Source organism: Taudactylus pleione, unplaced genomic scaffold, assembly GCF_031769625.1.
Source record: "Taudactylus pleione unplaced genomic scaffold, aTauple2 ptg000513l, whole genome shotgun sequence".
NCBI classification, from domain to species: domain Eukaryota; kingdom Metazoa; phylum Chordata; class Amphibia; order Anura; family Myobatrachidae; genus Taudactylus; species Taudactylus pleione.
Window position 1 is genome coordinate 56,227 of NW_028284915.1, and position 144,179 is coordinate 200,405.

Below are 144,179 nucleotides of genomic sequence, written 5' to 3' on the forward strand. Positions count from 1 at the left end.
ATTCGCCATCTGACAGGCAGCCAGTGAAGGGAGTAGAGAGTGGGTGTTATGTGGCTGGAACGGGGCTGGTTGGCTAATAGCCTGGCGGCTGCGTTTTGCATCATCTGCAAGCGGTGCAATTCTTTTGCTGGGAGTCCTAGGTAGAGGGCGTTGCAGTAGTTTAGGCGTGATGATATAAATGCATGTATGACTTTAGGCAGAACTTCTGAGGGAATTAAGTGCTTGATTCTGGCAATGTTCCTCAGATGAAAGAATGAGGATTTGACTTGTGGCTGATACCTGATGTTTAAGTGTCAAGCCACTATCCAGGACAACATTCTGCACATGTTCAGTGTTTTGGAATTCTGATCCCCCAAGACTAAGTCCTGTTGGTTGGCTATGCTGTAGCCCTGATTTGTGACCTATCATAAGGATCAGGGTTCAGTCGCAGCCAACTGGCACTCATCCACTCCTAAAGCTCAGGCAGTCATTTAGGGTTGTTATGGGGTCCTTTGTACCTGGAGCAAAGGACAGATATAGTTGTGTATCATCTGCATAGCAGTGGTACACCAGGCCATGACGTCTGATTATTACACCCAATGGTAGCATGTATACAGCAAAAAGCATGGGAGATACTATATAGAACCCTGTGGGACACCGCATGGAAGTGGCACTGGTGATGTAGAGTTTACTCCAGAATAAACTCTGTGACCTGCCGGTCAGAAATGATTTGAACCAGCGAAGGACTGTGCCATCCAGTCCACAGCAATTTTTCAGGCGCTCAATTACAATCCCGTGGTCCACAGTATCAAATGCTGCTGAAAGATCCAGAAGGATTAAGATTGAACAATCACCTCTGTCTCTTGCCATCAGAAGATCATTAAGCACACATACCAGAGCTGTTTCAGTGCTATGTCTTCTCCTGAATCCTAACTGGAATGGATCATAAATATCACGGGTAGACAGCCGGTTTTCCAGTTGCATTGCCACTACTTTCTCAATGACTTTTCCTAGAAAAGGAAGGTTTGATACTGGTCTATAGTTGGTCATGCAGTCGGGGTCTAAATTAGGTTTTTTAAGAAGTGGTCTAACAATTGCTTCCTTTAGTGGTTCTGGAAAAATGCCTGTTTGCAAAGAGCATTGAACTATTTTTGCAATTACAGGGCCAGTCATGTCCATACACCCTAAGAGAAAGTTAGTTGAAGCAGGGTCCAGATCACAGGTGGTGGGTCGCAACATTCTGATAATTTTGGCAATTATGTCAAAACTGTTCCAGGGAGACAGGTGGCTTACCTTTTGCAGGCTTGGTAGTTTTGCAATCCTTTGATGACACTGTGGGGATTCCAGCCCGGATGGAAGATACTTTATCTGCAAAGAATTTTGCAAAGTCATTGCATCTGGACTTTCTGTTTGGTTTCATCAAGCTGCAGGTATGCTGGTTTGCAAAAGCATCTCCACTGTACGGAAAAGCTGAGCTGGCCTATTGTTTGCTGCCTTGATCTCATATGAAAGGAACTCTGTTTTCTTACGGGTTATTGTTGATTCATATTCTCTATTATGTTTGATTAGTGTTAACTTATCCTTTACCAGGTTAGTCTTCCTCCATTGTCTTTCAAGTCTACGCCCCCCTTTTCTTGAGTTCACTAACACTATTGTCAAACCAAGGGGTTGATGGTGTGGTATGCGGGGTCGTATACGCACAGGGGCGATCATATCCATTGCAGTTGTCACATCTCTGTTATAGTAGTGGACTAGAGAACAAGGATCTTCACAGGCCCCCATTACCGCAAAGATCCAGGTTTGCTGCAAAAGCCTGGGGGATCATGCCCCTCCTTGGACGATACCTTGTCAACTCCATGTGTAAAGTTCTATATTGAGGGGTTGCAACTGAGAAGCGAATTGAGTGGTGGTCTGACCACATGACTGGGTTTATATTTAGGTCAGAGACTTCTAATCCAATCTGGAAGACAAGATCAAGAGTATGACCACTTATATGAGTAGCTGAAGGAATGAATTGTGTGAGGCCCAGAGCATTCATTGTGCACAGGAGATCTTGGCCAAGGTGAGAGAGCTCATCATCAACCCATGTATTGAAATCCCCAAGGATCAGCCATCTTTGATGCTCCAGAACTAGTCCAGCAACAATATCTACAAATTCTTGTAGAAATATCTTTCCATCTCCAGGGGGGCAGTAAATGTACTCTGAATCCTAAGTCTGTAGAACTCCGAGCAGCAATGCACTCAAATGAGTGAGTAATTTCCATTGGTTGGACCCTAAGTTTAAGTTCTTTTTTAAAGCAGATTGCCACTCCCCTTCCCCTGCGGTTAAGTCTTGGGTTGTGAATGACATAGTAATTGGTTGGAACTGCAGCTTCCAAAATAGGAGCTGCATTTTCGTCTAGCCAAGTCTCTGTAATAAAGGCAAGATCTGAAGATTCAATAAGGTCAGCAATTGTAGCAGATCGGGCATTACAAAGGACGGACCTGATTGGGCATACCAGAGTGCCTGTAGTTTTCTTTATATTTAGTGTTGGGGCTCTGGGGATGTCAGTCACAGAGCGAGAGTTTACAAGTCTGTTCTTCCAAGCACAGGGCCGTTTGATAGGTACCACTTCTATTGGTCTCCTATATGAAACTGGCGAGCCTGAAGGCAAGGAACTTACGTGGTTAGAGCTGATAAGAGACTTTTGTCCTCGCTTCCCACGACTGCCCCGTTGAGTTTTTTGAAAATGTCAAGGGATTTAAGAATGGAAGCCTGTGCTGGATCAATAGGAACTGCTGCTCGTGGTGGGCGGAGTGAAAGCATAAAGCTGGAAGTGTAAAAATACATTGATGATATGAGAAGATCAAGCATTATATTTTTATAATATTATTTTTCTGTTGTCTCAACTCTGTGTGATCCAGAAGTTATAATGGGATTCATGAGCAGTCTAATTTAATTTGGCTATTTTCTATGTCCAGTTGCTTCTTTCTTGTACAAAAGGTATTTAGTCACACTTCAAAATTAATCCAGGGCAAAGCAGGCTTGTGGAAAGTTGTTAGAAGCCATTCCTATTGTAAAGGTGTGAAAATCCCAGTGTGAGACTCCTTTTGAAGTGGATATTCTGTGTAAGGGTAAAGATAACATGTCTGCAGGGAAAAAAAAAATGGGATCCTGTGTTTTAAAATGACCAGACCTCCGGATTTCAGAGACTGGGGATACTGTATTTTAGATTATTAATGCAAGAAATCAGTTATTTGCTGAGAAGAGAACAGAGGTGAATGATGTCATAGGGGGGAGCTGGAGCCAAAGATAATTTGAATTCCACAGTGCCTTGCTCTGGGGTGTCCACGGCAGAGGTAATGCCAGTCTCAGTTCTAGTGGAGAAGGTAGACGTTTCAATCCAATTCTATGTGAATCTCAGTGCAGGAATGCAATCCGTTGATTTTGGAGAGATGTTCGTGTAGTGCAGTACAAGTTAAAGGTAAGTCCTTGGATATTTCTTGTGCTTCTGATGTCACTTTTGTAGAATTTTAAGCTGTTTTATGGAGATGTTCAGGAGCATGTAAAAGGTGAGGCAGCCATCTTGGGCACCTGGAAGATATGGCCAAGGCTCCGTCGCCGGAAAAATTTCTTCAGGCTGTTTATTCCACTTACCACCTTTGGTTGCAACACTGTTGGATTATCAACTTTCTGTTTGGTTCTTTCTCAATGCCTCCAGTTTCTAGGGATGATTTTGGACACCACGGTACAGAAGGGGTTTCTGCCAGAAGAAAGATCCTAGGCAATACAAGCATTAGTATGATTTGTCCTCCAACCTCAGTGGTTGTCTGTGCATCTTTGCATCCGTCTGCTAGGAAAGATGGTAGTGGCTTTCGAAGCCTTAGGATGGGTACACACGTAAAGATTTTCTGTCCAACCATCCAACTTGTTGATTGGTTGGAATGAAAATATGGTAAGGTATGAAAGCAAATGACAATCAGCAATTTGCTCCCAAACACCGGAAAATGGACAAAAATTGTTGTTTGAACAAATTGTTTAGATCAAACAATTAACAAATTTGTCTGACGACAATTTTAATCTGTTTTCTGGTATTTAGGAGCAAATTGCTGATCATCATTTACTCCCATACGTTACCAGATTTTCATTCCAACCAATCAACTAGTTGGATGGTTGGACAGAAAATCTTTACGTGTGTACCCAGCCTTAGAGTTTGGTTGTTTTCACTCTCTGACCTTTCAACTGGATCTCCTGTGTCAGTCATCAGGATCTCACCTTCACATGCATAGCTTAGTTTGTCTGCCTCCCAAGACGCACCTTTCCCTCCTATGGTGGCTACAGTCCAGCCATCTCTTGGCGGGTCTGCATTTTGGAATTGGGGACTGGGTCCTTCTAATGACATATGCCAGTCTTCGGGACTGGGGGGCGGTGGTTTTGGATCAGCACTACCAGGGCTATTGGTCACAGCAGGAGGCTCTTCCTATAAATATTCTGGAACTCGGGGCTGTTGACAACACCATGTGTGACATATTTTAAAATCCACAGGTGGGGCAAATTATTTTACTTGCGATTCTGTGAGTAGACCTGGAAAACACGCACTGTTTGGGGTCCTGGGGACCAAGTTTGAGAACCTGTGGTGTAGACAATTACCACATAAGTAGTATTTAAACTAGAAATGAACGGTTCGGTTTTACTCTGATTTACTCGGATAGGTTGAGATTTTAAAAACTGCATCATATTGGCTATCTGGCTCTCACGTGTTTTGGATATCCAATACGATAAATTCGAAATAATCTGAACTTGCGCTAATTTGGCAATAAGAACCGAATAAAACCAAACCCGCGCATCTCTTAAAAGCTATATAGCTATATACAGGTATAATATAAAAGTCATACCAGGTGGGGTTCTAACTGGAAATATATAGAAACCAGCGCTAATTTATGTAATTAATATAAATAATAGAAACTGAGAAACGGATGTATCATTCTATAAAATTTCACATTTATTGCATAAAAAATTAATATAAAAAAGGAGCTATTGTATGGACATATATATTATCACATAAAATGGTTTCTGACCTTTTGTTTAACAGTTGTAATAATAAGGACTTGCTCTCAAATGATTTAGATCATGTGCAGCAAATAATTACCAAGTGGCTTTTTGCAGGAACAATACACAGTCCTCCTAGTGTAGATCCGCATGCAATGGAGCTGTATTCGAGATCCATTTGAAGCTGTATCACAAAATCCGTGCGAGGCAATAAAGTCCGGAAACAATGTGTAAGTCCACACATCCAAGGGTCATATCCGAAATCCGTTTAGGTTTGTTTAAATGTCCAATCGCTTAACCCGTTTCACTGAGGCTCCTTATATACCCCTCCAATTAGGGAAATCTTAAACACCTGTGTAAAGTTAATAAGATGATCATCCGTTTCTCATATAAGCTAATAAAATCTCTTATCGGTATCTGCGCATGGGCAGGGCCCATTCCAATGGCTCCTGCTAACACGCACGCTAGCCCTTGAATGCCTCTGCCTGATTGACAAGCAGAGGCTTATAAGGGGCAGTGCGAATGTGGTTGGCGTTAATGGAAACAGGATGTGTCTTCCCCGTTTTCCGGTAGTGGCCAACCCAGAGAATGCGTGGACGGACGCTGTCTGCTGGGCTCGCAAGCCGGCCAGCCTGGGTAAGCTGAGGCTTATTCAGCTGGCCGGCTGCCCGCTGCCAACCACCATCGCGACTACTGATGGTCGCGATGGTGATCCCAGCACTGTGACCTCCGTCGTAGGATGGAGGATATGTCTGCAGATAGACAGATATGTCTGCAGATATATCTAAATAGAAAAAAGAAGTAAATATAGGCACCAAACACATGGGGGTAGTCAGCTCCTCCAGATTATCAAGTGGAGAGAAACCCCAGAAAAAGAAGGGGAAAGAGTTCAGGCACAATTATTGAAATCTAATTGTTCATAGCTTGTACGCGCCCCCTGTTTTTCTTGCAGGCATATCTGTCCATCGGCTGTGCAGCACAGCCAATGCGATATGTCTGTGAACGACGTGGTACACAGATGTATCGTCTGTACACGCTGACCGACAGCCAGCAGTTATATTGGCTGATCAATTGTTCGGCCAATATATCGGCCAGTGTGTACCCAGAAATACTTTCCTGCTTCTCTATACCTGTTATTGATGTTTGTTTTCTGATAATAAAGTAACCACATATATCAATTTGCTGTCTATACAGCTAATTAAGTGCTCTTTTATAAAGGATTTGTTATAAATGTCACTGGGCCTGATTCAGCAAGGAATGCACGAATGCAGATGCACGCAATTGGTCAATGGTTTTGCTCTGCGCATGCGTATGCATCGCAAAGCGCGTGCGCGAACTGGCCAGTGCGATGGCGTGTGCGTATGCAGGGAGTCCGCAGCCCCAGCGACAAGTGATTGACAGGAAGTGCCGTTTGTGGGTGGTGGCGGGGGAGTGGTCAGGCAAACACAGGCGTGCCTGTGCGTTTGGGCGGTGTTTCAGGAGCGTGCATAGTTAAGCCCTTACGGCGGCGGACGCAGCCTTAGGTCTAGTTGCACACAGGGAGTCTCGCTATGTCTGCGGGAGGGTCAGATCAACCACTATTGTGCGTATGGGTCCGATGGTTCTCGATGTTACCGATGTTTCCGCTGTCTTGCCAGGTATAGAGGAAGCTAGTAAAGGGAAGTGGGTGGTATTATGTAATGCTGGGCGTCTGCTTATTCTGCTGCGATTGCCGTGCGTATGCATTTATTAGCATATTCTCGCAGCGACTGGGTGAGTGCATGCGCACACTTGCATTCCTTGCTGAATCAGGTCCACTATGTCTGTTATATGCTGTTACCATTGACAACGACACTGGAACAGTAGGAGAGAAATTTACCTCTAAACAAGTTTTTGCATTCCCATATCTGCTATTGTATACAAATGATGTTTGATGTATGTGGTTACTATTGCCAACAATACATGTTACAGTGAGGAAGACTGTCAGGCTCTCATATCTACTATTTTGAAAAAAAGTAATTATACCTACTCAGTGGCATCAGATTACTATATACTCTTCAATCAATGGATGTTTGGCCTTGATAGGTGAGTTTAAATGCTATGCTAACTATTGACAACAACACGAGATTATGCAATCAGTAATCTACTGTCTAATAGCTAATTGTGTTTTGTTATATAAAAATATGGCATGAGTTGGTACCTTGTTATTAGATAGTGTTAGGAATCGGAGGTTTAGTCAGGAAGCTGTTATGCTCTGAGGTATAATAAAGTCTTGCTACAGCCTTGTAGGCTGATATACTTGGCTAGTTGCGGCTATGGCGCAGCCTTGAGGGCTGCTGGTGGCCTGTGGGCCGTAGAAGGTGATGCGGCCTTTGGGCCGTGTCGCAGCCTTAGCAGGCTGTGGCCTTTGGGCCATAGAACAAGATGCGGCCTTTGGGCTGTGTAGTAGCCTTGGCAGGCTGTGGCCTGAGGGCCGTAGAATGTGATGTGGCCTTTGGGACGTGTAGCAGCCTTGGCGGGCTGTGGCCTGAGGGCCTTAGAACAAGATGCGGCCTTTGGGCCGTGTAGCAGCCTTGGCAGGCTGGGGCCTTAGGGCCGTAGAATGTGATGCAGCCTTTGGGCCTTGTTGCGGCAGTGGCCTGTGCCGACAGGTTGACACAAGCGGTGGTACGCTGGACTCTGGAGTGCGGCCTGTGCCGCCTGTATGACACAAGCGGTGGCATGCTGAACTGCGTACACTGGACGCTGGGGTGCAGCGCAGGGCGACAGTTAGAATCTGTTGTCTAACAGCTAACGGTGTGTTCTTTTATATAAAAGTCTGGCATGAAATGCTATTATCTGATATATGCTGTTACTACTGACAACTGTGCAAGGTATCCTCTCATACTGAATTTTCTCAAACTTTCCTGCTTCTCTATACCTGTTATTGATGTTTGATATATGTGATTACTTTATTATCAGAAAAAAATCAGCTGTCTATACAGCTAATTAAGTGCTCTTTTATAAATGTCACCATGGGCGATATCCAAGTAGTAGCGCTAAAGTAGCGCTTCTAATTGATTGTGGCAGTGCTTTCCTATTAGCCCCGAAGTGCCGCCTGACGCCGGCACTTAGCGTGGATATTTTCGGGACCTGATGTGTCCCGAAAAATAATCTATGATAAGTGCTGTTTTTTCACCCCCAAAAAAGGCGAAAACACATAGGTCTGCACGCTAATCGCGTACCCTATGTATTTTCGTAGATATATATCCTCTTATTGCGTTCTATTCGATCGCAGTGATCCATTAATACCCCAACAATGTTCAGGGATAATTGGATACCGCCCTTTGGGCCTGATTCAGAGCCGGATGCTCTTTAAGAGCGCTCGCTCTGAATCAGGGCATCCCTGTTTTTTTTTAAAGACGTCCTCCTGGCCGCTCGCTTTGCTGTGGGTGACCACTCACAGCTTTAGCGAGCGGCCAGGTGATGGTCGCGATGGTCATGACCATCGAGGCTTGCGACGAGACCCTTGTGGTAGGGTCTCGTTCCCGCAAGCCCCAGAGAGCTTTCGACTCTAATAGACCCGGAAGTTCACCACTGACATCACTCCTGATGTCAGTGGGGCCGCCCCCAAACGGCAGCTGCCCTGCTTTGGTGCGAGACCCGTAGCGACGGAGCGCCTGTCGCTAGCCGGGTCTCGCGCATGCGCAGTGGCGGACCATCGACCCGCTGGCGAGCGCTGTGCGCTCGCCAGCGGGTCTGAATCAGGCCCTATGTCTGTTATATGCTGGTACCATTGACAACGAGGCAGGTGTAGTGGGAGAGATATTTATGTCTAAACACGTTTTTGCATTTCCATATTTGCTATTGTATACAAATGTTGTTTCCTATATGTGGTTACTATTGACAATAACACATGTTACACTGAGGATAATTGAGTCTCTCATATATATCTATTTTTAAAAATTGTATTATACCTCCTCAGTGGTGTCTGAATACCATATACTCTTCAATCAATGGATGTGTGGAAATGACATGTGAGATTAAATGCTATGCTATCTCCACAACGTCGTTCACAGACAAATCGCTGGTACACACTGGTCGACGGGCACCCGATATATTGGCCAATATATCTGCCAGTCTGTACCCAACATAAGTGTCTGAAAGTAAAACAAGGTTATATACCACATATGTTTATAGAAACTGTCAAGAGAAATGTTATCATTATACAATCCCCCGAGACCAGTGTGTGTGAGATCGGACAGATAGATTTAATAAAAATAGTCCACCAACAAAGAGTCTTTCTCTCTTCTCTTCCCTATGTGAAACCTTCTGACAGGTCAAGCATCCACTTACCTAGAGCCTTAATCAACAATGCATAAGCCATGTAGTGACAAGAATGCTACCCACTCACTTATCAGCACTATCTTTATGAGATGCAGCACCAGGAATTGGAACAGTTGTGGCATTGGATAACCTTGGATGCATCCATAAGCAGAGGAGAATCCCACTTAGCCATACCCTCTCTGGGGAAGGGAAAATTAGCCATAAATCTGCAGGCTCCAAGAACTTACAGTCCAGGTGAGCAGGGGTGCAAATAGGGGGGGGGCCTTGGGGGTCACGTTCTGGTTGTAGGGAGCGCTGATGTTCGGTCAGGTGTCTTAATTGACAGTAGCGGTGCGCCCGGCTCCTTCTCTACTGAACGAAATGCTAGCATTGCACATTGCAGCAGACAGCTTGCTGCCTGCCCCTTTTGGACCGCCCCCTCCCCCTGCAGTGTCTCTTGGGACTGGGAGAGATATCATGATGTCTCTCCCAGTCCATTCACACAGTACCCTGGCCTGCACCGAGGAGCTGTAAGGACGCCTGCGGTGCTGGGGCGGGCAGCCAGTGCCAGCCTGTCCGTTAAGCTTAGAGCTTCACGGTGCCGCCACCACCAGTCCCCCGCTGTGCAGGAGCCGCCAGGTAAGGTGGCGGGCAGAGGAGAGGGGCTGTGCAGGGAGGGAACTGTGGTGTAAAGAGGTGTGGTGTGAGGGGGCTGTGAGGTGAGAGGGTTTTTCTGTGCCGTTATTAATGGGCAGGTAAAGTTATAATAAATATAGAAAAGGGGTTCGGGGGGCAGTAAGATAATCAATAATATCAAAACAAGAGGGGAGTACCAAATTAGTGCCTTGCCTCGGGTAACAGAAATCCTAGTTTCGGCCTTGAGCTGTGCCCATGTCTGGGTAATCAGATCATGGAGAATGGGAAAATAAAATTGATGCTTAAATTGAGATGCATCTTGAACCACTGATTCCAGAATTTCCATTGCCTGGTGAACAGCACTGACAGGACACAAAGTGGACCTGAGGACTCAACCTCAAATTGAGAAGAAGCCTCTATAACCAAGTCGGACTGTATACCACCCACCTACTTGGACGAAGCATCGGATGCGGTTTCATCCCAAGGCTTAAGTGTCAGCAAATAGTAATTCTTACGCAAAGTAGTTGGGACATTTAAATATTTTAGAATGAAAGCTTTAAGAAGATCCTGTACAGAAAAGATAAAGCTGCTTTCCCAATCTGGCTTCTTGTGAGTGGTTACAATTGATTCCACAGGTTCCTTGCCAACCAATGATGGCTAGATAGTGACCTATAAACTGTCTTGGAAATAGCTGGGAAAAGGACCCCACTGCGCCCCCTTGACCAAAAAAGAAAAAAACAATTGAAAAAGCTGATAGAGCTAGCCCAAGCAGACTCCGCAACATTTGATGCCTCCCTGCAGCAGGAAAAATGCCTTTATCCGGCTGGCAGGCTGTTTATAGGGTTGCAGCACCAAATGGTCCAACTTATAAATTTGTGTATCAGTTTGGATAGGATGTCACCTCCATGACAGCTGGAGCAGTTTGCTCAGGAAAAGGGGGCCAAACGACCTGTGCAGAAGTACAGAATCTCTTGATTATCTCTAAAACTTGTGCAACAAAATATTAGGTTACGGGTCCCATCATTTTTGTCCATGTTATTTTCATTTGCTTATTTAAAATATGTTGAATCAAAAATCAAATTGAAAAGTTTGATTTCTATTAAATGTGGAATAATCAATGATGGATGGCAATTATTTTTTCAGTTTCAAGTTATTTCAGAGAAAAATATGGGTTCTTATTTCGTAGAAAAGTACCAACAATTTTGTCCATGTTTGTATTCCTTTTTAAGCAGACTGACAGATCAAAATCTGGGATACTACAAAACAAAAACAAAATTCTCTAGAAACTAGCATCAAAACAGCCAGTTTTCTCTTAAAGCTTTATTAGGGGCTATATATTATCCAACATGCTGGGTACACGCTAAACAGATACAGTATATCTGCATACAACAATCACCTGTGTTCAGTGTGTAGAAGGGGGCGGGTCCTGGTGGGTCGGGGGCATGTCCCCCCTCCCAGAGGCTGCTGCTGCATGAGAAGGGGCGGTCTGCACTTGCTGATGGACAAATATATCTGTAGCCATATCTGTCCATCGGCTGTGCAGCACAGACAATGCAATATGTCTGTGAATGACGTAGTTCATAGACATATCGCGGGTACACACTGGCCGATGGGTAGCAGATATATTGGCCGATCAATTGATCAGCCAATATATCTGTCCAGGGCCAGATTAACAATGGGGCGGAGGGTGCTACAGCTCCAGGCATCCACATAAAAATAGGCCCATCAACATGACAGAATGATTACCAGCTGCCTAACTGGCCATAAATTGTAAGTATTTAAATAGTATTTCTAGTCCCCCCCCCCCCCCCCCCCAAAAAAAAAAACAATTATGCAATTTTTCTATTTCTATGTGGTTAGGGAGACATTGTGGTCATAGTTTAGGGGGTGTATACACCCAGGTGACTCTGACCACAGCCACACAGCACAGTTCACAGCTCTTTCCCTCTCAGTATAGGCCCTTGAACATTTTCAGCTCCAGGCCCATGTGGGCCTTAATTTGGCCGTGTATCTGTCAGTGTGTGCCCAGTTTCTTTAGACTAGGAAAAAAAATGATCTGAATATCCTAGAAGACACAAAAGTATCTGAACCAAAACGACTAGTAAGGGAAACAATATTAATAAAAAAAAGCTAATTGTAACTCTAGTATTGTTTTTGGATTATTCAAAGATATTAATTTTGGGGAAGTATAGCAGTATTCTAATCCATCAGTTTAAGTGGGTAAAGTAAATAACTTGTATCTGAAGGATCTGAGATAATTTTGTAAATCGATAAGCTTTACTAGAGACATTACATAATCATTTAGAGCAAGGGCGTCCAAACTATTTTCTTGGAGTGTCATATTATGAAAATGACTTTTAATGGAGGGCCACACTTAACTTTCCAGCAATTAGGTAAGGGTTCTTTGCTGAGTATAAGTGTGCGCACAGGTTATCCGGACTTTAGATAGACAGTAAAAAGGTCGACAGTGTCTAGACACCAGATGTTTGATAGTCTATAGATCGACAGGGACAGAAGGTCGACAGGTACAAAAGGTCAACACACAAATGGTTAATGGACATTTTATTTTTTAAGGGTCAGGCACTTACCTGGATGGTTAGACACTAGGATGGAGGGTTAGGCACCAAGAGGGTGGGTTAGGGCTAGGCACCAAGGGGAGAGTTATGATGAAGATTATGGTTAGAAAAAAAAAGGTCCAAACTTTAGACCATTTGTACCTGTCGAACGTCTTCCATGTCGACCTTTTGTCCCTGTTGACTGTCTAACATCTGGTGTTTATCTAGAGACACTTTCAACCTTTTTACTGTCTATCTTTTGGAATAGGTATGAAATACCGACAGTCGGGATCCTGGTGGTCAGAATCCTGATGCCAGGATCCTGACAGGGTAAACATACTGATACTTGTTGGTTAGTATGCTAACCCTCTCCCTACCCTTAGCCTCCCTCTTCGGTGCCTAATGCTAACCTTCCCCCCTAGTGCCTGAAACTGACCTCCCCATCCCCGCACCCTCCCTCTTAGTGCCTAACCCTCCCCCTAGTGCCGAACCCCTAACCCTCCCCCCAACCCCGTTAGTTACCTTCAGCATCCCGGCGGTCGGGATGCCGGTGCCGGGATTCTGACCAGCGTTGGTATTCTGGCGATGGTAATGTAAGCATCAGCATCCCGACCGCATACCCTATCTTTTATACCATAACCTGCGCACAGGGTGTGCCCAGACACACCTTATTGTCAGCAGACCAGATGCTAACTGCCAGGGCTGCCAGAAGTGTAGAAATACTGATGTTACCTGGGTCGCTATACAGGTGCTGCCACTGCCCATTATTCACCCCACATGGGTACACTTCATCAAGGGCCCAGCACTTACCTGACCTGGTGGCTCATGTTCCCTAGCATGATGCAAGCAGGTGCTCTGACTCCCATAAGCACTGTGTATGTAATGGCTGCATGATGCTGTCAGCAGAGGGGAGCCATGAGGAGCTAGCCAAGAGGTGAGAATTGGATAGGATAGTAAGTAAAGAATTTGAGGGATATCGGGGCAGGAGGGCATGGATAGAAATTGTGTGGGCATCCAATCGAAGTGGCTCTGCAGAAAGTGAAAGAAAGTGACCTCCCAACCCTCTGTGGGACAGTTGGAAGGTATGGCCAGGATCATTTTGATTAAACAGCAGCTAAGGGATGCTACAGAATCATTGTTCTGATGCAAACAAATGAAGACTCAGTATCATCAGTGCAGCTCTTCCCTTTTTTGACTTCTGCGTACTGCAAATTGCATGAGGAGCAAAATATGGGGACTGAACATACAGTATACAGTAGATATCCGGTATTCACAGTACAATAATTAGTGTGGTTTACAATTTACTATGAGCAGATATGTAAGAATAAGGTGCAGAGACCATCCTGCCCTTGAGCATTCTGCACATACAGTGGACCTGATTCAGAGCCGGACGCTCTGACAGAGCGCTTGCTCTGAATCAGGGCCGTCCTTCTTGTTTTTCAGAGCGGCCTCCTGGTCGCTCGCATAGCTGTGGGTGACCACCCACAGCTATAGCGAGCGGCCAGGAAGATGGTCACGATGGTAAAGACCATCGCGACCATCGGGCTTGCGACGAGACCCTTGCGGTAGGGTCTCGTTGCTGCAAGCCCTAGAGTGCTTTTGGCTCAAACAGAGCCGAAAGCACTCCCACTGATATCACTTGTGATGTCAGTGGGGCCGGCCCCAGACGGTAGACGTTCCTATGGGAACGCCTGTCTGGGCAGCCACGCCCCCGGCCTGCCCACCAAAGGGGGCGTGCTGCCACTCAACATTGACAGCACGCCCCTTTGGTATGAGACCCGGAGCGACGGATTGACCGTCGCTATCTGGGTCTCACGCATGCGCACGACTGAGCCACCATCAACCCGCTTGCGAGCGTATAGTGCTCGCGAGCGGGTCTGAATCAGGCCCAGTAGTCCATCTCTGGTTAAATGTCTCAATGTCTTTACCTGGTCTCAGGCACATTTAGTGATGCATGGAGTTACAGGACAGGAAAAACATTTGCGTAGGGCATTTGTATTTCATGTCATTTTCTTTTTAAAACTTGTATACTACAGTATATGAAAAGCAGATGAAGATGTAAAGTTTTGAACAAATGGTAACAGAATATTTTGGGAGGATATTTTTGTATTATGTAATCATTAGGAGACTGTAAACATGGCAGCAATTTGGCTACCTGCACCACACAATTTTAATTTATCTATGTTATTCATAGTTTTGGATCAGAATAGGATTTCCAGAGGTAAGGAGCTGTCACAGAGAAGGTTTTAAGTGAACCTAGTGAACAAATGATGTCAGTTGCTAGTGAACAAATGATGTCAGTAGGAGAACGGTTTGAAAAGAACAAAGGAGATTATGAGGATAATTCATTTATAAGTGATATGGTGGCTGATGGGAGAGGAATGAAATCAATGTAACTAAACTGAGGTGGTAAAAATCTGATTTCAGGATGGATTGTAGATTGACTAGAAGTTGGTACACAAAAATTTAATGTTTGCTGCCGTTAAAGGGTAAAAAAAATGTTAGGAGCACATGAAGAATTTAGGGATGTTCATGTAGAAATAGAATTTAGCAATATTTCAATGAAAACAGTTAGCTTTTTTGTCACAGTGCTATATTTGATCAGATGAAGAAAAAGTTAATTTGTTAACACTCTTTTAACAAAAGCATTGTCGCGCTTCTGCTTGAATTTGTTTATGGAACCAGATTTGAGTCTCGGGCTGGAATGGAGTCTGGGGCTACTGAATGCTCTTAAGTTGTTTCAGCTTATGGACTGGGACAGGAACGTGAAGTGTATGAGATGCACTGGTGTGTGCTGGAAAGCAAGATGTGGCTACTGGCGACTGAAGGCACTTGTGGAACAGCCGGAGCCTTAACAGAAACAGGTGATATGTGTTTGAGGCACACAGATGTAGAGAAGCTCATAATATCTCTGGATCTGAATACTGGAGCACCGGAATGGGGCCAGATGCTGGATAGCTGGAATGGAACCGGATTGCTGGATCAACGGAATGGGACCAGATCGGAACCGACGAAGTCAGGTATAGGACTGGAACCGATGGAATTAGGTATTGGACTGGAATCTATGGTGCTGGTTATCGGATTAAAACCGATGATACAAGATATCTTACTGGAATCGATGGTGCTGGTTATCGGATTGGAACCTATGATACAGGATATCGGACTGGAACCAATGGTGCTGGTGATTGGATTGGAATCGATGATATAGGATATCGGACTGGAACTGATGGAATCAGGTATTGGACTGGAACCGATAGTACTAGTTATTGGTGCAGGTGCAGGATCATTGGGCTGGAACTGGAGTGCAGAAGCCAGTGGTGCAGCAAAGTGGAAATCTGCACAGGAGATCAATAGAAATAATCTGCTGTATCTCACCAATGGAACACACAGCTAGGCTGAGGACAACATTGCACTGGCAAGTGCTGTGTGCATGGAGAATCCTTATATACCCCTGGTAGAGCAGAGATTGGCTTCAGGAATCAAGTGACAGAAAACTGGTCTCTTGTTGGTGGATGGACAGTCACCTGATGCAGACTATCATGGCTGCGCCCAGCACTGAAAGGAATGCTGCATATGGGAAATGGGGAGACTGCAGGAGGTGAAAAGAAGCTGCAGCTGGAGGGAGACTGTCACAGAGTCGGATCATGGAGTGGGGATCCAGATAAGTGACCCGGCGGCTGCAGTGTATAGCGCGTTTTGTGACAAGCATATTCCATTGCGCTTTACAATTCGATCAATAGGGCCAATGAAAGTTACTTCTGAGTTCTTATTGAACAATCATTAGTCATCTTATGATTCAGAATCATGTATTCCAGTTTGTGTGCTGCAATTGCAATATAATAAATTAATTAAGTCAGCATGCAAGGAGAAAAATACAGGACCCAGTATATAAGATTTGCAGACAGTGAATGTAAGATAAACAAATACTGGGCTCCACAGTAGATATAGGAATAGATTTATGCAGCATCTACAGTAAAATTCTAAAAACCGGGTTTAAAATATTGGGATAGAATAGTCAACAGTGTTAAATACAGAAGAGAGATGAAGGCTGATTACATAGGCAGGAGTTCATCACCCTCCCTGCTTCTTACCTTCTGAGTACAGGGGGAAAGGGGGCTACTCTTCTCTTTTGGGATGGTTACGCATTCCGAGCACATTACCAGTATGGAGGAGCAGTAGCTAGCAGCTTCACAGTAAAGAATATGCCTGGTGTTCCTCCATGTCATAGGCCGCTGCTCTAATAACAGGTGCACCTCCTTTATCCTCCAATAACAGTTTTAAACCAAATAAATAAGTCATACAAAATGTATTTAATTGTTTTTTAAGACATAATTAATTTACATAAATATGCATTTTCAAGTGAGAGGTATGCATTGTCTCTTTAATAAAAGAATTGTGCTTCAAGTAAATAAAACTAAATTGCATATATTGCTTTGTTTGAGTAATGGTTTCTAATTTCTATTTACTTTAAGAGATAAAGATTGTAATTAACAAAAGACAAACATGGAATTGAATACTCTATATGTTTACAACAAGATTATTATTAGGAATAATAATGAGAATGTGTTGAGTATGTTTTACTAGATAAATATTGGTCACCTGCTACAATGCACAAAATATATACATAATAATGGCCAAATCGTGGGAAGGGTGGGGGCAGGGACAGTATTCTGTTCCTCAGCACAAGATATATGTTTAGCTAGGGTTTTCTTCCATCAACCTCAAAAAAAAAACTTGAGGCACAAAATGCAAACTGTTCATAAATATGTGATCATAAACCAAAATCTAAAAGAAAACAAAAACAAATAAAAATGTCACTCAAATTAAACACAATGTTGCCTCAGTTTTAGAATTTATATGAAACATAAATAGTATTTTGTGAGAAGTAAGAAACAAATAATAAAGGAGCAGGTCATGGGTATGTCATGCTTTGTGTTGATGTATGTTCCACAATAACCGCACACATCACATGCAAAGAGCCATCAATGTGCACAACAGGGAATATACTGTATCTATACATAAATTTCAGCTATTGACATTGTTGGTGTATAATGTATATGACATACTTTGGCTCTCTCCCCTTTACATGAATCCGTACTGGCCTCTTAATGCAGGTTTTGCCTTCTCCGTACTACGTGAGCTTCATAAAGCCACAGTCAGGCAGGTCTATTGCAAAGCTGTCATTCTTGTAGGCTTAATAGGCAGAATGCTTGCTTGTAACTGGTGAGGGGACTCTCGAAGACAGAGGGGGAATGAGGTACTGTATGAGCAGCACCTTTGTATGTATGCACATGTATCATGTATGCATGTATTTTGAGATACATAAAGAAAGTGGAAGTGAGCAGGATTTCTCAGGGGCACTGACCCTCTACAATCCATAGCGGCACTTGTATACTGACAACCTGTATCTCTGGTCACTGGCCTCTCACTGCAGGAGCGAATGGGGTGACTGACACAATAAGAGGAGGAAGGTAGGGAGATGAGGAACACCCTCTCTCTCTCTCTCCAGTCCAATCCTCTCTTTCAGAGACTTGTACTCATTCTACATGAATTACTCCAGAGTGACTGACAGGAGCACTAGGGTAGGCAAAGAGAGGCATATAAGGGGAAGGAAGGGGAGCCTACTTAATGGTGTCACGTGTGACAAGGTTCCCACCTCACAGGAGACCTAGCCCATTAGATTTCTGAAAATGGGAAACAGAAAGCAGCATTTATTCTCTAAACACAATTTAAAATGCAGTCATTTCAATTTTTCTTCCCCATTGTTCCTAAGTGTTCAGGACTTCAGGCAACAACAGTAAATAAAACAGAACACGTACAAGAAAAGTTACACGTAACAGTAACAAAAATAGCAAAGACTGGATAAAATACACAGTACTGTAATCCCTTCATACAAGCTTTAAGGCACAATCTGTACTGAAGCATTTGAAAGCAGTGTTCTTATTAAATGTATTGTATTTCTTCATGATTGCATTTTGTCACAGTAGACAGAACAAAACTAAGCAGTAAACAACCCTTTAAAACAGAGGGTGAAGTACTCCCGGCAAGCATTTCAGTCATGTGACCAGCTGCACGCATTTCAGTCATGTGACCAGCTGCACGCATTTTACTTGTTTTCATTATACAGCTGACATAACCTTGTAATTCTGCTAGACATGCACTTGTTCCACTGTAGAATCATTGTCACAAAGTCCAAAAATAAGAAGGATGTTGCTGCTGGTGGCTTGCTGGCACAAGCTGCAGGGTTTTGCTCAGACATGAAAGCCCTTTAATATGGTTGATCAATACCCCAAAAAGTTCTATACAACACTCATCAATAGCCACTGCATAACTGTTGATGCTTCAAAATAAGTTAGTACATGTAAGAGAAAGCAGCTGTACTGAAGGGACTTTATAATATCAAAATGTATTAGCACCAAGAAACGTGAGGGTATGTAAAAGCCATGTCTGTTCTTCTACACCTCAGAACTGTCACTGCTGCTATTTTGAGTAGTTACAGTTTCATGGCTATTACAGTGACTGTCGGATGCAGACTTTTTATCTGACTGTGAGCATCCTCGATGTTTTAAAAGCACAACGATAATAACGGTTGTGGAAATCAGGAGCAGCAAAGCAACTGTTCCTCCAATGACCGGCACCAAAGTGCCCTGCGGATCCTGACCAGTAATTTCCAAGGCTGGTTTATCAAGCTGCCCACTTCCAGAGAGTGTATCCTTGCCAGAGACTCTACGGGAGTGTGTAAGAGTAATGTGCTGGATATTTGTTCCTCTGTTCTTATCTGTGCCTATGTCTTGTGTGAGGGCTGAATCCTCTTCATTTGCTCTCCGGTTTCTCTTCAAATATAATTGATCACTATTTCCTGCAGAACTACTCAGAGCATGGTGGTAATCCACACTACGTTTTCCAATGCCTCTATTGGCGTTTTCTTTAGAGCGGACTGTATAGATGGTATGAATAAACCATTCACGACCTGCAGCCACCTAAGTGTAAAGAATTAGAGAGGGAAAATGATATTTAATCTTTGAAATTGTGCATCATTTTATTGTTACCTACCTACTATCTTGACTGGTGGAAACCTAAAACATAGGGGCATATTCAATAGGCTGCGAGAAAAGCAAAAAACCTGCCCCTGTGAGGTTTTTCCTGCAGGTGCGGGTTTTTTGCTATTCTATTAGGTGCGTGTTATGTTTTAAAACACGCGCTGGGAGGTATTTTTTTGGCGCACCTCCTGAGCAAGCGTGATTTTTCCTAAAATCGATGATTTCAGGAAAAATCACCGGGACTTGCTCTGACACTCCCGCGGCACACTCCCTGAGGACTAATTAAGCAATTGGAAGTACCCAATTAGCTTAATTAGTCCTTAATTACTTACCTTCGGCAGTGCTGTCTTCTTCATCCTGCGTCGGGAGCCGGCTCTTCTACAGCAGGTGGTAGTGTGTGGTGTATATAAGTGTGTATGAGTGTGTGCGTGCATGAGTGTGTGCGTGCATGTGTGTGCCGGTGTCACTGTGGCCCCCCCGTAATGGGCACTGGGAGAAATGCATCTCTCAGCAGCCCTTGCTCCTCCCACCAGCCCCTGGGACTCCCAGCAGCCCCCTCTCCAGTAAGAAGAGAGAGGGGAGGGAACCGCAGAGACTACTGGAGACCCCCGGTAAGGTAAGAGGTGGGGGTTTTTTTCTGCAAAAAATACACGCCGTGGGTTTTCAGAACTGAAAATCCCACGACCAGTATTTTGGAAATTGAATACCGCGGGTATCGGGAGTGCGCATACCCGTGGTATTTCTAAATTGGGTGCGAGGGGCGCAAGATTTTTGACTCTCTAAACCTCGTGCCCAATTGGATATGCCCCATAGTGATGAACACAGAAATGATAGGCAAGCTCAACATTGTGAGACTAAGCTATAGTAAATAAATCAATGGGGCCTGATGGGATACATCCAAGGATACTAAATGAGCTTAAAAGGGTGCTGGTAACACCATTAACAGAATTATTCAACCAGTCACTAGCTACAGGAGTAATTCCAGAGGACTGGAAAAAGCAAACGTTGTCCCACTGCACAAAAGTGGAAGCAAGGAAGAGGCAAGCAACTACCGACCAGTGAGCCTTACATCAGTAGTAGGGAAATTGATGGAAACACTCTTAAAAGAAAGAGTAGTAGATTATCTCAAATCCAACAATTTCCAGGATCCCAAACAGAATGGATTTACTGGGGGGAGATCATGTCAAACAAATCTTATTGATTTTTTTGACTGGGTGACTAAGGAAATAGATAAAGGGGGGGCATCGATATAGCTTATCTAGACTTTAGCAAGGCTTTTGACACTTCCACATTGCAGACTGTTAAATAAACTGGAAAGCATGGGATTGGATACAAAGATAGTTGAATGGATAAGATCATGGCTGCAGGATAGGAAACATAGAGTTGTAGTAAACGAAGTGCAGTCTCAAGAGGGAAATGTTACCAGTGGAGTACCTCAGGGATCTGTACTTGGACCAGTGCTTTTTAATATCTTTATTTGTGACATCGCAAATGGTATTGAACGGAAACTATGCCTTATTGCAGATTACACAAAGGTATGCAACAGGGTAGACACACCAGGTGGGGTAAGACAAATGATTGATGATCTAGGTAGACTAGAGGAATGGTCAAGAACATGGCAACTACAGTTTAATGCCAAAAAATGCAAGATCATGCACTTGGGTCTCAAAAATCCAAAGGCTAAATATAGTATTAATGGCACTATACTGGAAACTACTGAAGAGGAAAGGGATCTAGGAGTCACTATTTCAGGCGACTTAAAGCCAAGCAAACATTGTAACAAAGCAATGAGGAAGGCAAGTCGGATGCTTGGTTGCATAGGGAGAGGAATCAGTAGCATAAAGAAAGAAGTGATAATACCACTGTATAGGTCAGTGTTGGCTAACCTTGACACTCCAGCTGTTGTGGAACTATATATCCCAGCATGCCCTGCCACAGTTTTAGCATGCCCTAATAGCAAAACTGTAGCAGTGCATGCTGGGTTATGTAGTTCCATAACAGCTGGAGTGTCAAGGTTAGCCAACACTGGTATAGGTCATTGGTACGTCCTCATCTCGAATACTGTGTTCAGTTCTGGAGGCCATATCTCCAGAAAGATATTAATACATTAGAGACTGTATAAAGAAGGGCAACTAAAATGGTGCAAGGTCTACACCACAAAACATACCAGGAAAGACTAAAAGATCTAAATATGCATAGTTTGGAGCAGAGAAGGGAAAGGGGGGATAGAAACGTTCAAATATATAAAAGGTTTTATCAAGGTAAAGAAAGGATACATTCTTCAAAGAAAGAAAAGTATTATAACAAAAGGACATGTTCTGAAACTGGAGGGTGGTAGGTTCAGGGGAAATTTGAGGAAAAATTACTTCACAGAAAGGGTAGTGGACAAGTGGAATATCCTCCCATCAGAGGTGGTAGAGGCTAAGACAGTAGAGCTATTTAAACATGCATGGGATAGACATAAGGATATAATTCAGAAGAAGTAAGGATCAATAAGGGTAGAGGTAATAATATGTTTAAAAATGGGGCAGACTAGATGGGCCAAGTGGTTTTTATCTGCCGTCAAATTCTATGTTTCTAGAGGCACTGAATCAGACCTTACAAGTTGAATACAAATTCCTAAATTTAACATTTCATATCAGTGTTATTCATAGAGGGTAAATTCACTAGAGGGCGATTTTAGATTGATCTTAATCGATGTTGTGTTTCAGGGCTAAATCGCACATTTGCTAACAGACAATTTTCTAACACTGATTTTTAAAAGTTAATGTGCGATTTAGCCACTAAAACACAACATTGATTTAGATCGATTTAAGGGCCTGATTCAGACCTGTTCGCTAGGATGCGTTCACACGCAGCTGTCAGCAGCCGAAGTATGCAAATCCCGCGATCGCTAGCAAGACATAAGCAAGCATAATATGTATTTATATGCCCACCAGCCTGACACAAGACGCCCACATTCCCTTAGTGACATACGTCGTCTCCAGGAAGTGTATTAAACAATCGGTAACATCGGATTCATACACACAATTTGTGGCTGACCATACCCTACCGCAAGAACTGCAAGTGCTGCTGTGTGTAAATCAGCCATGTGACGTGTACGCTGACGATGCGTCTTAACTATGCAAGCCCCTGAAATGGTGTTCCAATGCACAGACACGCTTGTGTTCTCACTACCACACCCCGTTACCATGACCACCCCGTCACCACCCACAAATGGCACGTCCTGTCACTCATGCTTGCGGTGCATCTGTGTACAGGGCGCGAACGCTTCCTGGTCGCATGGACTAGTTCGTGCACGCGCATGGCGTCTTGTACGCATGCGCAGATTGCAAACATCGGCAGGCTACGTGCGAATGCAACCTTGCGAACGGGTCTGAATCAGACCCTAAAATCGATCCAAATTTAATAAAATCGACCTTTAGTAAATTTACCCCAGATTTGTCATTAAACCTATGGTCATTTTCACCCTACTAGCTGTTTTTTAGGCTTACCCAATAATCTCTTGTGGAGTTGATAAACGCTTCAATATAAAATAAGAGGAAATATGAGGAATCTCAAAAGAACAAAAAAGTGTTGCTTTACACCATGGAGGACGCTCCATTTTAATGGAGGAGGGCCCTGATTCAGAGCGAGCGCTCTGGTCAGGGCGAGCGGCTCTGAATCAGGGCCTAAGTTTACCATTTGATTTATTGGAGGACAGCAGATTAACAACATAAGTATTGTCTTAATGTGAGGAATAATTAACAAGTAGTTGAACTCAGGGCCTGATTCATAATTGCGCACAAATCAGGTGCAAATGTGTCCGCATTGCATGTCTGGAAATAAATGTCAAGTGTATTAAGAGCTGGCTGCATCTACGTGGCTGCTCCTATCCAATCTATGCGCTTGTGAAAGTAGCCACCATCACCATCAGCGTACATTAGCATCATCCTTAGCGTGCAAATCCGTCTATACGCCCCTTGACATGCAGTGAAACCACTTAGCCTACGTGCAAATGCCCCGTTGCAGCCCAGTCACACACAGTCAGCTGTAAGTGGAAATGCGGATGACCTTGAATAACTCGTAGTTGCTCATAGTATGCTCAGCTCGGATGCATGCGCAATATCACAAGATCCGTCCACAAGTGGACATGCATGTGACTCTGAATCAGCGCCATAATATTCCTAGTTTTCTGCCTATTACACAACTAAACAGTTAGATGCTAATCTCCGGAGTTAAAGCCCCACAGCTTTTTTATACAAGGATTTCTTCAATTAATGCAAACAAAAACATCTGTTACAGTGGGTTATAGTCAGAAGGCCAGCGGTCGAAATGTAGACCGATAGAATCTCGACACTGAAAGCCTGGCATGGGACTAAAGATCGGCATCTAAATACTGACACATATCATTAGCCCCATGCTAAACTCGACACCTGGTATTCCAAACGTAGATTAGTCGGGCATCGCAACTTGTTAGATGCGGTAGGAGGGTTAGGTTTAGGCTAGGGGAAGGGTGTCAGGTTCTGGTTTTGTTGTGGGCCCGGGGTGGTGATAGGAGGAGACACAGAAGCAGATTTAAATGAAAATGTGGAACTTTTAATGAGTGGCTTAGTAGACATGGAAATGGCAAAAGAAAAAGTCCAGGTATAGCACTGAAGTGCACTTGAGAACTGTAGTGAAGCTAATGGGAGAATGTCCAGATAGTGACAGGCAGGAACAGTCCAGGATGCAGGTTTTGTGAGGCTGAAGGGAATTTGCAGGCTGAAGAAATAATGTCCAGAGGAAATGCAAGTGGAGGCAAGGTGCAGGGTAACAGCTGACACAGGTACTCAGGCAATGGGAGAGGTAATTGGAGGAGGCAGGAGAATCCAGCAGGGTAAGGAGCAGGTTAGATGAAGCAGGCTTAAGCAGAGATCCAACAGGCAGATGAATGAGCTCAGGAACTCTCTCTAAGCTCACGCTGAGAAACACGTTGTACTGGCAATGTAAGGGAGCTCTGAACTCCCTTAAATCCCCAGTGCACAGCCGTGACTGGTCAGAGAGGAGTATGTGACACCAGGATAGGGCGACTAGGTCACATGACCGGAGGCAAGATGGCGACACCCATGCCAGAGCGGAACGGAAGCTCCACCAGGCCTAACTAGACCAGAGTGACAGTATGCCCGCACAGGGCTACGCACAGCCAATGCACCACACCAGGCACCAGCGCCACCTCCAGACGCCCCTCGCCATAGCGTCCTCACAGGTATCACCCGCCGACTGCCATGCCGAGGAACCCTGGTCGTGACAAAGGGGGTGTTAGGCACCTCCGGGGGGAGGTTAGGGTCAGGCACCCGCCCGGGAGGGTTAGGTATAGGGTGCAGGGAGGGGGGGTTAGGGTTAGGTACCACGGGGGGGACTTAGGGTTAGGCACCCCCTCCGAGTCTTGGGGTTAGGCACCCCCAAGGGGGATCGGGAGGGGGGGGGGAGAAGAGGGTTAAATACACTTACCAGCCGGCATCGTGATTATGATGTGTCGGGCTTCCAGGGTTGGGATTTTAAGATTTTAAGCTGTCGGTATTTCATACCCAACCCGTTACAGTAATATCATTATTTACATGGCAATGACCAGCAATTTATTGCAACTTTATTCATATATTGCTGCAGCAAACAATTAAGAATTTGTAATAGTTCTTTCCTGCTAGACTTACCTGAAACAGAGCATCTGATGAGAGGCTGAAGCCATCTGATCCTGGCTGTTTTACCAAGGGCAAAGCTTCTGGGTTGTCAGCGACTAATTTAGCATCAAATGCAACATTTCCAAACATTCTAGCCTGAGTTTCTGGCTGTGCCTTGTCCTATAACGAAATAAAACGTAGGAACATTATATTTATTTAGCCAGGTAACGACTATTATTACTGTAAAATACATAGCTGTACAAACTAACGCAATGTAAATAGTTATAAAAATATTTAGCACTGATTTCAGTAGTTATAGCTTCTATTTAACCCTGTAGCAAGTCATATAGCAGCCTGCCAAGTTTTCCAATAGAGGCTCTATTTTATCTTACACTTTTTAAATGAGCCCTGACCACATCATCTTTTCACTAGCTGCTAAAAGTTGTATATTTGGTCATCAGAACCTACCAAAATGATAAAGCAAGAAGTATTTTATGTGGCTATAGACCTGCTCTGGCAGACTGCATCATGGTATAATAAATGACCATAAATGTGCACCACAGCTATAGTCGCCACACAGCTAAGTAAAGGAAATTAAGCAGTATCCACAATAGATGCTATGTAATTACAACAAATTAAGATTCTATAAATCAGTCCCAACCCCATATATTGTAAATATCAGATCCAAATAAGGGACTATTTGGCTGGAATTTGTGTCCATTGAAAAGAGGAGTGGTTAGGAGGGATACTTTTCTACATCCTGCAAGTTGCTGTTAGTAAATAGGAACTAGATTGATTTCTGACATTGACCAATGGCTATTGGTTCCGCTGCCGGTATTTGATCCGGCAGCTATTCAGCCGTCGGCATTAAATATCAATTATGTTGGCCAATGTTTAAAGTATGTGCATTTGTCCCAGTCGCACAGCGCATGTGTCCCGTTTGTTAGCGCTCAGAGACGCAGTATAAAATCAGACGCACAGAGACGAAAATGCACTCTCTGGAGACGCTGCAAGTGGGCGTTTCAGTTGTGAGCATCTCGGCCACGGCATTAGCGTCTGCGTCTGACTCAGGATCAGCCCCTCTGTGTTTACTTTTGCAGAACTGCACCGGTAGTTATGACAACAATATGGTGACATCTTCTGTGGGAGTACATTTGTAGCGGCCAATTGGAGGTGCTACACAGATCTAAATGATAATGCATTAGGTGCCTGTGCTTCTACCCTACATGCACAAGTTGTGCTCTTTATCTAGATTTTAGAAATAAATCATAGTGAGCCATGAAGCAGAGAGCACAAATGACAATACTTAAAATATTGTTTTTCAGAGATAACACCAAAGTGGTGGTAATATGTCTTCTGTACAATCTGCTTATAAGTAGTGAGTTCTCACATCATCATTTTAGCGTTTATTTGGAAAACCTGTGTATTATAAGGGCTAATATACCCTCTATTTCATAATGTTATGGATATTAGAAGTCACCTTGAAATACCATGACCCATATAAGTACTCAGCTCTATGCGGTACCGAAAAACTTCTGTGATAATATTCTTATAAGTCACAGGACATGATACATTAGCCCATATACAGTATATGATGGATGATGTCCTATATGCTCCATACAAACATGTCTTTGATACACTACATTGACTGTAGTGTATTGACATACCAATATCTTAAATCTATAAAGTAAAGTTGGAGAGTCTGCAAGGCATCCAAACTCCTTGTCCTCTGGACTGTATTTGGGTACATAGCCATCTGCTCCAGTACATAAAAATACTTTCTCGATGTTACAGATGAAAGAGTCTCCAAGGTTTTGAACAGGATCCACCATGACTCGCCCATAAATCAGAGACCCTTGACACCAAAAAGAAAAATTATTACCAATTAAATACTACATACAGGAGGCATCCAAAATACATAAATATTTACTCATCAACTGACTATTAAAGGAGCTAAGGGACACATTCACTAAAAGGTGTGATGTTAACGTTTGTTAGGAACTTATTGAAGTCTGGGGCAATGGAATACAATGGTGTTGCCCAGAGCAACCAGTTGGATTCTGTCACTTACAGTATCTAGTGGAGTTTAGAAAATGGAACAAAAATGATTGTTCTACCGTAACATTTTTCATAGATGTCACCCTTGATATATAGTCATTTGTGTAACTCTTTTAAGCTATATAGTATTACAGAAATAAAGTGTTGTGAAATATCACACAATGATTACTTTCATAGAACATTTCACAGGAGGAACAAATCACTGAACTTATACTTTGCACAGAATGTTGAGCATAGAATGTTGATAATAAAATGATGAGCATAAAATGTTGATAATAAAATGATGATCATAAAATGTTGATAATAAAATGATAAGCATAAAATGTTGATAATAAAATGATGAGCATAAAATGTTGAACATAGAATGTTAAGCACAGAGGGCGGGATGTACTAAAGAGGAAAATCAGGCAAAAGCCCAGAAAATTGTTTTATTGCATTTTCCAAATGTACAAAGCACCCATGGGTAATGCCATCTTCAGGTGGCGTTACCCAATAGAAGCCTTTGGGCTTCTTTTCGGGATGCCTACCGAGAGGGATCCAATCAGATTCCTCCCATCTCCCCCTGGAGGCCCTGCAGAAGGACGCCATAGATACTTCTGGATGTTAAACCCAGAAATCCCTCTATTCGGGAGAGCTGTCCTTTACGATATTCTAGGTACATATGCTGTAATCAACCGCGGTATGTACCTGATGAGGGGTGGGATGTACCGCATCACAGATGCGAGGCTTAGTACATCCCACCCTGAATGTTGATCATAAAATGTTGCGCAAAGAATATTAAGCACAGAATGTTGAGCATAGAATATTAAGCACAGAATGTTGAGCATAGAATATTAAGCACAGAATGTTGAGCATAGAATATTAAGCACAGAATGTTGAGCACAGAATATTAAGCACAGAATGTTGAGCACAGAATATTAAGCGCAGAATGTTGAGCACAGAATATTAAGCGCAGAATGTTGAGCACAGAATATTAAGCGCAGAATGTTGAGCATAGAATATTAAGCGCAGAATGTTGAGCACAGAATATTAAGCGCAGAATGTTGAGCACAGAATATTAAGCGCAGAATGTTGAGCATAGAATATTAAGCACAGAATGTTGAGCATAGAATATTAAGCACAGAATGTTGAGCATAGAATATTAGGCACAGAATGTTTAGCATAGAATATTAAGCACAGAATGTTGAGCATAGAATATTAAGCACAGAATGTTTAGCATAGAATATTAAGCACAGAATGTTTAGCATAGAATATTAAGCACAGAATGTTGAGCACAGAATATTAAGCGCAGAATGTTGAGCATAGAATATTAAGCGCAGAATGTTGACCATAGAATATTAAGCGCAGAATGTTGAGCATAGAATATTAAGCACAGAATGTTGAGCACAGAATATTAAGCACAGAATGTTGAGCACAGAATATTAAGCACAGAATGTTGAGCATAGAATATTAAGCACAGAATGTTGAGCACAGAATATTAAGCACAGAATGTTTAGCATAGAATATTAAGCACAGAATGTTGAGCATAGAATATTAAGCACAGAATGTTGAGCATAGAATATTAAGCACAGAATGTTGCGTATAGAATGTTGAGCATGCAATGTTACATTACTTATGGTCAAAAAGAATTGTCATCCTTACATTTCAGACAGCACCTTACAAATATTTGTTATATGATTTGGTGTAATGAGACATAAACTGTACTAATATAAACTAAAACAGCTATATGCAGACTGTTTCTTTGTGTCTAAATTACTTCATAGAAGTCTAGTGTTCTCACCTTCAGAAAAGGCAACATCTGTTCCCTCACCAAATCCCATTGACCCATCTGATAGCCACAATTCTTTTTTGGACAATAAAAACATTTGAGTGTTCAGACTGAACTCTGTTGATACCGGATCGCTGACCTACAAAATAATAAGAGTGTGATATGTATATGCTATTGTACGTGCACGAACATGCATTCAAGTTATCTATAAACAGATACTGTATAGAAGATGTGTCTTACCTGCTGAAACCTAATATCTATGTCAAAAGTTATAGGCTCTCGTGGGTTGCATATAGGAAGTACAGTATATTCTTGGTTAGGGGATGCACTACAAGGGATAAGCTTTACTGTGTAAGTACCGGAGTAATCTCGAACCTAGAAAAAAAAACAGAGAAGAAACTGTAAAGAGGTGTGTCTCTTTTCTAATGTATATAGGAAACTTTTTGAGGTTGTAGAATTCCCTTAATTTACTATTTACTAAGGTGACGACCTTAGAACATAATTCTGTTCTATTGAGCAAGTGACACAGGTTCTAGCTATCTGCAGTTCACTATAATTACCAGTAGATGGAACCATGGAACTCAGCAATGGTTATTTTACTAAACTTGTATTACAAGCAAATAGTGTGGTATATGTGGTGTTATTAATGTGTGTGTTTTCTTTCCCCAGGGGAGATGCAGGGAGCCACAGTGTGTGGGACTGTGGTGGACTGCGTCACTGTGGCCCTGTCCCCTGATATTGATACATCCCACAAAGAGGACAGAGTTATAATGACTTTCACTGAGAATTGTGACTTTGCACCCCTCCTCCCGTCCATTACAGTGGTACTTGGGTTGGGGACTTCTCCAGGCTACATTTATAAAGCAAGTTGATGCATGCAACAAACACTTTTGCTTTGTACAGGTGTGTATGAATGATCCCCATTTTTTGCACTGTGCACCAAGTTCTCTGCCTCCCATAAAATGTCTAGGCTGCAGAGGCATATTTTAAAAGCAGGAATGTAGGGCGATGGGCGGCCCATATAGGTGTACTGGGGCAATACCATACAATATACTTTGTGAAGTCCTAAATGGTTTTTGATCACTAGGCTCATTTTGAAATAGGCAAATTTAAAAGATCTCAATACTTACAGCAAAGTCTGAGACAAAAGTCCACTGCTGCACAGGCTGCCTGAAGCTTGGCTCACTACGGAGAAGGCTTAATGTAAAAGTGAGCTCTGGATGGTCGACTGACATGACCATGGATGACAAAGATGTACCTGAGGCAGAGAAAAGACCTTTAACAAGGAAATATATGAAATACAGCACTCCCAACTGTAACTGTAAATTATATGGATATTATAAGTCGTAGAGACTGTACAATGATTGAAAGTTTTGTCGTCATAAACACCCTTTCTAGAAGGCTATATTTCAGGGTCACTTTACTTTTGAAACCTTAATAAAATAAATCCTATATCCTTAATGTATTCCCCATCAATCCGTTTGTCCTATTAACCAAATACATACACTTGGTATTACGCTCCTACCTGGATGAGACATAACAAACTGTCCACGGAAGCGAATTTCAGTCTTAAAGTTCACAACTAGACGCCCTTCATCATTAATACGCATGCTGGTTGGATAGAGAGATCCTGAAATGAACAGCAAAATAAATATTTTGTTAGTTATTAATCACCTATAAAAGGGTTTGACAACTTGTAGTGCATGCACAGAAACAAAGTCAAGTGTATTTGTCATACTGCTAAATGTAAATAACAGTTTACTAATAATACAATAAACACAAAAAATTAAGTGAACAATAATCAATTTCATAGAAATGTAAAAACATTTTGGTAAATTTTAATTTGCAGCCCCATTCATCAACCTAGTAATGCAGGTAATATCACTACTCCTGGTTACAGTCCTGCCACAAACATTTCCACTCTCCCCATACTTTAGGTATGGGGATGTGGAAATTAGGCAATTCATCAAGTTTCGAAAATCATATTTTTTGGTGGAGTCGTTTAGTACGATCACCTCCCCTAATCAATGGTGGCACCCAATCGATAAGGCGACACCGTAATATCGACATCTGATGGTCCAAGAGGAAAAAATGCCGAAAATAACAAACTCCATTTGGCAATGTAACCCCTAATTAATAAGTAGAGACCAACATTATCCCCTAGGAAATCTAAAGGGACCGATTGGCTGCTAAAACAAAAACCAGGATGTGTGAGTTGCGGGAGTTGTATCACCTGCCGTAGTTTGCTTATAGGCCCTACTTTCCCACACCCACATACTGGGAAACAACTTAAGATGAATTATAGGTTACATTGCCAAATAGAGTTTGTTATTTATATTTTAACATGTCCCTGTAGCCTATATTATGTTGACCTGACCACCAGACCATTCAGGCAACGAATGGCCAACCACCGGTCTTCTATCAGGACTGCATTACAAATACGCAGTACTGATAAACCGGTGGCTCGGCATTTTCTCCTCTTGGACCATCAGATGTCGATGTTACGGTGTCGCCTTATCGATTGGGTGCCACCATTACTTAGGGGAGGTGATCGTACAAAACGACTCCACCAAAGAGAGAGTTTTTGGATTAGTAAGCTTGACACTGTGGCACCAAGGGGTCTAAATGAGACCAATCACTTGTCTGTGTTTTTACCCTAATGCTCGTTTTCTTTGAGGTTTTTTATATTATTTATATTGGTTTGCTCGTGTCATAATTCGTATTATCACTTATACCACTTTAGTGTATTTCTTATTTCTTACATTTTATTTTCTTTTTCTGTTTGTTGTATAGTTTATCATTTGTTCATTTATTGTAACATATTTATATTTTTCAGTTACACTATTATATTTTTGCCATTAATTCTGCGTAGCTATATTCCTATGCTCTGCTGCCTTGTGATTTCAGTAATTTGATATTATTCACGTTATTGTGTATATTCCTTCTTTGCAATGTACCCCAGGGTCCTTTTGTATATGACATGCTCTTTGTATATGCCACGCTTTCTGCTTTAAACTCATGCCATATTGGCTGTAGCTTTAACCAGCTCACTGCCTTGGAGGTTAATATCCTTGCTGCCTTGGTTATGCGTCCAGGGTGCACGCGCAGCTGTGTGTGAACCACAGGGCATGACGCGCGTCACCCATGGATGCTAGGTGCGTGTCACGCTGAGCATGCCAGAGATGGTGCGTCAGAGTGCTGCGCCGGATCGTCGGCACTATGCGGTATGGACGGCTGGTACCTTAATTGGTCCCTCACGCCCACCGCACTTTACGGTGCTTTTTGTTGCCCTGATCCTCCACACCTTGGAAAGTGGCTGGCTATTCATTTTCTTGATTGCTGATTGGCTTATTGGTCACGAGTGTGTAAGTTATATAACGGGGCCCTGGGAGACTGCACTATGTACTATACGATGTGCTCAGTTGGTTTGTGACTTTTTTTGGACCCATGCTGTATTATGACCTATGGATTACTGTACATTGAAAACGGCCCTTGTTTGGACCGAAACGTCGGTAATTCCACATATGTAGCAACCGTGAACTACTAACTTACTGCCTTAATTAAATAAGTTGATCTTCTATTTTGGTGAGTGCCCTCATTCCATGTTCTTTTTTGTGTGTGGTATCGGAATATATGATTGATCTGGCCTTTTGACCTGAGGAGGAGCACCCCTGATATATTGTTTGCACTATATGATGATGTGAGCGCAGATATGAACTGCTCAAATTATATATATATATATATATATATATATATATATATATATATATATATATATATAATCTCCAGCAGCAATGCAGCACTCAGGCTCCGTATAAAGGCTCAGACACGGTGACAATATCAACGTTTCAATTTATGTAGTAAACTGTCTTCATTTACTACATAACCGTGTCTGAGTCTTTATACGGAGCCTGAGTGTCACATTGTTGCTGGAGATTGTGAGTACTGAAAAGTGCGGTGGCACCGGGCCAAGGTAATACTCTTGCTGAGAGTGCCGAATATTGGATTATATATATATATATATATATATATATATATATAGACACGCTGCACACACTTCCATCTTCTGTGAACAGAGGTGGTGAATGTGCATCATGGAATACAACAGTATTAAGACAGAGCAAGGTATCTCTATTCCAAAAAACTGTCTCCACAAAAATGACAGCTGGGACTGTCCTGATTTGAGGACACTGATCCCCCAACCTGACAATGATCACTTTTATGAAGGACAAACGAGGAGTCCTTACAAAGCAGGTCCAAAGCTGCAGTTACACTAAGAAGCTGTTGTTTTGTGCTGTGTTTATGACCATTATACTAAGATACCAATGTAAAGTGAAAAGTAAATCTCACTGTGCAAAATTAAGAAAACTTCTCAGAGGAAAAACGCACATTGATATAATCACAGCACAAGTCTATAGAAACATGGAGTAAGTGTGTGTAATTCCTGTAAAGAGTAGTGACATTTTGCATAAATAATTGGGGAAAAGAGGAACAGTGCAGCTTCTGTAGTGCTAATAGTGGCCATATGATGGCAATACTGAGCCATCCTGTTCTTCCATTGTCCGCTAACTGTGGATGGACTATTAAATGAAAATGGTGATCTTACCCTGCAGCTCAGACTCCGGTGGGCTGCCGATTCCTTCATTCCATAGGATGGCCGTGTCATACACAAACTTCAATCTCAATTCAGACTGCAGGTCAAAGTGCTGCCATCCACCAATTGCAGCCATTGAATGAAACACATAGGACACATAGAGAGGCACTCGCAGGGTGACATATGACTGAACCAAATTCAATACCTGTAAAACACATATAACACTGCAGTGTAAACATATTAAGAAGGGATATTACAGACAGGGCAGTAAAGAGATCTGGAGCGTTGCCTGTGCTCATGCTCCATTGTGAATATTGGGTTCCTCTAGAGCAGGGGTCTTCAAACTTGGCCCTCCAGATGCTGTGGAACTACACATCCCAGCATGCACTGCACATAGTTTTAGCATGCTGTTATATCAAAACGGTGGCAGTGCATGCTGGGATGTGTAGTTCCACAGCAGCTGGAGGGCCAAGTTTGAAGACCCCTGCTCTAGAGCATAGGTTCTCAAACTCGGTCCTCAGGACCCAAACAGTGCTTGTTTTATAGGTCTCCTCACAGAATCACAAGTGAGATAATTAGCTCCACCTACGGATCTTTTAAAATGTGTCAGTGAATAATGAATACACCTGTGCACTTGCTGGGTGACCTGGGAAATGTGAACTGTGTGGGGTCCTGGGGACCGAGTTTGAGAACCACTGCTCTAGAGCAGTGTTGCCCAAACTTACTCCTCAGGGAGCACTAACAGTGTTTCCATTTTTCCTAGTTGTGTACAGGTGTTTCCATTTTCCACAGGTGGAGCTTATTATTTTACTTGTGATTCTGTGAGGAGACCTGGAAAACATGCACTGTTCGTGCTCCCTGAGGAATGAGTTTGGAAAACACTGCTGTAGAGGAGCTTGACATTAGCATGAAGGAGGTATGGCTGCACCATCTTAGGGGCATGGTTAAGCCTCCCGCCAGGCCTTCTTTCTCCCCTCTCGAAGCCCCTGGTTATAGGATAGTGTTAAACTAGAGATGCTTCACCTCAACAATTAGAAGATGTATCACACCGTCTATAGAGAACAAGTGGAGGATTATAGCTAACATTTATCTAGCACATTCTATAAAATGATAGCTAAAAGCTGATTGGTTGCTAAGGGTAACTTCTCCACCTGTCCTCTTTAGAAGGTTTGATACATATCCTCCCAAGAGATACTCTCTGCTATAAATATTATAAAAAAAAATGAATCTTTTTTAAAGGGACATATTGGTTATATTATGGACACTGATATGACCTGATGTCATTAATATAATACAACAATGTCATCAGTTTCTAACAATATTCCTTTTAATTGCGACGTTCCATACAGAAACTGCATCATTAACCCCTTCGCTGCTCAACCTTGTGCTGAGGCCATCTGACGTTCGCACTCGTCACATTCCAACATCAACAGCACTGATTTGTCTATGTGATACCCACACATATTATACCTTGTTTTTTAGAAGATTTTGTATTGCTTATAATATTATACTTTGTGGTTCTTGTCTCACCAATAATTCACCTTTCCAAAATATAAATAGGATTATATGTGTAGGTCTCTAGGAAAGTGGCGCCTGTGCCATGTTCCTGGTGAATTCTCTTCTAAGCAAGCGCAAATCACCAGGAAAATGCCATTGAGCCGCTTTCCCGGGGATTTCTGCTGCTCTGCAGAGCCAGCTGATGTGGGACTCTGCAGAGGTAAGTATAATTATATAGGTGCCAGGTGTGCGGTGTGGACCGTTGTGCACCGCACACCCATTATGGATACATCAATGCCTTATGCCTATATTTGTACTACCTACATAAAAATATATATTTATCAATGACACCACTTACTTATACAAAAGGACACCAGTTAGTGGCATTTAAATAGAATTGAATTTCAACGGCTGCGCACAAAAGAATTGTATACTGTATATACATGTATACTTACTTGTCCATCAGTCCCTATAGTTCCACTGCAGTCTGTCAGGAGCTCAGACATATCGTAGTAGCTGTTAAATTCCCAGAGGCAGGCCTCCAGATTCAGATTACGATAGAAACGCAAGGTCCTAGCCGATCTTAGAGCTGTGCTGTACTGGTACGGAGAGGTTTCACCTATCACTTCATCATCTTTTGTGTCCTCTGTAATGAAGCCATGCTTGGTAGGAATCTCATCGTAGTCCAGGAGATTAGAACATTTATGGTTTCCGACCCGAGTGCCATCAGGACTAAGAGTCAGTTCAAAGTTGGACATGTGTCTGGTTGACACAACAGGAAGCATGCCTGTGATATAAAGATGTGCGATATATTTATAAAAATATAGATTTACCCTTCGGTTACGTTTATGCTGTTTCTACCTCAACATTTACATTCCCGCGCTCTGTTCTGCTGTTCTATGAGTATTGTGGGAAGCACATATAGAATAATGAGATTCATGCCTGCAAATATTCAATCATACATAAGGTATTTCTCACTGGTAGATTTTCTGTGTAGTTTAGATAACATGGAACTACATACCATCCATATGAGGCATAGTTACTGTCAGCTTTATCAGATTAGGATAATCAGGATCTTCAGGGCCTGTGTAGCGAATTTTTGCAGAAAAGGGCTCAGCGCCTACTGTTCCTGGTACACGGGGCTGACAAAGACCTGGAAAAAACACATACATTAAATAAAGGCAAATCATTTTCAATTTATGATAAATGAGATCTCCCGTCCAGTATGTGATATATGTCTACTGTAATAATGACAATTGGTCAATGTGTGGCACTGTTGTACTGTAATAGTTGGAACACCTTGTCTAAACCACACATATTTGCTTATGTACAACAGTGAATTAAAATAGTATCGTAGGTGTTTTCTATATACTTCTGTTATCGAGACATTTACTACAACGTCACTTTCACTGGGCAGATGCTAGATCATTAATATAAACTATAGCACACAACATAGACCATTCTATTTCTGCCACTATGTGACCATAATGCTTTTAGAATAACCATTTTGCATTGATACTGAATTAAAGCAAGGAGATGCAAAATGTTTTGACCCACCCAATGTTACTCTTGTATGTTGTACTAATGTTTGACCAAATGAAATTCCAGATGCTGAGAGTAAGCGCTTCAGTCCTTGCAGATTTGGATGCACGGCTGTACACATGGGGAGGAGTTTGTAATAACATTTGAATAAAATCGCAGATGGGCAACCACCAATAGAGGCTGCTGCCTGCATTTCTGCCTCCGACTCAGCATTAGGCCCTTTGGGAGGAATCCAATTCACGTCAATGTGCCACTGCGATGGTCAGCTGGGCACATGCCTGAAAATTACGGTAGTCCAACATTGGTAATTTTCCTAAGCATCTCTATGGGAGAAGATTAGCCATATTGGTGGCCATGAGGTGTAAGCTTTCTGACCGGTCTGGCAGCATTTCAATTGCACTGTGTGGACATCGCTGAGAACTGCATCGTCCCCATCCCTCATGCCTTAAAATGAATTCTGAAGTGTTTTTATGGTTTCACACATTCTGAATGATTTGATGGACAGTTGCACTCACATGAATACTGGTTCAGCCCACAAAATGGCTGTCTCCACCACGTGTAGGAGACATTTACTGTCACAAGCGTGGAATTTAGGAGCTGTGTTCCCGGACTGGGCCTTGGATCTGTATTATTTGGCGCAGACGCTCGCTGGAGGAGGCTTGGCTTAATGAAGTTTCTCCGCATGAGAGGGTGCAGCGGACTGACAGGGGTTTGAGGAATGCGGCAGTAACGAGATAGCTAGGAAGCTGCGTGGAGCGGCTGGATAGCCTAGGGTAGACGTTGGTAGCTGAGTGGCTATGTGGAGCGGCTGGATAGCAGTGGGTAGACGTAGGTAGCTGAGTGGCTACGTAGAGCGGCTGGATAGCCGTGGGTAGACGTTGGTAGCTGAGTAGCTACGTGGAGCGGCTGGATAGCCGTGGGTAGACGTTGGTAGCTGAGAGGCTACGTGGAGCGGCTGGATAGCCATGGGTAGACGTTGGCAGCTGAGTGGTAACGTGGAGCGGCTGGATAGCCGTGGGTAGACGTTGGCAGCTGAGTGGCTACGTGGAGCGGCTGGATAGCCGTGGGTAGACGTTGGTAGCTGAGTGGCTACGTGGAGCGGCTGGATAGCCGTGGGTAGACGTTGGTAGCTGAGTGGCTACGTGGAGCGGCTGGATAGCCGTGGGTAGACGTTGGTAGCTGAGCGGCTACGTGGAGCGGCTGGATAGCCGTGGGTAGACGTTGGTAGCTGAGTGGCTACGTGGAGCGGCTGGATAGCCGTGGGTAGACGTTGGTAGCTGAGCGGCTACGTGGAGCGGCTGGATAGCCGTGGGTAGACGTTGGTAGCTGAGTGGCTACGTGGAGCGGCTGGAGCGCAGTGGGAAGGCTACTTAGCTAAACTAAGAAACTAGTTGCACTGGCAACTTGTGTGAGCATTGGGGATCCTTTTATAGTGGACACTGGGAGCTGACAGGCTGAGAGAGAAGGAGAAGGCTCCTCATTGGTGGAAGTGGGGTCACATGGGCAATCCAAGAAGGCCGCGCCCATGGACCGGAGGACAGCGCTTCCTGGAGGTAGTCAGCGGGGACCAGCGGTGAGCAGGAGCCGGCGTGGGAGTAGCACAGCAGCGGGACCCTCCAGAGGACAGCAGCGTACAGCGCGGGAGCCGGAAGACAGCGCGGGTCAGCGCCCGCACAGGTAAGCGACGGGGTCTGATTCTGGGGTCTCCAGGCCGGCGTGTGACAGTACTCCCTTCTTCAAGAGTGGCCACCGGACACTTCCTTGGTTTATGAGGAAATTTCACATGGAACGCTTTGACCAGACGGGGTGCATGGACATCGGAGGCATTTATCCAGATTCGTTCCTCCGGACCATAATTCTTCCAGTCGATAAGGTATTGAAGACGGTTGTATCGACAACGGGAATCTGAGATTCTGTCAACTTCGAACTCCTCTCCCTGCTGTGTTTGAACACTAGAAGCTTTAGGCAGGACCTTCTGAAATCGGTTTAAGACTAGTGGTTTTAAAAGAGAAATATGGAAGGAACTTGGAATGCGAAGAAATGGAGGAAGCTTTAACTTGTAAGCCACAGGATTCAGGATTTTGATGATTGGGAATGGACCAATGAATCGCGGAGCAAATTTCATCGAGGGTACTCGGAGTCTTAGGTTTCGGGTAGAGAGCCAGACCATATCCCCAGGTCGGAAATTTGGAAACGCTCGTCTTTGGCGGTCAGCAAATCTCTTGTACCGGGCTGACGTTTTAGTCAGAGAGGAACGAACCTTTTCCCAGATGTTGGAGAATCGTTGAAGGGACATTTTGGCCGCAGGCACATCTAATGTGGGAAGAAGAGGGAAATCTGGCACTCGAGGATGTTGACCAAAAACTGTAAAAAAAGGAGTTGAGCTGGTGGATGTGTGATAATGATTATTGTGGGCAAATTCGGCCCAAGGAAGAAGTTCAATCCAGTCATCTTGGGAGGAGGAGACAAAAGTGCGCAGGAACTGTTCCAGGTCTTGATTGACCCTTTCGGTCTGACCGTTGGTCTGGGGATGATAAGCGGTAGAAAATTTGAGTTTTACCTGAAGGGCTGAGCAGAGTGACCTCCAGAACTTCGCTACGAACTGTACTCCCCTGTCGGAGATGATCTCTTGAGGAAGGCCGTGGAGCTTGAAGATCTCTTTTATAAAGCTCTGGGCGAGTAGAGGTGCAGACGGAAGCCCAGTAAGTGGTACGAAATGAGCAATTTTAGAAAAACGATCCACGATAACCCAAATTGTATTGTGGCCCCGAGATGGAGGAAGATCAGAGATGAAATCCATAGATAGGTGAGTCCATGGCTTAGATGGAATTGCAAGAGGTTGGAGTTGACCGTGTGGAACCCGCCGAGGTATCTTGTGTTGGGCACATTTGATGCATGAAGACACATAAGACCTGACGTCCTTTTTCATCGAAGACCACCAATAGGACCGCTGGATAAATTCTAGGGTTTTATCCATACCCAGGTGACCAGAGAACCAGGAAGCATGAGCCCAATGCAGTAACCTCTTGCGGAGTTCCGGAGCGACGAAAGTCTTCCCAACCGGGGGTATAGAAGATAGTTGAGTAGAGGCGAAGGAAGCGGAATTCAAGATTGGTTGGGGCTGCTCCATGTGTAGATCAGGGTTGCTCGTCATGGAACGGGAGAGTGCGTCGGCTTTGAGGTTTTGTGAACCGGGGCGATAGGAGACTTTGAAATTAAATCTGGAGAAAAACATTGCCCACCGGGCTTGACGAGGGTTCAAGCAATTTGCAGATTTAAGATAAAGGAGGTTCTTATGGTCAGTAAAAATGGTAATGGGGTAATGAGCTCCTTCTAGAAGATATCGCCATTCTTCGAGGGCTAGTTTCATGGCGAGTAACTCTTGATCTCCAATGGTGTAGTTCTTCTCTGCAGGCAAAAACTTCCGGGAAAAGAAACCACAGGGATGAAGTTTTTCATCTTTAAATCGCTGGGAGAGCACTGCACCGACACCTTCAGAGGATGCGTCCACCTCCAGGATAAAGGGCCGGGTGGAGTCTGGTTGCTTTAAGATGGGAGCGGAGATGAAGGCTTGCTTAAGAAGTTGAAATGCAGAGGTAGCTTCGACGGGCCATATAGTTGGATCTGCTCCCTTGCGGGTGAGGGCTGTAATCGGAGCTACCAGAGTCGAGAAACCTTTTACAAACTTGCGATAGTAATTGGCAAATCCTAGGAATCTTTGTATGGATTTTAAGGAAGAAGGAAGAGACCAATCAAGAATGGCTTGTAGTTTTGACGAATCCATTTGAAGGCCTGTTCCGGAGATAATGTATCCCAGGAATGGTACACTTGAGACCTCAAACAGACACTTCTCTAATTTGCAAAACAGTTGATTGGACCGCAACCTCAGAAGGACTTGTTTGACCTGGTCTCGATGAGTTTGGAGGTCTTGAGAAAAAATCAAAATGTCGTCTAAGTAAACGACCACACACTTGTACAAGAGGTCCCGGAAGATTTCATTGACGAAAAACTGGAAGACGGCCGGAGCATTACAGAGGCCGAAGGGCATAACGAGATACTCGTAGTGCCCATCCCTGGTGTTGAAGGCCGTTTTCCATTCATCGCCTGGACGGATACGAATTAAATTATAGGCTCCTCTTAGGTCGAGTTTGGAAAAATCTGTGGCTCCCTTGACTCTATCAAATAACTCTGTGATGAGAGGAAGAGGGTAGCGATTCTTAATAGTTATTTCATTAAGACCCCGGTAGTCAATACACGGGCGCAAGCCACCATCTTTTTTTTTTACGAAGAAAAATCCAGCCCCTGCTGGAGACGTGGAAGGTCGAATGAAGCCTTTATTTAAGTTTTCCGTAATGTACTACGACATGGCCTGAGTCTCAGGGAGAGATAGAGGATAGGTTCGGCCCCTAGGAGGATTCTTCCCGGGAATCAGATCTATGGGACAGTCCCAATCACGATGGGGAGGTAACAGGTCTGCGCTCTGTTTGCAAAAGACGTCCTGAAACCCATCGTAGGCTTTGGGCAGGTCTGTAGAATCCCGTACAACGGAAGATCTGATAGGTATTACCCGCTGAAGGCAACCTTTGAAGCAATTGGAACCCCAGGAGATTATTTGCATGGTGGTCCAATTGATTTGAGGTGAATGTCTCTGTAGCCAGGGTAATCCGAGGACTAAAGAATGAGAGGCTTTGGGAATCACTAGGAAGGATAGTTGTTCGGAATGGAGCACCCCAATGGTAAGTTTAAGTGGTGTTGTACGATGGGTGATGGTTCCACTAGAAATGCGACTACCATCGATGGCGGTTAAAGTGATGACTCGAGGCAACGCTTCCCTGGGGATTTGATGCTTCTGGACAAATTCAGTAGTGACAAAGTTCTCTGCCGCTCCGGAATCCAGGAGAGCTAATACAGCTTTGGAACCTCGAGGACACTTTAAATGAGCCTGGATGGTGGAATCAGACTTCCTTTGTGATTCAATGGCAACTCCTAACTTAACCTCTCTTTCATAAGTTAGGAGGAGGTTTTTCCCGGACGAATGGGACAAGTTTTAACTAAATGTTGAGGAGATCCGCAGTACATACAGAGGTTCTGCCTCCGCCTTTTCTGACGCTCCTCAGCCGATAAATGAGAGCGGTTGACCTGCATGGGTTCTTCGCCCAGAGGAGGAGAGGGTAAGCGGGAAACTGGACGTGGCCTTCCACGATCAAATCTGCCTCTTTCCAAGGCACGCTCCCTGTGACGGAGATCCACCTTGTTGCAGAGGGAGATTAACCCATCCAAACTGGTTGGAAGGTCACGGGAAGCTAAGTCGTCTTTGAGCCTTTCAGAAAGGCCACTCCAGAAGGCAGCGATGAGGGCATCCTCGTTCCAATTGACTTCTGAAGCCAGAGTCTGGAACTGGACTACGTATTGGCCGACGGTCCTGCTGCCCTGACGGAGGCGTAGAATATCAGCTGATGCGGAGGTGGTTCTTCCGGGTTCATCAAAGATTTTGCGAAATGTAGCAACAAATTCGGGGTAGTTGGAGAGCAGGGGATCCGACTTCTCCCAAAGGGGCGAGACCCAATCGAGTGCTTGGCCAGAGAGTAGAGAGATGATATATGCCACCCTGGTTCTGGCCGTCGGAAAGTTGGCGGATTGTAGCTCGAATTGGATTTCGCATTGATTTAAAAAACCCCTGCATAATTTGGGGTTGCCATCGAACTTGCTCAGAGGGGAGAGCTGAAGACGTGCAGGAGGTAGAACCGGAGGAGCAGGTGACACCACAGGAGGAGAGGCGGCTTGGGAGCCAGCGGGAGCGGGATGAGCCAGTAAGGACTGGATGTTGTCCAGGTGTGACGACATATCTTGGATAAATTGGATCAGCTGAGCCTGAGAGGTCTCCTGTCTTTCCAGACGGGATAGTACATCCTGCGAGGCTTCTATCCCAGATCCTTGACCACTTGCCGAGTCCATCGGGCCAGTGCAAACTGTCACAAGCGTGGAATTTAGGAGCTGTGTTCCCGGACTGGGCCTTGGATCTGTATTATTTGGCGCAGACGCTCGCTGGAGGAGGCTTGGCTTAATGAAGTTTCTCCGCATGAGAGGGTGCAGCGGACTGACAGGGGTTTGAGGAATGCGGCAGTAACGAGATAGCTAGGAAGCTGCGTGGAGCGGCTGGATAGCCTAGGGTAGACGTTGGTAGCTGAGTGGCTATGTGGAGCGGCTGGATAGCAGTGGGTAGACGTAGGTAGCTGAGTGGCTACGTAGAGCGGCTGGATAGCCGTGGGTAGACGTTGGTAGCTGAGTGGCTACGTGGAGCGGCTGGATAGCCGTGGGTAGACGTTGGTAGCTGAGAGGCTACGTGGAGCGGCTGGATAGCCGTGGGTAGACGTTGGCAGCTGAGTGGCTACGTGGTGCGGCTGGATAGCCGTGGGTAGACGTTGGTAGCTGAGTGGCTATGTGGAGCGGCTGGATAGCCGTGGGTAGACGTTGGTAGCTGAGGGGCTACGTGGAGCGGCTGGATAGCCGTGGGTAGACGTTGGTAGCTGAGCGGCTACGTGGAGCGGCTGGATAGCCGTGGGTAGACGTTGGTAGCTGAGCGGCTACGTGGAGCGGCTGGATAGCCGTGGGTAGACGTTGGTAGCTGAGCGGCTACGTGGAGCGGCTGGATAGCCGTGGGTAGACGTTGGTAGCTGAGCGGCTACGTGGAGCGGCTGGATAGCCGTGGGTAGGCGTTGGTAGCTGAGCGGCTACGTGGAGCGGCTGGATAGCCGTGGGTAGACGTTGGTAGCTGAGTGGCTACGTGGAGCGGCTGGATAGCCGTGGGTAGACGTTGGTAGCTGAGCGGCTACGTGGAGCGGCTGGATAGCCGTGGGTAGACATTGGTAGCTGAGCGGCTACGTGGAGCGGCTGGATAGCCGTGGGTAGACGTTGGTAGCTGAGCGGCTACGTGGAGCGGCTGGATAGCCGTGGGTAGGCGTTGGTAGCTGAGCGGCTACGTGGAGCGGCTGGAGCGCAGTGGGAAGGCTACTTAGCTAAACTAAGAAACTAGTTGCACTGGCAACTTGTGTGAGCATTGGGGATCCTTTTATAGTGGACACTGGGAGCTGACAGGCTGAGAGAGAAGGAGAAGGCTCCTCATTGGTGGAAGTGGGGTCACATGGGCAATCCAAGATGGCCGCGCCCATGGACCGGAGGACAGCGCTTCCTGGAGGTAGTCAGCGGGGACCAGCGGTGAGCAGGAGCCGGCGTGGGAGCAGCACAGCAGCGGGACCCTCCAGAGGACAGCAGCGTACAGCGCGGGAGCCGGAAGACAGCGCGGGTCAGCGCCCGCACAGGTAAGCGACGGGGTCTGATTCTGGGGTCTCCAGGCCGGCGTGTGACATTTACTCTTTGAGACCACGGCACAATGGTTAGCTTTGCTGTATGACAGCAATGAGGTCATGGGGTTGATTTTGACATGGGCTTTATCAGCTTGGAATATGTACATTCTCCTCACGTCTGTGTGGATTTGCTTCAGGTGAACTGGTCTCCTCCCACAATACTGGTAAGTTAATTGGCTTCTGACAAAATGTAACCAATAACCCGAGATGGTCTGACAAACACTTATGCAGCCTGTGTCACTTTTGCTTGCCCAGAGCGTCTTTTTTGCCCAAAAATATGTCTTCGTCGCAATGCGCTGGGACTAAAATGCAGGAGATGGAACTGATTAAATTGACTTGTGACACTTGTATATCTGTGTGCGACAGGGTCTGTAAATGAAGCACAGTGGAACTTGGGGCCCGATACAGACCGCTCGCTAGGCTGCGTTCGCACGTAGTCTACCGATGTTTGCAATGTGCGCATGCGTATAAGATGCAGTGCGCGTGCGCGAACTAGTCCATGTGATCGGGAAGCGTTCGCACCCTGCACATAAACTCCTCTCTAGAATGAGTGACAGGACGATCCGTTTGTGGGTGGTGACAGGGGTTGGTCGATGGAAACGGGGGTATGGTGGTGCGAACGCAGGCGTGTTTGTGTGTCTGAATGCCGTTTCAGAAGAGTGCATAATTAAGAGGCAGCGTCATAATACACGTCACATGGCTGATTTACACACTGAAACACTCGCAGTGCTTGCGGTAGGGTATGGTCAGCCACAAGTGCTGCGTATGGATCCGATGTTAATCGCTGTTACCGATTGTTGAATACACTTCATGGAGATGACGTGTATTTCTAAGGGAAAGTGGGCGTCTTATGACAGGCTGGTGGGCGTCTAAATACACACCGCGATCGCACGCCAAGACATAGTAGGCATGCTAATGTCTTGCTATGCATACTTTGGCAGCTGACGGCTGCGTGCGAACGCATCTAGCGAGTGAGTCTGAATCGGGCCCTTGGTGTGGAAAAAATCTGCGGCAGCTGCATCACAGCACTTCATATACAGATACAGATTTAATCACACACAGATTGTTGCATATCCAACTAATCAGTGCAGCCTCCTGGTGTGTCTTAGTTGCATTACATTGCAACCAAGATGCATTTTCAGTCGAAAAAGATGCAAATAAGACATTTGGCGCAAGCAGTGTGGCACAGGACCTGGTACGCCAAGACAGGCTGTTTGGCGTGACTGCGGCAATAGTGTATGAGGACACATCTGACCACTTTCTAATAACCCCCTACGGAAGAGTCCCGGAGATGGCAACCCACTCCAAAGGTCAGGGGGTAGGCTACTGCATTCTGGTCATTTTGGCCACAGGAATCTAACAGGCCAGGATTTGCAGACAAGTGACGTAAGCCCAAACCTATATTCTGTAATGTTTACATGTTAATTGAACTAACTATAGTCCCAGTAATAACTAACCTTCTTCTCTGCTGACAGTGAGAATGGGGCTCAGTAGCTCAAGACCAGGTTCTCCATTAGTATTGACTGCTCTCGCAGCACACTGAATCCGGGAGCCAGCATGGAAGTAGATGGAGTCTAAAGTGATTGACTTGGTGTCAGTAAAAAATGTATTAGAATCCACTTCGCGCATAGGACTGGTCACCCCATCACTGCCACTTGGAGCGCTGATGAGCCATCGATACTGAGTAAGTGTGTCATTAATATTCTCAGCAGCACAGATGGAACCTGTTTTATCAAACTCGGAGTATTTTTGATTGCATGCCTAGAAAACAAGAGGGACTAAATGAATATTAAGATTTCACCAGCCATATTTATCTTATGAAGACTTGTGGGCTTCATGTTCTGGATCAGGGATATTCAATATGCGGCCCTCCAGCTGCTGTGGAACTATAAATCCCAGCATGCCCTACCACAGTTTTAGCATGCCCTAATAGTAAAACTGTGGCAGGGCATGCTGGGATGTGTAGTTCCACAGCAGCTGTAGGTCCGCATGTTGAATCTCCTTGTTCTACATCTCATGTATATACAATAATATAATTTTTTTGTGACAAAATTGACACATGTTCTTAGAAAACCACTTCACTGTGCTGAGCGGCTGAGACTTCTAGGGCTCATATACATCTAACCTATGCCTCATCTCAGGGCCGGCTCTAGGGGTGTTCAACCTGAGCGGTCGCACAGGGGCGCCACCCATAGAGGGCGCACCGCTCCCCAACATCCCAATTTCAGTGGGACATTACTGTCCCGCCGTTCTGAAGTGGCCCGCGGGTGGTTAAATCGGAAGGTTGGGGACCTCCCACTTCCGCAGCTGTGTGGCGGTGCCGGACCCCGGAGACTCTGAATGGATGCTGCGCATGTGCGCGGCATCCATTCAGTGACGGGAGAGGGCTGGGGGAAGCCCAGCTAGTGAGCTAGCGGACACGCCTCCTAATAACGTCACGTAGGGGGCGTGGCCTATGGTAATTAGGCAACGCCACCCCATTTCCGGCCAAGGCGCTGTGAAGGGGGCCGGCACAGGGTGCTCCGACCCCTGGAGCCGACCCTACCTCATCTAAAATGCATTCACCACGCTGTGTGCAACTTCTACAGCATTTCAAAAATGTCTTGTTGAACCCTCTGAAGAAATCATCAGCAGGACACAAGAGTTTTGGAGTGAGCACTGGACAGATCATGAACGTAGCATTAACTACTGCATTGTGTCCATGATCTGTCCAGGTAAGGAGCCCAGTTTCTTGTGTGGGTTATGCTACAGTATGTTCATTCCTTCAAAACTGTGCCACAGAGTGGTAGAAAGACTGATATAAATAATACAGATGTGTCCTCATACACCTTTCCTTTTTGCATCATGTGACACGAAACGCATGGATGCTCCGCCACATGTAGCTATTCCCGAACAGTTATACCTAAACTTAATTTAGAGTCTGTGGGGCCTATTCATCAACACAAAACTTTTTTTTTTGTCTAAACTTTCTTGTGCTCTGCTGGGGAGCACACATGTCCGACCAGCCTCCGGAGCCTGAGGACGGAGCAGAGCGCCGACGAGTCCCTCCGGCGCTCTGCTCCGTCCTCAGGCTCCGGAGGCTGGTCGGACATGTGTGCTCCCCAGCAGAGCACAAGAAAGTTTAGACAAAAAAAAAAGTTTTTTTTTTTTTTCTAATCTGTCATGTGGTCTGCTGGGAAACCACATGACAGACCAGCAGGACGGAGCCGGAGGCTGCTGCGCGGACAGGTAAGTCGGGGTGGGGGGATCGGGGGGGGGGTACGAAACTTAACGCATCTGTAGGCAGTGCTGCGCATGCGCTGGTTTTACAGATGTAACAGCGCATGCGCAGCACTGTTTCCAGATGCGATAAGGTAGTGTAGGCAGGGAAAAGTATCTATTTCCCGAAAAGCTGTCATCGCAAAAATGACAGCTTTTCGGAATAGATACTTATGGAGAGGTGGAATGATGAATTCCACCTATAATTAGCTAGAACTCCATGAGAGTTCTAAAGCTAATTATCTCCAGAGAAGTTTTACGTTTAATGAATCGGCCCCTGTGTCTCATCATAACTTAATCCAAAATCACTTGTAGTGTACTGAACTCTTAAGATAACTAATTTGTCCCAATGCAGTTGGTATAAAGTGACAGATGCATGCCGCGGCTCACTTGTATCAGCCCTCTGTATTTTCCCTTTTTATCCAGGTTAGCGTCTTAGTCACACACTGATGCTGCATCAGTGTCCATGGTACTAGCGCATTGTACTTGTGTCACATTAGTGATGCGGCTAAGACACATATTGTGTACATATCGGTGTGGAAAGATACATGGCTTGGTTTAGTTGCCAGATCTGTGGCACAGCAAACAGGGCTATTTGGCGCGAGATGAGGATAGGTGATCTGTGTACAGATCTGTAACTATGAGATGTGCAGAAATTGGAGATAATGAAGTCACGCATTCATCCCAGTTTTTGATGTGACCAATGATGGACAAATGATTTGTTGAACAATTCTTTGCCATCACTGACACAAGCTTACCCACTTTCACAGACTATTCAATGAAATTATTCTGATACACAGTGACTACATACTGTACGTGCGGAACGTAATACTAAAATAAGTAATAATAACAAACAGGCAATTGTGTGAGACAGAAGAGAAATGTATAGATGTTACACAATAGATCTGTAAGAGGGACAGCATGGAAGTAAAAGGTCTTGGGATATTTATAACGGAGAAAGAATAATACTTTTATTAGTGTTACAGATATAATATTATATATATTTTAATGATACCGGCTTATGGTAGTAAATAGTATACTTACCGTTACACATACTACAGGGTAACCAGTTGGGGGACTTGGACTCTCTTTTGCTTTTGAAGTATCATCGTATATAAAGAGAGAAACAACTTGGGGTACAGATGGAAATGTCACATCAGCAACACTGTCTATTTCTTCAATGTACACAATGGCTTTATTCATCTGAAAATACAAGATATGAGCTAACTGCTCATCACTGCAATGGAATTGGCATACACATTCATGATAGAACATTGTAACAAAACTGTAATGGAGAAACAGGTGACTAGATAGTATTTGTGTGGGATATCCTAGGAAGTCAGTCTGTTACATATGACTCCCTTTATATACACTGAGATTTATTTCATAACACGGAGCTCAAAGATAATTATACTGTAGATGCCATTTTTGTCTCTCAGATTTGAAATAAAGAGATCTGGTGATAAAAAGTTACAGAGTGATACAGACATGCCATTTTGCTACAGTAAAATATAGATTTTGTTGCAATATTGCAATAAACTGTCCTGTACCTGTGTTTCAGCTACCATGTTATCATCGGGTTTTAAATGCACAGTGAAAGCTTCACGTATTTCCCTTCTGCCATCATATAATATTTCTAATTCAACAAAGTGTTCTGTCTCGCCTTCTTTAAATTCAACATCTGTGGGAAGAAATACATTGTAATGAATGGACTAAATTCCCACTGACCCACTACTTGATTACACAAAAATCCAGATTGTATTAAAGCCCATAAACTCATCCTTGTTACATTCACAAATCATAAATGACAGTAGTATCCTTTGTTTTTATTATTACTAAAGGTCTATGCCATTGCGACAGCCAATTATGACATTGTAGAGCTAGTTGGCTGCAAACTGCAGAATTTATGGTCCCAGAAAGACCACTGAGATGTGTAGATCAGGATTTATAAGATATAGGCCCTGATTCAGAGCCGGACGCTCTGACCAGAGCGCTCGCTCTGAATCAGGGCCCACCTCCATAATTATGGAGCGTCCTCCTGGACGCTCATATAGCTGTGGGTCACCACCCACAGCATATACGAGCGTGCAGGTTGATGGTCGCGATGGTCTTGACCATCGCGACCATCGCCACTGCGAGCCGAAGCCTGCGGTTGAGTTTCTCAACCGCAAGGCCCGGAGTGATTTTGGCTCTATCAGAGCCAAAATCACTCCCACTGACATCACTAGTGACGTCAGTGGGGCCGGCTTCTGACGGTAGGCGCTCCCTTGAGAACGCCCCCGTCTGGGAGGCACGCCCCCGGCACGCGGACAGCCGCTCGCGAGTGGGTCTGAATCAGGCCCATAGTCTGGGACAGGTGGTAAATGTATCTGACCAGGTGTATGGCTACTGTCCGACCACATACAGTGGCGTAACTATAAATTTTGCTCCCCCATGCCAAAAAAGTTTCAGGCGCCCCCCCCACCCCCTCGCCCAAAGATCAAACACACCCAAAGACTACGTTTAAGGTGTGTGGTTACATGATACAGCAAAGTGCCTTACACATTATGACACACTAAGTAATGCCACTTATAACACAGTGTGCCACACCGGAATGCCCCTTACAACAAATTATGCCACACCGGAGTGCCCCTTACAACACATTATGCCACACAGCAATGCCCCTTACACATCCCACACAATAATGCCACATATAACACATAATGACATACAGTAAAGCGCTTATAACAAATTTAAGCCATACTGTAATGCCCCTATTTCACATTATGCCACACTGTAATGCCACATACAACAGATTATGCCACATACAACACATTATGCCACACAGTAATGCCCCTTACACATTATGCCACAGAGTAATGCCCCTAATAGCACATTGTGCACACAGAAATGTCAAATACACATTATGCCAAACAGTAATGCCCATTACATCCCACCCTGACAGATCTACTTCACCAACCCTCCTTTCTGCTCCTGCCAGTCCGTCACCTCAGCTCAAGACAGGTTGCACAGTTTTTATGTCCGTGTAGAACCAGATTATTGGGAACATAGTTTATAACCTGTAAACTGTGTATCAAATTAGTGCCCCTTATACAGTGCCCCCTGAAGTTGTGCCCCAAAATGCAATGCCCCCTATACTAGTGCCCCTTATGCAATGCCCCCTGTAGTAGTGCCCCTTATGCAATGCCCCCCTGTAGTAGTGCCCCTTTTGCAATGTCCCCTGTAGTAGTGCCCATTATGCAATGTCCCCTGTAGTAGTGCCCATTATGCAATGCCCCCTGTAGTAGTGCCCCTTATGCAATGTCCCCTGTAGTAGTGCCCATTATGCAATGTCCCCTGTAGTAGTGCCCATTATGCAATGCCCCCTGTAGTAGTGCCCCTTATGCAATGTCCCCTGTAGTAGTGCCCATTATGCAATGTCCCCTGTAGTAGTGCCCCTTATGCAATGCCCCCTGTAGTAGTGCCCCTTATGCAATGCCCCCTGTAGTAGTGCCCATTATGCAATGTCCCCTGTAGTAGTGCCCCTTATGCAATGCCCCCTGTAGTAGTGCCCCTTATGCAATGCCCCCTGTAGTAGTGCCCATTATGCAGGGCCCCCTGTAGTAGTGCCCATTATGCAGGGCCCCCTGTAGTAGTGCCCATTAAAGTAGTGCCCCCTGTAGTAGTGCCCATTATGCAGGGCCCCCTGTAGTGCCCCTTCTAGTAGTTAGCCCCCTGTAGTGCCCCTTCTAGTAGTTAGCCCCCTGTAGTGCCCCTTCTAGTAGTTAACCGCCTGTAGTTAGCCCCCTGTAGTTAGCCCCCTGTAGTTAGCCACCTGTAGTTAGCCGCCTGTAGTTAGCCCCCTGTAGTTGCTCACCCCCTCAGCGCGCACACAAACAAACACACACACAAAAGAAAAAAACACAAACACTTACCTTTATCCCCGCTCCAGTGCTGCTGCCGTCCATACCCCGGCGTCCGCTCCTCGGCACTATGGGAGTGACGTCATTACATCACTCCCATAGTGCTCTGCGGGACCCGGAAGACGGAGCTTACTCCTGAGCTCCGTCACCGGCGTCCGCTCCTCGGCACTATGGGAGTGACCTCATTATGTCACTCCCATAGTGCCCTGCGGGACCCGGAAGACGGAGGGAGCTCCGTCCTCCGGCTGCCGCCGGGGGTTTGAATAGGAGCCGGGCACCCGCTGGTAACACACTCAGCGGGTGCCCGGCAGATGGAGGGTGCAGGGGGTGCGACCGCACCCCCTGCACCCTCCGTAGTTACTACTACTGCCCCCGTCGCCCCCAAGCTACCCAGCGCCTCCAAGCCACCGCGGGGGCTGCGGGGGCAGTAGTTACGCCACTGACCACATAATTAGTGCCCTGTTGGCTTCAGCTGTTGGTTCTCATGGCTGAATGACCAAGTTTTTCAGATGACAGATCTGACAGATCTGACAGACTGCGTTGTGTACACCTACCAAAAACAACTGGAAATCTCAATTAACATCTGTTCATGATCAAACAAATATTGATCGGGGCTGGAAGAAAATAAGGTCAGAGGATTACCACAATTTTAACATTTCAGACCATATTGGCCACAAATGTCAGTGTATATAGGAGAAAAAGGACTGCCAATCACAGATTACTTCTCTCTAGGACCATTTCAGTCAGACAGATATCAGTGTATATAGAAGAAAAGAACTGCCAATCACAGATTACTCCTTTCTGGGATCATATCAGACAGACAGATATCAGTGTATGTAGGAGAAAAGGACTGCCAATCACAGATTACTCCTTTCTGGGATCGTATCAGAAAGACAGATATCAGTGTATGTAGGAGAAAAGGACTGCCAATCACAGATTACTCCTTTCTGGGATCATATCAGTCAGACCGATATCAGTGTATATAGGAGAAAAGGACTGCCAATCACAGATCACTCCTTTCTGGGATCATATCAGACAGACCGATATCAGTGTATGTAGGAGAAAAGGACTGCCAATCACAGATTACTTCTTTCTGGGATCATATCAGACAGACAGATATCAGTGTATGTAGGAGAAAAGGACTGCCAATCACAGATTACTCCTTTCTGGGATCATATCAGTCAGACAGATATTAGTGTATATAGGAGAAAAGGACTGCCAATCACAGATTACTCCTTTCTGGGATCATATCAGTCAGACAGATATCAGTGTATATAGGAGAAAAGGATTATCAATCACAGATTACTCCTTTCTGGGATCATATCAGTCAGACCGATATCAGTGTATATAGGAGAAAAGGACTGCCAATCACAGATTACTCCTTTCTGGGATCATATCAGTCAGACAGATATCAGTGTATATAGGAGAAAAGGACTGCCAATCACAGATTACTCCTTTCTGGGATCATATCAGTCAGACCGATATCGGTGTATATAGGAGAAAAGGACTGCCAATCACAGATTACTCCTTTCTGGGATCATATCAGTCAGACAGATATCAGTGTATATAGGAGAAAAGGACTGCCAATCACAGATCACTCCTTTCTGGGATCATATCAGACAGACAGATATCAGTGTATATAGGAGAAAAGGACTGCCAATCACAGATTACTTCTTTCTGGTATCATATCAGTCAGACCTATATCAGTGTATATAGGAGAAAAGGACTGCCAATCACAGATCACTCCTTTCTAGGATCATATCAGTCAGACAGATATCAGTGTATATAGGAGAAAAGGACTGCCAATCACAGATCACTCCTTTCTAGGATCATATCAGACAGACAGATATCAGTGTATGTAGGAGAAAAGGACTGCCAATCACAGATTACTCCTTTCTGGGATCATTTCAGTCAGACAGATATCAGTGTATATAGGAGAAAAGGACTGCCAATCACAGATTACTCCTTTCTGGGATAATTTCAGTCAGACAGACATCATTGTATGTAGGAGAAAAGGACTGCCAATCACAGATCACTCCTTTCTGGGATCATATCAGACAGACAGATATCAGTGTATGTAGGAGAAAAGAACTGCCAATCACAGATCACTCCTTTCTGGGATCATATCAGTCAGACAGATATCAGTGTATATAGGAGAAAAGAACTGCCAATCACAGAGTACTCCTTTCTGGGATCATATCAGTCAGACCGATATCAGTGTATATAGGAGAAAAGGACTGCCAATCACAGATCACTCCTTTCTGGGATCATATCAGTCAGACAGATATCAGTGTATGTAGGAGAAAAGGACTGCCAATCACAGATCACTCCTTTCTGGGATCATATCAGTCAGACAGATATCAGTGTATATAGGAGAAAAGGACTGCCAATCACAGATTACTCCTTTCTGGGATCATATCAGTCAGACAGATATCAGTGTATATAGGAGAAAAGGACTGCCAATCACAGATTACTCCTTCCTGGGATCATATCAGTCAGACAGATATCAGTGTATATAGGAGAAAAGGACTGCCTATCACAGATCACTCCTTTCTGAGATTATATCAGACAGACAGACAGATATCAGTGTATATAGGAGAAAAGGACTGCCAATCACAGATTACTTCTTTCTGGGATCATATCAGTCAGACCTATATCAGTTTATATAGGAAAAAAGGACTGCCAATCACTTATTACTCCTTTCTGGGATCATATCAGTCAGACAGATATCAGTGTATATAGGAGAAAAAGACTGCCTATCACAGATCACTCCTTTCTGGGATCATATCAGACAGACAGATATCAGTGTATATAGGAGAAAAGGACTGCCAATCACAGATTACTTCTTTCTGGGATCATATCAGTCAGACCTATATCAGTGTATATAGGAGAAAAGGACTGCCAATCACAGATCACTCCTTTCTGGGATCAGATCAGTCAGACAGATATCAGTGTATGTAGGAGAAAAGGACTGCCAATCACAGATTACTCCTTTCTGGGATCATATCAGACAGACAGATATCAGTGTATGTAGGAGAAAAGGACTGCCAATCACAGATTACTCCTTTCTGGGATCATATCAGTCAGACAGATATCAGTGTATATAGGAGAAAAGGACTGCCAATCACAGATTACTCCTTTCTGGGATCATATCAGACAGACAGATATCAGTGTATGTAGGAGAAAAGGACTGCCAATCACAGATTACTCCTTTCTGAGATCATATCAGTCAGACAGATATCAGTGCATCTGACTAAGAACCTGATTCAGATCCGCACGCAATACCGATATTTCCGCAGCTTGAGCAATTGTTTCCCATTGCACATGCATGTAAGCCGCACTGCGCATGCGCAGCGTTTGAATTGCGAATACGCTCACACAAGGGATACACTTGCAAGTGAATGACAGATAGTCAACGTTTATAGGAGGTAACGAGGGGGTGGTTAGAAAAATACAGGCGTGTCGGACCATTTAAACATTGTTTTCTGGGCATCCATAAATTAGCCACTGCGTTCTTGCTCACAGCAGGAGAGCTCTCTGTGTGTCTGGAGACCGCTGTGTCTGCAATAGCTAATGACTGATGGCCGCATGATCTGCATTCAATGTTTCCAGTTTTGTATGTGTGCACCTCTAAACACAGGACGGAGAGTGAATCATTAGCATATTTTCGCAATTGTGATGGCAATTGAGAGATCGCAGCTGTGATGGCATTTGTGTACATCTCTGTATCAGGCCCTAAGTACACAGATATCATCAGATCATGCTAGTTGTGCCCTATCAGATAAGGACAGTGGGCCCAAATACCAAGGGGACAGAATTATGTACATTTATTGCCAAATCTAACAGAGATCCAGCTGCCTGCTCAGGCCATGCAGCAGTAGTGATAAGCGTTATTAGACAGTGCATCAATCAGTGATACTAACAGGACCTCATGAAAAAAAGGGCATTCCACTCTAGTGCTACATAGCTAGACCTTTGCATTTTGGTTACAAAGTGTAAGGACAGATAGTGACCAAATTGAAGTATTGTTCAATGCAGTTTTAACCTATATGTTAGCAATGTGTGAGATTCTCATGGTCTGTAAGATCTGTACTTTAGAGCAATCTTAATCAGAGCCACAACTAGACTTTTTGGTGCACTGGGCCAGAAAGAGCATTGCCACCCCCTTCCACTCCATTTTTCAAATAGGGACATAAGGCGTGTGCCTGAAAAAGGGGTGTGGCCTCATGTGAAGGGGCATGACAAATCTGATTTGTCCTGTATGATGAAGGGGTACCAATCCCTTTGTACCACTATTATCTAGGTGTCGGAGCCAAATACAGTGTGAATCCAATAGCTGCAGTGAGGATACACAATAATTATGCAGTATAAGTCACCAGCCCTGTTCTTAATGTAGAACATCCTATTGAAAGTGTGAACATTCAGATTACACTGAGACTATTCTATTTAAATCCTGAATTTAAGAACAGCAACAGTTACATTTTGCAGTAATCACTGATTGTACACTAATCTTCATTTTGAGAAGATAACTGTAAATATACATATATCATACCTTCAGAGAGTGGGTTGTAGTCTTCCCCAGAAATGGCTGACCCATCCTTTGTGTGGATTCTCACAATAGACACTTTGGAGCTGTCACCTATGCGCAGTACAGGGATTTTCACCACAGCAATTTCCCCAACTTCCTGAGGCTCTTTTATACTATATTTAACTTCCGAAAATTTGATAATTGGTTCTGTGGAAATGAGTAATGAGATTATAATTCACTATTTCTAAGCAACATAATAAACATGTGGTAAAGACAACGGTTTCTACTCCTAGAGGCTGATTAAATTCTCTGCAATTTGCAGCCATGATGTTCGGCACATCATGGTAGATATGGTACCCCGTACTTCAGGGGGTCTGGGACACATGTAGCAGCAAGTTAGGATGACTCATCCCTCATTAACACCATTTAAATAATTAATCTCTTCACCCTAATAATCAAACCCAATTATTCTAACTCCTTATTCTAAACATTAAGCTCCCTCAACTATACCCCCTACACTTTCTTCAGCCACTTATCCGTTCTCAATGTGTGTGCTGTCATACAGCCATAGAGCAGAGGAAGTAGATACCACCGCCATGTGTAAGGGAGAGGGGCCAACGGAGGAGGCAGGAGCCATTCATAGCAGCAATAGGCAATATAGCCACAGCCTGACTATCTTTTTTAAGTGTGACACGTAGGAGGGGGAGTTGTGTTACGTCAAAAATCTGTCCTGATCTGCTCCTGGCTCCCTCTTATTTGGCTCTGGTTCCAGAGGCACTTTGCGGCCATCACTTAGACTTGAATTTCCTTATTTTAAACCCTTCCTTATGAGGTTTCAGCACTGCACAACTATGTATGTTGGTAATTTACTATTTCATAGTTTGGGTCTTTTTGTATGAACTATATTCATGTCCTCTGTCTGAAGTCCTGTTCATAGATAGTATCCTTTACATCCTACAGCCGAGTTATTAAACAGAATTAGACAAAGTTGAAATGTTTCTAATAAATAGAGAAGGCATGATAGGAAGTGTTCACTACTGAGGGGTCTATTTACTAAGCCTTGGAAGGAGATACAGTGAATGGAGATAAGGTACCAGCCAACCAGCTCCTAACTGTCATTTTTCAAACTGTAACATGGTAGTTAGGAGCTGATTGGCTGGTACCTTATCTCCGTTCACTTTATCTGCTTCCAAGGCTTAGTAAATAGACCCCCTAATATCATACAGTGCTATCACCTCAAGCCCTACCATGAGCAGAGAGATTAACCAAAAGAACACTATCTAAAATTGTGCAATAAAATGTACCATCAGCTGAAGTTACTGAGTGACATTGCTCTTGGTTTTGTGTACACAGATGTATAAGAACGTTTTATACTGTATCTTTATAATGTTTTATTATTAGAACAAACCTTTCATTCTGTTACTGCATGCACATTATAAACATATTTCAATAATATCTACCCTTTGTTACTTATTATTTTTTTATTTCTAATAAATAACTATATGCAGTACTGATATAAATAGTGTTTAAAACGGGTTAATATAATGGAAAAGGGTAACTCACTGTCTTCCACATCTTTTATCTTCATCAGAGTTTCATTTTGGTCTCCAACTGAAGCTCCAAAACGCAAGTCACTGCTTGGAGATCCAAGAACAAGTCTGAATTCCTCTTTCTCCTCATAAAGTGTATCATCCACTAGAGTCACTACACACAGCTTCTCAATCTCACCTGTGGTTACAAAACCATTCTAAATTACACACTTCTAAAGTCACTGCATAAAAATAGAGCAAACTTGTCATTATGCTCTGTTACTTCGAGGAAGCCAAATAAATGAGGAGCAATTCATATGTGTACAATTCAAAATTAGATTTCTTTTCATATTATTCATGTACAGATTTAATATATCAATAAACAGTATGAAATATAGAGTGACAACCATTATTATTATAGCTCCGCCTCCTTTCCAGATACTGGGGACTACTCTGTGGTTAGTCTCATAGCCCCGGCTTCTCATTGGTCCTCCCACTCACACACCCATTCTGCAGCCATTTTGCAATGGGGAGCAAAATGTTCACCATATTTGGTGTTAATGGAGCTTTAATCTTGAACGCAAAAACAAAACTAAAGATAAATTCTATGCAATAATTCACATATGCTAGGACACAAAGCTTGCATACATTACCTGGGAGAAATACAACCAAAGACTCATCAGTGTTTGGCCTTTCTTCATAATCCAGTGTAACCTGCGCAGATCCCTGGCGAGTGTAGCATCGCACTGTAGATTTATGGCCGACATCTCCACTTCTGTATACAGTAGCCGATACCTGCCCATCCTTCTCATTCACAATGTACACAGGCTCCTTGAACTGTACCTTGGGTACTATAAACAAAATATTATTATCTCTACAGCTGATAATGATATATATAAAAAAAATATATATATAATATATATATATATATTCTTTTATGCCAAGGTCAGTGATTTCCACAGGTAATAATGAGGCAAAAAAAGTAGCAAAAGTGATCACTACATACATTAAAACAAATCTTATTCTGTCACTGGATCATTGATATTCAGTCATGAAGTTACATGACACAGTAGGTGTAGGTTTACTCTTATAGCACTGATACAGTCGGTGCTATTACATGGTTCAAACTGATGATTATAAACAACAAGCATTCCAAATATACCTACATTTATCTGTAGGAATTTAAATGCATTCATATAGGAAAGTTCATATTTAATGTACAGTATGTGCGCCAATGAACTAAAACCGCCACTTACAGTCAGAGATGGTGTCATTGATGTTGACAGTTGTTTTGCTTGGTTCACCCAGCACAGCATTCATTGGCATACGGAGAACCAGCTCAAATGTTTCCAAACCCTCCAAAGCAGGTTGGCCCAAGTCATCAAGTATGGTCACTCGAACACTCTGCATATTTACGCCAGGAGCAAAGTCAAGGTTTCTACTAATGCCCACATAATCTGTCCCTGCTGGATTGGAAAAATAATCAGTGTTGAATTACAGGTAAGGAACATGCTTTTACCGTCAAAACAATAAACCAATTTTTTAAATATCATACACAGCGCTACTCCGTCCTTGTGTACCACCAGGGTTTTATGTAGCACAAAATTGCATTCAAATGTGCAAACGCCATAATATTATACTATAACAACAATTTCACCCTATATTTTAAACTGGTGTTATAAAACGTAAGCACTGTAATAACTAATTATCCTTAAAAAACCTTGGAAATACACACAAATTATTATCATCCATATTTTCCTTTTGCTCACCATCTGCAGATAATGGCTCGGTCTTCCTGGAGCGTACTGTAATTGTGGCCGGTTTAGAGAGATCTGTTCCCGTTCTCCAGATTCGAACTTCAACATAACCTGCACTTTCGTCAACGTGGTAATCAGTGTCAGCAAAGTAGAAGGCTGGCTCTATGGACAAGAGGACATTTTATGTTGCCATAAACGATAATCCTAAACATAAATATATAATTATCCATTATGGAGATCAAGGTCTCCGCGACGGCGCTGACTGCCAGCAACAGTTTCTAACACCCGCACTTACTCGCAGACGCAAGATAATCTTGTCTAATTTAATTGGCCCCATAAAGTAGAGCTTTACTAGAAATCGCAGGGTGTTTTCTTTTTGTATAAATTAAACCAAACCTTGATATTTAACTTTTATTTTAAAACTTTACATTGTTGTTGTTTTTTGAATACATGTTGTTCTGTTCAGATACTCCAATGCAGCAGTGACGTTACAATATGTAGAAAAGGGTATACCTTGAGAGATAATTTAATAGAAGGTATTGGGAGACTCTAAAACCTGGATAGTAGTGATTTCACAACCTCTTATAACAGAGGAATGTATGGAGTTAAATGTGTGGAGTTGCTTAATCTTCCCACTCTGTATTCCAATGCTGTAAACTGAGCCTCATGTTTTAATAGATAATTAGGAAAAGCCTGGTGGTTCTAGCCTTCTAGGCTGGGTACAATTCATAATGGGGACCAGATCAGGGAAGGTCACTTTTTTGTTTTTAAGAAATCATTATGCATCACAAGACTAACTTAGAAATGTTAATTGACAAACTGCAGCATTTAGGGATTAGACAACTGACCACTCAAATAACAAATGCAAAAACCTAAATGAAATGAAACATATAATATGCAATGCTATTTCATATTGTCATGATATTGTGATATATTATTTTAGACATTTATTAGTGGTGGTAATACTATTTTTTGTTTGTTTTCTTTTATGGCAATTTTTATATGGTGGGCTTGTTGCATGCCACGATCTGGTAATAATTTTGCCACGTAAGCAGAATTATTGAGCATGTTAACACCAACACCAGCAGCCAATGACAAAGGCACTCTAAAACATAAATATAACTAAATAAATATATTCCAATGTAAAATGTCATAATCATCTTCAGCAATTCAATGGTTATACTGTCATTACACAACTCTCAGGTTTTTCTAACAAAGAAAAGGAAATGGAATTCAACTAATTATTGCTTGTGTGTCCTAGTTTCTTTATTCATTCTGCCTATATACAAATCTAACAGCGTAATACTCACTTAGCCCTTTTCTGGCTCTCAGTGCTGTAATTTGTACTTATACAAACAGCAACAAAGGATAAACAGTTTGCTTCATGGTGCAAGACTCAATCTGTACACATAACAAAAAAGATATTTCCTAAGTAATTTCTCCTGTATATGTGTTTGGTTGCTAGGCGTCCATGTGAGAAGTGTGGTTAATATATTTAATTATTGGGCAAGGTGATGATATTTAGGGGGGATATGGTGCAATGAGGATTAGATTGGCCTGTATATAACTGGAAGTAGAGTAGTCTGGGATCTAGTGGGGATAGCAAGGTGTGGTCAATGGAGACAAAAAGTTTTAGTTTACGTTTCACAATGCATTATTATAAAGAACCAATTGCATGAATTCATGAATGGAGTTTCACCATTAAAATATAAACACATTATATAAACACCGTTCCTTATGAATCATGTTACATTATTTTGCTAAACTGACTCTGTTAGCTATATTGTTAACATTATATTATGTTCTTTCAGCTCTTCTTATGCAGCCACTGATGCCAGTTACTTTCCACTTTTTAATCTGTCTGTCTTAGTCATATCCACCATCTACATATGTTCTCGTTTTACCGTGTTGTTTCTAAAAAAGGCTCTTTTACACTAATCCTCAAAGGAGTCCGTGAGAGAGGCCTAAGAAAGCTTACCTTTGTTACGTGTCTACAGGAGATGGAAAACTTCTTTTTACCTTGCCCTTCAAATAAGTCTTTGTACATTGATTATGTGTGTAGGATACAGCAGGAGCAGGAAATTTACGATTAGATCATGTTCCCATGCCCAGGTGCTTCTTGCACTGCTTTGCAGACTATGAAAAGGACTAGGTCCTAGATATCCCAAATATACAATAGTTGAACAAAGGCACGGGTCTGCTTCCCCCTCATTTAATTGCTAGTCTAAGAAGGCTATTCATATATAGCGTACTTATGAGCTAAGTACAATGTGGGTGGGATGTATGTATATTTACCTAAACAACTTGACATGACATTTAAGCTTGGGATGTACCTAATCTATATTCTCTTATTTTAACAAATTCTGGACCTTTGAACAAAGGAGACTTTGGAACACTGAACAAACCACACACTATCTTATCTTATATATTACAACAAAACAGGGGATATGGTCGTATATGTATTCTTTACTCCTAGTTCACTATATTGGTGACTGTAGCATGGAGATACACAGTAACTCATCCATGGTCCAACAACAAGCAGACAACGGAAATCTGAGTTTTCCAGCAGGAAGCTCAGTATACACCCAGCATCCTTAAACACTGAACAACTTCTACAGAAGTAGGCATTGCTTAAGATAGATTTCTGGACAACAAGCAATAAATGGAATGGAAATTACCTACCACAATATTTAATGCAATTGGCAGGGAGGCTTGGCAGCAATGGGTCACCCTTTGTGAAGATGGTGTCTCACAGTAGCATGTAAGCTGCTCACATGAAATCTTGAAATACCCATTTTGGCAAGGTCACACTTCAACACACAACACACACACACACCTCTGCTGCTTATGCACCCAGCCTATCCATATATGTATAGTGATGAGACTGGGGAGTCTCCATCCTCTATATACAGTAACTGATACTTACCCGTTTGGTAAAATATTAGAAAATTAGATTGAGATGTCACTTTGATGTTTAAAACTGCTTGCATGTAATAAAGTGCAATTGGTCTATAAATAAATCTATGTCAATATTATTACAAGCATGAGATATTCAAAAATCTGTTGTACCGAGAGTTATAAAAATCAGACAGGAAACAAATTACATAAACTGATTCAAAATGATATTTACCATTATTATCTTTATATTTAATATTGTTATGAATATTATTATAGTTATTATTACTTCTATTATCAGTTATTTTACCAGTTGTTTATACATCCCATAGTACATGCACATTTAAAATAGACAAACTCCTAGAACTAAAGAGGCACAATAAATGAGTGTTAATTATATGCCATTAAAATAATGGGAATGGACCTAACTATTAATGTTTCTTCTAATCACACTGAAGAAATAAATAATTTCCGGCAGTAATACTGTGATTGCCTTTCAATAAGGAATAACACTATGGTTTGTGCTTTGGACTGGCCATGGGAATCTGATTCTGCTGAAAGCTTTCTTGCTAATTACACTTTTTAATTCGTCAATGTGACCCAAATTGTGTGTCTTGGTCAAGAGAAAAACAGCTCTTTCTTTGTAAGCGGATGTCCTCCTTTGTTCATTATTCAGGTCCTCCTTTAAGAAGAAGTCTTTCAAAGTTATAATAGTGTGACAGTCACACCTCCTATATATCATGGGTAATGGTATCTTAGGTCCCTTTTTGTGTGCACCATGCTACTTGTATATTAGCCAGTATTGTGTCACATATGTTTATTATATCCTGCAGATGTTGTGTAGATTATTGCTAGAGAGGTGGTGTTACTGCTATTTGAAAGGAAATCAACCGCCCTATGTTCTTACCGTCATCTGTATCTGCCAGAATAACCACTCTGGCACTAGGGAATTCAGCCCCTACTTGTCCACCCATTGGCATGCTGAGGGTGACATTGAACTCTTCATCTTCTTCATAAAGAGAGTCATCAATTATGATAATGCGACAGGTTTTTTCTGTCTCATCCTTGTCAAAGCGAATAATGCTGGTGTGGTCATCTGGACGCGTGATGTAATCAGAGTAGGACAGAACTGATGAGGGAACAGTGCCTGTCGCTGAGCCTACATCAGAGACAATGGAAACAGCAATGAAAGAGCGTTTCAGTCATCTGAATGACTACTTTGCATACAACAAATAGTTACAATAGCTATACTAAGGTAATGTTTTTTCTACCATATCTATAAGACCAGCTGTAGGCAGAAGACACACTGAAATCTGGAACCCAATGATGATCATTTAAAAGCAAAATATACCAGAAACAGGTCATACATTTGACTGCTAACCCCAAACATGATTTCATTTAGAGAGTTTTCAATGGGATATATTAAACAATAAAAACAATGTTCAAAATGCAAAACAATTCCTAATAGATTATTCCGATAATACACAAATGGTTGTATGATTGGTGCTGGGACTCATAGGGGCAGAGGATGGCTGGTTGATGATGGGTCAATGACTTATGGGGCCGATACATCTAGAGTGTACCGGGGCAATTCTCCATTCTGTTGGGGTCGAAGGATCGGAGAAATCCAACATGTTAGGCAATCTCAATTCCCCGATTCTGGCCCTAAACCAGTGAGTCAGGGATTTTTGATTGGAGTTGCCCATAGTTGTATGGCCCCAATAACTTGTATTTTATAGCAGATGGAGAATTATGCAATGGTTATGAAACTGTAAAGAGGAGAATGAACACATATGTATGCTGATGTTCTCTATAACATAGGGCCTGATTCAGACCTGCTCGCAAGCGTCCACTAATCTGCGCATGGGTACGCTTCATATTCCGCTTGCGCGAACTGGTACGAGCGGTGGGGAAACTCTCGCTCGCCAAGCATAGACAGCCCAGCTGAATGAGTGACAGGTCAAGCCATTGTGGGTGGTAACTGGGGCTGGCCACTGGAAACGGGGGAGCGGAGTTGAGAACGCAGGCGTGCCTGAGAAATTCAACGCCGTTTCAGAGGCGTGCATAATTAACAGCCACTTGCTTGAAATCTACACTGAAGTGCTCGCAGTGCTTGTGGCAGGGTATAGTCAACCTTAAGCGCTGCGATAGCATCTGATGGTGCTCGATGTACCAATGGTTTCTTGCACCTCCTGGAGTTGACGTACACGTGGGCGTATTAAGACAGGCTGGTGGGCGTCTACAAACAAAAAGTGATCGCTCGCCAATACATAGTGGGTGGGCTTATGACTTGCCCTGAGAGCGACTGCCTTGATGTCACTTAGCTGAATTTCCATACGCTGGGAGCGAGCGATCGCATCTAGCAAGCGGGTCTGAATCAGGTCCCTAGTGCCCTGTAGTTATGGAGGTGAGCAAAATGGGATTACATTTTGTGTGAAGCAAAGTTTGTGATGAAATGGAGGTTTTTTGATAAAGGTTGGAAGTTTCAATATACAATCTTTGTGTTTAGCTTTAAATTTGCCATTCCGCAAAGCGTCAGATCTATTTCACAAAATTCACAATACACGGGGGTGAGTCAATTCGCTTCAAGGTTCCATCATAGCTAATGGTAAATGGGTTATGTGTTTTTGCTCAAACCCCACAAAAACAAGCAAGATTTAGCTCCCATAATTACTCATTATGTGCGCAGACCCACAACGTGTCTGAACCTTGCGCTTAGATAGAATCTCCTCCTATGAATACAAACGTGGCAGCAGCGGTCAATTCATTAAGGAACACAGAGGTGTCCTCACTAACCTGTCCCCAAATCCTCAATAGGGCCATTTTGCAACTAATCTAAGAAAAAGGCCAAGAGACAGGGGGGTGATATGATTGAGCTGCGCCATACGTCCTGACATGCAACATTGGTGAGTTTACACTGCCACAAATTCTAAGCTCTTAGTACACTACAAATCTGTTTGATTGCAGCTGCGATGTGAAAAAGATGCTATGCGGTGCGAGAAAGCTATCCTGTATGCAGCGTCGAAGTCGCACCACACATCTCGCATCATACAGCGCAAAATCACTAGGTGAATAAGGCCACATCTGTATAGGCAGAAATGTTTCAAAAACATGTGTACAGCTTGGTATAGTTGTAGATTGTGATTAGAAAGGTGTTTGATAAATCTCTTTAATGTCAGCATCTTAATATATTAATATATGTAAATCATACATATGGCTCATATTAAACAAATGTATGTGTATTTCTCTTTCATACAAGCAGCTTGCACTTTTCCAGCTGTAATATTATAGCTCCTCATGGAAAGTCACTGTGAAAGGTTCCAACAGCACTGCATTCACTAAGTGAATGCTCAGTGCCGCATATTTAGGAGTAGTTAGTGTGGCTACTGGCCCGTACTAGGGGATTGACTAATAACCAGAACAGAAGCGCGAGTGTAATGTGCCAAAGGTTTTCCCCAGGTATTCCTGCAAGGATGTTAGGATTTTGCGGCACCCGACACACAGGTTGCGGCCCTCTGTTTGGGTTCCCCGTACGGAGCTGATAGGCACTGGTAGAAGGCTGAATGCGATTGGAGACGTGCAGGGGCTGGCAATAACAGTAACTGAGGCAGGAATAGTCAGGAACAGAATAATAGGAGTAATGGCAAGTAAGAATTAGGAATGCTGAAGCTACGTCATGTTTGGCATGATTCCCCTTCAAATTAGAAACACGACGGCACGCGTGCCCTATGGGAGGCACAGCCGCCTGTAGAACAGGCAGGAGAAGCCAACAGGAGGGAGCGCAGCCACCATTCCATCACCGCAATAGGTGCTTTTGTACACCCGCCCGCTGTGGGGGCACTGCAGCCTGGGGAGACCAGAGCCGCCAGACCCGGTAAGCAGGCTCTGTGTCCAGGCATGTTGTGACAGGGTACCGGTGCTCTGAAACACTTAGGGAAAGATGTATTAAGATTTGAAAAGTTATAAAGTAGAGAGTGATAAAGTACCAGCCAATCAGCTCATAACTGTCATCTTACATGCTGTGTTAGAAAAATGACAGTTAGGAGCTAATTGGCTGGTACTTTATCACTCTCCACTTTATCACTTTTCAAGGCTTAGGGGGAAATTTCCTAATGTGAGAGTTTTTAGCAGTGAGTTTTAAAAGTGATGTTGCCCATAGCAACCTATCAGATTCTAGCTATTATTTTCTAGAAGGTGCTAGTTAAATGTTAAGTAGAATCTGTTTGATTGCTATGGGCAACATCACTTTTAAAACTCACTTCTAAAAACTCTCACTTTAGTAAATCTACCCCTTAGGGCCGTATTCAATTAGCCGCGATAAGTCAGTTTCTGCGGAAAAGTATCGCGAGTGACGTCATTTCGTCATGCAAAAAGTTTCCTCCGTATTCAATTCCAAAATCTTTTCGCCGTTGCGGAAACTCAATGCAATGGGACCTGTGAAAAAGATTCGCATATGAATAGGTGTCGAAAAAAAGTGCAGAATTGGGGTTTTGGGGTGCAAAGTTGCGGGAACCACCCTGCACCCTTGGGACAGCCCCCCAAAGGTATACTGCATCAAAAAAGTAAAAAAAAACGTCTTTAGATCACCCCTAAAAAGTACTTTCGTTTTGGGGGTAAAAAAGGCCAAAGTTGGGGGACAAAATTAAAAACTAGTGAAATCGACTCCAGGGGGGTCCCCAAGTATGCCCAAGTTGTTTTTAAGTTTGCATTTTTAAAAGTACACTTTAGCAACTTAAAAATATGCTAGCACCCACTTTCAGATACCCCAAATTTGCTGGGACTACTTATTTTGAGCCAAAAAACCTGCTAAATGCTATTCTTCACCACTTCTGCAAAGACACGAAATAGCAGCTATTGAGATCATTTAAGTACCCCAAATACCTTCAGCAGGCCTATTCAGGGATATCTAGAGTGATCTCCAATGTCAGTGCATCTTTGGGGGGTGTCAGGCTGATTTCCCCAAATTTGACAGTATTTTTCGCATGTTACAGCTTCGCAGGCTCCCGTTTTTGCCGATTTCTAATTGAATACGGGAAAAAGCGGGCACGCGCACGATACTTTTCCACATTGAAAACCTGCGATGTAGGCGGAAAGTCCAGCATGCAAAAAGTACGGGACTCTTCGCATGTAATTGAATATGCTCCTAAGTGTATAAAATGGAGGTATAACATTTCGGGCCTGAACCAAACTTCAGGATAATTCAGCTAGTCAATTCGCTAGTAACAAGCGACATCAATGAGGTATGATGCAAAGTAATGTAATTAGATTCGAGAGAAATATTATATATAGGATGCATCCACAAAATTGTTGCCTTGACTGTATGTAGGTGACAGAATAACTTTAATATATATGTAGCAAATGCATTTCCATATCCCCATCTTTTTAACTTTAATTAAAGTATGACAGATATTACCGATTGTACAGATGATACATGTATATGTACTTGTGTCATGTATTTATACATGTATTATACATGTATTAAGATACATCAGTCTCTGTCTAATCCTCATCTCTTTATAATCTTCTCCATGGCGTTTTGCGATGTCTAGAGCACAAGTGTTTAGGAAGAAAACATTGGTAAAGCAATTTGATCCCACATGTTGTGGAAAGGAATTTGTGAATGGATTGCTGTGCCGTAACTTTCAGACAGTATCTATTTACTTGCCAGCCTTTACCGCAAGCAGTGCTATCCATTCTTAGTGGCGTTAAGGATGGGGGAAGGTGGCAGATAAAGTCTTACATGGCTGCCAGTTAGAGTCTCCAACTTTAAAGCTTACTGAGTATTATAAATGAGGTTTCTATTATTAATGAGATCACTTATCAGATTATTCTTCATTACCTAACGTTACTTAAAGAATAAGAATACTATCTACCGGATGCAGAAGCTGAAAACGTGATTGCTACAATTCACAAGCTGTTTGTGAAAACGGCTGTTATGTAAACTTGTGAACATATCAACACCACAACCTACAGCTGTTATAATGTCACCAAACACTGCACGGATTTTATCACTTCATTCTGAAGACTGCTCAGAGCAGGGCTATTCTTACCCAATCATGGATTCTTTTGCCATGGCTTAATGAAAAGTATTTGAAAGCATATGATGGATTTTGTCATTATGTTTTTGTGGTGCCATATGGCAAACAATGCTTCCTCACATTCGCAGATGACTCTTTTATATATCTATTCTAGATCTATGTACAAAACTGTTCCCAGCCCTAATCAATGCACATCACACAGCAGAATGAATTTACCATTGTTATCCCAGCTATATACATAAATGAAACATTGTGCGTAATGCAAATTTTACTAATACAGGGGCTGATTGTGAGTCTGACGGATCTGTGCGCAGGTACACATGGTGAGATTTTGCGCACAGCGCATTACGCAAATTTACACATTTTTGCATAAGTCTATCCTATTCTCAGTTGTACGGAACTAAGGGCCTGATTCAGCAGCAGACGCAATTCTGCGATTTACGATAATCGGGCGATTATTTGCCATTGCGCATGTGTATAAGTCACACTGCGCACGCTTTGTGATTACTTACACACATAGGAATCATTTGCATACGCAAAGTGAATGTCATGTCGTCAGCGTTTAGGGGAGGTAACAGGGGGCTGGTTAGTTGAATGCGGGCTTGTCTGACCGTTTAAACGCCGCTCCCTGGACGTACATAAATTAGCCATTGCGATTGCTTTCGCAGCATGAGACCCTCTGCGTGCAAGGAGAGCTGCAGTATTTGAGACAGGTCAGACCTGCAGCAATGGTCGCACGGCTGTCCGATCTGCGTCGATGTTACTGATGTTTCCGCAGGTACGCGACATCGGACGCAGATGAGAAGGCAGCTGTGATTGCATTAGCGTCCTCTGCTGAAACAGGCCCAAAGTTGGATCTGTCTTTCTGCAAAATTGGGCGTTTCAGGGCAGAAACATTGCAAGCTCACAGAACCGCCCTGTTTCGTGGCAGTGTAATGCGAGTGTTGTGGGCATGTATCAAAAGCTCTGTACAAGTTGTGCGTACGGGGAAAGGAAGTGAGTTTAGGACGTATCTCTTGTACCTAGCATGGGGATGGTGCAAGTGCAGTTACTAATGATAACGAACAATATAGTAAGAAAGCGCAACGGAATGACCAATGGATAATATTTAATATAAAATATAGAATGTTGAATAAAAACAGTCTGTAATCAATGGATAACTATACATAAAACACAAATAAGACCATATATTGGGAGTGCCCCCCAAAAATATATCAATTATACTGTGCCTGTAAATAGATTACATATTGGTGAGAAATACATATCTGGGGTACCCCATATGCTGATGAGAATCCAGAAAAAGAAAAAGCTAATTGTGGTATTTTGTAAAAAACACAAAATGGAAAGATTAGGAATTGAAAATGAAAAATAGGAAATGTCTCAATCGTTCTCCACTGTACGTGTGATAATCAACCATGCATTATTATGCAATATTGTTGAGTTGATGAAAGAGTCCCAAATGGTTCATGTAGAAGCAATGTCAATTAAAAACAATCAGTAATTCAAAGCACTTAGATTAGCCTCAGTTTATGGGCTGAAATCACCAGTACTCTGTGTAAAATGCGGGCTGACCTGTTAGATATGACTCCCTTATATCAGGCTGGAACCAAAGGGCAGTGTCCGGAATGCCACTCCGATAGTGAGTACCGCCGTGCAGAGAGATGATGTGCAGCCTCCAATTGCCAGGGAATATCAGTGCTGGTGATCAGCCGCTCCGGTGGTGAATGCTGCCGCGTGTCGGAGTGATGTAATCCCCTGTTGCTAGAGAGTCTCCGATAGCTCAGTGAGGACAGGACACCTTATTTCTTTATTCATTCCCATTTATACATGGAACTTGCACCACGCCATACGGTGGCTTAATAATAATCACCGCTGTCATCTAGACGGAGCACACAACTATCTGAGCGGCTCCCTATCAGCGGTTTTCCTATCAGCTGCTCACATGGTCGGAGTTCTCCCTGTGGTTCAGCTATCGGAGACTCTCTAGCAACAGGGGATTACATCACTCCGACATTTTAAGTATTGTTTACAATATGCAATAATGTGATGATACTAATATAAAGAATTGTTATTTTTTACTAATATGTTCCCATCATTCACAAGAAATGCAAACGTTAAGACCAATTTGGTATTTCTGGTAAACATAGAAGAGAGAAAAGGTAGATCTAATGTTCTGATTGATATTTAGAATTGTTAATTACTTTTTAGAACGTACCTTGGTGTGTTGAACAGACCACCATAACTTCTTGTGTAACATCTCCTGATCTTCTAATGGGGATTAGTAATTCACCAATATCTTCCTCAATTCTATACTCTGATTGCGGCATATATACCACAGATTCTAGAGAGAAGTAATAAAGTGTTGATAATGTTAGAATGCTTAAAGAACAACATGTACAGTATATATTTATTGTAATGGCCAATATTAGGAACATGTGGATCTCTGAACGTAAATTATTAGATTAAGATTCTAACGTAACTAGTTATTATATTTGCTTTGATTATCAGTGTTCTTAGTGCATAGAGTGTGCACCATCATCTTCATTTTTCTGCATAGCACTACAAGTCTCAGCATGGTACCATCTCTCATTATGTGCGTCCAGCCCCTCCCATTTTCCACTATAACTAGTTGAGAGTCAATGGTCAATTTTCTGAGTACTCCTCAATAAGAAAAGAAAAGGATCTCTGTATTTAGTAAAGTAATAAAGAACAATTAGATGTGAACCATGCTGTACATCCTAAAGTATAATTAATAACCTCATTCAGGACTGGCTTAATGAAATATAATACATATTAATAAAAACATTCAAGCAATACAGGAAAAAATAAATTACAGAAGATAACACATACTAAATAAAACATATATTAGCAGCAGATTCTCTAGAAATCCATGCAATGCTGCCAGAATATATTTTATTTATTATTTTCTCTATTTTTATTTTCCTGAACAGATTAAATATGCTTTTTATTCAAATGGATTATATTTCATTAAGCCATTCCTAAATTAGATTATTATTTAGACTTAAACTGCACAGCGCGGTTCGCATCTATTTGTTCTTGGTTGTCTTCTATCAGTCGAGTTGACAATTTCTCTTTGTGAGACGCTGCAGAACCGATGAAACAACTCAGCGCCAATCATTTTTATTTATTTTTTTATTTTTAGTAACGTAAGTATCTAATAAACACACACAAGCATAAACATGCCATGGTTACAAAATGAGTAACTTAGGGTTCCCTACTTTGTATGGATTGCTTCATTTCATCTATAGGCTAGTGAGTAAATACTGACATATTTGAATGTTGCTTACTGAGGAGCCGTAATTTCACTGGACTATTTATAGGTATATATTATGTAATGTGCTAAATTATTCTCTATTATGATGTTTTAGTAAAGCAAAGTTATTGTTGGTCTGGGAATTATCTGCATCTTTTATAAGGATCACTGTTATTAATAAGACTATTTATAGTTTACAAACCTTAATTATTGTGGTTAAATTAATACATTTCCGTTCTTTTCCCTGACTAATCACATATTGCTATTTATACATACCATCACCAGGGTCCACAATCTCGACCGTTGCCTCATTGGGATACCCCAGTACAGCCATAACCGGTTCCGATAGTATTATCTGGAAAGTCTCAGACTCTTCATACTCGTCATCAGCTATTATCCTCACTTTCCATGTGGCTGTTGTTTGGCCAGGGTTGAATTGGACTTGCTTTTGTGCTTTTCCTTTAAAATCTTTATCTTTAATCGCTGCTCCATCTTTTGTGCTGATACCTCAATGAGATAAATGAACACAAGCATTAAATATTCATCCCATCAAAGAAACAATGAAAGAAGCAGTGGGATAAGAAGACTTTCTGTGTGGCCTCTGTCTAACAGGGTGATATGTAAAGGCAGCTTAAAGAGAGGACTGAGATGGAAAAACATCTATCCAACTTGCTTGGGCAACTGTCATTATTCTGGTAGCTACTAAATTGTGCCAGTGTGATTTATAAATGTGTCACATAAATGGCAATGTCATGTGTGTCTTAATACTGAAAAGTGATTTTCTGGTTCAGAAATGTATAGACCAATCATACAAATACTACAGGTCATTTCTATATAGACTTGCATTATCATTCCCATTCGGTACTCATGTGAATTACACAGATTATGTGGCTGATTTGAAACCAGGTGAAATGGAGACCTGAAGTCAGCTAGCCACAGAACCTGTGTAATTCATATGTGTCCCGAATTAAAGGGATGATATGGCAAGCCTATTTATAAAGAGTACCACACATGCAATAGTGACCACCAGCGTTTGATAGAATTGTGCCTAGCAGTGCATGCCTACCTAGTCATGTCTTTCTGCAAAAAATTACTCCAGAGCAACTGCTGCAGTAGGTGGGTAAAGCCATATTGGGGGCCAAGAAATGAGATGAGAACATTGACACACCTAAACCTAGGATAGAACCACCAGAGCCGGACCAACCCAATTCCAATAGATAAGCAGCACCCCCCTCCTTCCCTTACCGAAACGGACCGGCTGCCGGAGACAGGGTGCTGGCTGGGTTGCTAGGTGCAAGGAGCACAGTAGGTGGTGCTGGTTGGACGGCTCCGTGCAGGGAACATGGTGCCCTCTTTTGGTTGATGCCATACTAGCCTGCATATTCTGAGTAATGGTCGGGCTGATCCTGAGAACCACCGAAGTCTTTCACTTCGGCTTTAGGTATAATCCAACTTTGTCACTTAGTGTTAATGTATTCAAGTTTCAAGTGAGAAACAAAGTTTGTGTCAACTTATCTTTTACAGCCCCTATAACATCAATCTTTATAGTGATTAGCCAAATGTGTTTTAAATGGCTTTGCAAACTTCCTGCAGTATCGGATTACTCTGAGTTGACTGGAAAAATAAAACCAAGCATTTCAAGATAATATAGGATGTTGACACCTGAGATTATAAAAGCTTTTAAAATATGGCTTGTAAATTATCATCTTTTGCTCCTAGTGTGGATATTTAGGAGCCATTGAATGTAAATACAAATTCCCTTTTATAAAAGAGATAATAAAAATATATAAGTAAAAGGAAGATAATATTTTCCTACTCAGATGTCCTGTCAGTAATGACGCTGGAAGACACTGAAGCTATCAAGCCAGACCCTCAAAAGCTTTAAATGGGCAATGGTGTAGAATAGTTTTCACTGAGCTATATAGCAAATGTAATAATAAGAAGTCTCGAGTTATGTCAAGGTATGGCAATATTTCATATATATCAGGGGATGTTAACAGCTGCTTTATGTATGGTAACTTGTGTTTTAGGGCCGAATTCAATTAGATGTGAATAGTCGCTATCGGCAAAAAGCGTTCACCGATGAGAAGTTTTCGTCTTATTCGTCAGTTGAAGAGATCCTTTTGTGTATTTTCTCAATGCGCACTCCTGCTTTTCGCCCTAATCAATTGCAAAACAGGCGAAAACGCATATGTGCGAAAACTGCGAATGGCAAAACTAGCGAAAAGTACAGCATATTTTGGGGAAATCAGTCTGTACCCCATAAAAAGCCTAACCGACACTGGTAATCAATATACAGTATAAGTGTATTAATAGCCCTAATAAAAGTATTTTGGGTTCTTAAATTGAGTCAATTGGCTGTTATATTTATATTTGCATAAGTGTTGAAAAATGATAGAAAATAAATAGCTGTAGTTAAATTGGGGGTACAATAAAATGGGTGTTAGTATATTTTTGTGGCTATAAAGTGCAGTTTTAAAAAATTTTAAAATACACCTGCTGCAGCCATCTGCAAACCTAAAAACACCTGTCCCATCCATACAGCCTGTCAGGGCTCAGCCGGGGATCGGCTCCCGCTTACCGCGCCGCCGGCTTCCCCTGTCATCCTGGGTGGTCGGGCAGCTGGCGCGGCGGCGGGGGAGAAGCTGAGTATTCTCCCCGCATGCAGTGGCTTCATGGTGGGCTGGTGTCTGGCATCACAATTCCGGACATGGGCGCCGCCATGACAGTCGGCCCATGTGACAGCATCTTCTTCCCAGGATAGGTGAGTGATCAGCTGACGCTGTGCACCTATCAAAGGGTTCCCCTGGGTATATAACTGTCCCACAGGTTCCAGGAAGTTGCCTGAACAACGGTTGTCTCCTAGCGTGCCTTAGTGAGTTCCCGGTCCAGGTTCCTAAACCTTTCTTATTGCAGCAGTGTATACCACCTCTACCTGTGTGCCTCCCGTCTCTGGTGAATATTGTGCAGCAGTGTATACCACCTCTACCTGTGTGCCTCCCGTCTCTGGTGAATATCGAGCAGCAGTGTATACCACCTCTACCTGTGTGCCTCCCGTCTCTGGTGAATATCGAGCAGCAGTGTATACCATCTCCACCTGTGTGCCTCCCGTATCTGGTGAATATCGAGCAGCAGTGTATACCATCTCCACCTGTGTGCCTCCCGTCTCTGGTGAATATCGAGCAGCAGTGTATACCACCTCTACCTGTGTGCCTCCCGTCTCTGGTGAATATCGAGCAGCAGTGTATACCATCTCCACCTGTGTGCATCCCGTCTCTGGTGAATATCCGTGCAGCAGTGTCTACCATCCCTACCTGTGTGCCCTCTGTCTCTGGCGATTTCTCAAGTAACCGTGAGTCTCCACTTGATATTTGATCCACGTGTCAAGATATAGTTATTGTACGGTTAGGGTATTACTAGTGCCTATCCAGGCATCACCCCTCTGGGCCACGGGTGTTGGGTCTCTATTCCCGCAGGGCTTGGGTACCTGGCCAAAGGACCGCGACCTGCTCATGGGGTGCAGCTAAGCCCAAATACCAATTGGGGGGGTCACTGGCGAACACCATCCTGTGGGTTAGATTCCGCACCTTTGCCCAGGTCTCGCCAACACTCAAGACCTGTGGATGAGGAGAACATATATCCAGGCCCCTCGTCTCCGCTTCCTCCCACAACTTAGGCCCTCCACGTCTTCTACTCCAGTCTCAGACGTGACACAGCCCCCCAAATACCTGACCCAGTACTTTAAACCCATTTTCCCTTTCATCTAAATTTTCTTTATTGAAGCATAGCACATAAAACATACAGTTTGAATTTGAAATAAGCACATTCAATCGTGGATATAGCAAATTACAGAATAATGACCATTATATTAAACCCATTTTCCAACACTTTTTAAATTTTCACCCCAAAAATGACATGTCATTATTAGGGGTAATTAAGCTAATCTTTTTTGCCTAATTAGTCATTAGGAGGGTGTCCAAAGGGTTCTGAACCAAGTCCCCACTTTTGTTGCCGAAAATAGGGATTTTGCTAATTTTTTCACCTGTCTCTGAGGTGGTGAAAACTTTTCGCCAGTTTCTGCCTATGGAGTTTTTGCACATGTGAAAACTCCGGGAATTGAATAGTGCAATATGTCGGTATGCGCGAAAACATCGCAACAGCGAACGTTTTTTTGCCAAACACGACTTTTCGCACCTAATTGAATTCCGCCCTTACAGTGCATTGAAATGTTTTGAGATGTGGTTTGTAACCACTCTTAGGTGCCAATTCAATTGAAGAAGTTTGCAAAAGCAAGTTTGTTTTATGAACCTTGCATACATTTCTTGTATGCATGAACCCCAGAAATGTGAGATTCAATTACAAATGCCAATTCAAGGTACTCGCGGCGAGGTTGTGCAACTTTTATACAAAAAGCAACCTGGGAGAAGTGCATGAAGAAGTGGGAAAAACATCCTGGACCCCAAAAAAGTGGCAACTGAGATAGCAGGGCCATATAGAAGGCTCTTAGTGGCCATAAGGACAGTCCTGGAGGTTCTTAAAGGTGTCAAATGGCTGACTGTGCACTTTTTATAAATGGCTGACAAATGATAGCAAGGATGGGTTTTTAAGCAAACTAAAGTATTTCCAGCATTCTGCGGTACAGAAAAATGTTTTTATGCAAGTGTGTAAAAAGTTGGGATAAACATTATCTGCTCTCATCTCCAAGTTTTAATACCTCTCTCCCATCAATACAACACCTCCATATACCTGTCCTACATCATTTAACCCATTATTGAGCTTTTTAGAGAAAGTCACCTAAAACCTGACATGTTGTTAATTTTAAAGTTATGCTAGTTAAACCCCTCCAAGTGCATGATTATTCATTTTTACATTAAAATAAAGATTTTTTTTCTACCTTTTCTCCTGCTCAGGGGAGTGCAAATGCAATTTGCGGTGCGGGTTCACTTTGAGAACGGTTCGCAGGAACCAACTTGCACTTAAATGAATTCACCCCTTAGATTATAACTCTAATATATGGGACAAACATTATTAAATAATGACTTATAACCGCCATAACAAATTATCAGAATATTATAACATACAAATTATTTAAATGTAATCTCTACTTATTTCAGATAATACAAAAATAAAAACTGTGACTTCTAGTCCAGTACAAAATATTGGAATGATTTGGATTAAGTTGTATTGCTTTGTGATAACAGCAATAAAAAGTGTGCTTAATATTGTGATCTTACATTATTATATGATAACAGGTACCTGTTTTATTTCTGCTCTGTAACAGAAAAGACCCAGTGAAAGGAGCCTGCAGTACTTGCGGCAGCTGTTTAATCCAGCTTGAATTAAGGGCCTGATTAAGACTCGCTCGCTAGGATGCGTTCGCACGTAGCCTGCCGATTTTTGCAATCTGCGCATGCGTATAAGACGCAGTGCGCGAACCAGTCACTGCGATCTTAAAGCGATCATTCCTTGTACACAGACGCCTCGCTAGAATGAGTGACAGGACGAGCCGTTTGTGGGTGGTGACAGGGGATGGTCAATGGAAACGGGTGTGTGATGGCGCGAACGCAGGCGTGTCGGTGCGTCTGAACGCCATTTCAGGGGTGTACATAATTAAGATGCAGCGTCAGCATACACGTCATATAGCTGATTTACACACGCCAGCACTCACAGTGCTTGCGGTAGGGTATGGTCAGCCACAAGTGCTGCGTATGGGTCCGATGGTTCTCGTTGTTACCGACTGTTTCATACACTTCCTGGAGATTACGTATATTACTAAGGGAAAGTGGGTGTCTTGTGACAGGCTGGTGGGCATCTAAATACATACCGATATCGCACGCCAAGACATAGTGGGTGTGCTAATGTCTTGCTGTGCGACCGCGGGATTTGCATACTTTGGCAGCTGATGGCTGCATGCGAACGCATCTAGTGAGCGGGTCCGAATCAGGCTTTAAGACCCTAAGAGATGGTGCGCTGCTTACTCATTGTTTAACACTACCTTTATAAAGTGGCATTTAACCAACTGGCATGTAACTAGGATTACTGAAATAAAACATTGGCATTAAACTGACATTAAAATAGTGCTTTGCCCAATTATTTACAGTTATTTTGTTCATCTATTGCAGCACCTTTTATATCACATAAAGATAAAACAGTTGTCTGAGTGTCATAAGCACAAAGCAGTAATATATATATATATATATATGTTTATTAGGTTGACTAAAATTTGCTGTAGGTGTAGTTTATCTTTGCTAATTGTAATTTTCATGGATCGTATTAATGATACTGATGGCAGTATTGGGCATGGCCATTTTAATAAACACATACAAAGGGACCAAGCAAGTACTTTAAAATAATTCCAAAATGTCAAACTTCATATAAAAAAACAGACAAACAGGAAATAATAAACATATTAAGTATCCCTGTAATGCACACGTTTATGCTAAAATATGTAATTAGCACGTCTCACCACATTTATCCAAGCAAAATTTGGACAAAGTAAGTTCAGCCTTCAGTCTGTTCAAACCATGCCCAATTCATCCAAACCAGTCACTAGAATGGCCAGACATATTCATTTACCAATGAAGTCCCCCATGAAGTCCCACCCACTTGATGGTAAATCTTGTCCCTTCTGGCATGTGTATTGGGCTAGTCCTGCAGCAATCAGGACAGGTGCGAGTTTAGGATTATCCCAAGAATGACTTACTGACAAATGAAGTTTCTCCAAAGTATCCTCGACGCTTCAGGGTCACTTCTAGGAACTTGGCATCTTCATCAACAGTATACTGATTTCTCTCCAGTGATATCCAGGCCCAGTTAAGGCGAAAAGGCTGACTGCTTAGTTTATTACCGCCTGTAATAGATGGAAGAATTGAAACAACTATTACATTTAATTTGTGGAAATGATAAGTAATAGTATAGCATCAAAAGGGATGTAGTCAAAAGGTCGACAATAACAATGTCATCATTCATAATGTTAACACTATAATTTCTATAGTTATTATGTCGACAGTGATACTAACATTATATATGAACTGATCTGTTTCTTCTCCTTAGTGAAGTCCTTATAAATGCTTATTAAAACATCAAGAAGTGTTACTCTCTATAGCAGGGGTGGGGAACCTTTTTTCTGCCGATGGCCATTTTGATATATATAACATTATTCGAGGGCCTGGTACAGACCACGCCCCCTCTCCATATGACATCCCAAGGGGCGGGGCCACAATTGCCAGTGATTACAGCAATGCCCAGAGCATTCTGAGGATGCTGCGGGGAGCTGTAAGGGCAGCTGGGTGACCATCTGAAGCATTCTAAGGACGCTACAGGCGGCACTGCTGCATAGATTCTGGCTGCAGGGTGCCATTCGGCTCCAGGGTGCCATTCTGGGCACCCTGCTAGCCAGATGAGGCTAGCAGACAAAAGCTCAGAGGGCCAGACCAAATGATTCCGAGGTCCTTATACGATACGGCCCCCGGGCCTGAGGTTCCCCATCCCTGCTCTATAGAGTAGCCTGGGAACTGCATGCTGATAAAGATTTCCCAGAGCACTCTGCTTCTGTGTAATACTAGAAATAGTTATTTATTTAAAATAGCCGCTGAAATGGGAGTGAGCAGGAGAACCAATAAGCAGCATTGTCTCCATGTTTGTGGATTCTTATTAGTCCATGGTCACTCCTTTATAGTCTGTAGGTGAAACTGCAGCACTGTACTACAGACACAGAGGAACCCCAGGTAAAACAGTTTCAGGAAGCAGTTCCCAGGGATCCACTAAGCCGAAGTAATAAATCAATAAAAATTTAATGAGTAATCACTAATGCTGTTACTTGACAGGGGATCTATCCTAAAAAAACAAAAACAAAACACATTTGTTACTATTTTCGCTAATTAAAAGAGGGTCACTACCATATCTGGGTGTTGCATCATTCAAAATAAATATTTTTTAGTTCGTATCCTAGATGGAATATTAACTGACATCCAAATGCTCTGTATAGACTGCAGCTGAATTAGTGATATCTGTATTTTAAAGAAGGCAATCAGTATACTGTGCAAGAGTAAAAATAACGAATACAACCTCAGTCATACTAGCTTACTCTCCCAGAATGTCCAGGAGACTACCAAATTTCTTGCACCATCATTACAATAGAACAGCCTACCAGGGAAATGGGCATTTACACATTGAAATGCCAAAAGTCATGGGATAGCAGCAGTGGCGTAACGTGTGGGGGGCCGAGCGGCACCCCAGACTGAAACAAACACACCACCGACGGCAATGTGTTTGGTATAGCACTGCAGCCAATAAGAGTCAGACTCTTATTCGCTGCTGCACCCAGTGCCGGAGCTGTGCAGGAGCTCACTCATGAGCTCCGCCTTCCAGCTCCCGCACTGGGTGAAGGGAGAGATTTCATGACGTCTCTCTTGTAGTGCCCACTGCCAAGCGGGACGTGGGCAGCGCAGCGGACAGCGATGGGCGCGGCAGGAGTGGGGATTCAGGTAAGTGTATTTGTCTGTCTGTGTGTGTCTATGTTTTTTGTGTAAAAGGCACTGCATAGGGGGCATTATTGGGGGCGCTATATTAGGGGCACTGTATAATTGCACTACATATGGGGCACTATATATTGGGCATTACTGGGGGTACTACTGGGAGGACTGCATAAGGGGCACAGGGCCACTCCTGGGAGCACTATATAAGGGGCACTAATGTGGGGTACTGTATAATTGGCACTGCATAAGGGGCACTACTAGGGACACTGTATCAGGGGCACTGATATATTGGGCACTACTGGGAACACTATATAAGAGGCACTACTGGGGGGGACTGCATAAGGGGCACTTCATAGGGGGCACCGCATAATGGGCACTGCATAAGGGGTACTACTGGGAACACTATATAAGGGGCACTACTGGGGGCACTGTATCAGGGGCACTATATATTGGGGATTACTGAGGGCACTACTGGGAGCACTATATAAGGGGCACTACTGGGGGACTGTATAATGGGCACTACAGGGGGCACTTCATAAGGGGCACTATATATTGGGCTCTACTGGGGACAGTGCCTAAAGGGCACTGTATAATATGCACTACAACAGGGAGCATTGCATAAGGGGCACTGCTACTGAGGATATTGCATGAGAGGCACTACTACTAGGGGCATCGCATAATGGGCACTACAACATGGGCACTGCATAAGGGGATATACAACTGGGGGCATTAAGGTGCATATGGAATGGTAAGGAATGTTCCCAGAGTAACTAGAAACGGTGGTTGTTGACACGCCCCCATTTTTCAGTGGCCATGCCCCTTTGTGCCCACATAGGGGGGGACTCCATTTTTCATCTTACCCTGGGCTCCAAATACCCTAGTTATGCCATCGGATACGAGTATGTAAAGGTAATGGTAGGTGGCGTGACGTCACTGTACTGTGACATCTTGGAAATGCCCAGACCTGCATCAGTTGTGATCTGACATCTCGTAAGTCTGTTTGAGCAGCAGCTAGGCTGCTCATGTGAAGGCGACGTGAATTACCAGAGTTCAAACGGGCATGATAGTGGGTGCCCGACGGATGGGACATTCCATTTCCAAAGTTGTGCAGACAATCAACATTCCTCGATCTACGGTGTCAAGTGTGTACCAGGAACACCTCATTGAAGGCATTACCACCCACCGTGGACAGCGCAGTTTCCGACCACGGGTGTTTGATGATCGTGACCAGCGGCGTATGGCCAAAACTGTCTGTGGTAACAGACAAGCAACATTGGCTCAAATCACATCTACATTCAATGCAGGAGGAACCAGACGTACAGTATATCCAGCAGGTCAGGTTTATCTTCCATGGGAAATGGGAGCAGAAGACACACCAGAGTGCTCATGGTAACACTACGACACCGGACACAGCACCTCACCTGGGCTCGTGACATCACTAATTGGACCCTGGAGGACTGGCAACGTGGTGTGGTATGATGAGTCATGGTTCCAGTTGTTTTGAGCTGATGGTAGAGTTCAGGTGTGGTGCAGACCCCAAGAGGCCATGGGTCCCAGTTGTCAACAAGGCACCATGCAGGCTGGTGGTGGTTCCATAAAGGTGTGGGGTGTAACGTGGCATGGGTTGGGTTATATGGTCTGCCTGAACATGTCATTGACCAGTAGCTGCTATGGTGCATTGCTTGATGACCATTTGCAGCACTTCATGTACCCCCAAAATGATGGAATATTCCAGCATGCTAATGCACCATGTCATCTGTCCCAAGTTGTCCAGCATTGGGAGCATTCTCGAGAGTTCCAGCGAATGATGTGGCCACCACGTTTATGAACCCAATTGAGCATTTACGTGGTGGAAAGGTCCATTCGCACCCAAGATCCCTCATCTACATATATCTGGGCGCTGTGGGCAGCAATCCACATGGCATGCGTCAACATCTCTCTGGAGGTCTTCTGTCCACTTGTGGAATTTATGCCATGCCAAATTGATGCACTTTGCTGGCTAGAGGGGTTCCTACATGATACTAGGCATCTATCCCATCACTTTTGGCACTTAAGTGTATATACTGTATAAGCACCATAATGTCAGTAGAAACCAGCTATATTAGCACTGACAGATACTAAATTTCTCTGTTCTTGAATGATGTGGGTCATTCCATGAAATATAGGACATAATACATGAAAATTAAATTGTATCACCGGAGATGCCAAGCCAATTTCAACTTAATTCTTTCTACTGATGAACTTAATGTAACTGTCACAGTGACTTCAGATAATGTAGTTATTGTTGGTGACTGGTTATATGTTGAATATGATGAAAAGAGTTACCCAGGTGAGATCAAGAACATCAGAGATGGTGAATACTAAGTGATCACAATGGAGCAAGCTGGCAGCAACTACAAATGGCCATCATCACCAGATGCAATATTTTATACATCTTCACAGTTAATCAGGAAGATAAACAGGCCTACATTGATTAATTCACGTGGACTCTACAGGTTTGAGTAATTTGTATCAGAGCCCTTTGACTGGGGACAGAAATGTAACATTCATATTTAACATGAGTCAAATATCAAAACTGGTTAACATTCAGTTTAGGTTCTTCTAAGTGTATAGTATAACAATAATATAGCAAAAAATACTTAGGAGAGCAGGTTAAAATAAATATTTAAGTCCCTTCAGTTCCTATGTCCATTCTGTTGAAACATTAGACACGCATATAAACAATAAAATGTAACTATGAACTATGAAGAGTGTACATTTTTTCTGCTTCTAAGCATTAATTATGACTACCTACCCCATATATTGTCATATATTTAAATTGTTGTATTTCAACTTCATTTTTGTGTATGGTGCATTTAAACTTCTAAAAATTAACATGAAATGTAATGTGAGTCACATGGAATAACCCATGTATTGTATTAATGACAATGAAAAAAAGTTTTCTTAAAATGTGGGTGCATTATGATGTGTTTGCAAATGCAAAATTCTAAGTGGATAAGAATCTGATTGTTATTTTAGATAGTTATACAATAAAATTGTAGTTATGTATTCAATATTGTGTTTCTTAATTAATATTCCCCATAAAATTAGTATTTGTTTTTAACAGTGACCAGTAAAGCAAAATAATAAGATCACTTAAATGTATCAAAAGGCTTTTGGAGCAGTATTCATAAAAAACTCCTCCAAGCCCTTAAATTCGCTTTATTTTAGTAAGCAGATCACATTTCCCATAGGAAATGCGATCTGTTTCAGATTTACTAAAATAAATTGTAAAGAAAAATCAGGTGGGCCCTGCGATAATGATTCTATCTACCTACTGACAGGAAGAGCAGAGCCCGGAGTAGGCTTCTGTGATCAGCCATCACCGTTCAGGTGATTGGTGACCCGGTCATCTGATCGATGGGCCCCAGTCATCTGATCGGTAAACTGAGAAGCCATGAAGCCCGAGAGGCATCCTCAGTTTACTGCAGTGATCAGATGACTGAGGTAAGTGTAAGCTTAGTGGCTGGGGGTTTGGGGGGGTTCAGGGGTAGAGCCAGCAGTGCATGCGCTGACACAGATTCAGGATATTTAAAAAAAAAAAATACCCTGAGAAGTGTGGGAAGAGTATTCTCATGGACATAGCATTCTCACAAGCTCTGTCAATGCATGCAATATTTGATACATCCTCGCGATGTATTAAAATATCGCAATGCGAATTTGGGCATCTGAGATGCAAATTGTGATAAATAGGCCCCTTAGAGGCCCATTAATAACTGCATTTGCAATGCAATCTGGGCGCGATATTAGCGGCCATAATCACATTGCAGGATATGATCATAGCGCCCGAAAGTACCAAATTGCATCAGCTACTGACCACACATGCACGGCGGTCATTGCCAGGGGAGGTTCCAATGGAACCCTCTCCTGGTAATTTTTAAAATATGTAGTCCATAGGCTACAGCGGCTTACGCCATCTTCAGATGACTTAAGCTGGCGCTGGCACTGTGTCTAAGTAGTGCCATGCGTATTACGCCATAAATGGTGAAAAATGGATAGGTGTATGAGGATACATCTGTATCTGTCTATATTCATCTAATATCTAACTTTTTTTAAATGCATATATTATTTTATTAGTTATTGCTTTATTTATTTTTGCAAGCCATCTAATAATTTGAAACCAGATATAGATGCCAAACAGGATTCATTTGACTCCATTCATGACCATCTACTTTTCTGGCTGACAGAGAGAGAACGTTGGCGACATTCTTAGATTTGATTGTGAAAATATAGGCCGGACTGTCTGGTTACTTTTTATTTTAGAGCAGCACATGTGTGCCGGAATTCTTTCTATGGCATTTAAACCAAAGTATTTCTAGTGTGTTTGTGGGTCAGCACAAATGGTTTAGGGTTCATATAACACTGGCAATAATGTAAAAAGTAAGTCACTATTTAAAGGTCTTAATTTGTTACCATACAGAACTGTGATGTGTAATTTACGTTTAGATGATTCATATTTAAAGCTTCTGAATATAACACATGATCTATAGGATTTCTATATACTGTTACTTACAATTGTTTTAAAGTGTTGTTTTATTTTTGGAGACAATATAGTGGTGCTAGAATTTATTAAACAGTAAAATCATCTTATTCCACATTTTCCAAGCTCACCCCTGTGTGTTTTATAATAATACTACTCTGTCAAGTTAAAGTGAGAGCCACTTAGCCTGATCGGAATAAGGCACAGCTCATGTTACCAGCAGACAACCATACTAAGTGCTGGCTGTTTATAATCTCACTCGGTCCTCATGGCTAGAAACACAGTATTTTATAACAGAAAATAACAAACTGGTTGATATAGTCTTCCCATTAGATGACATTTTTTTGGAAATTTTTATTTATTTATATTATTTTAATTTATTATTTATATTTCATTGCCTGAATATTTCAAATGTATTTTTAGCTATAACTCTTCATAATTACCTTATTTACTAAGCGTTACCGATGATCAAACTTTCTGTTAGGTCTGATTTATGTGACGTTTCTATCTGCCAGGCCCATTTTCATATTATAGTCTTCTTGTTTTTACAAAGTCATTTTACTTGTAAAAATGCTGCCTACTTAAATTCTTTAAAAATGTTTTTTTACATTGGAGAATATATGCCCATCAACTAGTATGGCAGAAGTGCACCTTCTAAGAGACCACTACTGAATACACAATTTTGCTACCCCTTTGTGGTCCCTGAAATCAGTAGCTACAGGAGAGCCTTCAGACAGGCACACGGTTTAGCAAATTGATACTTTTCCAGATAACAACTAACTGCGTTCTCTACCCGATGTATGTATACATAATAAATCTCATACATGATACATACATTGGGGCAGATTCAATTACCTGCTGAGTTTACAGTGCCCATGGATTACGTGTTAAGAGCTGGGATCTGTGGCGGGTTACCCCATGCATTATGCCCCAGAGGGTGCATTTAATGCATGCTGCAAGGAAGGCTGCAAGGAAAAATCCTGGTTAAGTGCACCCTCTGGGGCTTAATAAATGGGGATGAGGCGCTTAATTGAATAGTGCAGGGCTGACAATTAGCAGGGGGAGGTAAACCCCTCCAGCTAATTGAATGTGCACTACTATGTCGGCATTCATCAACACAGTATGTCGACTACATGTTGACATGTCGACTTGTAACATATTGACACTGCTATAATATTGACGCGTTCAAAATATCGCTTACCCTAATGTCGACATTTTCACTATATCAACAAGTCATATGTTGACATTTTGTCCATAATGACATTTTCCAGATGTTGACATGTTAACCATATTGACATCATAACATTCGACATTCTGATGCTGACATTGTGAGTATCGATATAGTGAATGCATACCGTAATTTTCAACTACCCCATTAGTAAGAAGCTTTTTACACCCAAGTTAACCACATCAGAAGAAATGAAATAATAAGAGATATGGTAAGAACTTACCCTTGATATCTCTATTTCTACGAAGTCCATAGGGTTCCACAGGATACCTTGGGGTATAGGTGATGACGTCAGTCTTCAAGCACCACAGAGTTAAAGTATTCAGCCTCCCAGGATGCATCTAGGTCCCTCTCCTATACCCCGCTCCCGGGCCAAGGCATCTCAGTTACGTCACAAGCCATAGGCCGGATGAGGAGAAGAAAGAGAGAGAACAAAAATGTGGACACTCACAAGAATCACATTCTCACCATAGGGAGACGGAAAAACCGGTGACCAGAATAAAGCCCATCTGCAGTACAGGTGCGACAGGGCGGGAGTCCTGTGGAACCCTATGGACTTTGTAGAAATAGCGATAACAAGGGTAAGTTCTTTCCATATCTCTTATTTTCTACTGCAGGGTCCATAGGGTATCCACAGGATACCTTGGGGATGTCCCAAAGCAGTATCCTTTAAGGGTGGGGACGCTCCTGTGCTGAGAGGAGAATCCGCCACCCGAAGGAAGCATCCTGAGAGGCAAAGGTGTCAAAAGCGTAATACCTCACAAAGGTATGGACAGAAGACCACGTGGCAGCCTTGCAGATCTGAACTGCAGAGGCACCATGTCTAGCCGCCCACAAAGGACCCACAGACCCAGTGGAATGAGCCCTCACCGAGGAGGGAACTGGAAGACCTTCATGAAGATAAGCTTCTGAAATTGCCATACGAATCCAGCCTCCCAAAGTATGCTTTGAAGCAGGCCAACCCTTTTTACGGAAGCCATAGAGGACAAACAAGGCGTCCGACTTCCTAAAAAAAGAAGTGGGGTCAACATAAATTCTCAATGCCCGCACAACATCCAAAGTGACTTCACCCACTGAAAGTCCAGGTGAATTGAAAGCCGGCACAACAATTTCTTCATTGATGTGAAAACTGGATACCACTTTGGGAAGGAATCCCGGACGAGTGCGAAGCAACGCCCTATTCCTATGAAAAATCCGAAAAGGGGCTCTACAAGAGAGAGCCCCTAAATCAGACACACGTCTGGCCGAGGCAATGGCCAGAAGGAATATGGTTTTAGCTGTAAGCCATTTAAGGTCCACTGAGCCCAGTGGTTCAAATGGTGGTCCCTGGAGAACTCTCAGGACCACAGCCAAATCCCAAGGCGCCACCGGTGGAACAAAAGGTGGCTGAATGCAAAGAACACCTTGCATAAAGGTGCGCACATCAGAGAGCGCAGCAATCCTACAATGAAACCAGACTGACAGAGCAGACACCTGCACTTTCAGAGAAGCCAGGCGAACGTCGGGGCCGGACGTCTGGTACTCCAGGCCTGTTTCCAGGGCTTGGACGATTTCTTAGTCCCAGCCTGTCATGGAAAGGACTGTGCTTTAGGCCTACCTTGGACCCTGTGAGGCCGAAAGGACGACATACCAGCACTTGAATGCATCGTAGCAGACGGGAGACATGCAGATTTTGCTGCTGCCAATGTAGCTACTATTTTGTCCAGATCTGGACCAAATAGGACCTCTCCATTGAAAGGTAGACCTTCTAATCCCTTTTTGGAATCAGCGCCCGCCTTCCAAGAACGCAACCATAAGGTGCGACAAGCAGCCACAGCTGCAGAGGAAATCCTAGAGGTGAGCATACAAATATCTAAGGCTGCTTCATTGATGTAAGTGACCGAGTCTCGGAGAATGCCCACCAACTCGGCCTGTTCAGCCGAACAGTCAGAGTCCAAAGATGCCTCCAAACTATCCGCCCAGCGCTCCATAGCTCTGGCTACCCAACACACGGCCATAGCCGGTCTGGATGCTCCCCCTGCCAGGGAATAAACAGATTTGAGGCAGATCTCCACCCTGCGGTCTGTGGGCCTGATTCAGAGCCGGACGCTATTTGCGCTCGCTCGTTCAGAAAAAGGGGCCGGCTATTCAAATGAACCGTTCGCTCTTTGCGGTCTGTTCACGCCTCTAGGTCTGAACGAGCGAACCAAACATGCGGTCGTTTTTTGGAAAACTACGCCCCCTGGCCGCTCGCATCCACGTCATGTCCGCTATTTATTAGATTAATCGAGTACATTGACCAGCGTATGAACTGCTCGCTATTCTTGTGGTTGGTTTTTCCTACCGCAATCTTGCGAGCAGTTCTGACTATAAAATAACCCGGTGACGTGGTCAATGACGCTGCTGTATTAATTATGCACACCCATAAAACGCCCGTTTTGACCTTTAAGCACGCCTGCGTTCGGATCTCCACTCCCCGTTTTCAAGCACCTTTCCCTGTTACCACCCACATACGCCTCCTCCTGTCACTCAAAATAGCAGGCATTCGCTATTTAGCGAACAAACGATTTTCGGCCGCACTGACTGGTTTGCGCATGCGTATTACAATCCGTATGCATGCGCAGTTGTGCAAACATCGCTCGGAACGAACGAGTGGCCACTTACGAGCGGCTCTGAATCAGGCCCTGTGACATCCTTCAAGGATGACATCGAAGGCATAGGCAACGTGGGACTTCTGACTAGGCGTGTGACATGTGAATCCACCTGCGGAGGGGATTCCCACTCAGAGAAATAATTGTCCGCAAACGAATAAGCCACGGCTAAGCACCTCTGGGGCTGATACCGTTTTCCTGGATTTTTCCACGCCTCCTCTAAATGATCCACTAATTGATCAGAAAGAGGGAACACCGTAGCCTCACCCTTAATATCCTTAAAAAAGGCATATTTGGATTTGGCCACCGAAGGATCCTCATCCTCAATAACTAAAGCCGTGCGGACTGCCCGAATAAGACCAGGGATATACACCTTGGACTTAGCGTCCGGCTATTTGGTACGGAGAGGTTCTTGGTCAGATAGATCCAGAATCTCCCCATCATCTGACGTCTCATCGTCAACCTCATAAGGAACAGATAGAGACGCCACCGGCCGCTTATGAGACCGCAACACAGACTCCCCCTGTAAAACATCGGACAAATGCTGAACCGATGTAGTCAGAGTATTAACCCACGCAGGCTCCTGAGGAACCTGGTGAGGGGAATTGGGGAGACTGTGTGGTACCATCAGTTGTCTTGGGAAACCCTGCATGGGTGATGACACCACTGACTGCTGGGACAGACCCATCTGGGTAAACACAGGTGGCGGAGCTAGCTGGCCCACAAGGGTTGTAAGCGCCTTAGCGAAACAAGCCCAGGGAGGTTCCTGTACCGGAGCCGTGACCATAATTGGCCGTGACAGTGCCAGGCACTGGCGACATAGCCCCTCCGCGTTACCCTCTCCCTCCGCTATCGGTACGTAACATTTAGTACACATGAGCTGGAGAGGAAAATCAGTCTCAGACATGACGGTAAAGTATGTGACACTCACACCTATACTATTGGTATAGTGTGAAAAACGCCCTGCACTCCGCGCACCGCAAGGGCTTTGAGCAGAGCAAGATCAGGGACAGTAATATGGCTGACAGTAGAAAGTGAAAGTACAGACAGCAGGGCTAGCAGTTCAGTCACATACAATGCAGAAGAAACAAATCCCTGCACTATCAGCGCTGATCCTCAACTACTCAGACCCTCAGGCTGGTAGGACTCAGCGCTGCATACACTGACCTCTGGCAAATGGAGGAGAGGTATGCTGGGGGACCCAGACCACGATGCCACCGCTCACAGGCTTCCAGCAGCGTTCACCATGCTGTAAAGATGGCCACCGAGAAGTAGAGAGGAAGGAGGCCGGCCTGGGGGAGGAGCGCTGACACACTATGGCCAGTCAGCCTAAGCAGAGAGGCTGTGTGCAGCGGGGGAGGCGCCGGCTGTGAGACAGGGAAAGCCACTCCCCTGGCATGCATTTAACCCCTGGGACGCCACAGCGCAATGCCGCTCAGCAGCGGCCCACTGTCCCAGGGGGTAGTGGAAACGCAGGTTGGTCGCCTGGCTCCACGCTGCAACCAGTCCCCAGGGAGCCCCCTGCCTGGGGACTCAGGACCATGTGACCAGCGGGGACCCACCGCGGGACCCCGCTGCTTACCTGCATCCCCTTGGATCCGGCCATGGTCCAAAACATCTGGGGGAACCGCTAGCTGTGACCCCAGATGTTTACCAGCATCCCCGGATCAGTACCGGCGTTCTGGTACCGGCGGGGTGTAGGGGAGACGGCATGGACGTCAATACTGACTGTCCATGCTGTACTCCCAGATGTGCAGCCATTGCTGCCTTTAAAACAAACTTCAGGGGCTCTTCATAGCCCCCCTCTGCACAGTGCCTCCGACTCCGGGCAGGCACCGACGAATACTGAGATGCCTTGGCCCGGGGGCGGGGTATAGGAGAGGGACCCAGATGCATTCTGGGAGGCTGAAAACTTTAACTCTGGGGTGCCTGAAGACTGACGTCATCACCTATACCTCAAGGTATCCTGTGGATACCCTATGGACCCTGCAGTAGAAAGATGCATTTTATAAAAATTAAAAACAATAATGGACTTTACCATTAGCTCTCCCCGGCTGTGGGGCTTGTTTAATTTTGAGAAGCTTTATGTACTTTTAGTGGGAGGTAGTTGTAATCCCGGCTGTCGGGATGCCAGCACTGGAATCCCAACAAGAGTCAGAATCCCCACACCGGCATCCCAACTGCCGGGATCCCAATTGCCGGCATCCTGACAGTAAGTAGTGGGGTTAGGATTAGGAACTAGGGGGAGGGGTTAGGGTTAGGCACTAGGGGCGAGGGTTAGGGCAGTGCGGTCAGAATCCCTTTCCAGCATTCAGAATGCCGACGCCAGAATCCCATCACTTATCAGAATACCGGTGACGGCATCCCAACGTAAGTACTGGGGTTAGGGGGAGGGTTAGGTTCAGGCTGCGGGTGGGGGGTTAGGTTTAGGCTGTGAGGAGAGAGGGTTAGGTTTAGGCACTAGGGGGGAGGTTAGGTTTAGGCACTAGGGGGGAGGTTAGGTTTAGGCTGCGGGGAGGGAGGGTTAGGGGTAGGGTTAGGGGTTAGTTTAAGCTTACTTACCTCTAGGCATGAGGATTGTAACCTATTTGGTAGGTTACTGACCGCCGGGATCCCAAGTGCTGATATCCCGTACCCATCCCATGGTTAGGCACTAGGGGGGATGGTTAGGTTTAGGCACTAGGGGGGTTTAGGTTTAGGGTGCGGGGAGGGAGTGGTAGGGTTATGATCCTTACTGACAGCTGTCGGTATCCTAAACCTGTCGGGATTCTGACTGCCGCATGCGGAGCGCCGGTATCCCGTACCCAACCACTTTTAGTGCTTATCTCCATAGACCCCTTTGTATGTATAATCGTATCTATCATAGAAATATTCTATGCATTTTAAGTAAAAATAAGAGACTTACTGACTATTTTGTAAATCTGACAGACAACAATCATGTCTGACCTCTGCTCTGCAGTGTGTATGCTATGTGTAACAGTATTGTCAGGAGAATATAAAACCTTTTACTGAAGTCTATCATTTTATGGATGAAACTTTTTTTTATATATTGAATGTCAGTAAACTCCTAAAGTACAGACCAGTGCATTTAATAACCGAAGACTGTGAATATGAATTATATCAATTATTTTCCTGTAATAGTTTTTAATAAGTAAAAATATATTTTTCCTACATATCTAAAAGGTAATGCTTGCAATGTATTTATGTATGTTTAATGTACATATGTTTCAGTCATAGTGCATATGTGGTTAACAAAATAAGATGTTGACGTGACACAATCATTACTAAATAAAGTTTTGAGAAAAATATTTGAAAATTCACATGGGAACTTGTAGTCTTTAGTATTTGGCAGAAGCTTATATCTTTGTCCTGAAAACCCGGATCCCAATGCCATTCCACTACTGATTATTATATGTATGCCTAATTATGCCTGTGTAGTTAGCTGGGTGGCCAGCAGAGAAATAATCTTCTTAAACTTTACTTCAATTTGACAAGGGTATGGAATCAATCTGAAAAGGCTAATGAGCTTGTAGCCAAGTGTAATGGATTAATTAGAGTGACAGGAACATAAATTCCTGTTCAAATGAATGACTTCGAAATTTACATTCTTCCCATTTGTAAAACTATGCATAATATATATACACACATATATATATATATATATATATATATTCATATTTATATATATATATATATATATATATATATATATATATACACACACACACACACACACACACACACACACAAGTATATAATAATAGAATGACTCTTTTTCCTTTATCGTCCCCCATTATTATTACATGGTAATTGGTAATAGTGATCAGAGGTCAGCAATGGCACTTTTACTTGTCCTTGGTAAATAGGATGTATATCTCTTCCTGCACCCACCTTCCCAAGATCTGTGCCTATAATCAACACAGATTACCGGCTCCTTTTCCCACTTGCAGGAGATTTTCAGGCTTTACCAACCCTATGAGGCTCCATCCATTGTACAAGTCTTTGCCTCCCAACCTTTACTGTATTTATTTGCAATTTTAAAGCACTATGTAGTATGCATACACTAAATAAATAAATAAATAAATGCTAATAGATAGTGGAGTCATATATGCATGGTATTCCTTTACATAATAATAAAAATATATGATAGTGTGTAGCATGTTCCTAAAAGATGTGATTTCAAAACCCTCTATAGAAACAAAGGATATTGCAAAACATATCAACCAATTTTATAGACAAATCACAAATTAAGTGATGTGTTGGAAATTGTGTTCCAAGTCTGATTAGATGTGATCTGCGCTGATATTCCTGTACACCCATGCCTAATAGTAATATTTGGCACATACAGTAAGTAACATAGGCAGTTTTAATAACTTTTCTTATCTGCCTATTTGCAAAGGAATCAGCCGGCATAACAAGAAGGAGTAATGTGATTAGAATGAATTGTCACTTCCTATACTACAATGTTTTTTTAGCACCCATGTGATTTGCTTTAGCTATCAGGTCAGAATTTACACAGATAGCAGAATGTCTGGGGCGGAAGTATGAATCTTATGTCCCATGAGCAGTATGCAATTCAATATTTTTTTGTTGAATACCAAATGTTAGGAGCCCGCTATGCCTCCAGAGCAGCCTGCATTACATTACATGTGGCATGGATTCAACAATGTGCTGGAAACATTCCTTAAGAGTTTTTGGTTGAAAGATTTCCGCAGTTGCTGCAGATTTATTGGCTTGCAACAAATCTCCTGTTCCACCACATATACACTGTATTCACTGTCATTTCATGGAACCAGCAGGAAATAACATGGGCTTTGTTATAAGGCTCTACCCTGCTGGTAGTTACCATCAGTAGATCGGTAGACTGTCACCATAAAGGGATGCACAGGAACAAAACTAGGCTCTAGCAAAACAGTGCCAAATTGTTATTAACCAAAAAAATGTCCTCAAAGTTTTTATATATTTTTTTGTGAATTATCAATTTTTTGAGACATTTTTGGAACAGATTGTTTTAGAGATTAGTGATTAAATATTTTATATATAATCAATCTGGAATGGCTATGAGGGGGAGAGAGCAGGGGGAGGTGGGGTTGCTGCAATGCAGTCAACCCTGATAGTTGGGTGATCCTATTGGGATCGCCACTTGCAGCCGTCCCCCGGCAGGGGAAAGAAGGGAAGCCACAGCTTCTATGAGTCCGGGTTGCTGTCTTCCTGCAGCCATAGGTGGGCGATTTTGTTAGATCACCCTTCAGTGCCTCGGCTGACAAAAGGAGGCAGGGGGAGATTGCTGTGACAACTGAGGACCCTCGCGGGTGGGCTGAGCCCAGGAGCTGGTAGAAGATTGGCAAACAGCTGCTGCCAGCAGGCTCCCCTGCGATTTCAAGCATTACGTTGTGGGGGCAGGGCCGCAATGTGGTTATTCTCAGACAATCGCGTAATAACATCACTTGCTCCACTCACTTCGGCTGAAAAATGGGAAATAGAGGAGTTGCCCACTTTCAGGAGCCACACGGAAATCCGGGAAAGTGGGCAAGTTTGTGCATGTCACATCAGAAATCAAGATTCGTTAGACCATGTACTATTTTGTTGTTCTTAGCTGAGTAGGTCCTGGTGTTGCCTTCTGCTGCCCTATACCCTCCACATTAAGGTTTTAAAGTGCTGTGTGACTGTTGTAACACATGGTTATTTCAGTTACTGTGACCTTTCTGTCACTTTGAACCATCTAGGCATTTTCTCCAGACCTCTTTCACTAACAAGGTGCTTTCAGTCACAGAATTGGAGCTCACTGGATGCTTTATGTTTTACACATCGATCTCTGTAAATTGTGGAGAATGTTGGGAATGGTCATTTAGATCACATTTATTTCCCTCTGTGGTGTTACTAACAACAACTGAAACTCTTGACCATATCTGCGTGTTTTCATGCATTGAGTTGCAGCCACATAGTTGGCTGAGTAGATCTTTGCAGTAACGAGCAAGCAAGGCCATAACTAGGGGAGTGCAAGCAGTGCTGCCATACAGAATGGCACCCTGCAGCCAGAATCGTGTCCTCGGGACACTCCATGCATATACACTGCAGCATTTACAGCCCCCGAAGCATCCGCAGTGCTGTAATTCCTAGTGCTGCCGGCCCCGTCCCCTCTGCATGACATCATACACTCAGGGGGCGTGGCTGGCACTGGGCGCAGAAAACTCTGTTACAGCGCTGCGAGCACGTGTACAGCAAGAAAGATTTATGAATCTGAGTTCCAGCAAAAGCAGCACAGAGGAAACAAACAAAAAAATCATCTAGGCCTGTTTGCTACTAGTTTGTGTCTGCAAATATTATTTATCTAATGTTATGCCTCTACTGCACTGATAAATAGATCCTACAAATATTTTTCACAGGTATGGCCCTATTTTTACCTCTGTATATTGTATAAACTTAAAGTCTGAAAAGGATACAAATCCTTTTGTTAAAAAATTTTTTTCAATCTTAGCCATTCATATGTTTTTAACAGCTAATACATACATTGACTGATTTAATCTGGGTGTTACATTGAAGAGATTAAAACATCCTTGCAGCGGATTTATTTTCAAAAGAAAAGTGATGATCGCAATAATTTAAAACCAAGAAACATTTACCTCCAGACAGCCAGTCTGCCTGCTGACACAAAGCCAGGATCTCTATATCTCACATACAGGAATGTCAGCATGCTCACAGAAAACAAAGGCTCCTAAAGTCTCAATTTCTCTACAGCGTCAGGTTAGTTTAGCAGGGTCAAGAATACCATGTTGGATGTTCATATGATGACCCAAAGAGATTTATAATGTGCAGCGTCCATGACTGCAGGGATACACATAAAGGCCAGAAATAATGAGCATCTCTATTGGAGAATCCATACTGTACATCGGGAACACATAATTCATTTGATAGAAAGTTTTTTGTCCTATTATAATTCATTTGATGTCAATGTTGTAAAACGTTACAAATATTCTACTATCTGATATTGCTGTTTCAAAAGTCATAAAGTAATGAAAATACTTCTCTGTTACTGTCTCTGGGCCTGATTCAGAGACCTACGCAATGCCAATATTTACCGTTATTGGTCGACTGTTAGCCACTGCGCATGTGTGAAAGCCGCACTGTGCATGCGTAGTGATTGCATAGCGATTACGCTCACCCAGAGGTCTCACTTACAAGTTGAGTGACAGGTAGTCAGCGCTTTGGGGAGGTAACGAGAGCGATTACAAAAACGTATGCGTTTAGGACTGCGTAAATGTCATTACATGGGCTTGCATAAATTAGCCATTGCGATCTCCTTCGGAGTATGAGAGCTCTTAGCATGTAAGGAGAGAGCAGTGTGTGACTGCCCGATGTGTGACGTTGTTACTGATGTTTATGCTGTTGTGCATCATCGAACGGACATGAGAAGACAGCAGTGGGTGTTCGTATGCTCGGGTAAGCTTTGGAAGGCTAGCACTTGTGTCTGTGAGAGATCTTAGCTGCGATTGCACTAGTGTAAGTCTCAGAATCAGGTCCTCTGTGTGTATGCAGTCGCTGCAGGTACTTTGATTGCTGGCAGACTCCCCGATTACACTTTATTTTTCTGGTTACTGATGCTGGGTACACACTGGCAGATATATTGGCCGATCAATTGATCGGCCAATATTTCTGGTGCCCGTCGGCCAGTGTGTACCAACGATATGTTTGTGAACTACATCATTCACAGACGTATCACATCGGCTGTGCTGCACAGCCTATGGCAGATATATATCTGTCAATCGTGCTGTGAGAACGGGCAATTAGCTGACCGCCCATACACTTGCAGTGGCAGCCACGGGGAGAGGGTCGCGGCGCAACTCCCGGCCAGCGGGACTCGCTTACAGATGGAAGATGATGGTTGTTCAGGGGTATCATGTAACCAATGCATGTACTCCACCTACTGGTGTGCTGACAGGGTCTATTTGTATTTGCTCTGTCTACCATTATTATGCTTTGGCTACTTGTATGTTTGGTCCGATTACTATTACAATGCTGTGACTCCACCTGCCAATATGACTTGGGTTAACAGTGTGTTAACCCTGCCTTCTTTTGTGTTGTCTATAACTACATTTTAAATTCTCAATCCACCCCTGAACACACTAGTTCCTAAGATTTATTAGTTATGCTGGATATTGATCTGCTGTCGTGTTACTGCATATCTAGCTAATATTAGGGCAAAACATCCTGCAATATTATTATTATTATAATTTATTTATATGGCGCCACAAGTGTTCCGCAGCGCCTTACAAAGTACATAAACAAGTTGTAGACAAGCGACTTACAGAATAATACACTACAGGACCAGGACATGGATAATATATATTGCTACATTAGCGACCATAACACCCAGATAAGCAACAGAGCATAAGCAACCAAGTGTTAGGTGCCCTAGTGGTAAGAAGTAGATGAAACTTAAGTAAGGGAGAAGCACAAGAGGGTAGAGGGCCCTGCTCGTAAGAACTTACATTCTAAAAGATCAGCCCAATTGTCTGACATCACTCCAGATATTACAGTGTGTATAAGTATATTTACATCTGTGTATATAGATAAAACAAACAAATGGGCATATTTGGATTTTAGAATGCAATAGGACAGAGGTCACATGTTTTTCGCAATGTTTTAATATGTATTAGCAAAGCAAAAAAATACAATAAACAACATAACATAACAGAGTGCGGTAATTTCAAAGCAGGGATTAAAGAGGAATTATGTTAGGACTATTCTATAGGTTTCACGGAAGCACAGTATAGATGACACTGATAAACAATTTAGGGAGAAGAAACACTCCAGGGCAGGGCTGCTGCAAATGTCAGGAGGGCAAAGGTTCTCTAAACTCTAAACAATAGGTGAGGCCCCCAGGTGTTATCAGATTGTTTGCTTACTCCATATCACAGGGAAGTTCTGATAAGTGAACAATACAGTAGATGGTAACAAAAACTCAACAGTTTTTAGATTTCCAGACTTTATAAATTATAAATTTAGGCATATAGGGGTCAATTTAATTAGCCACAAATCACTGTCATCCATGAGTCGCTACAGCTATACCCACAGCAACAAAGTGCAAGTCTGGTGCGAGTCCAGGTTGTGAGGGGAGAGAATTGCAATGCGTTGCAAAGACAGCTTGCACCCTTCGCAGGTAATTGAATCAACCCCAAAGTTTTCATTCAGAGCTATTTATGGCGATTAAACAATTGTATGAACAGTGCAGTGGAGATCGGTTTCTACACCCACTATGACTGAATGGTGTGCCCGTTTAGATCACTAAATGCCATGGATGACTTTATAATGTACTTATCAAACTCTTGCCAAGATTTTACAACTATATGGTACCCATGGATGACTTATAAGTAGGGATGAGCGGGTTCGGTACTCAGAGAACCGAACCCATCCGAATTTCGGGGATCCGGGGTGATCCAACCCAAGCTCGGATCTTCCTGCCTGCCCCGGATCCTTCTCCCAAGGCAAAACCTTTTGTTTTGAGCGGGCTTAACGCTGATTGGCTGAGAGAGCCATCTGTCATGTGTCTCAGCCAATCAGCATTAAGCCCATTGAATATGGGCACAGGAAGCGAAAGATGTCGCCCATCCCCCACTGCCTGACACTGCTAGCACCCCCGCTGCCGCCACCCCCTGCTGCCGACCCCCACTGACAGCATCCCCCACTGCCGACAACCCAGCTGCCGACACTGCTGGACACCACCAGCAGCCATGCACTGCCGACACCATCAAGACCCCCACACTGAGGACATTGCTGGCACCCCCGCTCTGCCGACACCGACGGCAGCCTACACTGAGGACACTGCATGCACCCCTGCACTGCTGCCCCACGTACTGAGGACACAGTCAGCGACCCCACACTGCCGACACTGCCGGCACTCCCACACTGAGGATACCACCGGCACCCCTGCACTGCCGACACTTTCTTTACACTTGCACTGAGGACACCGCTGGCACCCCTGCTTTGCCGACACCACCCGCACCCTGCACTAAGGACACTGCCAGCACTACTGCCCCACGTACTGAGGACACCATCAGCGACCCCACACTGCCGGCACTCCCACACTGAGGACACCGCTGGCACCCCTGCTTTGCCGACACCACCGGTACACTGCACTAAGGACAGTGCCAGAACCCCTGCACTACTGCCCCATGTATTGAGGACTCCATTAGTGACCCCGCACTGCCGCTACTCCCACACTGAGGGCATCCCTGCACAGCTGACACTGTCAGCACTCCTGCACTGAGGATACCGCTGGCACCCCCGCTCTGCCGACACTATGCTCTCAGGACACTGCCAGGGTCCCCACTCTGCCAACACCGCCACACTGCCAACACTGACGGCACTTCCGCATTGAGGACTCCACTGGCACTCTCGCATTGAGAACACCGCCAGCACCCCGCACTGCCGCCACTGCTGTCACAGTAAGTCCACTATTGGTGTATCCAACCCACACTGTATAACACACTGTATCCGTGTTGGAACTTGGAAGCTGAACTGTCACATGTTAGTGCCGCTCACTGTGTCGCTTAGCTTAGTCAGCCAGCTAGCTGGATGCAACCTTTTGGCCTTAACTAGATTAAAAAAATAATATTGTGAGGTGGTCAAAATTGATTGGAAATGACTGGAAATAAATGTTATTAAGGTTAATAATACCGTAGGAACTAAAACTGGCCCATTTTATGTGATTTTAGCTGTTTTTATTATATTTTAAGAAAAAATCCAGATCCAAAAATAAAACTGAAAAACAAAACACCAAGGAAAAAAATCCAAAATCAGATTCAGATCTAAAACCAGGGGAGATCCAAAACCAAAACCAAAACACAAGGGTCGGCGCACATCTCTACTTATAAGGCATCTGACCATTACAAGTCACTCTGTAGAATTGAGAGTAGGGCTCGTGGAGATACCAGGATGGTTGTCAGCTAGGCAGCTTCCCTATATCAGTATGAGAAACAGTTTTAGTTTTAGGCCTCTCTTACTACTATTATATGGTAGAGTTCTTTTTTTTTCCTTCCTATTGTTCATTTCCCTGGCATGGAGGTTTTTCTTTTTTTCCCCTTTTCCCCCTTTTTCTTTTTTTCTCTTGTTCATGTGCTTTTCTTTTTATTTTATATTTTGGTTTTGTATGCTTCTAATAATACTAATTGATTGTGATGATTTGTTTATGGTTCAGTGTATGTGCTTTCTGTTTTACTGAAGTGATACACTGTACTAACTGTATTTTATCTTGGTATTCAATAAAAATAATAATAAAAAAAAAAAAAAAAACAATTGTATGAAAATATAACAAAAGAAACATCACAACGATTACCTTAATCCTAATTATCTGTTATTGGTGTGGATTACACTTCATAAAGAATGATCAGTAGGACTCTCAAATCCATAAAATCTAACCTACTTTACTTGCCATTTTTGTTTAATTATACAGTATGTGCATCACTACATTTCCAGCTGGTTTGAGGGCTAACTCTCTCATTTCTGTCATAGAATGTTTTGGCCAAAGGCTGCTACTAGCATCCTGCTACACTGTTGCAGACTGTTATTGGCTCCTGTTTGAAACCACATGTCACTACTCAATGCTTTTGGGGACACTGGGCCTGACTCAGCAAGTGTCTCTGATGTGATTGCGGCTGCAATCACACACGCAGTTCTGCTGCGAAAGTATGCTAATAATTGCAATCGCAAAGCACTCGCACTGACAACATGCAGACGCCCACTTCCCCTCTCGCACATCCGTAATACCATGAAATCCAGCCAAAACATCGGAGCCACTCGCACATTTAAGGCAGGTCTGACCTACCACTAAATTGCTAACTTTCCTGCAAGCAGTGAGAGCTCAAGCTGCGTATGCCAATGTTATGCACGCCCCTATAACAGCGTTCAAATGCACTGGCACGCCTGCGTTTCTCCGACCATTCCCCCATCACCACCCCCAAAAGTTGCTTCCTGTCAATCACTCTGCGATGGGTCTGCGTACTCACTGCGATAGCAAGTCCCGATTGCAGTGGTGCCTTCGCACACTGCGATGCATGCGTATGCTTTAGCAGTTGCGATCTTTGCTGAATCATGCCCAGTGCTCCTTCCACTATATTATCTGTGATTACTTTCTTGTCTCCATTCCTCACCTCACATCAAGACACTGTCCCTGCCACATGCAGCCCTGCCCTCACTATAATCGTATTAGTTTATGAACCCCATTTAATGAGACATAACTCCTTTAGCATTGACTAAAGGGGTTATGTTCTCCTTTCAGTATTTAACACAGCTGCAAACTAAGTTTAATGCTGTTTGTCACTGTATCGTTTTACGCCATCTATAGATGGCGAAAGCGATACATTCCCCATTGCTGGAAATAGGGACCAACAACATTCAGAGAAGCCTTCCAGGCATTGTGGGGTCCTCACCGGGTGAAAGTCCATGCGCATATGTAGATTGGCCGTCACACATTCGCATAACAGCATCAGAGCAGAGGATGCTGCAGAGGAGACGTATGTTGCTGGATCTCCCGGGGGGGTGCCTAAACCTACCTCCCCCCAGGGGTGCCTCCCCTCCTTCCCCTAGCCTAAACCTAACCCTCCCAGGGGGGTGCCTAACCCTAAGTCCCCCTCGGGAGCCCCTATCCTAACCCTCCCCCCGTGCGGCTGTCCGCGCCAGGTGCCCGGCTTACCTTCGATCGGTAAGCCGGGTGTCGGGCTCCCGGCGTAGGTAAAATGACAGGCATCGGAATCTCGACGCCTGTCAATTAACCTTTGCCAGGATTAGACAGTCGGGAAGCCAGCGGTCGGGATTCCGTCCGTCGGCTTCCAGACTGCTTCCCTGCTGGTAGTAATGCTAAATATCAGTGACATATTCATTAGTATCACTGCAATACTAAATGAAATATGCCGCTGGTAATAAAGATTGTTGTTAAAAAGGGCCCTATGTGTCCCCACAGGATCATATCCTGCTGCTGTGAACAACACTCTGATGATATGATTGGCTAATAAACAAGGTGCACAGAGCACCTTAAGAAGATCATACATGTCCAGCTGCTCTGTAGTCAGGGATACCATTACTCTCATTCAAGTATGTGTAGTGCATTCTTCATCTCACGTGTCAGGTTCCTCCTACTACTGTATTTGTTTAGTTAATGAAATACCTTTTCTGTTGCCTGAATAACTCCACTTTGGGAAATGAAGGTAACAGTTTATAGGAGTGTTTTATCCAAGCTCATAGAAGAGTTGAAATGAATATAAAATTCAAATATGCAGCATGAAATATATAAAATGTTCTATTACTAATACTGACTTAATATTAGTACAGTATGTATACCATAACTTTAATCATTATTCAATATAGTAGCAGAACTAACCATTATTTTACCACAAAAATCTGCATTATTTATTGTGAATATAGATTTTTTTAATACCCTCTAACTCCTGTTGCATGATGCTGCTACCTTAAGGTGCCCACACACATACCGATACACTTACGATCAGACGATGTGTCCGATTTCCTTTGAAATTCTCCCCGGCAGCTCAGCACACAATCAGCACACAATCTGCACACGATTTGCTGTCCAATCTTCATACGATCTCCTGCAGCCAGACTTTTTCACAGTGCATTGTGTCCTAGATTGTCAGATCTGCCATACTGCACGGCAGATCTGACGATGCGATGTGCGACCTGCGGGGGCGCGCATCGCATCGTGATCGTGAGTGGGGACTCACGATTTGGGCATTTTTTACCCGATCTGTCGTTCCAATGTGTCGGAATCGGCCAGATCGGGAAAAAAATCGCTGGGCACCTTTACATTGCCTTCCTGTGGAAGGAGTATACCTGAGATATTTGGACAACATTTTCTTCTAAGATAACTACATTATGAAGAAAAAAACAGATAGGAACAGAAGGAAAATTATATAGTTTGCACTACATTCACCTAACATTTATGCGCCATATGGAGCGAGATCCTTCTCGTGACTTAGACGTCATGCCACGGATATCCAGTTTTGTACTTTTCGCACTTTTACATCTTTTTCGCGCAACATAGCATCAATGTGGAAAGCTATTTTCTTTAAAAACTGTCCCCGACATTATCTGTTTTTTTTGTTAGTCGAATTATGTAACTAGTACCTATTTATACAAGCTTAACTATAATTTAATAACAAATGTTCATATTAATTAGTAAAATTATACTGAATCAGGTTTAAATAGCTAATATTTAAGTAATTTTCTAATAAAAAAAAAATGACAATTTTGAGGACATTTTTTTTTTAAATATTAGCCAATTAAGTGGTTAAGGAGAGATGTTTGTGGATAAATCTGTACATGAATAAAGAACGGAAGTAAGTGCTAATAAAAATAATAATAACTGAGACAATGCAAAATTACTTTGCATATAAAATGTCAATATAATTAGAAGCCTTCATGCCATACCTTTTATTCATGTAGATTTATGAACTTTACAAGGTTCTCTGTTGAATAATTATATATGAATAATTATTTGATTATGACAGAAAATGTAGGTACTGCTACAAATATTCCCAAAGTGATGATGTAATGCTTTGAAGCACTTTCAGCTCAATCTGTCATCACTTGACTTGTTATTCACACAAAAAGCACAGTTCACAGCACTGATTTCCCTTATGCTAGATACTGCATGTGAATTTGTGACCCTGCACTTGTTCCAACCTGTCTCTGGAATACAGCATTTAGTGCATGTTATGACCCACTGTAATAATTCCCACTCCAATTTAACTGTCGGATGTAGAGGACACTTAGCAGATCACAGACTGGCAGATCATTTCCAGATGCAAACCTGCTGCTTGTGGTTTCTTTCAGTAGATCAATTTATCACAACGCGACAGCATATTTCTACTTATTTATGCCCTGGCCTGAAAACAACCATATGTAAGAAGAAATAATATTATTTGAGGATAGTGTCAGTATATAGCCTGCTGTAAAATAATAATTAATTAAGTTTGCGGATAGAGCTACAGTATTTTAAGCCTTAAAATTCTACATGACCAACATGAGAGCAATTGTGTATGTGAAAGTGTGAATGGCAATTAGCAGATGAATTAGGCAATACTTAATGAAGAGTTTTAGATTTTGGGGGAAGTTTATCAAACCTTCACAAAAGGACAAATAAAGAAGTTTCCCATAGTAACCAATTAGATTATAGCTATAATTTATCCAGTACATTCTATAAAATGACAGATAGAATTTGATTGGTTGCTATGGAAAACTCTTTAGATTGTGTTATAAGTATCCCCATTAACTTATACCTCCCTGAGTAACTCTTTGTTTTCATGTTTACATTTCCCCTACCTTGCATTTCCCTGTTTATGAATTTCCCACTATTTCACAGTTTGACACTGAGAAACACTGTGGTAACGTACAAATCAATAATAATAATAATAATAACAATAATAACAATAATAGCAACAACATAATAATAACTATATAATAATAATAACAATAATAATAATAATAATAATAATAATACAATTCTTTTTTTATACATGTAGGCCCTACAATTCATTAATAACAATCTTCACAGATCTGAATTGTTAGATTTGTTTTCAACAACTACTGACCCTATTGAGGCTATCATTGTGTTAATAGTCAGAGACACTTTTCAAGGAGAATAAATTAAAAGCAACAGAACTGAATTCCAAGAACTCACCGATATCTTCTACTGAGAAATGGAAGATGTCACTAGTAGCATTCTCACCATCCTTCAGGACGTAGCAGACTTTCATATCGTCAATGTCAGCTATTGAAGTTGAGAATAGAAGAATAAATGAGATGTACATTTACCAGCCATGTTGACATTAAAATGATACATTAAACTATCACAGTGAATTCATTTAAATATACACTTTTCTCCATGACTGTTATGATGTAAGAACTGTCTTCTGAATGATAAAAAAGAAACATTACCATGTGTCTAGCATTCTCTATTATTCTATTTCTTAAATGAGGTGTTAACATTTTTCAAACTAACCTTTTTTGTTTGCATGTTTCCTTATAGAAGTAAACAATATAGTAGTAATACATTACAGGCAAAGTATGTAAGTAGCAGTTCAGGTTGGCATCAATTGAACTCACCCTGTGTGAATGCCTTCACGGTGTCATTGCCGCGTGCCATGTTGATAATGGTCCCATGCCTTGGTCCATCTGTGACTCTGTATTTCAACATTCTGTTGGGGCTGTCTCGATCCTCTGCTCTCATTGATTTACTGGTGATGAGAAAACCAAGATGTCCAGAGGGAAGGCTTCTTAATGTTGCAGCCCCTTTGTTAACAGCAATTTGAGGAACACCATTATCCAAGGAATTTATTCTAATCTTCATCATTTGCGGTTTCCGTGTTTCAAACATGGTGTATGGGAATATGTAAAATTCTGTGTGTGTCCCGTCGGAGATGGTAAAGGAGAAACTATCTTCAGAAGTCTCACTCCCATCATGCCTATAGCTTATTAAATTTTCATTTAGATCTTGATTAGTGAAGGTAGTTATTTGGAGACTGTTGTTGAACAAAATGTGCCCATGCACTGGGACCTGAGTGATTGTAAATCGCAGCAGGTGGTCAGGAGTGTCCATATCCTCAGCAGTGAGCTCAAAGGGAGTGATGAGTTTATTTTCTCCTTCGTTTACCACCAGGTCCTGAATTGTAAGAACTGGTTTCTTATTGTCTACATCAGTTATTGAAACTCTGAATGTACGAAACAGAGGATTATAGCCATCTGTCACTTCAAACTCAAAACTGTCCATCTTCATCTCATCTTCTGAGGTGTGAATGTAATAGATCTTGTTCCCAGCCAGTTGGAGTTGAGTGAAGGTTGTGATAGGAATCCCCGGCAGATCCGTGCTCTCTAGATGACCACGACTTGGTGCCCTTGTGATGCTAAATCTCAAATTCTCATCAGGACTGTTGATGTCACTTGTGCTTAGAAGGTCAGTTGTCAATGTTACCTTTCCTCCCTCTTTTAGCGTGACTCCTTTGTTAATAACATCTGGGAAAGCATTGTCAATGCTGCCAATACTAATGTAAAAGTACCTGTCAATAAATGGGTTAAACCCATCTGTGATGACAAATTTTATGAGGTCACGTATACCTTCTTGGCCTATGTGAGTGTATTGGATGAGTTCCTTGTCAATGTCACCTTGAGTAAAATTAATTCCTACTGTGATGTTACTCAATACTGTTCCATCTTGGTCGAGGTGCTGTAGGAGTCCTTGATTTGGGCCAAACTGAATAATATAGGTTAGAGATGTATCATCAGAATCAAAATCTGTGGCTTTTAGGACCTTATTCGTAATCAGTTTTGTTTCTCCAATTTCAATCTCTAGTCCATCATTGATTGTCATTCTTGGGGTCTCATCATCTACAGGAATGACCATTACAAGTATTTTTTTCTCCACACTGTGCTCTCCGTCAGTTAGGAGAATATTAAAACTGTCCTCCTTGGTCTCAGAGTCATCATGCTCATAAATAATACTAGAGCTCTCTTTTATGTCCTCCAAGGTGAAGTTAAAGATGGGAGAGGCACTTTGCTGCAGCATTACTCTGCCATGCTGAGGGGGCTTAGTAATTATGAAGATAAGTTCATCTGGGGGTTGATCTGCATCAGCAGCATTAAGGATGGGAGTGTCAATCACCAGGCTCATTCCTTCCATAACAATAAACTCCCGAGTAAATATTTCTGGCTTCTCATCATTTGTGGGGATTATAACAATAGGGAAGAAAAGGGGCTGAGAGAAGCTTACACCATCTGAACAGCGGAAAGTGAACCTGTCTTCTATAGGTTCTACTTCCTGGTGGATACTTTGAACATAATATATATGGCCAAGATGGATATCTCTTATACCGAAGGCACTGATAGGAATTCCAGATCTGGACTTTTCTGAACCTGGGGCTGGGGAGATATTTTCTATATATCCTGAAGTGGGCTGGACAATAATAGTACATAATATTTCATCATTTGGTGTATCAACATCTTCTGCATCCAGGTTTTCAGGTATGATCACATTTTTGCCACCTTCTAATACGGAGAATTGATCACCCAATTTTGCAACAGGGGCTTCACTGTCCACTGGGAGAATGGTCACATGAACCTTCACGCCATGTACTTTGTTGCCTCCAATCACCCACTCATTCGAAAGATCTGACATTGTTAAGTTAAAGAAGTCTTGCTGTCTGTGAAGGCCTATCTCTCCTGCTGTATGTGCATATGTGACATAACCATTGAGGAGATCTTGTTGAGAGAATCTCTCAGAGGGAACACCATTAACCAATATTTCCCCTCTTTGGGGAGGCTCCTCTACAATAAAAGTAAGAATGAGGTCATCAGTGTCAGGGTCAGTGCCCTGGATGACATTTGTAGTGATTTCTGTTTCTCCCCTCTCTAGGACCTCTAAGGAGGATCCCAAAAGGCCACCAGGAAGCATCAATGTAGGTGCCTCATCATCCACTGGCTTAACACGTATTCTTACTGTAATAGGAACTTCATGCACACCATCACTGACCACCAGTGAAAAAGAGTCAAAGGTTGATTCATCCCCATTATGGACATAAGATATATGTTCTTGTTCAATGTCAAGTAGCCCAAACGTTATTCCCGGGAAGCCTGTTTCACCACGATACTGTAAATGACCATGTAATGGGGCTTCTGATAGGCTGAACAAAATGTTTTCTGCTTCTGTGTCTGGATCTGTGGCATCAAGTTCAGTTTTGGTAAAAGCTAAAGAACCCCTTTCTTGGACAGTGATCCCTGTGTTGATGATTTCAGGTGGTTTATTATCCACAGGTTGCAAGAAAATAGTGAAAGTTCCATTGACTGAATTCCCTGAAGCATCTTCCACAGTGTAGTTAAACTGCAAAACTTTGGGGACTATTCCCAATTCATTTTCAGGTGGTCTGTAGGAAATCTTGTGATGGTTAATTTGCGCTTGAGTAAAAGCAGTCACCTGAACATCCAGAAGTTCACTAAGCACAATATGTCCAGTGAGAACAGAATGATTGGGGTCAGTGTCCCTGGGGTGGCTGTGTAATGTGTAGTTGAGATTTCTGTCATCTGTGTCCATATCTGTGTACCGTAGGTGCTTCTTTTTAAAAGAAGTCACCTCATATTCTTTAACAGTCATGTGCAAAGTTGTCCCTTGGAACAGTTCGGGATGGAGGTCATCTACAGGTTCTATCCGCACAGTGAACACCTGTAGTCCTGATTGGTTGGGGGGATCATTGTCATCCTGCACCATGAACAACACCTGGTCTAAAGTTGCCTCAGCACTGTGCTCTCCCACATGCCTGTAATGGAGTTTCCCATCCACAATGTCTTTTTGGTACCACTGGCTTACCACTTTCTCATACACCCCATCAGGGAGATATTTCCAGCCGTCACTCTCTTCAGACTCCTCAGTCTGTCTGAAGACAATTTGCCCCAATTTACTGAGGGGCTCCTGGACCACAAAGAGGATTGTGGAGTCTTCTGAATCAATGTCTGTAGCACTGAGCATGAACGGTGAGATGAGGGCCAGGCTCTTTTCTGCCATGCTAAGGCCAGTGTTGCCATTGAGGACCGGGGGCTCGTCATCTGTAGAAGACACTGTGATGGGGTAGAGCAGCTCCACCCTGTGCCTGCCATCATCCATCCTGAGGATGAGGTTGTCACTGTAGGTGTCACTGCCATCGTGTTGGTAGATCACCAGCCCAGAGTGCAGCTGCTGGGGGGTAAATGTAACGCCAGTCCCGCCGGTGTCCCCGTGTGCCAGGACCACCTGCCCGTGCCTAAGACCACCCACCACACTCACTCTCACCTCGGCCAGGTTGTCCTCATCGCTGATCACCAGGTTGTCCATCCCGGAGCCCGGACCTGAAAGCGGTCTGGACTGTCCCTCCAGCAGCCAGAGGCCGGCGTTGCGTGTAGCCAGCGGGGCCAGCGTGTTCATGGGCTTCACCACAATCATGAAGGCGAAGGTGTCAGAGGCGGCTCCGTCAGTGTCTATCACCTGCATCTCCAGCTGCAGGATCCGCTCCTGCCAGGACTCGGAGGCCGGCGGCTGGTAGGCGATCCTCAGCTCCATCACGTCCCGCTGGGAGAAGGAGCTGATGGGCGCGTTCTGGTCGTCGGTGCTGAGCAGGTAGCCGTCTGTCTCCGGGGATAGGGGGCTGGTCAGGTTAAAGATAAGCTCCCCGGGGTCGGACTCCGCGTCCTCCGCCGCCAGCATCTCCGGGGTCAGGGCTGTCAGCACGAACTGTCCCACCTCCATCATCAGCATGGAGACAAAGCTGGGCCGGGGGGCGCTGTTCTCTGCCCCCTCCTGTATCCTGACCGTCAGCTGGAAGTGCTCCCGCCGGCTGGGGGCGCCGCTGCCCCCGGACACTTCCACCAGCATGGGCAGGTAGTCCCTGTTAGTGGAAGGCTGCGGGGCTGTGTGCTGGTAGCGGAGCCCAGAGCTGGTGAAGCCATGGCAGTCCACGCCCTGCCCGGGGATGGCATTCAGCAGGTGCCCGTACCTGGGTGACCCGCCGGTGCCCGGCAGCGGGGTGACCCTGCAGGTTTCCCTGGCCGGGTCGTAGGAGAATGCCAGCACCTTCTTGTCTATGGGGACGCTGAGCCCGTGCAGCTCCTCCACCAGCAGCGGCAGGTTCCGGGTAACGAGTTCCAGCTGCTGGAACAGCACCTCCACCTCCAGCACACAGGGCACGATCAGCGTCTCTGACGGGGAGTCATACCTCAGCTGCAGGCTCACCCTGTCCCGGGCAGGGCTGCGGGAGCCCAGGTGGGTGTATGTCACCTCTCCCGCCCCGAACTCGCAGGGGAACCTCTTGGGGGCCAGTGAGCCTGGTCTCTGGGATAGAGGGTCGTTACCCAGCACGCTGACAACGCACCTGTCTCCGGGCTGCACTCGGATCACCAGGTCCGTCACCGGATCCAGGGACACAGACCGGCCGAAGGGCACCCGGAGTCCCCGATTGCTGACGATGATGTCATCTGGCTTCAGTGATCGGGACTCCAGCCCGCAGGTTAGGAGAGTCACTATAGCCGCTATGTAGTAGGGGAGAGTCGGGAATCCTCTGTCACGGTAACGGCTCACGGATAACCTGGCCATATTCTAGCCCGATACAGAGTCCCAGTCAGGCTATTGCCTGGTGCAGAGCTGCAGAGTCCCACTCCAGCTATTGTCCTGTGCAGAGCCCCAGTTAGGCTGTTGTCCGGCGCAGGGTAGCAGAGTCCCAGTGCATCTATAGCGAGTGAGTAGTGCAGCAGAATAGGAGTCCCGGGGATTGTAGAGCAGAACGCTGTTACAGCCGTTGCTGCAGGTGATGTCAGGACACCAGGGCTGGTGCTTGTGAACTCAGGATCTCCTAAGTGTGCGAGGTGGGACAGGGTAAGCTGCAGGTAATATTACAGCTGGGAGGGGCTGGGTGGCATGTGAACCATGTCCTCTCTCTCCCCTTTCTCTCTTACTAGTCTGCTCCCACCAATAATGTGCAACCCTCTGACCTCCCACTACTGTGCCCTACTCTGTCCTGTGCCCTGGCTGTGAGTAAAGTGACAGCAATCTATTAGTGTGTATGTGCAGGTCTGTTACTGTAGAAGACAGTGCTAGATGTAGATCCAATTCACAATCATCCCACTCCAGTGCCACCAGCCCACTAAGGGTAAAGACAACGTATCTTGGGGAAGGCACAAGGGTGAGATTTTAATACTGTACAATTAATGGGAGGATTCACTGCATCAAAAAAGTGTAACCTTGCAGACAGTGGTGTCTTGTGATTCCTTCCTATATTGTATCCAGTAATCAATCTGCTTTAGGATAAAATCAAACATGAATTGTTAAATTATACAAAAAATGGGCATAAGGATTGGAATACATATTACACGCGAATGGTTGTTTTCATACAGTATTGGCATATAGCTGGCATTCATTGTGTTACATTTATCTTATATACGATAAAATTCTGATTATAAATGAACCCACTGCTATATACAAAATCACTGCAAATAAGCATTTTATTAATACTAAATTAGTAGCTTAAACTCACAAGAAGCTGAAAAAGCTCCTTTGATTGTCTAAAAGATTAGAACAGGAGTCTGGTTATGAAAGAATAATAGCTCTTCAGATCAAACAGCATCTTCACACAGCTACATGCCTATTAAATATACTTCTGACTTTTAAAGCTTCCACCTGAAAGCTTTTATTGTATTCAGTCTCCTTGTTGTGTGGATAGAGCAGCCAGCAGAGGATGTGGGCTAAAGTGGTACAGTAATAGGTGGATTTGTGCCTTTCCTAAACTCTTCACTGTTTCACCTTCTAAAGGCAGTAAACTTAATATGGCAATTACATATTTAATATTTTAAAACATGTTTGTAATGATGCTTTATATTAAAATTGCAGTAGAAATGTTTACAGGTACTGAAGTAAAATATCAGCACATCACATAGGAAAGGTGGGTATTTTAGAAATGAACTTCAAGGAAGCAGTTTTCTATACACATCTTTTCAGTATGTGAACCTACAAAGCAAATAGGGCTGCACCTTCATAGTGTATAGACAACCTCTGGCTCTATAGTTTTGGTGGAAATACAAGTTCCAGACTGCACTTTCATCTGACATGACAATCTCAGAATATGGGGCCTATTCATCAACACTAAAATAACGGTTTTAAAGATATTTTCCTTAATTACCGTTATTTTAGTATTCATTAACGCAGGAGATATCACTGATATCTCCTAGTTAAGTCCGCCTGCATTGATGAATTAGGCTATTCATCAAATTCCGAAAATTAAGTATTTTCGGAATTTGACGGTGTTACTATACGCCACTCTCAGACGCAGAAACATAATGACCGTAGCTGTAATCAATGCTGTGCTTGTGCCGCTTTTGTGAATGTAACGGTGCATGCGCAGCACTGATTACAGCTGCGGTAAGTTAGAGCAGGGAAAAGTATCTGTTTTCTGAAAAGCTGTCATCACAAAAATGACAGCTTTTCGGAATAGATACTTATTAAGAGGAGGAATGATGAATTCCTCCTTTAATCAGGTAGAACTCCATGCGAGATCTAAACCTAATTAACTCCATCAAAATTTTAGTGTTGCTGAATAGGCCCCTGTTACTTATGCAATATATGAAGAACCTAGTGTCAGATTAAGGTCCACATGGGCCTGGAGCTGAAATGTATGAAGGGCTAATGATGTGGGGGCATGACAAGTGCAGTGGGGAGTGGTCTGCTCAGGGTGTGTGACGGGAATAGCTGGCTTCTACCTTCAACCATCATCTTGCCCTGACCACATAACAGACACACATAACAGACACACAAATGACCCTCACTCACTATCAAGCCCTGACCATAAAACAGACCTCCAAATACTCCTCACGCACTATCAAGCCCTAACCACAAAACAGACCTCCAAATACTCCTCCCTCACATCACACCCTGACCACATAACTAACACACAAATACCTCTCACTCACATCGGGATGTAGCGAACTTAGCTACGATCAGGATGCCGGCTTTTGAAATCCCAGCGCCGGAAATCCTGACCCGCGGGCAGAACACCGGTGCCGGAATCCCAGCATCAGTTGAGATGCCAACGCCGGAATTCCGACAGCCAGCATCCCGATCATTTGTATAGCGGGTTGGGTTAGCTGTTAGCCCCGGGTGAAAGGGGCGGAGGGTAAGGTTTAGGTACCACGGGGGGTTAGGGTTAGCCCGGGGGGGGTTGGAGGATAGGGTTAGGTACCCCAGGCCTGCCATCAGAAATTGTGATGCCCGGGACTGACAAAATAGGCAGGCCCCCCCCCTCTCCATGTTTCTGCAATTCCAACCTCACAGTGTCTCCCCAGCCAGCACCCCTTCTCTCTCTCTAGACGGCACCCCTTCTGTCTCTCTAGCCAGCCCCTGCATCCAGCCCCTTATAGCCCACAGACACTTACCTTCTCCAGTGTCTTCTTTTTGCGCCTCTTCGCGATGCAGCTGGGTCCTATGTCGGTGGTGTGGCGCGTGTGATGTCATGACGTCACGTGCGCCTTGTCTCAATAAGAAAAAAAATAACTTTATTGTACCAGGCTGCCACAATCCCCCTCCCACATTTCTCTCTCAGTGATCCCCCCTACATTCCCCTCTCTCTATGAGATCCGCCCACATTCCCCCGTCTCAGTGACATCCCCATACATTCCTCTATCTCAACGAACCCCTCCAGATTCTCCTCTCTCTCAGCGATCCCCCCCACATTCCCCTCTCTCTCAGCGATCCCCCCCACATTCCCCTCTCTCAGCGTTCCCCTCTCTCTCAGCGATCCCCCCCACATTCCCCTCTCTCTCAGCGATCCCCCCCACATTCCCCTCTCTCTCAGCGATCCCCCCACATTCCCCTCTCTCTCAGCGTTCCCCTCTCTCTCAGCGATCCCCCCCACATTCCCCTCTCTCTCAGCGATCCCCCCCACATTCCTCTCTCTCAGCGATCCCCCCCACATTCCCCTCTCAGCGTTCCCCCCACATTCCCCTCTCTCTCAGCGTTCCCCCCACATTCCCCTCTCAGCGATATCCGCATTCCCCTCTCTCTCAGCGATCTCCACATTCTTCTCTCAGCGATCCCCTCCACATGCCTCTCTTTCACAGCGATACCTCCACACACACATTCCCCTGTCTCAGTGACACCCCCATACATTCCTCTATCTATCTCAACGAACCCCTCCAGATTCTCCTCTCTCTCAGCGATCCCACCCACATTCCCCTCTCTCTCAGCATTCCCCTCTCTCAGCGAACTCCACATTCTTCTCTCACTCTCAGTGATCCCCTCCACATGCCTCTCTTTCACAGCGATACCTCCATACTCACACACACATTCCCCTTGACCTGTCAGTGATACATACACTGACCCTCATACACATACTCCCCTCTGCCTGCCAGTGACATCCCCCATACACATTCCATTTTGTCAGGCCCCCCCCCCCACAGGCATCTCTGCCTGCCAGTGACCAATCCCCACACACACACACACACACACACACTACCCTCTGCCTGCCGGTGACACCCCCCCACACATTCCCTTTTGCCGTTCTGTGCCCCCACCCCCCATTTACCTCTATCTCAGTGGCTGTGGAGTCCTCACTGCAGCTGCTGCCTGTTATAAGGGGGAGGTCCTGGGAGGAGTCAGAATAGCAGAGTGCGCTGGGAAGGAAAGAGTGTGCTGCACTGCTGATTACAGCTATGGCTGCTCTGAGCTCATGGTAAGGTGGCTGGTCCAGGGGAGGGGCCAGCCACCATGAAGTATAGCTCCTAGGATACAGCTATTATCTGCAAATCTGACAGCTGTCAGTGACGGCTTCCCAGCGCTGCGGATCTTCAGCATACCTCCCAACATGACCCTCTCCAGGAGGGACACAATGCTCTGGTCCTGGACTTCCCTGGTAAGAGGTGGGGCTGCAGCGCAGTTCAAAAGTCAAATAGGGAACCACACCAACTGTCATTTCACACGCTGCCAAACATCACTGGCTGGCACTCACTGGCAGTTGGTGTGACTCCCCTATTTGAATTTTGGACTGTACTGTAGCCCCACCTCTGGAGCCTCCACCAATCATACATTACCAGGGAAGTCCAGGACCAGAGCATTGTGTCCCTCCTGGAGAGGGTCATGTTGGGAGGTATGTCTTCAGTCATGATCCGGTATGCGCCTGGCCCCGTGTTGCATTGCTGGTAAGTCTCCCTGGGTGGGCCCCTCTCTATGGACGGGCTCGGGATTCCATACCTGGCAGCCCCCCCCTGATGGCGGCCCTGCCCCCGGGGTTAGGGTTAGGCACCAAATAGACTCAATAACCAAGTGGATTTTTGTTATCTCCAAAGTGCAGAGAAAAGGATATAGACACTTTCTATCTATGATTGTAAAAATAATTTTAGTATACAGGCTACCAATATAAATATATTAACCTCAAAACATCTCATAGAAAAGGTAAATGGGGTCAAGTAATAATAACTGACATTTATCTATTCTGACTACAGCCGCAATTTACCTTCTCGGGGGTTTCTATATTTGGTTACATGGGGCTAAATGTAATAGCCTCCACGTTTCTGATGCTGCGTGGTTATTGCGAGTCTCCATGTTTTTTTAAAGTGGCAACCATAGGCATCAGAACCGGGGGGCCAAGGAGGCAGCTCGCCCCTCCAAACATTTGAAAGGCGCACGGCCCCTGCATTTCACGGAGGAGGAGGTGTAATGTGTGGTCTAAGGGTCTGATTTAGACCCACTCGCGAGCGCACATCGCTCGCAAGTGGGTCAATGTTCCCCCACTGCGCATGCGCCGCCTCCGGCGTGCACAAGCGCGAGCCGCAGCGAGCGACGGCTGCTCCGTCGCTCCGGGGCTCACTACAAGACGGGGCGGCTGTCGATGGTGATTGACAGCTCGCCCCGTTTTGTAGGCGGGGAGGGGGGGTGGCTGCACAAACGCAGGTGTTCCCTTAGGAACGCCTGCCGTTTGTGGGTGGCCCTACTGACATCACTCGTGATGTCAGTAGTGGACTTCCTGCTCTATTAGAGCAGGAAGTCCACTCAGGCTTGCGGGAGCCGAGACCCTCCCGCAGGGTCTCGACGCAAGCCCGATGGTCGCGACCATCGCCAGGCCGCTCTCACTAACTGTGGGTGGTCACCCACAGCTTTGCGAGCGGCCTGGAGGCCGAAACAAAAAAAAAACTCCCTGATTCAGAGCGAGCGCCTATAAATCAAGCCCTAAGATCGCACATTACACCTCCTCCGTGCACTCGTGCAGTGCAGGGGCTGTGTAGCCTATTGCTATAAAGCATAGCCCCTGACCGTCCGCGGCCGCCGCTCCAGTGCCTGCGTGCAGGTAAGTTGGGGGGAGGGGAGTAAGGGGGGTGGAGGGCATCGGACCGTTTATATGCACTGGTGGCAGTCATTCTAAAGGCTAAACCAGAGGTTCCCAAAAGCGGTCCTCAAGGCTCCCCAACAGTTCAGGTTTCAGAGATATCCATGGTTTTGCACAGGTGACTTAATTAGTACCTCAGTCAATTTGATTTAATCACCTGTGCTCATTCATGGATATCTCTAAAACCTGAACTGCTGGGGAGCCTTGAGGACCACATTTGGGAACCTCTGGGCGGCTAAACCAATCTGGTATACGACCGCCCGATATGTCATTCCCCCAACGCATCCAGAAGCATGGTTTCGTTCCTCGAATCTTCAGATTGGCCTGCACCGCAGGCCGATCTTAAGATGTGACAAACAACGCGCCGGAGCGCACAATAGAGCATACACATTTGACGATGTGGACCATTTGGCAATCTGATCCATCGGAAATTAGCAAATCGTCCAATACATCGTCCTCAGGAATATGTATATTTTGTGAACTCACAATTTGTTCTTCAACTTTAGGGGTAATTTTACTGAAGTGAGAGTTTTTAGAAGTGGAGATGTTGCCTCTAGCAACCAATCAGATTCTTGCTATTATCTTCTAGATGGTGCTCTTTAAATGTAAAGTAGAATCTGATTGGTTGCTATGGGCAACATCTGCACTTCTAAAAACTCTCACTTTAGTAAATTTACCCTTTAGTGTACTTTTTGTGCCCTGATATCCTGTTTTAGAGGTGATACATCTAGGGATAAATTTACTAATAATCGTGTTTATTCGAGATTGCAATCTCAGGTGTTTTTAGGCATTTTTTTACAATGCGCAAATTTACTAAAGACAAACACGGGAGAGATTTCTCTGTTTACACTGCAAAACTCGGATGAGATTGCAAACACGATTGAATACACCATCAGCCAAACTCAAAAGTACTTTCACTGAAAAATATACATCTCGGAAATTTACCAAGAATTGTAATCATAATCACGGGTGTAATTGTAGCAAACTCGGACCTAAATAGAAGTTTCAAATAGACCACCCCCTGAGCTGCGAGTTTGGCAGAAATATACACAGACCAGTGTGATTTATGTATGGTTCTGCCTCTAAAAATTACCTAAAGGGTTATTTATATATTTTTTTTAAATGACGTAGGGTCCCCCCCCCCCAAAAAAAAGCATAACCAGCCCCAGGCACCTCAGCCAGTCCTGGTTCCAAAAATATGTGGAAAAAAATGTGTATGGTTCCCCCATATTTTAGGAACCAGCACTGGGCTGCTGAATCACCTGGCTAATGACAGGAGAATCCTCCTGGCATCTGTCATTAGCCAGAGCCACCAGCCAATTAGCGGCCGCTCTACAGGTAGCGGCCGCTGATTGGCTGACAGCTGAATGCCACGAGGGGTTTCCTGTAATTAGCCGGGTAGCGATATATGTGGTCACACATGCATCGCTAAATGTCCGAAATAGTCCGGGGTCTCGGGTTCTTATTTTGACAAGACCCCTGGATGCTACGGAGACCAGTGCCAGGATGGAGGTGAGTATATTTTTTTTACAGTTAATCCATTGGATTTCTACATGGAGAAGGGGACAGAACATCTGCAGCAGGTAAGTATGTGTGAGTGTGGTAGGTATGTAATAAAATTGTAAAATCTACAGTGTGTTCTGTTTCTTTTTTACTATTTTTTTACAGCAGGGGTACGTGTGCCGGCCACCTGTTGGCACCTGTAGTTCCACTGTAAAAAAAACAATAGTTTACATTCTAATTTCATCACTATTATCCCTGCACCCACCACCCAGGGGTACAGGGAAGAGCCCCGGGCTTCAGCTTAAACCTGGGGTGCTCTGGAGAGGGGGGACTCTTTTATTGGGGGGTCCCCACCTCCACTGAGATCTCCAGCTTGGGGTGATAATGCTTTGGCCAGGGTTACCCAGTGAAAGCGTCCCTTGGCTGTGGCATTACACCATGGCTAGATTTGAGCCAGATGCTGGTTTTAAAAATAGGGGGTACCATACACAATTTTTCCCCCCTATTTTTAAAACAAGGGTAGTCTCAGCTACCCAGTGCTGGTTCCCACAATACAGGGGAATCCTGCACATTTTTTCCCCGTTTTTTTGGAACCAGGACTGGCTGAGGTGCCTGGGGCTGGTTATGCTTTTTTTGTGTGGTTGCACTACATAATTTTTTTAATAAATTTAACTTATAGGACAAACAAGCAGCCTTCACATATCTCACTTGTTCGGGACTGTTTGGCTGCAGCCAGACACTGAAAACTCAGCTGAGAAAAATCACATACATAATTGGAAAAAAGGTTTTAGCTAAACATGATTCTCTGTAAATTTGAAGCCTAAAATCACCCAAGTTTCAGCGATGCAAATCGAGTTTTTTAATAAGCCAAACTCGACCAGACACGATTCTAATATATTTAGCCCCTAGACTCAGAGCGAGAAGGTGTTCAAAGTTATAGAAGTTGCCTGACTGTGTTTGGTCCTGGCTTTTGCAATAGACAATCTGGTGCATGAAACAGCAGTGGCTAGACCACAACTTGCAAATAAGGTCAAACCTCCCCCTTTCACCCCATAACCCTAACCCTCCCTTCCTGCTTCCTAACCCCTCCTCTGCAGCCTAACACTCCCCGTTAGTGCCTAAACCTAACCCTCCCCCCTTGGTGCCTAACCCTAACCTTCCCCCTTGGTGCCTAAACCTAGTCCCCCTGCCCCACTCCTTCAGTAATTGCCTCACAGAACGTCCCATTCTTCATTAATCACCTTACAGAACCCCGTCACCTTCAGTAATCTCATAGCAAGCCCCCTCTTCCCCAGCAAACTTACCACCTTTTGTTTGGTCTCAGGTATACCATTTTGTCCTTAGCTGGCTCTTGTGCTTTGATGGAGGCTTTCTTCACTGCATCAGGCGCGCAGCAGCATAGCATTTCCTGATGTGACATTATGCCATGGTGTATGCGCACCTGCCGATATGCACTGCAAGAGTTGCTTAGAGAAGCAAAGCTGTCCGGCTGCTCAACTGTGTTAAAGGCTACCAGCACAGAGCATCCGGGGAGCATAGGGGATAGTGGGTGGATGGGAGGAGAAATAGGGGATAGTGACCACAGCGTGCTGGTAGGACTGGAACCCCGGCAAGGCCTGTCAGTGACAGTTACTTTTATTGTGGCAGGGGTGGAGGAGAATCAGCAGAAGGGCCACTCGAGTGTCCGGACCCGGGACTCCAGTTCTGATAGTCCCCCCCTGATGACGTCCCTGAATGTTATAGGGCTGGTCTATTTATTAGTATAGAGGGGGTTAGTCAGTTAATGTAATAGGGGAGAGGGCTGAGCTATTTCACCATCCCCAAATGCTCACAGCCTGTCACGCACTCTGCAATGGATTCCTCAGTGTGTCCGTAATCTCAGTGCGATCGCAACGCAAGCGCAGTATGGTGCATACGCATGTGCAGTGTTTATGATATCGATCGATCTGCATACGTAATTGCAATTGTGTACGCTGCTCAATCAAGCCCAGTGATTGCACGCACCACCGAGACTCCGAGCTGACAGTCCCAAGTCCTGACAATGCGCCTGTGCTGCTGCGCAGCGTGTAACTTCCAGTATTCCAACACAATTACATGCCAGAAAACTCTCTGTAACCCTGGCTGTCTCTAAAATCTGTGTTATGTATTAATAGCAACGTGAATACACTATTTTCCCTTGTGGGCTATATGACACTTTATACATTATATTGTGTAGGAATAATATAACATAACTGTGACATTGGTGCACTAGTCCCTAATTTTGCCAGACGCGCTCGCTTCTCTATATACATCCCTGCACTCTCCAACAAGTTTTTTTCCCCTATAATTTTAACATTGCTTGCAGTGTTAGAAGACTATCCGGTTTAATGACTGGACCCTGAAGTGAACCTGCAGCCTTTATTTGTTCACATTGTCCTCGCCTATAACCCCATTCCATTGATCCTGAAAAGAACCCCAATGTTTGCTAACATGCCTGCAAACAGTGTAACTATCGTGGGTGCAAGGGGTGTGGCTGCTGTGGTGCCCAAGCTGCCTCTGTGGCTCGCCACTCCCCCTGCACACAGTCACGCACACTAGGTGGGCTGGTCCAGTCTTGGCCGTCGAGGGGGACCCGGGTGCCAACAATGTTGATTTGGTGTCAGCTGGTTACAGCTCGCACAGTGACAAGCAGTCATGGAGAGACAGTGCCGCTGGTCGCGAGGCAATCAGACCTCACAGACCGGCAGCCAATCAGCAGCAGTGGTTCCTGATTGGCTGCCGGTCCATGAGCTCTTATTGGCTCAAGACCAGCACCAGATTCAAATTGCGCTGGCTCTGTCTGTCCATGTCTGCCACTGCTTGTTGGTGCGCCAGCTGTAATTAGGTGGTGGACCGGCCACAGATCCACACCTGCTGGCTGCTGATTGGCACACAGATGGAGATGAGAGGCTGCTGGATGGACACAAGGAGGTGGGTTCCTGGGGGGGCGATCATAATGTGCAAGGGGCACTACTATTGTGTGGAATAATGTGGTTATATTGGGCAATACTACCATGTGGCATAATCTGTAAAGGTATAATGTGCAAGGGGCATTACTGTGTGGCATAATGTATAAGGGGCACTACTACTGAATGGAATAATGTTTATATGTGGTACTACTGTGTGGCATAACCTGAATGGGGTCTGTCTGGCATAACTTGAATAGGCTCTCTGTGGGGGCAGATGTATGTGGTTTTTTTTTTTTACCTCTGGGGGGGCCTTTTAAGATCTTGCTATGTGGCCCACAGAATTCCAGTTACGCCCTTACATACAAACACAGAGGCTCTAGATTTAATATGAACTTGCATGAGTCATCAAGTTTGCTCAGACTGAGGTTAAAAGAATACTTTTGTTGCATTCTCACAGGATTTTGGCAGACTGTTAATTTCCACAGGAGCCAGCCCTGGAACTTGTGTAATTTAAAAGTGTCCTAATTTTTAGAGATTGTGTGAGAGTGTGTGACCCTGACAAAGTTCAAACCTAGGCAAATACCTAATTCTGGACAAACTACACCACCATGCCAAATTTGGTGGAGCTAGGTCCAAAACTCTGGGCATGCATAAAGGACAAACAGATGGACAGACAGACATGCTTTCTCTCTTATTATATAGATAGTAGCTGCACGGAATCTTCGAGAAGACAACTCACATGACCTACAGTAGATGTGACTGTCCAGCCCACTCCCAGTTATGCACATTTTGCAAGTGGAGATTCAGCTAAGAAGCATACAAATCTGAATTGGCCGTTCTTGCTGAGGTAATTGCGTATGTTCAGATTGGACTGTGCTCAGTTATTATTATATTTATTAGACCGCACAAAATTTATGCTGCGCTATACTTAGGGGGATGATAGTACACATTTACAATATTTCAATACAGTATACAGATTTATACTATGAAAACACAGCTACTGTAAGTTACGAGTTTAAAGAGTACATAACAAATCATGCAAATGAAGACAACCATGAGAGCAGTGAGCATACATGGATACAGATAAGAAGAATAATGCATACCTCCCAACTGTCCCGCATTTAGCGGGACAGTCCTGTTTTTCTTGGACTGTCCCGCTGTCCCGCCCGCGGACTGCAGTGTCCTGCGGTGGGGAGAAAGTTGGGGGAAGCATACACGCTTGTCTGCTATGCTGAGCAGCGTGTATGCAGAGGTAGCGCGCACAGCATCTATTGAGAGTACGGGGGGAAGCCCGGAGGCTGCCCAGCATCTCGGAGATGCTGGGCACGCCCCATTAGTGATGTAAACAGGGGCGTGTCATCTGACCACACCCTTTACGATTAGGCCACGCCCCTTTTCGGGCGCATGCGCAGGTCCCGATTCCCTCCCAGCAAATTTTGGAAGGTATGATAATGCATAGATGTGATAAGCAGGTCAAATGACATAACATACAGAAACAATTCTGAATAACTAATGACAAGAACAAATGAAGAGGAAGGAGAGTGGACTGACATGAGACATAAGGTATAAGGCCCTGCATGTGAGAGCTACATTGTAGAGAATGTGTGAAAATTCACAAGATCTGTCTGCAGAATGGGCTTATGTTCCACTGTGAATCAGGCCCAATATTCCTTCATTGCTTATTTATTGCATTCAAACATTTTACAGTGTAATTATTATTATAATTACTGTTAATATTGTTGTTTATATTGAAGGGCCGGCTCCAGGGGTCGTCTTTATGTCTGGCTGTGATCGCAATGTGAATGCAAACATTTAAATAGCACCGCTGATATTAGCACCTGCGGTGCGTGCGTATAAGCAGAATTGTGATTCGTAGTGAATAAGGCCCTCAGAACAATAAATGATAAAAGAAAAATGTCTACATCTTCTTCTCCACTCCTGAGCAGTACTTCAGTTATGACGGGATGTAGTCAGGAAGCAGACGGTCTAAATCATGACCGCCGGCTTCCCGACTTTCTAATCCCGGCAAGGCACTAATGACAGGCGTCCAAATCTCGACGCCTGTCATTAGACCTACTCCGGGAACCCGACACCCGGCTTACCGATCGAAGGGGGAGGGGAGTTAGGGGCTCCCGGGGGGACTTAGGGTTAGGCACTCCCCCAGGAAGTTAGGGTTAGACTAGGGGAAGGGGTGGGGTTAGGGTTAGGCACCCCCCCGGGTGGTTAGGGTTAGGCACCCCCCCGGGAGACTTAGGGTTAGGTTTAGGCACTTAGAGGGGGGTTAGGCACTTGGGTGGGAGGTTAGGGTTAGACATCCCTAAGGGAGGGTTAGGGGGTAGAATAGGGTTAGTTAATACTTACCTTTTGAGATTCGGGATCTTCAACCCTGCCGGGCTTCCGCTGTCGGGATTTGAATACCTACTACACCCGTTATGACAATGAAAACAAAACATATATACATCTCCTTGCTATTGCCTGTCATCAGGGTTGCATTTAGGCTTACATATTTTCCCCTGATGGTACTCTTTTGTATTTAGGCAATGTGTACACTGCTTGATAAAGGGAGAAGACATCCCGTAACGTTGCTCTTGAATAATAAAAACCGAATGGTTTTATTTTGCACCAAACAGTGAGTGCCTATATACTCTCTGTGGGAGCTGCAACATACAAAAACATTTGGGATGGTTTCTGTGGGCCTAATTTAGAAATGTACAGAACTCCGGTGTTCACGCTCATCTCTAAAGCCGTACTGCGCAGGTGCAGATCCTGTCCTGCGATCAGTGGCGGTTCTAGGGGTGGGCTAGCAGGGCCGTCGCCCGTGGCGCCGGCCCCTAGAGGGTGCCACTGAGTCCCCAGAAGGTAAAAAAAATAATCCCACAATAAAAAAAAACAAACCAGCGCCGGACCCCCCCGCGTTGCCGGGCGCCCGCTGATATTTGTTATCAGCGGGCACCCGGCTCCTTCCCTGCAGCGGCAGCCGAAGCTCACTCCAGAGCTCCGGCTCCCGCATAGAGCACTATGGGAGGGATGTCATGACGTCTCTCCCATAGATCCGTGGTGGAGCCGTGGTCGGACCGGACGGCAGCGGACACAGGAGCGGGGCCTAAGGTAAGTATTGTGTTTGTATTTTTTATTTTTCAGAAGGGAGGCATGGGGGCATTACTACTGGGGGCATGTCTATAAGGGGACATTACTACTGGGGGCATGTCTATAACGGGCATTACTACTGGGGACATGTCTATAGGGGAGCTTTACTACTGGGAGCATGTCTATAAGGGGTATTACTACTGGGGCATTACTACTGGGGGCATGTCTGTAAGGGGCATTATTACTGGAGGCATGTCTATAAGGGGCATTACTACAGGAGGCATTACTACTGGGGGCATGTCTATAAGGGGCATGTCTATAGGGGGGCATTACTACTGGGAGCATGTCTATAAGGGGGCATTACTACTGGAGGCATGTCTATAAGGGGGCATTACTACTAGGGGAATTACTACTGGGGGCATGTCTATAAGGGGGCATTACTACTGGGGACATGTCTATAAGGGGACATTACTACTGGGGGCACTACTATAGGGGGCACTAATGGGGGCATTACAACTTTGGGCACTACTATAGGGGGCATTCCTAGGGGCATTATTACCGGGGCACTACTATAGGGGCACTACTACTGTGGGCATTGTATTAGGGGTACTACTACTCAATACTGTGGGCCTTGCGTATAAGGGGCACTAATTTGGGCATTGTGTAAAAGGGGCACCACTGTGTGTCATAACATGAATAAGGAACTAATGTGTGGCGTAACTTGAATTGGGGATACTGTATTATAAAGGGAATTACTGTGTGTGGCACAATGTAATATAGAGGGCATTACTGCATGTGGCATAATGTGTTATACAGGGCATTACTGCGTGTGGCATAATGTGTTATACAGGGCATTACTGCGTGTGGCATAATGTGTTATACAGGGTATTACTGCGTGTGGCATAATGTGTTATACAGGGCATTACTGCATGTGGCATAATGTGTTTATAAAGGGCATTATTGCATGTGACATAATGTATTTATAAAGGGCATTACTGTGTAAGGCGCATTACTGCACATGGCAATTATTCGCCATGAGGGGAGAGCTTGGGGGAAGCCCAGCATCTTCATAAGTGCTGGGCACGCCCCACAGTGTGATGAATTGGGGGTGTTCCGCAAGGACACGCCCCCTTTCCGGAAGCACGTGTGCTTTCAGCGCGCGCAGAGAAACGTCATCTACAAAAAGTTTTGGTTTTTTTTGGGGGGGGGGGGCACAACTTTGAATTTTCGGCCTGAGCTCCACAATGTCTAGAACCGGCCCTGCCTGCGATGTCTCACAGTGCCCTGAATGCCGTAGTTTGGTTGGCAGGCTGCAGACGGGGTAGAGTCAGGGACCATTTCCCAGACCGGGAATCATTTTGTGAGAGTGCTGAGGGCAGCGACTGCATCTTCCGATGCAGATTTACTGGCTTTGGCAGTGGAGATGGGGCGCCCATACTGAGTAGCCTTAGGCTCAATCAGATGGCCGATGCTGCAACTGATGGTTGCGATGTAGATTCAGTGCTGCATCTTCAGACGCCACCTTATAGATCTGTGTTACTGTCAGAAGGCATTTTTTAGCACTTTTTGTAATCCTTTAAATGCAGAATGTCTTCAGTGTAAAATACACTTATTTTGTAAGTATCAGATACACGGAAGACATTCCGCAATTAAAGGATTAAAAATTGTGCTGGGGCTAATGCAACAAGTATATATTTAATTTCGTTTTTTATATTATATATTTTTGGTTTGTTTTATGAAGAGTTACCTTCTCTTTGTTTTATACTATGTGGTTTAAATTGCCTTTATTTTTAAGATTAAATATTGTTTACGTATAAACCAGACTTCTCCTTTTTAATCAGTAACTTGGTATAGCGCAATTTAGTTTTAAGGTTATCTATGGTTTATGTTTGGGGAATGCAGAATCCTGGGTGTGATCTGATTAAACACTTATGTGGAGGTCACTGGTTGAACAGCGGCATCAGATCTGACTTGGTTTTGTTAGCTTTTAACACTAAAGGTGCCCATACACAGTGCGATGCACCGTGTAGGGCGACTGCCGATCCATCTGCAGACGGATCGTGCTGTCACCACCGGCAATCGTGCGGTCCCCGCGGACCGCACGATATGCCGGCTCCCCCCCTCTTTAATCTGAATGGGATCGTACATCGCATCCCAGATCAGATGAACATGCAGGAAGACCTGGTGGATGCGATTTACGATCCAGAGGGAGCGCGCAGCACGATATCAGGTATGATATCGTGCCCATACACGGCACGATATAGCACCTATATCGTGCCGTGTATGGAGGTCTTATGGGCCTCATTTATCAACAAGTGATATTCTTGTTATCACTCGTTGCTAATCTGGAATGGTGCTCCAGCCAATTAGCTCCTAACTGTCATGGGTTTGAAAAATAACAGGAGCTGATTAGTTGAAGCACCGTTTAAGATTAGTAACGAGTGATAACAAGAATATCATTGGTAAATGAGGCCCTCAATGCCTGTATACAAAGGTGCAGTAGCTGTGCTATTTGCACCCATCTCTGATTGAGGCCCTGTATACTGATACTGTGGAAGATCTGCAGCTGCTGGAAGCTCCCACTAATCTGTGTAGCATGCTGAATATTCTGCCTGAAGATTTTGTGATTTGTATTTTGACATGCTTCCAAATTATATTTTAAATGTATTGGGTTTTATTCCTATATTTATATATTAAACATCTTAAATACTACACTATGGTATATTTTACTGTGCGGTTCTGATTAGAGATTGTTTAAAGTGTCCCATTCTTGAGACCTGGGGCCAAATGTGTAGAAAAGTTAGAGTTTAACAGTAAACTCTCATTTGACCCCTATTGTCTAATCTAAGTTTGGCATCTTTGCTTCCCGTTAAAGTGTGCATATTTTATAAAGATCCCACCAACTAGTTGATATCATATACTACTCTATTAGTGCCTCCCTATTTTGTCATTTCTATTGTACTTTTTAGATCCATTGCTGGCAAGGATTGTACAAGGCATACAAGTATCTCACAGTGCTTGGCGTCATCCACTTCCTCGTGTAAAGTGGGCTGGCCGGGCGACCGATGATGCAATTCGTGCTCAATCGAGTCATCGTAGCAATTCCCCCGCTTTACAATGTCATTAATATCGGTATTGTATAGCAGGGGGCGTGGCCACAATGATGCGATCATGCCGGCACCACCCATCTAAGCCGCCCTCACTATCCCCTGCTGTACGACCTAGTTGCCCTCTCTCGGAGCAGCCTAAATGTCGGCAAGTATAAGATCGTTGTTTTAATTAGAGCCCACTGAGGGGTCTATGGACTAAGCCTTGGATCAACAAAAAGTGGATGGAGATAAAGTATCAACCAATTAGCTCCTAATTGTAATTTTTCAAACACAGCCTGTAAAGTGACAGGAGTTGATTGGTTGGTACTTTATCTCAGTCCACTTTATCTCTCTCCAAGGCTTAGCGCCTGATTCAGCAATGCAGATTCCTGATTATCGAGAATCTGTACATGCGCAGGACCCGTTCTGCATATGTGCAGAGCAGATTCTGCGTGACTGCACGTAGGCCCCCATATGCCTCTGCCTGATTGACAGGCAGAGGTGTTTACGGAGCTGTGTGAGAATGGGTGGCAAAGCCAGGACCTATGTCCATGGATGCCGATTCCTGTCCTCGTCTGCCAGCCAGCCTGCTTACTCAGCTGGCCGACACTGGGCCTGATTCAGAGGCGCTCGCAAAAAGCGAGCGCTCCGCTCTGAATCAGGGCGGCGCAGGTTTTTTTAGTTGCGGCCTCTTGGCCACTTGCATAGCTGTGGGTTACCACCCACAGCTATTGCGAGCAGCCATGATGATGGTCGCGATGGTCAAGACCATCGCGACCATCTGGCTTGCGACGAGACCCTTGTGGTATGGTCTTGTGGCCACAAACCCCAGAGAACTTCTGGCTCAAATAGAGCCAGAAGCTCTCTCACTGACATCACTGATGGGAACGCCTCCGTTTGTGAAGCCACCCCCCCGCCACGCCTACAAAATGGGGCGAGCTGTCGATCAACATTGACAGCCGCCCCTTTTGTAGTGAGTCCCGGAGCGAGCGCTTTTTGCGCTCACTCCGGGGCTCGCGCACGCACAGTGCACACACCGTGCGTGCGCACTGGGCCACCATCGACCCGCTTGCGAGCGCGATGCGCTTGCGAGCGGGTCTGAATCAGGCCCACTGTCCAACATCGCAACCGATGGTCATGATGGTGATCCCAGAGTCACAGATGTAGTAGGGGGTGTCAGACACCTCCTGCTGCATTTGCATTTTAGCAAAGACGGAATTACAAAGCTGCTTGCTTTGCAATTCTGTCCTCTGCTGAATCACCGCACGTAGGGCCTGATTCAGAGCCGCTCGTAAGCGGCCGCTCGTAAGCGGCCGCTCGTAAGCGGCCGCTCGTTCGCTCTGAGCGATGTTCGCACAACTGCGCATACGTATGGGTCGTAATGCGCATGCGCAAACCAGTCATTGCGGTCGGAAATTGTGCGCTCGCAAAACAGCGAGGGGCTGCTAATTTGATTGACAGAATGTACCGTTTGTGGGTGGTAACAGGGGAAGGTGCTTGAAAACAGGGGAGAGGATCCGAACGTAGGCTTGCCGAACGGTAAAAAGGGCGTTTAATGGGAGTGCATAATTAGTAAAGGAGCGTCATCGACCACGTCACTTAGTTGTCTTTTAGCCTGAACTGCTCGCAGTGATTGTGGTAGGAAAATCCTACCACAAGCACTGCGAGCAATTCAGATGCCTTTCGATGTACCTGATTAATCTAATAAATACCGGAGATGACGTGTGTTGCGAACGGCAAAGGGGCATCTTTGCAAAATAGCGAGCGCATTTTTCGCTCGCTCAGACATAGAGGCGTCAACTAACAGCAAAGAGCGAGCGCTCAATTTAAATAGCCAGCCCCTTTTTTGGAACGACCGTCCGCAAATAGTGTCCGGCTCTGAATCAGGCCCATAGACCTCTCATAGTTCTTTAATTTTTATACTGATCTTTGGGCCTGATTCAGACCCACTCGCAAGCGGCTGTCCGCTCGCAAGTGGGTCGATGTTGTGCACTGCGCATGCGCACGACGGCGGGAGCTCCGTTGTGCGCATGCGCCAGACGCGACGAGCGAAGGACTTTCCTTCGCTCGTTGTGTCTGATCAAAGGGGGCGTGCTGTCGATGTTGATTGACAGCACGCCCCCTTTGGTGGGCGTGCCGGGGGCGTGCCTCCCTGACGGGGGCGTTCCCAAGGGAACGCCTACCGTCAGAAGCCGGCCCACTGACATCACTAGTGATGTCAGTGGGAGTAATTTTGGCTCTGATAGAGCCAAAATCACTCCGGGCCTTGCGGCTGAAAAACTCAACCGCAGGCTCCGGCTCGCAGTGGCGATGGTCGCGATGGTCAAGACCATCGCGGCCATCAAACTGCACGCTCGTATAGGCTGTGGGTGGTGACCCACAGCTATACGAGCGTCCAGGGGGACGCTCCATAATTATGGAGGGCGGCCCTCATTCAGAGCGTGCGTTCTGCTCAGAGCGTACGGCTCTGAATGAGGGCCTTTGTTTTTGCCTTCTACACCATCTGACCACATACAGATGTGTTCTTATACATTTAGCCTCAATACGCCACTCAGAGCGAATTGCCTAGCGTGAGTGAGCAGCCAGGTCTTATGCTAATCTACTAGCGTTAGGGTTTCATTTTTGCCGAAAATGCATCTAAGTTGCAATACGATGCAACTAGGACACACCAGCAGACTGTGCTGATTAATTTGATATGTGACACTTGTATATTTGTGTACACCTGAGTCTGTATATGAAGCACAAAAGAACTTGGAATGAAAAAGCTTCCGCAGCTACATTGTAGCACTTCATATACAGATTCAGAGACTCAGTTACACACAGATAGACAAGTGTTGCATAACAGTCTGCGTCCTAGTCACATCATATTGCGACTCAGCCGTATTGTCCGCAAAAAAGACGCAGAAACTCACAGAACCTGGCACGCTGAGGGGCTTTTTAGCGCGACTGCAGCAAAGATGTATAAGGACACATCTGTAGTAGTGCTCCTCCGCAGGCACTAATTGGTTGTGTGAATGGGAGGTTATCTCCTCTTCTTATGTGGGCTCTTTGCCACAGATTTTTGGGTATTGCCCCACAAAACATAATTGGGGATGACTTCATCTCTCCAACAATTCGGGGCATCAGGGAATCCTGGGAACTCTTTACTAACAGGTATCACACAGCTGTGCCTCACTCCATCCCTCTTTCTCTGACTGTGGCAGGACAAATCACATAGCTGTATCACTTCGCCGACTGTCACAGGGGGGTTCACAATACATAAAGTGCCAACATATTTTGTAGCACTATTGACTGATCACTCTGTTTAGAATAGAAACTAAATTTTGCACTGTTTTGCCTTTTTGAAAAATTGAACCAACATACTGTATTATTGTATGATTTCTTAGATGGTGGCTGGGAGCTAGCCACCACCTCATACTTGTCTACTGAGCCGGAAGGCTCTCAAAAACCTGATGGCATTCCCGGCTGTCCAGAAGAGTTGGCAAGCCTCCCAAAGCTGCGCTTACCCCCGCAGAGCCTGCCCCCACGCAGCGAGCACAAGTGGCTGGTCCTGGGGAGAGATGACGCAATCAGTGCTGAATTTCAACATCATAGCCTCACCCTCCGTGTTTCAAAAGCCTGTGATCTCGGCACTGTATAGAGGGGGCAGGGTCACGGTGATGTAATCGCAGTGCTTCCGCACCACCCACCTATGTAGCTGCCACTCCCCCTGCTGTGCTGTCCTGGCTGCCGCCCCAAAAAAACAAATGATGAAACTAATAAGGCAGTGACAGTAGGCATCACATTGAAGTGATGCATTACTTTTGTTGACATGTACCTACAGTATCATCAAATCCCCAAAATGTCATGCTAACCAGTTGTGTGAATCACATATAAGAGACATGACGCCACTGGCACTGTGATCCGCCACATTTGTGCGAAAGAAAGAAAAATGTACTGCACCTCTGTATTTCTTACCTTCTTCTTTGTTGATAGCACTAATAACGGATAAAGTGGAAATCTCTTATATTTTATAATGCACTCAAATACATGATTAGGTTGCTTTGCATTAGAACTGAGAAATGTGTCATTTTAGTTCCAGCAGAAAGGTATATCAGACCATGGGGCACATGTATTAAGGTCTGAAAAGTGATAAATTGGAGAGTAATAAAGTACCAGCCAATCAGCTCCTAACTGCCGTGTTACACTCTGTGTTTGAAAAATGACAGGAGCTGATTGGTTGGTACTTTATCACTCTCCAATTTATAACTTTCCAGAGCTTAATACATCTGCCCCCGTGCTTGCAAGAATTTGAAAGAAATGTTATTAGATTGAATCCAGTATTTAATACAGTAAATGTAGCTTACAAAAAGAAGTGGGCTCAGGCACCGTGATCTTGTTTTACAGTGCCTAGAGCTGTTGTCGTTATAAGAAACAGGTCATTCTAAATCTAGTTGACAGCAAACAGTAGTATCTTAGGGGCCAAACAGACGTTAGTTTGTGGAAGATAACTATAGTCGGACGGTGAGAGCATCTAATCATGTATGCGGTTATCATCTGACCTGAGTAATGATACCCTGGTGAATCATTTCGATACTGTATGCCACAGACCTGTATGACAGCTTTAGATAATATCAAAACTTCAGCAAGCTAGCAATAACTACAGCATGACACACAAATGGTGCATTTAACACTTGTCAGCAATTGTAATAAAAAACACTAGAGGTCCTAATTGAGCTCTTTTTCCATCATTGTTAATGTAGTAATGACACATAGAAGAAATTGTGAAAATATCTTAAATGTTGCATTTAAAAAAAAAAAATACATATGGGTGTGTGTATTAATGTCTGTGTTGCTGATTGCTACTATTTTTAGTTTTGCATGTTGCTGTAATATATTAATAGTCTTTTTTTAGGGCTGCAGGGCCTAATTCTCAATAGGACGCAGTATTGATTTCGGAGGCAGAGGAGCAGTGGTTATCGTCTGTGCATTAGTTTTTAGTTGCACTGCACATGCAGCCCAATTTTGTACATTTGGGGTTATATTTACTAAAGTGCGGGTTAGAAGTGGAGATGTTGCCCATAGCAACCAATCAGATTGTAGTTATTATCTTCTCAAAGCTGCTAGATAAATGATAAGTAGAATCTGATCGGTTGCTTTGGGCAACACCTCCACTTCTAAAAACCCTCACTTTAGTAAATATACCCCATAAAGTCTCAGTGCAGATTTGGACGCACAGTAGTAGAAATGTAAGGGATATATCTGGACAGTGGCTGAGGTGTAACGGTAGTAGCTAAAAAGATTTGCAGAGATGTTGAGTCTTATAGCAGTGTCGCAGGTGTGTCACTGGAAGCGGCTGCATACAGAGTAGGGGTGTGCACCGGCCACTTTTCGTGTTTTGTGTTTTGGATCTGGATCTTTCTTCGTGTTTTGGATCTGGATTGGTTTTGCCAAAACCACTCTTCCGTGTTTTGGGTTCTGGGTTTTGTGTTTTGGATCTGTATTTTTTTGAAAAAAAGCATAAAAACAGCTAAAATCACAGAATTTGTAGGTTTTTCTGCTCCTATGCTATTATTAACCTCAATAACCTTAATTTCCACTCATTTCCAGTCTATTCTGAACACCTCACACCTCACAATAGTGTTTTTATGTCCAAAAGGTTGCACCGAGGTAGCTGGATGACTATGCTAAGCGACACGAGTGGGCGGCACAAACACGTGACCCATCTAGGCGTGAAACTGCAGTGGCAGACAGGATGGCAGTTTGAAAAACTAGGCCCCAAACTGTACATAATGCAAAGAAAAAAAAGAGGTGCAAGATGGAATTGTCCTTGGGCCCTCCCACCCACCCTTATGTTGTATAAACAGGACATGCACACTTTAACAAACCAATCATTTCAGCGCCAGGGTCTGCCACACAACTGTGGCTGAAATGATTGGTTCGTTTGGGCCCCCACAAAACAAGCTGGCAATTAATCTGTCCCTGCACAAACTGGCTCTACGGAGGCAAGATGTCATCCTCATCCTCCTCATCCACCGATTCCTCACCCTCTTCAGTGTGTACATCCTCATCCTCACAGAGTATTAATTCGTCCCTGCTGGAACCACAGGTCCCTCTGTACGTTCTGGAGGCTGGTCTCCCTGGAAGAGTTGATAATTCATTTTATGAACATCATCTTCTCCACATTTTGTGGAAGCAACCTCCTACGCCTTTCGCTGACAAGGTTCCCGGCTGCACTAAACACTCTTTCGGAGTACACACTGGAGGGGGGGCAACTCAGGTAAAATAGAGCCAGTTTGTACAGGGACCTCCAAATTGCTTCTTTTTCCTGCCAGTACAGGTACGGACTGTCTGACATGCCTACTTGGATGCTGTCACCGATGTAATCCTTTAACAGACAGAAGCACGCTTGTCGCTGCTGCTTTGAGGATGCAAGTGCGGCTACAGCCCACACAATTCACAAATACAGAAAAAAAAAAAGAACAATATTTTAATTGTTTGTGTAGCACACTTTGAGGGTGTCACCACCCTTTAACAGACAGACGCACGCTTGTCACTGCTGCTTTGAGGATGCAAGTGCGGCTACATCGCACACAAGTCACAAATACATTAAAAAAATTGTTTTTTATTTTTTGGAGCACTTTGAGAGTTACACCACCCTTTAACAGACAGACGCACGCTTGTCGCTGCTGCTATGAGGATGCAAGTGCGGCTACATCGCACACAAGTCACAAACACATTAAAAAAATAGTTTTTTATTTTTTGGAGCACTTTGAGAGTTACACCACCCTTTAACAGACAGATGCACTCTTGTCGCTGCTGCTTTGAGGATGCAAGTGCGGCTACAGCCCACACAATTCACAAAGACAGAAAAAAAAAGAACAATATTTTTATTGTTTGTGTAGCACACTTTGAGGGTGTCACCACCCTTTAACAGACAGACGCACGCTTGTCGCTGCTGCTTTAAGGATGCAGGTGCGGCTACAGCCCACACATTTCACAAAGACCGAAAAAAAAAGAACAATATTTTTATTGTTTGTGTAGCACACTTTGAGGGTGTCACCACCCTTTAACAGACAGACGCACGCTTGTCGCTGCTGCTTTGAGGATGCAGGTGCGGCTACAGCCCACACAATTCACAAAGACAGAAAAAAGAAGAATATTTTTATTGTTTGTGTAGCATACTTTGAGGGTGTTACCACCCTTTAACAGACAGACGCACGCTTGTCGCTGCTGCTTTGAGGATGCAAGTGCGGCTACAACCCACACAATTCACAAAGACAGAAAAAAAAAGAACAATATTTTTATTGTTTGTGTAGCACACTTTGAGGGTGTCACCACCCTTTAACAGACAGATGCACGCTTGTCGCTGCTGCTTTGAGGATGCAAGTGCGGCTACATCGCACACAAGTCACAAACACATTAAAAAAAAAGTTTTTTATTTTTTGGAGCACTTTGAGAGTTACACCACCCTTTAACAGACAGACGCACGCTTGTCGCTGCTGCTTTGAGGATGCAAGTGCGGCTACAGCCCACACAATTCACAAAGACAGAAAAAAAAGAACAATATTTTTATTGTTTGTGTAGCACACTTTGAGGGTGTCACCACCCTTTAACAGACAGACGCACGCTTGTCGCTGCTGCTTTAAGGATGCAAGTGCGGCTACAGCCCACACATTTCACAAAGACAGAAAAAAAAGAACAATATTTTAATTGTTTGTGTAGCACACTTTGAGGGTGTCACCACCCTTTAACAGACAGACGCACGCTTGTCGCTGCTGCTTTAAGGATGCAGGTGCGGCTACAGCCCACACATTTCACAAAGACCGAAAAAAAAAGAACAATATTTTAATTGTTTGTGTAGCACACTTTGAGGGTGTCACCACCCTTTAACAGACGCACGCTTGTCGCTGCTGCTTTAAGGATGCAGGTGCGGCTACAGCCCACACAATTCACAAAGACAAAAAAAAGAAGAATATTTTTATTGTTTGTGTAGCACACTTTGAGGGTGTCACCACCCTTTAACAGACAGATGCACGCTTGTCGCTGCTGCTTTGAGGATGCAAGTTCGGCTACAGCCCACACAATTCACAAAGACAGAAAAAAAAAGAACAATATTTTTATTGTTTGTGTAGCACACTTTGAGGGTGTCACCACCCTTTAACAGACAGACGCACGCTTGTCGCTGCTGCTTTAAGGATGCAGGTGCGGCTACAGCCCACACATTTCACAAAGACCGAAAAAAAAGAACAATATTTTTATTGTTTGTGTAGCACACTTTGAGGGTGTCACCACCCTTTAACAGACAGACGCACGCTTGTCGCTGCTGCTTTGAGGATGCAGGTGGAATCTAGACGGGATTTGGAACCGTGGACACACTACCTCCATCAATTGTCTAAATCCCACTGCACTAATGGCGGATACCGGACGCACGTCTAACACCAACATAGCAGTCAAGGCCTCAGTTATACGTTTTGCTTCAGGATGACTGCTGTCGTACTTCATCCTCATCGCTAGGGACTGTAGGAGGGTCAATTGTTTAGTAAAAGTAGTGATGTTCCTACTTCCTCTCTGGGATGATGAACAACTCCCAGCAGCAGCAATAGCACTAGGAGGAAGTGGTTCTTGATCTTTCCCTATTTTATTTTTATCGGAGAAAGTTTGGTCCTCCATTTATGTTATATTGATATATACGTGCGGCTAAAGCGCACACAAACACAGAAAATATTTTTTTATTTTTGCTGGAGAGTAGTGCACTTTGTGGGTTACACCACCCTTTAAGAAATGAGCCAGCCGGCTCTTTAGTTATGGGACACAGGCGCACGCTTGGCGCTGCTCCTTTGTTGATGCACGTGCAGCCACAGTGCACACAAGTCACAAACACAGAAAATATATATTTTTTTGGTTTGGAGTGTACTTTGGGGGTTACAGCACCCTTTATCAGTCAAGCCAGCCGGCCCTTTACTTATGACACAGGCGCACGCTTGGCACTACTTTGTTGATGCACGTGCGGCTACTGCGCACACAATTCACAAACACAGAAAATAATTTTTTTTTCGGTTTGGACTGGAGTGTACTTTGGGGGTTACAGCACCCTTTAACGGTCAAGCCAGCCGGCCCTTTACTTATGACACAGGCGCACGCTTGGCACTACTTTGTTGATGCACGTGCGGCTACTGCGCACACAATTCACAAACACAGAAAATAATTTTTTTTTTGGTTTGGACTGGAGTGTCCTTTGGGGGTTACAGCACCCTTTAATGGTCAAGCCAGCCGGCCCTTTACTTATGACACAGGCGCACGCTTGGCACTACTTTGTTGATGCAAGTGCGGCTACTGCGCACACAATTCACAAACACAGAAAATTATTTTTTTTTTGGTTTGGACTGGAGTGTACTTTGGGGGTTACAGCACCCTTTAACGGTCAAGCCAGCCGGCCCTTTACTTATGACACAGGCGCACGCTTGGCACTACTTTGTTGATGCACGTGCGGCTACTGCGCACACAATTCACAAACACAGAAAATAATTTTTTTTTTGGTTTGGACTGGAGTGTACTTTGGGGGTTACAGCACCCTTTAGCGGTCAAGCAAGCCGGCCCTTTACTTATGACACAGGCGCACGCTTGGCACTACTTTGTTGATGCACGTGCGGCTACTGCGCACACAATTCACAAACACAGAAAATATATTATTTTTTTAGCACTTGGGGGGAGCACCCCTGATGGACAGAGCACCCCCTGGACAACACTACAGCACCCCTTTAGGACTGGGACACTGCACAGGACTTTGGAGTGGACAAAGCCCCTATGGAGAACTGACTGCACAACACAGTCCAGCCAGCCCCTATGGACTTTGAAGTAGTGGACACAGCCCCTATTAACAACAGCAGCACAGCACAACACAGCCAGCCCCTATGGACTTTGAAGTAGTGGACAACAGCAGCACTACACTACACTACACAGCCCAGCCAGCCCTAACTCCCACCCTCCCTCTTCACTGTCCACAGCCGAGTGAGAAAATGGCGCCGACGCGGGTACCTTATATAGGATCCAAAACCCGCGAGACTCGGAAGGCGGGATGATGACGTTTTGCCTCGATTTCAGATCCGAGTCAGGCGGGAAAAGTCGAGCCTGACTCGGATCGGACTCGGATCGGGGGGGCTCGGGGGGGTTCGGATTTCAGAAATCCGAACCCGCTCACCCCTAATACAGAGATACTCAGCCGCTCACATAGGAAGCCATACTCAGATGGAGAAACTGCAGCTGCCATGGGGCAGGTGCATGGTTTGATGGTGCAACCGATAGTGCATCTAAAGAGCACCAATCAGTGTTTCAGCGTCTGTGGATGCTGATACTGGACATTTCAGTCCTTGCAAATTCAAGAGCACAGATGTACACCAGGGAAGGGCTTTGTAGCAGCATTTGCATAAAGTCACAGGCATGACTGTGGCAAAAGAAACATGGACGGCCTTTGACCTGCTCCGATAGTGCCACGTCAGCATGGATCTGACCAGCTCTCACAATAAAATTTAACAGAGATAGCCATGGAGCCTCCCCACAAAGGACTCACTTCACAAATTGCCATAAACAGTCTGAGGAAGTCGGCAGTGTGCCCCTGAAATGCATCATATTATCTTCAATATCTTAACCAATATATGAAGGTATGATAGTTGGATTCCAACAAGTAAAGTTATAGTCTATCTCATGAACAGTCTATTACACTCTCAGCCTGATTAGTTCCATCCACTTTCCCACTTACAGTACATCCTAATCAGAATCAGGATATTAATCAGCTGTAATCGGCTATTAATCGGCTCTAATTTTACTAATATAGAAACAAATTATATTCAACTGCTTTACAACCATAATCAATAATTCCCCAATAAATCTGAGAGCTAGTTGGGTACTATTGGCCCTTTTTGTAGGACCTGGGCCCCCTGAAGAAGTGCAGATGTTGATAACAGCATGATGCCAAGAAGGACCCTAATAAGTGTGCACACTTTCAATAGCATGGACTCATTACAATGATAAACAGTGACTTATCTGATGTCAACAGAATAGTATATGGATGGTATTGCAAATCCTATCCAGAACCTCCTCGTTTTGCTTGCAGTTTTCTCTTCTCACGTATGTTTCACAGATACCTGGAGATTCTCTCTTGGGTAAGGAACTCACTTGACAAAATATCTGTATCCCCCAGTGGATGACTGTGTCTGGATTTCCACTCTACTTTAGCTAAAATCTTTCAGGTTACATGCAAGTAGACCTTTCCTGGGCTCCGTAGTTCTGCCAAATCCACAGCTGTCAGACTCACAACTTCTCTCTTATCATTCTTAGCAGTGGGCACAGGCGCAGGCCAGCTGGTGCTTGTACTAGTGCCACTGGCTGCATGCACAAACCACCTGTTTCCAACCTCAGCACTTTAGGGCCAAATAATACATTTTTATCTTAGAGGCACCATTAATCTATCTTTCACAAGTGAACACCTGAAGAGACAGGCAGATTAGACTCTGTTCCCCGCTTGTCCTCTCCCACTCCATCCGAGCCCTAGCTCCTAGTACTCCCTTTTGTGCTGATGGAAGAGACATGGGGACATATTAATTAATTATTGGGGATCTCACGGATTGCTCTCCAAGTATTTGCAAAATGTAGCCCATGGGTTGCAACAGACTTAAGCTATCTTCAGATGCATCGCCTGGAGTTATATCTTCATTTTCCTGTTACAAAAAAAAAGACAGACCAACTAAGCACAAACCAGATAGGATGTTGTGTAGCTGTGGAATGCTATGGTAGACATGCTGATTAAGTGTGTTAAATTCTAAATAAATTGCCAACAGTGTCACCTGCAAAGCACCACCACATATCAGACCTCCTTCCCTATGCTTCATGGTGGGAACCACACATTATCCACTCATCTTCTCTGTGTCTCAGACTCAGATTTGGGGGTAAATTTACTTAAGGTCGATTTGCAAGTCGATTTGAGGAGTGATTTAGCACTTCTCAAATCGACTCAAATCGAATATTTGAAAACCAGTGATTTTGCCAAATTTACTAACATTCGATTTGAAGGTCGATTTGGCTCAAAAATTCAATTTGAGTCGGTTTTGAAGAGTGATTTGCAGTTCAATTTGACAGGTTCATGTCCAAATCGAACGGCAAATCGCCCTTTAAAACGACCTGCAAATCCCTGACACACGAACTGCTTCATGCTTTCACTTTCACAATGAGCAGTTCGTTGTCACACAGATACATGCAGACATCAGTGAGATGCCTGCATGTATCTGGCTGGGAAAAGCATGTAAAATTAAAAAAAAAACATGAGGTCCCCCCCTTAATCAGAACCAGTCCTGGACTTTGCCAACCCAGTTCTGGTTGAAGTACAGAGACAAAATGACCTAGGGTCTCCCTGTACTTAGTCCAACCAGCACTGGGCTATGGGAAACAGAGCTGGTTCTGGATTTACAGGGAAAATTTGGCGTAGGGATCCCCTGTAAGATCCACCCACAGCTATGCGAGCGTCCAGGAGGACGCTCCATTTTCATGGAGAAGGGCCCTGATTCAGAGTGAGCGCTCTGGTCAGAGTGTTCGGCTCTGAATCAGGCCCAGACTTCACTTGGTCTGATGTCCACTGCCTGTGTTCTTTTTGTTTCTCTCCTTTAGTAGAGGTTTCTTTGCAGCTATCAAGGCCTGAGTCACACAGGGCCTGATTCAGAGACGGACGCTCTGAAAGAGCGCTCGCTCTGAATCAGGGCGTTTTGTTTTTTTTGTGCGGCCTCCTGGCCGCTCGCGTAGCTGTGGGTGACCACCCACAGCTATTGCGAGCGGCCAGGATGATGGTCGCGTTGGTCAAGACCATCACGGCCATCCGGCTTGCGACGAGACCCTTGTGCAGGGGCGGATTGGGCCACCAGGACAGCGGGAAGGTTCCCGCTGGGCCGGTCCCATCCCCTCCTCTGTCGGGCTGGATGACACACTGTCTGTCAGCCAGGCCGCTTTATAAATTGCCAGTGTGGGAAGCGGGCAGCCGCACCTGGAAACTGTCATCACGCTGGTGCGGGGCTAGATGGGTGCACGCACTTTTGAATGTTAGTAACTGCTGAGGCTACGGATAGTAGCAGGCAGCACCATCACAGCAAGAGCAGCAGCAGCCGGGAGGAGCAGGAACACGACAGCAGGTCAGTAGCTTAGCCGGGAGGAGGGGCACCATGTTGTTCCGTCACACTGCTGCACTAGTAAGATGCATTATTATGTGTGTAACTGAAGCTAGGGATTTGTCAGATAGGGCGGGGGCAGGGCAGCCGGCAGTATACAACCATGAGCTTCATAGTATAACAATACTATGGAGCACATGATTATGTACTGACAGCTGCCCTCTGCGCTCTCTGACAAACACCTGGCTTCAGTTACAAATAAGGACATCACACCCTCTCCCCCTGTGCACGGAGCCAGTACAGTACGGGCAGCTGCAGCATGGGAGGGGGCGTGGCCACAAGTATTGGAGGCGGGGCGGGCTCTCGGTGTGAACTGATTGCTGAATAATGAAGAATCAGAGTTCCAAACCCAGGAGAAGATGGCTGCCACCTGGTAGGTAGGGGTGTAGGGGGAAGGGAATGCAGAGTATGGGCACTACCAGGGTGTGTGTGTGTGTAAGGGGGGTATGGGCACTACCAGGTGGGTGTGTGTGTGTGTGTAGGGGGGGTATGGGCACTACCAGGTGTGTGTGTGTGTGTGTAGGGGGGGTATGGGCACTACCAGGTGTGTGTGTGTGTGTGTGTAGGGGGGTATGGGCACTACCAGGTGTGTGTGTGTGTGTAGGGGGGGTATGGGTACTACCAGGTGTGTGTGTGTATGTAGGGGGGGTATGGGCACTACCAGGTGTGTGTGTGTAGGGGGGGTATGGGCACTACCAGGTGTGTGTGTAGGGGGAGTATGGGCACTACCAGGTGTGTGTGTGTAGGGGGGGTATGGGCACTACCAGGTGTGTGTGTGTAGGGGGGGTATGGGCACTAACAGGTGTGTGTGTGTGGGCGCCATCAACTCTGGTTACACCTCTGGTGCTAGGAAAGTGAATGTAGTAATAGGTGCTGGGTGCTTAATAGGTGCTAAGTGCAAATTTAGTAATAGGTGCTGTGAGAATGAATGGGTGCTGTGGGTAAATGTAATAATAGGTGCTATGTGTGAATTTAGTAATGGGTGCTGGGAAACTTATTGGGTGCTGGGGGTAAATGTATTAATGTGTTTTATTTTTTTCTTGTGACGGTCAATGTATTTGGGTTTTTTTTCTTGAGGGGCTAATGTGCTTTTTTTCCCATGTCGGAGCCAATGTGTATGTTGTTTTTTCCTGCGATTGCTAATGTGTTATGTTTTTCCTGTCGGGGGCCAATGTTTGTCTTTTCTTATTGGGGCCAATGTGTTTTTTATTTTTTTCCATCATGCATCCCGATAATGTTCGTACAGAGGGCCTGATTCAGACCCAATCGCGAGTGCACAGCGCTCGCAAGCGGGTCGATGGTCCCCCACTGTGCACGCCGCCTCCAGCGTGCGCATGCACGAGTCCCGGAGCGATAGAGAAATTCTCTCGCTCCGGGACTCGCTACAAAAGGGGCGGCTGGGGGGTGTCTACACAAACGGCGGCATTCCCGAAGGAACACCTGACATCACTAGAGATGTCAGTAGGTGGACTTCCTGCTCTATTAGAGCAGGAAGTCCACTGGGGCTTGCGGCCACGAGACCCTACCACAAGGGTCTCGTCGCAAGCCCCGATGGTCGAGACCATCGCGACCATCACCTGGCCGCTCGCAATAGCTGTGAGTGGTCACCCATAGCTAAGCGAGCGGCCAGGAGGCCGCACAAAAAAAATAAAAAAACGCCCTGATTCATAACGAGCGCTCTTTCAGAGCATCCGGCTCTGGATCAGGCCAAGAGTCACAGTACAGATTCTGGCGCATGCATGAAGAAGTGTATTAAAAATGTGTTTGGCGTACTGTACCTGGGTGGTTACGGGGGTTGGCTAATCAGATACAGATGTAGGTGAGTGAGGGTGTTATTAGAGTGACACAGGCATGTTGTTGATAGTAGTTGTGTACAGAGACATGAATTGACTTACGTCAACAGTGCGACTGATGGGGAGTCTAAAATGCACAAAGGATGAATGCAGCATCTGTAGACATTAAAAGTGGTCGGGACAGTCTTGCACAGTCAGACGCACGGATGTACACCAGGGAAGGCTCTGTAGCAGCATTAGCGTTATGCCGCCTGCGCAACTGCAGCAAAAGACGCAAAGAAAGCCATCACTGCATCCAACTCAGAGTATCCCACCACCTCCCTCTTGACAAGCCCCACCCCCTCAACAGACCCCTCCCCCATTAGGGCTGCTTCAAGAAATTTCCCGGGCTGGTTATCCATCCCAATCCGCCCCTGCCCTTGTGGTAGGGTCTCGTGGCCGCAAGCCCCAGAGAGCTTCCGGCTCTAATAGAGCCCGGAAGCTCTCCCACTGACATCACCAGTGATGTCAGTAGGGCCGCCCACAAACGGCAGGCATTCTCTTTTGAACGCCTCCGTTTGTGAAGCCACCCCCCTGGCCACGCCTCCAAAATGGTGCGAGCTGTCGATCAAAATCGACAGCCGCCCACTTTTGGTGCGAGACCCGGAGCGACGGAGCGCCCGTCGCTAGCCAGGTCTTACACATGCGCACATCGGAGCCGGCTCCGGCGTGCGCATGCGCAGTTGCCAAACATCGACCCGCTCGCGAGCGAATAGCGCTTGCGAGCAGATCTGAATCAGGCCCACAGTCTCCTCTGAACAGTTGATGTAGAGATATGTCTGCTGCTCGAACTTAGTGAAGCATTTATTTGGCCTCTAATCTAAGTAGTATTGGTAACACTTGGCCTGCCTTCCTGTTGCAATCCTAGGGCCTGATTCAGAGCCGGACGCTCTGACCAGAGCGCTCGCTCGCTCTGAATCAGGGCCCTCCTACCTCAACTTGGAGCGGCCTCTTGGACGCCCGCATAGCTGTGGGTTACCACCCACAGCTTATGCGAGCATCCATGATGATGGTCACGATGGTCAAGACCATCGCGACCATCGGGCTTGCGACGAGACCCTGCGGTAGGTCTCGGTGACCGCAAGCCCTGGAGTGATTTGGCCTCTATCAGATGTCAGTGGGGCCGGACCCAGACGGTAGGCGTTCCCATGGGAACGCCTCCGTCTGGAAGCCACGCCCCCGGCACGCCCACCAAAGGGGGCGTGCTGTCAGTCACCATCGACAGCACGTCCCCTTTGGTGCGAGACCCCGAGCGACGGCTACCCCGTCGCTCGCCGGGTCTCGCGCATGCGCACGATGGAGCTCCCTCCGTCGTGCGCATGCGCTTTAGGGCACCATCGACCCGCTTGCGAGCATCCTGCGCTCGCGAGCGGGTTTGAATTAGGCCCCTAGTTCGATGCTTATTGTATGGCTTTATGATTTTTGCCACTGCACTTGTAGAAACTTTTTAAGTTGTTGCAATTTTTCAGATTCAGTAACCTTTGTTTCCTAAAGTATTGATCAACTGTCATGTATATTTGCTAAGTTGAGCTGTCCTTGCTATATTATGGACTGCTACAAGCAGAAGAGATGGCCTATTACCAAATAGAGCTGTTTTAGACCCACCCTGCCATGTCGTAACATAACTGATAGGCATTAATGAGTAAAGCAATTGTAAAAATTAACTTTTAAAGGCTCAAATTTTCTATGTGTGTCTATAATATACTATTTGAGGCTACATTTGAAAAATATAATAATTTTCAAAATAAATTAATCCATATGCATCAGTTTCACTACTATAGTAGTCTAATGGTGCATACACGGTCAGATTTCCCTGGTCAATTTGAACGATAACGACATCGATATATCATTATCATTCAAATCGACCAGTTTCTGGCCCCTTTAAGTGACCAAACGATGGTTGATGCAAGGATGGTGGATATCAATATCGACCATCGCCCATGCATGCAGGCCAACCTGTTCGATAATGACCAGGTTAGCCTGGTTACTATAGGGACCCGCGATTGTTCGATCGTGGGTCATTACATTGTTTGGGGTCTGGTGCATGTTGCTGGATGTTCGATATCGAACATCCAGCACATGCAGGACGATCTGACGATATCTGATCGTTGTCTGATCGGCCCGTGTGTACATGCCATAAGAAACTGATTTCAAGTACAGTACTTAAGCTCAGGATCTCATTCAGATTCTCTCGCTAGGTCACGCTATGCCGCTGGGAGCGATATTCGCACATCTGCGCATGTGTGTAATTCGCAGTGTGTGTGCGCAAGTCATTCGTTGCGATCTGATTTTGGTAGCTCGCAATCCACTTTCAGGTCGCTGCTTTGAGTGACAGATAGTGCCGTTTGTGGGTGGTAACAGGGGAAGGTGCTTGTGAACGGGGGAGTGGATGTGCGAACGCAGGCGTGTAAGGCCACCAAAACGCTGTTTAATGGGCGTGCATGATTTACAAAGTAGCGTCATGGTACACGTCACCAGAATGTATTTCAGGCAGCACTGATCGCAGTGCTTGCGGCAGGCTAAGGCAACCCCAAGGGCTGTGAGCAGCTCTGATGGCTCTCGATGGTCCCAATTAATCCTACATTTACAGGAGATGACGTCTGTTGCGAGTGGCAAGGGGGCATCTTTATACACTTGCGAGCGCACTTTGCCGTAGCTCGCTAAAACATAGTGGGCGTCCTTACAAGACGCAGTGCGAGCACTTCATTACAATATCCGGCCCCTTTTTGCCAGCGAGCGATCACACTGACTCTGAATGAGGTCCTAAGTCTCTAGCACAAAATGTCTGTAGGATCATGATAAACATTTTCAGGTGTGTCCAAACTATATACTGTATATAGATGGCAAAGATATTGATCAGCGGGTAGCCCAACATTTTAAGAATACTAGGCATTCCTTAGCGACCCTTAAAAATAAATTAGTGGACCACATTTCCCCTATAACTAGGGGAGGAGATCGGGAAAGAAAATTGCTCCATTTGGAGGCACAATTGATTTTTACCCTCAACACTGACTCCTGGCTTCTAAATGAGAATCTGAGTTTATCCTGCTACCTGTAAATTATACTGATGTTGCTGCCATCTGTGAATGGAACAATAGCCATAATGTATAGGTATGATAACAGGTTTTTCATACAAGACTACAAAATGGGCGGCTGTTGATCGACAGCTCGACCTGTTTTGTAGACATGGTGGTGGGGTGGTTTCACAAACGGAGGCGTTCCGTAAGGAAGCAGTAAGGTTAGGCACTTAGCGGAGGGTTAGGGTTATGCATTAGGAGCATACTTGCCTACCCTCCCGATTTGGTCGGGAGCCTCCCGAAAATCGGGTGCTGCTCCCGACCTCCCGGGAAGGCAGGCAAGCCTCCAGGCTGCCGACGACCCCTCCTGTCCCCACGCAATTACATGTAATACCTCCGCAGCGGGGGGACGCGGTGACGCGATTCATGCGGAATCGCATCATTTTGACCCCTGCTTCACACTGCCTGTAATATCGGCAGTGTGTAACGGGGGTGGGGCCAAAATTATGCGATCGCGTGGCCCCGCCCGCATACAATTGTCGTCTGGCCGGCCCCGCCCCCATTTGCTGGCCACGCCCCCCAGTCATGCCGATCTGGCTGCTCCCTCCCGGAAGGGACAG

The 144,179-nt window shown here is 44.5% G+C and overlaps 1 protein-coding gene across 1 annotated transcript; it reads right to left on the reverse strand.

The window, feature by feature from the left end:
* Nucleotides 1-16,896: 16,896 nt before the first annotated feature.
* On the reverse strand, nucleotides 16,897-109,141 carry LOC148501566 (FRAS1-related extracellular matrix protein 2-like). The gene is made up of 24 exons (XM_088450266.1): nucleotides 104,137-109,141; nucleotides 103,712-103,801; nucleotides 77,870-78,016; nucleotides 71,443-71,673; nucleotides 70,108-70,233; nucleotides 62,762-63,013; nucleotides 58,972-59,121; nucleotides 58,459-58,668; nucleotides 57,856-58,053; nucleotides 57,237-57,401; nucleotides 55,698-55,880; nucleotides 48,794-48,924; nucleotides 48,288-48,446; nucleotides 45,443-45,746; nucleotides 36,101-36,232; nucleotides 35,535-35,866; nucleotides 33,595-33,787; nucleotides 30,514-30,618; nucleotides 30,119-30,246; nucleotides 29,229-29,363; nucleotides 29,001-29,127; nucleotides 26,830-27,017; nucleotides 25,196-25,342; nucleotides 16,897-19,463 (listed from the first exon to the last, which is right to left on the reverse strand). Exons 1-24 carry the CDS (start codon nucleotides 109,139-109,141, stop codon nucleotides 18,939-18,941), a joined length of 9,363 nt encoding a protein of 3,120 aa, XP_088306392.1. The 3' UTR covers nucleotides 16,897-18,938.
* Nucleotides 109,142-144,179: the final 35,038 nt, after the last annotated feature.

What these genes read in the sequence shown, in the direction of transcription:
- LOC148501566 (XM_088450266.1), bottom strand. Translation starts at nt 109,141, where the DNA reads ATGGCCAGGTTATCCGTGAGCCGTTACCGTGACAGAGGATTCCCGACT. An exon ending in GATTGTGGACCCTGGTGATG is followed by an intron (nt 70,234 to 71,442) that starts GTATGTATAAAT and finishes ACTTCTCTCTAG; the next exon opens with AATCTGTGGTATATATGCCG. An exon ending in CGAGCCATTATCTGCAGATG is followed by an intron (nt 58,669 to 58,971) that starts GTGAGCAAAAGG and finishes TTTCCAATCCAG; the next exon opens with CAGGGACAGATTATGTGGGC.